This window comes from Xyrauchen texanus, chromosome 18 (genome assembly GCF_025860055.1).
Source record: "Xyrauchen texanus isolate HMW12.3.18 chromosome 18, RBS_HiC_50CHRs, whole genome shotgun sequence".
Lineage (NCBI taxonomy): Eukaryota > Metazoa > Chordata > Actinopteri > Cypriniformes > Catostomidae > Xyrauchen > Xyrauchen texanus.
The window spans coordinates 674,855-803,001 of NC_068293.1; the positions used below are offsets into that span (position 1 = coordinate 674,855).

At 41.5% G+C, this 128,147-nt stretch overlaps 1 protein-coding gene and 1 long non-coding RNA gene across 2 annotated transcripts; both read right to left on the reverse strand.

Moving 5' to 3' along the window:
- Positions 1-27,307: 27,307 nt before the first annotated feature.
- LOC127659101 (uncharacterized) lies at positions 27,308-28,000 on the reverse strand. The gene is made up of 3 exons (XR_007972489.1): positions 27,923-28,000; positions 27,488-27,771; positions 27,308-27,380 (listed from the first exon to the last, which is right to left on the reverse strand). It is a non-coding gene; the product is annotated as an uncharacterized LOC127659101 (long non-coding RNA).
- A 20,509-nt stretch (positions 28,001-48,509) lies between these two features.
- Positions 48,510-110,442, reverse strand: cmklr2 (chemerin chemokine-like receptor 2). The gene is given in 5 exon segments (XM_052148742.1): positions 48,510-49,140; positions 49,142-49,223; positions 51,589-51,899; positions 76,207-76,286; positions 110,320-110,442. Coding segments are annotated over 4 exon segments (1,032 nt in total). The 5' UTR covers positions 76,215-76,286; positions 110,320-110,442.
- Positions 110,443-128,147: the final 17,705 nt, after the last annotated feature.

The window sequence follows — 128,147 nt, forward strand, 5'->3', positions numbered from 1 at the left end:
TGACATGTTGGGGAAGTTGGGGAGCACTCCAATTTTGTCATTCACCTCTCCCAAGCTCTGAAATCTCTCATCAAGTGAAGAGAGGGCTGTATCCATTACCACATAAAAAAAATCTGGTTTCCGTTTTTCGAAGTGCATCACCAATAGGCTCATCTGGTGCCTCTAACCAAAGTCCCTTTTTTGTGGTTCTCAACCACTTTTGTTTGAGTGCAGTCTCCACGTTCATCTCCTCGCACATTTCCTTTGCAGTTTTCCGTGCATCATTTAAAACAGATGGCCAGGAAGGGCATCTTTAAAAAGACGCGTCCTAAAAAGGACATTCAATGCTTGCTTGTGTATGGCTCTTTTATGAGTAAAAACAAACTCTTTTAGAGAAATCAAGCTCTTTTAGAAGGGAAAACGCTCTTTTAGACAGAGAAAGTGTTGTTGAAGCGCCCAGGGGCGTGGACTGCTCAGCGTCCAGAGAGAGAGAATGTATTTTATATAAAAATGAATACTAGCTGAAACACATCTTGAACTTTAACTACAACTGCCACTGTTGATATAAAATGAGGTCTAATAGATTCTGCCTTTTAGATGATTTCATATGAAACTATAACATTTATGGATGGTGTGTAATTATTATTATTATTATAATTTTTTTTTTGCCGCATAGCACAGCGTTGCTCTTTTCCTCAGTGCTGTTTGGCATGTCAGGGCTGCCTACTGTTTGAGAGGTTCGACTTTTCTTCCCCCGTGACACTTTAAACTAGAAAAGTCTCACTAGAATTGAAATTAGTCACATCGGTTTTAATGTCTGCACACCGCAATATCGAGGGATGCCCAGTTGTCGCACGAGTTCGCCGGAGAGAAGTGCAGATCAGGATCGTGAGCTCGTTACACTTGTGCGAATGTGCAGATGAGAATCCTGTTTGCGAGATTAGCGTTAAATCTGCCTCGGCGGTCCTAAATAGTCTATCACTTGGGCGGCCGTTGAAATATCTTCAATGGGAGAACCATGGCATTGTAATTTCCTTGCTGTCCACGACCCAGTTCAAATAGACCAGTTGAGAAACACTGCTTTAACACACACACACACACACACACACACACACACACACACACACACACACACACACACACACACACACACACACACACACACTCATGTCAGAACCCCTCGCCTTGCTTCTCTCTGACATCTGCTGCATGTGTGTGTGTGGCGCAAGTTGACAAGTCTGACAGGCAGACAAGGAGGAAAGGAGATGCGCACGCGCATGTGAGATTCTCCGTCTGGTTGCATTTTTTTCTCAATACTGTAGATAAGCTAATGTACATGGTATGATAACTGTCAATTTTCAAACCGTTGTATACTGTGAAACCGGTATACCGCTGCAACCCTAGTGTGTGTGTGTATATAGATAGATAGATCTACATGTACAAATACAAATCTGTTGTACAATACCTTGTATGTGCAAACGAGAAATTGTCAAATCAAACAAAAGTATGGAGTGCCACAGGGATCAGTTTTAAGGCCTCAGCTTTTTTCCTTATGCATGCTTTCCCTGGGAGATATTATCAGGAATCATGGAATAAGTTTCCACTGTTATGCTGATGATATCCAACTTTATATTTCTTCAAATCCCAACGAAAATTCAAAATTCTCCAAATTAGCAGAGTGTATCAATGAAATAAAAATTGGCTGGCCAGAAATTTCCTTCTAATCAATTCCGACAAAAAAAGAAAAGAAAAAGAAAATAAACCACTTCAATATAATTTGACTATCGGTGGATGTACTGTTACATCATCTTCCACAGCGAAGAACTTAGGTGTTATATTTGATACCAATCTGTCCTTTGAAAATCAAATTACCAATGTTTGTAGAACAGCATTCTTCCGCCTAAGAAATATTGCTAAATTAAGGCACATGCTCTCTGTTGCTGATGCTGAAAAACGAATTCATGCGTTCATGACCTCAAGACTAGATTATTGTAATGCATTACTGGGAGGATGTTCAGCAAGATCAATAAATAAACTTCAATTGGTTCAAAATGCAGCAGCCAGAGTGCTAACGAGAACCAAGACATATGATCATATTAGCCCCATTTTTTCATCGTTACATTGTTACCTGTTAAATTCCGTATTAATTAAAAAATTCTGTTATCTACATACAAAGCTTTGAATGGTCTAGCTCCACAGTACTTAAGTGACCTTCTACCTAAGAGTGTGTGTGTGTGTGTGTGTGTGTGTGTGTGTGTGTGTGTGTGTGTGTGATTTGTATGTAAGTGTGTGTGTGTGAGTGTGATTGTGTGAAAGTGTGTGTCGTGTGTCACAGTTCCTCCTGACACTCCCAGCACTTACACTCCACGTTCTCTCTCTCCCGAATACTAATCACCCGCACCTGAAACCTGTTCCCACATCAATCAGCTTCACAGCATATAAGCTCCACTCTGCCGTCACGCTTTGTCTGGTCTCCCACGTTGATCACAGACTCTCTTACCTGCTTCCACTCCTAGAAGTTTCATGGTCTTCATCCAGAGCTCCTTGCTCCTTCATTCCAGCAAAGTACTACGTAGTTCTCTCCAACGCTCCGGTGTGTTCAAGGTCCTAACTCCATCGCTCCATCGTCAAGTTCCCTTAATCTCCTCTCCATTGCACTGCGGTGTGCACTCAGGTTCACCAGCTCCCCTTAATCCCTCAATAAACTCCGGGTTTAACACTACCTTCAAGTCTGAGTATCTGTTACAGAAGACCAGACCAACAACAATCATGAACCAGGCAGGACCCGATCCCATTCAATCCCTCGTAGATGCTTTCCGGCAAGCACTAACTCACAACTTGGATCCCTCCGCTCCTCCATTATCCACCAGCGCTTCCGCTATTCCTTTTCCTGGTCATTCCTCGACACCCATTGCCAATCCAGCGCCCTACTCTGGAGTGGCGGAGTACTGCAGTGGTTTCCTAACCCAATGTTCGTTAGCGATTGAGATGCAACCACATCGTTGAAACCTGAAAGTGACACCATGCAGCTGGACTCCTACCGCCTGTCTCCTGCAGAGCGCCAATGCCGGTTGACCCAGAAGTTATGCCTGTACTGTGGTAAAGTGGGACACGTGATCTCTTCATGTCCCATTCGACCACCTCGCCCTTTGGTGATTATTTACACTCTCTGAGAATCTGCCCTTCCCCACTCTTAACTAATGTTTCACTTACTGCCTCTGATTCCTCTCTCTCAGTACCAGCACTCCTCGACTCTGGGTCAGCCGGCAATTTCATTTCCGACACACTCTGCCAACAACTCCTTCTCCAAAAGAAGCCCTGCGAACCCTATCTCCAGATCCAAACCATAACTGGCACCCCCTTAGGTAGGGGGTATATCCGTCACTGTGTCGGTCCCATCAAGCTGCAAGTGGGATGCCTGCACTCGGAGGATATCACCTTACTGGTACTCGATAACTCCAGTACCGACATTATCCTAGGCCATCCCTGGCGCGTCCAACATTCTCCTGTCATCTGCTGGTCGTCTGGTGAGGTTCTGAAGTGGGGAGCCAAATGCTTCCCCACCTGTTTCCCAACCTTCCCGTTCCAAACCTCCCTCCTATTTCCAAGGAACCCATTGTCAATCTGAATACCACTACGATCGAAAGCCCACCTCACCGACCCTGGGACTGCGCTATCGACCTCCTTCCGGGTGAACCTGTGCCCAGAGGTAAGATCTACCCTCTCTCCATTCCAGAACAGACCGCCATGGAGGAGTATATCAAGGAGGCTCTCTCCCAGGGATACATCCGTCCTTCCACTTCTCCAGCTGCCTCTAGCTTCTTCTTTGTGGCCAAGAAGGACGGAGGTCTCCGCCCCTGTATTGATTATCGCTCCCTCAACAAGATAACTATAAAGTTCTGGTACCCTCTTCTCCTAGTTCACTTACCTGCTTCCACTCCTAGACGTTTCATGGTCTTCGTCCAGAGCTCCTCGCTTTTTCGTTCCAGCAACGTTCTACGTAGTTCTCCTCTCCAACGCTCCGGCGTGTTCAAGCTCGTCACTCCATCGCTCCATCGTCAAGTTCCCTTGATCTCCTCTCCATTGCCCTGCGGTGTGCACTCAGGTTCACCAGCTCCCCTTAATCCCTCAATAAACTACACCTCCGGGTTTAACACTACCTTCGAATGTTTTTGTGTGTGTGTGTTTGTGTGTGTGTTTATGAGCTTGCGTAAGTTTGTGAGAGTGTGTGGATGTGAGTGTATGTGTGTATAAGTGTGAGTGTGTTAGTGTCAGTGCATCTAAATGTGTGTGTGTGTGCGAGTCTGTGTGTAAGTGTGTGAGTGTGATTTGCGTGTGTGTGTGTGTGTGTGTGTGTGTGAGTGTGATTGTGTGTAGGTGTGTGTGTAAATGTTTGTGAGTGAGAGTGTGTGTAAATTTGTGTAAGCATGTGAGTGTGATTGTGTGTAAGTGTGTGTGTTTGTGTAAATGTTTATGTTTATGTGTTTGTGGGTGAGATTGTGTGTGAGTGTTTGAGTGTCTGAGTGTCAAGTCAAGTAAATTTTATTGGTATAGCGCCTTTCACAACACACATCATTTCAAAGCAGCTTTACAGAAGATCAGACATTAACAGATGATAAAACTGTAATGTCTTTAATGTCGATGAATCATCATTGTGTAATTAGATAAAATACGATTGTTAATCGTATTTAAAAATAAGTCATTCAATAATAATTGTATTAATAACCCCAGTGAGCAAGCTGAAAGCAACTGTGGCAAGGAACACAAAACTCCATAAGATGTTGATTAATGGAGAAAAATAACCTTGGGAGAAACCAGACTCACTGTGGGGGCCAGTTCCCCTCTAGCTAACATCATGAATATAATGTAAATATTACTTATGTATAGTTAAAGTTATGGCTTAAAATGATTAAACTAAGTAAGTGTTAAGTGTTTAAACATCTATTTTGTATTAACTGTAAGATTAATGACCAATGTCTTTGAAGTCCATCCTGGAGTAACTGCAGAAGTTCACATAGGTGCAATTGCAATTGTCCTTGTTAATTGGCTGATGAAGGCTTTTGTTGGCAATTGTTAGTCTATGCATTCCATTTCAAGATCGTAGTCCATCAATAGACCGAGGTGATGCAGGCAGAGATCAGGGATGTGAAACGCAGTTCAACCTGGCCGGTAATTTCGGTGAGGTTCGGTGTGTTCCATCCTAGTTCCAAGGTTCAGGCAATTGCATATGAAGTATCCCATGTCTTATAGTTGGAGTTGGTATCAGTTCAGCCTCTGAAGTCCATCATAATAGACTGAAGTGATGTTTGGCTTGTGGCAGTGCAGAAAATCTGTGCCATTATCAGCGGTTATGTTTTACTTTCACTTTCCATTGCCGTGTATGGGTGGAGTAATTCAATTAACGGCGGAGGAAAAAAATGTATAAGGAAGTGTGATGCACCTGGAAGAGGGGTTCATCAGTTGGATTGAATGCAAGGTTTGCCAGTCGAGAGAGGGTAGGTGTTTATGAAAAGATGGCAGCTTGTCAATTGGAGGCTTCCTGTGTGTAATGTCTGGTGCAGTGCGAGGTTCGACTCAAGCGTTGCACTTCCAGATCGACTGATTTTCTAGGAGAGCTGTCCTGAAGACAAGTCAAGGCTGCTTATCCACATATCTAGATGTCTGACGATGACCCACTACACTCTCTTTAGCTGCCATCCTGACAGCAAATTGCAAATTTATGAATGAAAGTGGACACGAATCTGCAAGCTTGGATTAACGTGACGTGTTTTCTGCTTGGATTATAACCCAGTTGTTTTTACTATTGTTTTGGACATTATGGAATAAATTCCACCCCTGTGTACTGAAAATTCTGAGACTATTATTGTGATTTATTGTGTAACAGGTGGTTCTTTTTTTTTTTTGCTATCCTGGGTTAATAAAACTTTTGACGGGAATAATCCTGTCTGGCACCCGAAGAGCTCTTTAAAATAATTTATTTATGTTGGGGCGGCCACCACTGTTACAGGCTGGCACCGGCTGCATTTAGTCATCATCATTCAGCGACACATAGCAGTGGAGTCCAACACGAAGCAGGAATTGTGCTGGATCCAGCTGGTTCTGGTGACCTCAGGATAGGAGTCCCGAGGTTAAGACAGGGAAACAAATAAAATAATATAAGCATAGATACCATTAAATTTATTGCAGAGTTATAAATCATGATCAATGTTTCTGGTTTCTGGTTCCGGCAGACTAAACTAAAGCAGCCTAATTGTGGGTTGGAGGATAAATTAGGTGTATGCCTGGCTAAATAGATGAGACTTTAGTCTAGACTTAAACTGAGGGAGTGTGTCTGCATCTCGAATAGTGTTAGGGAGACTATTCCATAGTTTAAGAGCCAAATATGAAAAAGGATCTACCTCCTTTTGTGGATTTTATTCTAGGAACTATTAACAGGCCAGAATTTTGTGAGCGTAATGAACGTGATGGAATATAGCATGGTAGAAGGTCACTTAAGTATTGTGGAGCTAGAGCATTCAAAGCTTTGTACGTAGTTAACAGAATTTAAAAATTTCTGTGTTAACAAGTGTACCCTCTGTTGATCAGAGAAGTTTTAGTGTTTTTGATTGTGTGGTAACAAAGAAACTCACAAAATGTTTAGGAAAAATGCCAGACTGATCCCCACAACTGAGAAAGGTGGTCTTGCGACTCCTTTGTGGTCAGATAGCAAATTCAAATCACTGTAGGAGTACAAATGAACCTAATAGTCACTGAGAAAGTTAGACAAGAACTAACTCGGAAATATGAGATTCATCCAGACAAGACTTGGTCGGTAGATGAATGTAAAAAGGTACTAGGAGCAAGTATTCGCAAGAACAATGTGAAAGGCATTATCTGCTGCCACAGAGAATTTGGTTTAGCATTAGCTACACAACAGTCTCAGCATAACTCAGAGCTAGAGAAACAGAACAAAGAGCTCCGTGCTAGAGTATCCTCTTTGACTAAGAAATTAAACCGCAACAAAGCTGCAGAAAAAACTGACGTGGAAGAAGTTAGTCAGCCTGATAACAATTATCCTGACTTACAAGCTGTCTTTGAAACAGATGTAGCCATCCAAACAGTAACTGACGAGCCTGTAGATTCAGTAAGGGTATGTGGCGCTAGGAGAAGATCTCAGGGAATTAAGGAAACTGAAAGTGTTCCTCCCAACTCTTCTGTTGTCGAAATACAAACTGTTGCCAAAGCGCTAGGACCTAAAGATATAGAGAAACTACATCAGAGCTTACCTTCAGCATGCTCAAATTTTTATGAATTTAGAAGAGCATTGATCAGCAAAATGCATCTCTACGACATGTCGTTGGCAGAAGTCACACAGCTGATGTCACAAATTCTAACTGAATCTGAATTCAACAGTTTTGTGTCTGCTGTTACTTCTGAACTGTGACATGCCAGTAAAAGCGATTTGAGAGAAGGTATTTTGAAAATTCTAAAGAATATCATGGGACCCAAAATAGACTGGTCCAGAATTACTAACTGTGTACAAAGGAAAAAAAGAAACTGTAAGTGAAAATACACTGACAGGTTTTGTCAGTCAGCCGTAACTTACAGTGAAATAGTTGATGATTCTGAAAGTGTGTTAGATGACAAGGAACCCCTAATCTGCATCTGGTCAGATGGCATTGTAACTGAGTACAGAAGAGCCTAGCCATTCCTAGATCTAACTTGGTCTAACAGAACTCTCAGAAGTAACCTAGACAGGTTAGCTACATGGGAAAGAGATGGTGATGTTAAGGCCAAAATGAGAGTAGCTGCAGCTACGTTTAACACAACAAATCAAGAAAATAGATGGCCTAAATTGACTGGAACTCCACCTCCGGTTACCAAACAATATCCGATCAGTAACGAAGCTATACAGGGAATCAAACCTATTGCAGAAAAGTTGCTGAAGCAAGGAGTGCTAGTAAAAACCAACAGTCCATGTAACTCACCCATATGGCCCATCAAGAAATCCAATGGGACATGGAGACTCACCATAGACTACTACAGAGTAGCCAATAAACACATTGATAAAATAACCCCCCCCAGTAGCAGATCCAGCTACAATTTGTAATGGCTTACCATTAGATTGTAAGATTTTTTCAGTAATCGATATGTCTAATGGATTATTTTCTGTACCCTTACACTCTGACAGCCAGACATGGTTAGCTTTCACAGTTGACTATGAGCAATACCGGTGGACACGGTTGCCACAGGGATTTCAGAATTCCCCGACCATATACCATCAGGTGGTAAGACGTGATTTGTGTGACCCAGAATGTCCAGCCAAACAGTCCACTATGATTCAATATGTCGATGATATTTTGATTGCCTCAGAAGATCACGAGGTACATCAAACTGAATTGGCAGCATTGTTGGACTATTTGCAGAAAAAAGGACACGAATGCAGCTTTCAGAAAAGCTCAAATAGCTAAAAACCAAGTCATGTTTCTGGATCAAACAATTGGGGCAGGAAATAGAGCATTACACAGGATTGAGCCGCTTCAGTACACACCATACCTTCACCTACTACCATTAAAACACAGGTTACTGTAGACCTTGGATTGAAGACTATGCCTCGATTGCTCAGCTGCTCTATGACTTGTTGAAAGACCATGTTAAAGATTCCGATAATGTTTGTATGGAAGAACTTCATCTCAAAGCTTTCAACGATTTGAAGAGAGCACTATGTCAAGCACCAACTTTAGGAATTGCACAATCTGATAGACCCTTTGTGCTTTATATCCATGAACACTTATGCTTTATGACTGCATGTCTAATGAAAGATCATGGGGGCAGTTTACGCCCAATTCATTACTATTCTGGTAAACTTGACAGAGTCGCTCAAGGTATGGGCCCATGTCTTAGAGCGGTGCAGGCAGTTCATCTAGCTCTTCAGGCTTCATCAGTAAAGGTGTTAGGACAGACTGTAAACGTAAAATGCACTCATGCAGTGTCCGCACTAATGAATCAAGCAAAGGTCAATTCTGTCACATCTTCTCGTTGGGGAAATTGGTTAGCAACCCTCACAGCCCCGAACATTGTTTTACAGAGTGCGCCAGTCACGAACCCATCCTCATGTATTATGTCTGCAATGACTGAAGTTGTGTTAGAGGGTGAAGGAGAAATGACTCACGGTTGTGTTATGCTTACATACACAACTACAAGTGAAGTAAAAGAAACTCCCATAGAGAATTCAGAATTTGAGTTGTTTGTTGATGGTTCAGCTCAAGTCATTTAAGGTAACAGACGAGCAGGTTATGCAGTAACGTCCACCACTGAAGTGGTAGCTTCAGGTCATCTTCCAGATCCTTTTTCAGCTCAAGCTGCAGAACTAGTAGCCTTAACTAGAGCATGCACGCTAGCTTCAGGATTTGTTGCAAATATCTACACAGATTCCAGGTATGCTTTTGGGGTAATTCATGATTTTGGTGTAATTTGGCAAAGCAGACAGTTTCTAACTTCTGCTGGATCCCCCACTAAGCATGCTGGAAAGCTGGATCCCCCATCAAGCAAGCATGAAAGATAAAATGTTTACCATGAAACTTCCAAAGAAATTGGCGGTGATCAAAGTGAAAGCACATCTCACAACTAATACTATGGAAGCTAAAGGTAATGCTCTTTCTGATGTAGCGGCTAAACAGGCTTGTTCCTATGCAACTGTACAAGTGTGTTCAGGTAGTACAGCACAGAAGACAATTCTGCCTCCTGAATCAATCATTGATCTGTACAAAGACGTTCATATGAAACATGGACATGGTTAGACAAAGGAGCCACCGTGGATTCATCTGGCTGCTGGACCAAAGGGGGAAAGTATGTCGCTCCCGAATCACTGCTGCCATATTTAGCTCAACAAATACACAATTTGGGTCACAGTGGTCCAGCAACGATGAATCACAGGTTCTCAAATCAATGGTGGAATCCAAAATTCAGAAAGGTAGCCACCGAAACAGTCAAGACATACCCCAGCTCCACCAGGACCATTTCATCACCTGCAAGTTGACTACATATTGTTGCTTCCGTGTAAGGGAAAACTGACGTTTTGGTAGTAATAGACAAGTTCTCAAGATGGATAGAAGCTTATGCAACAGGGCGTGCTACAGCTGCACATACTGCTAAATGTCTTGTCACTGATTTCATCCCCAGATGGGGATTACCAGATTGCATTGACTCAGATCAAGGTACACTTCACAGGACAGGTAGTCAAGGAAGTGTCTAGAATGTTGAAGATTAAGTGGAATCTTCACTGCCCATACAGGCCACAAGCATCAGGACAGGTTGAACGATCGAACAGAACAATCAAAACCAGGCTAAGAAAAATGCATCAGGAAGGAGTACCATGGGTTGAAGCGCTGCCAGCAGTACTGTGTAGTATGAGAGCATCACCTAACAGATCAGTAGGACTGAGCCCTCATGAGATTATTACTGGACGCCCAATGCAGATGCCAGGTGTGATTGATCTTAGAAATGCTAATGTACACATTGCCTCAGATGCCCTGATCGCTTACTGTGAAAACCTCACAAAAGCAGTACAGAGTGCCAAAGAGAGAGTTGAGTCGTGTTGGCAGACTCCACCAGAAGGTGGAGACACAATCATCCCAGGTCAATGGGTCATGATAAAATCATTCAGAAACAAGCCATTAGAGCCTAAGTGGCACGGACCACATCAAGTGATGTTGATTACAGCAGCTGCAGTATTGTGTCAGGGAAGGAAAACCTGGACTCATGAGTCAAACTGTAAAGTTGTTCCCCCTCCTACAGGGATAGGATAGGACACGGACCAGTGAAGAGCCCAGGGAAGAACCGAATGCAACAGGCTTCGGGGGCCAACCCTGCGGTGAAGACTCCCTCATAGGCCTTCCCCATCCACTAGTCCACCCTTACCTCACTGTTCTTTAGGTGTCGAAGGAATTAAGAAATAGGGAAAGAAGGAACAACAATAGCAGGCTTGGAAAAGGATACAACCATACTGCTCTATTGTCTTTTGTTTTCTTTCTTACTCTGTGCAGATACCAACTGATGGCTGTCCCGAGACCCATATGCACCGACCTCCTCACCTGTGTATGAAGCCACAACCTCTAGAAAACAACTAGACCCATTGCCGAGCCAACTATCACAAAAGAAAAGAAAAAAAAATGAAAAAATACACAACGCAGAGACTCACATAGGGGAACTTCAGTCATCCATCAACATGATCAAGATTGTCGTACTAGTAACCATCATGAACATCGAACAAAGTGTAGACTCCAGAAACAACATATTCTTAGAGCTGATGAATATGTCAAAAAACGCCTTGTTTGCTGAAAAGAATGTTTGCATGCCACACCCGCTTTCAGTAGGAGCAGGAATCCCATGGGTGGCACACCCCATCTCCAACAAGAATACATGTCACAACATCACAACTCCCCCAGCTTCTCCATGTTGCATTCCTGGGTTACCATCCTGCAACCTAACTTCAGCTACTCCCGTCATGACAGATCTACTTTTGCCAATGGACTTTTCCTTGGTGCATGGAAAATTATGCTCCCTTGGGTGAAATTTCTCATGAACAGCTTTGTGGTTGAAATGAGAACAGTATCCCATGTGGACATTACTCCATCAGCAGGAAAAGAGGAAAAGGACTTAGAAGAGTGTCTCCACAGGACACCATTCCTCCCGAAACTCTTGGAAATAAATCAGTGGTATATGATTCCTCCACCGACTGGCACTTTTAGGTTATGTGGAACTTCTGTCTACAACATCCTACCCAGCAAATTCAATGGCAGGTGCACCCTGGTTTATGTTCTACCGGCTATCAGAGAAAATACACACTCCACCCCAAGCTCTCCACATCTACAAAATTCAGCTCCTACCACAAACAAAGAAGATGGCTGCATTCCAGGACTCACTTGTGCACAAACATGGTGGTCAAGAACTCTTGGAGCATTAATCCCATCTTATGGTATCATACAGGCCCTTGATCAAGTCAGAAGCTTATCGAATTCTGTACAGAAATTGGCCAATGATACAGCTTTGACCCTGGGTAACATCACGGACACTCTCGCTTCGTACAAGATAATGATCTTACAGAATAGAGTGGCCTTGGATTACATTCTTGCAACGCAAGGGGGATCCTGCACCATTATCGGCCCTGAGTGCTGCACCGGGTTAATAGATCCAACAGAGGACTTGAACAAAATCCAACTAGACATTCTTGATCTTTCATCAAAATTACATCAGATGACTGAAGATAATTCTTCATGGTTCGGAAAACTGTTAAGTAAACCCTGGCTGTGGATCAAGGAAATAGCAATTCTGCTGTTGTTTCTCCTACTGGTGTACTATGTATGCATCCACAGTATCAAGTGTTTCATTCAACAAATGACCCATGCCCCTCACAAGAAAATGACTGTTCCAACCAGAAAAAACTATTACCCGTAAGAACTTCACGGACCCTAATTGCATGTTTGTTTCTGTGTCAGCATGCAATCACAAAATCAACACAGAGCATGTGCTATGTGCCTGTAACGACCACAGGTTACAAGAAAGTATCTAAATTTGTATTCTGTGAGAGTTATTAGAACTCTCAAAGGGGGAACTGTTGTGTTACAAATGTATAAAATGTTAAATTTAAGTAGAAGGAAATTTCTTGCCATCCAATCTTTTACTTCATTGATACACTCTGCTAATTTGGAGAATTGTGAAATCTCATCAGGTTTTGAAGAAATATAAAGTTTTATATTGTCGGCATAGCAATGGAAACTTATTCCACAATTCCTGATAATATCTCCCAGGGGAAGCATATATAAGGAGAAAAAAAGAGGCCCTAAAACTGATCCCCGTGGCACTCCATATTTTACTTTTGTTTGGTTTGACAATTCCTCATTTACATAGACAAAGTGGTAGCGGTCTGTTAAATATGACCTAAACCAATCTAATGCAACTCCACAAATGCCAACATAATTCTCTAGCCTATTCAAGAGAATGTCGTGATCTATCGTGTCAAATGCAGCACTAAGATCTAAAAGCACTAGACGAGAAATGCAGCAAATGCGATCAGATGATAAGAGCAAGTCATTTGTAACTCTGATAAGAGCAGTCTCTGTACTGTTGGGAGGCCTAAATGAACATATTTGGGAGGATACTACCTTTTCTAGTATTTTTGACATAAACGGGAGATTTGAAATCAGTTTATAATTAGCCAGTTCTCTAGGATCAAGTTGTGGCCTCTTAATAAGCAGTTTGATAACTGCCATTTTAAAGTTTCTTGGGAAATGTCCTAAGCATAACAAGGAGTTAATAATATTAAGAAGAGGTTCTGAAATTACAGGAGATACCTATTTTAAGAGCTTAGTTGGTATAGGATCTAACAAACATGTTGTGGCTTTTGATGTTTCGATAAGTTTTGTTGGCTCTTCATGACCTATGACAGTGAAGGATTATTAGACACTGTTTACTGAGGTGCTATGACAGATGATTGCGTATTCCAATTTTATTTCTGATTATTTAAATTTGATCTGTAAAGAAATTCATGAAGTTGTTGCTCTTGTGCTGCGATGTAATATCTGGTTCTGTTGAGGCTTTATTTCTAACCAATTTTGCCACAGTACTGAATAAACACCTAGGATTGTTGTTGTTATTTTCTATGAATTTACTAAAATATGCTGACCTGGCAGCTTTTAGTGCCTGTCTGCACCACAAAATACTTCAAATTTTGTATTTTTCCACATGCGCTCCATTTTCCGAGCTGCTCTCTTGAGAGTATGAGTGTGATCATTGTACCATGGTGCAGGACTTATTTCTTTAATTGTCTTTAATCGAAGTGGGGCGACAATATCAAGAGTGCTAGAGAAGACTGCATTTATATTTTTTGTTATTTCATGAAGTTCTTCTGGGCTTTGGGGTTTATTGAGGGCATGAGTTAGATCTGGAAGATTATTAGTGAAGCTATCTTTAGTGGTCGAAAGAATAGTTCTACCTGAACGATAACGTGGTGTAGATTGAGTAACATTAGCTGGTTGCAGCATACAAGAGACGAGGTAATGATCAGAGATGTCATCGCTCTGCTGAAGAATTTCTATATTATCAACATCAACTCCATATGACAGAATTAAATCTAGCGTATGATTATGGTGATGAGTTGGTCCTTTTACATTTTGTCTGACTCCAAGAGGGTTGAGAATATCGATAAATGCTAATCCCAATGTATCGTTTTCATTATCTACAATTAAAGCTCTATCTACAGTAACAACAAGATCTGATAAAAAATTAGCAAATTCACCATGGAAATCAGAATAAGGCCCGGGTGATCTATACATTGTAGCAAGGACAAAAGACAACAGAGATTTTTTATTTATATCTGACGGTGTCCCATTAAGCATTATTAGTTCAAAAGACTTACATTTAAATCCTGTCCTCTGAGTAACATCAAAAACTTCACTGTAAATTGTAGCAACACCTCCTCCTCGACCCTTCAGATGAGGCTCACGTTTATAACAATAACCTGGGGGAGTAGATTAATTTAAACTAATATATTCATCCGGTATAAGCCTGGTTTCAGTCAAACAGAGCGCATCCAATCTATGATCTGTAATCATTTAATTAACAACTAGTGCTTTGGTAGAAAGAGATCTAATGTTTAGTAGCCCTATTTTTATATGATTTGACCAAATACAATTTTTTCTAAATGATTTAGTGAGGGTTTTGTGTTCGGTAGTTCGGGGAACAGACACAGGCTCTATGAGATATCTAGGAGATACTGTCTCTATGTGTTGTAGTTTATGTGATCTGTGTGACGTCTCAAGGGAGCTAGCAGACGTTCGGATTAACCAGATTGTCTGCTTCCTGACCTGTGCCCCAGTTAGTCAATTACTATCATTATTAAGACTATGAGCCAAATTACCAAAGAGGAGAGCGGCACCTTCCCTGGAGGGATGGAGTCTGTCTCTCTTTCGCAGGCCAGGTCTACCCCAAAAACTTTTCCAACTGTCTATAAATCCTATTTTATTCTTCAGACACCACTCAGACATCCAGCCATTCAGTGACACTAATCTACTATAAACCTCGTCACCACGACGAGCAGGGAGGAGACCAAAGCATATTACAGTGTCTGACATCGATTTTGCAAATTCACACACCTCTTTAAAATTATCTTTAGTGATCTCCGACTGGCGAAGCCAGACATCGTTAGTGCCGATATGGATAACAATTTTAGAAAATCTACGTTTAGCATTAGCCAGCACTTGTAAATTTGATTTGATGTCAGACGCTCTGGCACCCGAAAAGCAATTATTAATAGTGGCTGGAGTCTCTATTTCCACCTTCCTTACAATAGAATCGCCAATAACAAGGGCTCTTTCAACATATTTCTCAGTGGGTGCATCACTGAGTGGAGAGAATCGATTGGAAATCCTAACAGGAACGGGAGAGTGGTGTCTCTTTGCTGAGCGAGTATGCCGCCGAGACGTCACCCAAATGCCCTGCTGCAGGGGCTCTATATCCAGAACCAAAGTGTGTGTGTTGCTCTCTGTACTACTCGCATACGAAACAGTATCTACAGGCTTCTCTTTCTCACTGACCTCCACTAGCGTTCGGATGCAAGTCTCTAACTCATTAATCTTCTCCGTCAGCCTGACTAATTCCTTACATTTATCACATGTGAATCCCTCACTGCTGATGGAGGAGGCTATTGTAAACATGTGACATGTAATTCAGGAAGAAATAACATGAGTGGATGCCATGACTTACCGCAAATTTTTTGTTGTTGTTGGTTGTTCGAGCGGTGAGGGTGAGGGATTGATATTGATGAGAATCCCTCACACAATTGTTTGATGTTGTTGGTTGTTCTTGATAAGTGGTGCTTTGAGATTGATGCAATAATCTGTGTAACGCAGAGGAGAAAAACAGGTGCGCGCTAAAAAAATGCACTCAGTTTAATCGTGATAAAAATAGAACGCGGATGCAGGTGGAATATGCGCGCTGTTGAATTGCAAAAATAGAGAATAATAATAGGGAAACAGAGAAATCTAATAATAAATAATACAAGGGGAAACCCTTTGAGCGCTTAAAAATGGCAGATGTTAAGGATAAAAGGCTGAAAAAACATATATAAGCGATGCTAAAAAACTAGCAGGCTAGTTATTCTCATTTTAGTGATAGCGGAGAGACTCCTTAAAACAGCGGAGCACACCAGTGAAGAGAGAGAGAGTGTGCAGCGTTAGCAACGGTTTATATTATGTGTTTAATCCATAAAGTATTGTGAAGAAGTTTGTTTATTTTGAGAGTGAATCATTGACTGAGTGAAAAGTCAGCAAAAAGTACATACGCTGCACACCAAAGAAAGAGAATAAAAATCTGACCTGAAGTCAAGTGAATTTTATTGTCACTCCTCTATATGCAGAGACATACAAGGGAACAAAATGTCGTGCCTCACAGGACCACAGTGCTACATATATAAACATTACACATAGACCCATCTAACTTATATACTATACATATACTTTCAACATATACTTTACAGACAATTAACACAAGTAGTGCAACAGTACAGAAAACAGTGCAAAGAAAACATTCTTTTAAAGAGTGAAAAGAATTCTGAAGCATGTCACCTCTCCCCATCTCCTCATTTCCACACAAAAACACTGATGTCGTGTCACAGCTATTTTTCAAGTATGTATTTGCATGTCTGGGCAACAGCTTTGAAATGCATTCTTCAATTTTTATGTTTGCAAAATCACATTATTTTAACTCTTTCCTGGCAGTGGTTGCAGGGAGAAAAGACATGAACTGAGCCTTCTTCTTGGCCGGGGCAAACAATAGCTGGAGCTCTGGTTTCCTCTTTGCCAATCTGACAGTCAGCAGTAGGGTTGTGTGGTATACCAGTACTAATGAAAAATCGCAATACCAAAACATTTTAAATGGAACGATATCATCTTTTTGTTAATTTCGGTTCCATATTAATTTAAAGTATGCTGCCATTAGCAAAATGTAATGTAATGTGAGAGTTTTCAGATTAAAATAAAGATCATTTTAGAATAATAATAAAAAAAGTCTTGATATGGCAAAATGTGATCATTTAACAGTAGGAGAATGTCATTTAATGAAATAATATACAGTCACATTCATGCTACAGAATGAATGAGAGGCGCTGTCCTGCTCTGTCATCTCTTTACACACACACGCAGGTGTGCACACAAACGCAGCACACACTACTAATGCTCAAATTTCATGCAGTGTGTCCTGTAGTATCCATCCGCAGAGCAGTGTGTTTAGTGTGTAATCGGCTGTGAACTCTCAAATGACTGTTTTCCCTGTTGCAGTTCGGAGATTTCAGTTCGCGAGTTGCCGGAAGCTTGATATAACGAACCCTTCAAAAACTGAAAGAACTTTAAAGGTCTTTCAAAATAAAAATCACGCTAAAATAAGAGCTCTATTCAGCCGGATGTGTGAAATTGAAGACATTATGATAGAAAAATATGACTACTGTAAAAAAACAATTTTATTCAAAGTAGGCGCAAAATTAAATGGTTATATTATTAGTATTGTTATCTGTAAGCAATGTCACAAAAGCAAGTGTACTCAATATCAGCATGTTGTGATTCAGCCAAGGCAGTATTTTGCCTCTGGTAATCTGATTGATTTAATGTAATGTTGTCTTTAATACTGTAAAGCTCTGTTGTGCATCTTTTTTGTTTTTTACCAAAATAATATAATATGTATATATATGGTAAATGGTCTGCATTTATGTAGCACCTTTTTAACCTTAGTGGTATTCAAAGCACTTTACACTGCGTCTCATTCACCCGTTCACACACACATTCACACACCAATGACAGCAGAGCTGCCAGCCAAGGCGCTAGCCTGCCATTGGGAGCAACTTGGGGTTCAGTGTCTTGCCCAAGGACACTTCAGAGTAGTGTGGGCCAGGAATCGAACCTCCAACCCTGCGATGAGTGGACAACCTGCTCTACCACCTGAGCCATAAAAGGCATAATTTGTATCTATAAAGACTTTTAACAAATTAATTTAATAAAAAATCTTTTTTTATTAATTTTTTTTATTTTATTTGTTGCCTAAGTATCGACTAACTATCGATACCATGGTCCCAGAGCTGGTATCGTACCGAAGCCAAAATTTTGGTATCGGAGCAACCCTAGTCTGGATTGCTTTGGCTGGCCCGGTGGGTATCTCCACCATGGCGCGAGCCTGGCCGCGATGCTTTGCATCTTGGACATGGGCGCTGAAGGTGCACAACTAGTCCTGAGGCCGGGTAAGACTGAGCCACAAGAGCAGACGTAAGTCTGCACAGCTTTGACAGAAGTGAAAGGTGTTATGTTTGTCTAGGAGCAGCAGCGGGGCATAAGTGTGTGCCGCAAACGCTTTTCAATCCTGCGGAAGGGTGTTAAAGCCCTTCTGCTCCATGTGGTTCAGCTCAGTAGAGGTGTTCACTCCTGAAACGTGCGTGCCAGCCGATTACAGCGCATGCAAAGTTTTGAAGAGTTCGACATACATTCTCGTTGAGAATGGCTCCTTCACCATTCCTTCGACAGTTCTGCTGAACTGCACCATGCCCTGCCTTCCACGCCACAATAGACACCATATATTGTCTGGGGATATGCCATGCGACATCTGCCCAAAAGTCCAAACGTCCTCTGCAGTCTTCTGATGTCTGATTTCGTAGCTGCACCATACCAGACAGTTATTGAAGTGCAGAGGACAGACTCAATGACTGCTGTATCAACAGCGCCTGTGGCAAGTTGAACTTCCTCAGCTGGCGGAGGAAGTACAACCTCTGATGGGCCTTTTTCACAATGGACTCAATGTGTGTCTCCCACTTCAGGTCCTGTGAGATGGTAGTGCCCAGGAACCTGAATGACTCCACTGCTTCCACAGTGCTGTTTAGAATGGTGAGGGGGGTCAGTGTTGGGGTGTTCCTCCTAATGTCCACAATCATCTCCACCATTTTGAGCATGTTCAGCTCCAGGTTGTTAGCCTGTGTCACCAGTGAGCCAGCTGTTCAACCTACTTTCTGTATGCAGACTCATCATCATCTTGGATGAGGCCAATGACAGTGGTGTCATCTGCAAACTTCAGGAGCTTGACAGAGGGGTCTCTGGTGGTGCAGTCATTGGTGTAGAGGGAGAAGAATAGTGGGGAGAGCACACATCCCTGGGGGGTACCAGTGCTGACTGTACAGGTGCTGGAAGTGACTTTCCCCTGTCTCACAAGCTGCTACCTGTCCGTCAGAAAGCTGGTAATCCACTGACAGATAGACATAGGAACAGGGAGTTGGTTTAACTTAGTTCGGAGAATAGCTGGGATGATGGTGTTGAAAGCCGAACTGAAGTCCACAAAAAGGATCCTTGCATATGTTCCAAGTCTGTTCAGATGTTGCAGGACATGATGCAATCCCATGTTGACTGCATCTTCCACAGACCTGTTTGCAAGTTAAGCAAATTGAAGGGGATCTAGAAAGGGTCCAGTGATGTCCCTCAGGTGGGCCAACACCTCTCAATGACTTCATGTCTACAGACGTCAAAGTCCTGTGATTTTTGGTTTCTTTAGGACAGGGGTAATAATTGAGCATTTGAAGCAGCATGGGACTTCACACTGCTCCAGTGATCTATTGAAGATCTATGTGAATATGGGGGCCAGTTGGTTAGCACAGGATCGAAGGCACGCTGGTGAGAGGCCATCTGGGCCTAAAGCCTTCCTTGTCTTTTGCTTCCGAAAGACACGGCATGCATTATCTTCACAGATCTTGAGTGTAGGTTCAGTAGCAGGAGGGGGGTTGCAGAAGGTGTTGGTGTGTAGTGAAGGTCGTCAGCCAGTCATTGGTTCACCACAGGGTTGGGGGTAGGAGTCCTGTAATTAGTAAGTTGTTTCAGGCCACTCCATACTGATGCAGGGTCGTTAGCTGAAAACTCGTTTAGAGTAGCTTTTTTTAGCCACTCTGATTTCCTTATTCAGTGTGTTCCTGGCCTGATTATACAAGACTTTATCCCCACCCCTGTAAGCATCCTCTTTGGCATGATGAAGCTGTCTGAATCTTCCTGTAAACCATGGTTTATCATTGATGAATGATAAAAATGTCCTAGTAGGGATGCACATGTCCTCACAAAAACTGATATATGATGTAACAGTATCTGTGAGCCCGTCCAGGTCTGTAGCTGCAGCTTCAAAAACATTCCAATCAGTGCAGTCAAAGCAGGCTCGTAGTTCCCGCTCTGCTTCAGTGGTCCACTCTTTACAGTCCTTACAACTGGCTTAGCTGATTTTAATTTCTGCCTGTAGGACGGAAGAAGATGAACCAGAGAGTGATCAGAGAGTCCCAAAGCTGCACGTGGGACAGAGCGATATGCATCCTTTATTGTTGTGTAGCAGTGATCCAGTACGTTCCTGTCTCCGGTGGGGCATGTAATGTGCTGTTTGTATTTGGGCAGTTCACGTGTGAGATTTGATTTGTTAAAATCCCCAAGAATAATAATAACTGAGTCCGGATATTGTTGTTCAGTGTCTGTGATTTGATCAGCCAGCTGTTGCAGCGCTATGTTCCCAGACTCATTTGGATTGATGTAAACACACACCAGAATAAACGAGGAAAAGTCCAGCGGCAAGTAGAACGGCTTACAGTTAATAAAGAGTGCTTCCAAATTAGGACAGCACATCCTCTTTAACGTTGTTACATCTGTACACCATCTTTCATTGATGTAAAAGCATGTTCCACCGCCTCTCGTTTTCCTCGTTAACTCCGCGATGCGATCCGCTCTGAACAGCTGAAAGGCAGATGTAATGCGCTGTCCGGAATGGCTTCACTCAGCCAGGTTTCTGTGAAGCACAGTGCAGCAGAGTTTGAAAAGTCCTTATTTGAGGAGATGTAGTTCGTCCGTTTTGTTGGGAAGAGAGAAGAGTTTTGCTAGATGAATGCTCGGCAGTGCTGTTCGAACGCCACGCTGATGGAGCTTGACCAGCGTGCCGGCTCGCGTCCCTCGCCTGCGTCTCGTAGCGCATTTAAACAACACAGCTGCACCTCCGACTAAAATGTCAAGCAAAACGTCTGAATATTCAAAAACTGGGAAAAGATTATCTGGTATGTGCTGACGAATGTTCTGCAGTTCGTCCCTGGTAAAACTGACTGGAAAAAGATTACTAAACACAAGACAAACAAACAAAAACAACAAAAGAATTGTGGAGCTCCACACCGAGGGGGCCATCTGCAGCGCCATCATGAGATGATAATGTGTCTACTGCAGGAACTACACTTGCAATATTCCATCCTGAAAAGGATGTATATACCTTAAATGTTATTCTTATAGTTTGTTTTGTATGCCTGTGAAAAGAACACACAATACAACAAACTTTTTATCAAATTCTTTATCAAGAGGGTTACAATTCTCTTTTGATAAATATAAGGCACTGATTTTTGAGATAAGGGACAAACCATGTTTAAAATTAAGTTTTTATTTTTTTAATACTAAATTAATTTGAAATGGATATATTTGAAGACAAAGGTCTCAGCTAACAAACCATGTAGTTTTGTCACTGTAGCAAAATTTCAGCGGTTGGTACCGATACCAGAGAAAATTCACAGTTCTCAATACCAATTTCGATACTACAGCAAAAATATGCTAATGTGTTATTGAACACATCAGTTTTTTTATTATATAAATATATATATTTTACATGTGCTGCATGGTTCACAATGGATAGACAATGTGAATGATTCTCAATATCTGTGGAGATTCTAGTGGATGAGCGGTCTGATTTATTTAAAGTGCGCAGCTCGTCCATATTAAGACTTCATCCTTTAGCAGTTTAATAAATCAAACTATTAAAGAACCCGAACTTACCTGTTCGTGTCACCTGATAACACACGCAACAAAACTGGCTCAACCCTGAGGTTACAAAACCTTGCAAAAGTATTAGGTGTTTCCCAGCATGCAGCTCTACAGATGTCTGCTAGAGAGGTGCTGCGGGACATCGCCCAAGAAGCCACAACACCCCTGGTAGAGTGGGCTCGCAGACCAGCAGGGGGCGCCACATGCTGGGCATGATATGCCATTGTGATGGCATCGATAACCAGTGAGCGATCCTCTGTTTGGAGACAGTGCTTCCTTTCCACTTTCCACCGAAGCAGACAAAGATCTGCTCGGAGCTTCTAAAGTTCTACGTGCGATCCAAGTAGATGCAAAGAGCATGCACTGGACACAGCAACACCAAGGCTGGGTCTGCCTCCTCCAGGGGCAGCGCTTGCAGGTTCACCACCTGATCCCTGAAAGGGTCATGGGAACCTTGGACATGTAGCCGTCAGGGTCTCAGGATAATGTGAGAGTAGTCCGGACCGAACTCTAGGCACTGTTCACTGACAGAGAACACCTGCAGTTCCCCTACCCTCTTAATGGAGGTGAGCGCTGTCAGGAGGGCGGTCTTCAAAGAGAGCACCTTTAGCTCAGCTGACTCAAGGGGCTCGAAGGGAGCTCCCCGAAGGCACCGAAGGACCACAGAGAGGTCCCATGAGGGAACGAGGTGCGGCCTGGGGGTATTTAACCTCCTCGTACCTCTCAGGAACCTGATGATCAAATCGTGCTACCCCAAATACTTACCGTCCACTGCGTCGTGATGCGTTGATATAGCGGCAACATACAACTTCAAGGTGGACAACTGTCCCTCCAACTTGTCTTGCAGGAAGGACAGCACTGATCCTACTACGCATCTCTGGGTGTCTTCGCCTCGGGAAGAGCACCACTTAGCGAACAGACGCCACTTCAGGTTATAGAGACGCCTCATTGAGGGGGGCCCTGTCCTGAGTGATCGTGTCTACCACTGCAGGTGGTAGGCCACTTAAGTCTTCCACGTCCCGTCCAAGGGCCAGACATGGAGATTCCAGAGGTCTGGTAGTGGGTGCCAGATGCTGCCCCGTCCATGAGAAAGAAGGTCCTTCCTCAGGGGAATTCGCCGGGGGGTGGGGCTGTCGCGGGGAGCATGAGGTCCGAGAACCAAGTCTGGGAGGGCCAGTAAGGGACCACTAAGAGGATCTGCTCCTCGTCCTCCCTGACCTTGCACAATGTCTGTGCAAGTAGGCTCACTGGGGGGAACACATATTTGCATAGCCCCAGGGGCCAGCTGTGTGCCAAGGCATCTGTGCCGAGGGGAACCTCGGTCAGAAAGTACCAAAGAGGGCAGTGGTAAGATTCTGGGGAAGCAAACAGGTCTATCTGTACTTGGCCGAATCGACTCCAGATCAGCTGGACCACCTGAGGGTGGGTCTCCACTCTCCCTTGAGCATACGGAGGAGACGACAGGTGAGTTGTGACATTTGACGATTGCGAAAACCACCTTGGTGGTTGACGTATGCAATCATTGCTGTGTTGTCCGTCCGCACCAACACATGTTTGCCCCGGATCAACGGCAATAGCCTCCTCAGGGCAAGTAGTACCGCCAGCAACTCGAGGCAGTTGATGTGCCAAGACAGTCGCGGGCCGGTCCAAGGGCCGGCGACTGAGTGCCCATTGCACACGACGCCCCAGCCATGCTGGGAGGCATCTTTCACAACCACAACATGCCTGGATACCTGGGTCTGAGGGAACTCCTGCCCATAGGAATGCTAGGTCTGACCAGGGGCTGAATAGATGGCAAAAAGCCTGCATGACGAGAACGCGGTTTGAGCCGTGGTGCCATGCTCATCTTTCAACTTGGGTCTGTAGCCAAGGGGATGATGCCATATGCCCCAGGAGCCTCTGAAAGGATTTCAGTGGGACCCCCATATTCTGTCTGAACGCATGCAAACAGTGCACCACCGACTGTGCACGTTCGTTGGTGAGACGTTCTGTCATCGAGACTGAGTCTAACTTCGAGACCGAGTCTAAGAGATGCTCTGAACCGGGGTGAGCTTGCTCTTTTCCCAGTTTACCCTAAGGCCCAAACAGCTGAGGTGCCTGAGCACCAGGTCCCTGTGTGCACACAACATGTCCTGTGAGTGAGCTAGTTGAGGATGCGGACGCTCACTTCCCTTAGCGGGGCAAGGGCTGCCTCTGTGAATTTCGTGAAGGTGCGAGGAGACAAGGACAGGCCGAAGTGGAGGACTTTGTACTGGTATGCCTCGAAGGGTCAGAACCAATTCTGATGCTGGATGCTCGCTAAAATGCGATGAAGTAGGGGCTTTAAAACCCCTTCCTCATCTCAGCTGGAGGTACAGGCTCTATCACATCCTTCCGTAGAAGGGTGGCGATCTCCGCGCGCAAGGTAGCGGCATTCTCGCCTCTCATCGCAGTGAAGCGGACGCCGTTGAACCTAGGCAGGAGCCTAGCAAACTGAATCGTATAGCCGAGTCCGATGGTCCTGATCAACCAGCGCGACGGGTTGGGGAACGCCATGCAAGGCGGAAGTGTCATGCCCAGCAGCGCTGTAGGCTTTAGCCGTCAGTGACGACATCAGCCTACAGGCTCTGGACTGGAGCCTCAGGCGACTCTGCCAAGTAGTGCCGCTTTGCGGGCACAGGTGCACCGCAACCGACTGGTCGACTTGGGGAATCACCGTGTAGCCCCTTGCCGCCCCGCCAACGAGGGTAGTGAGAGCAGATGAGCTCACGGACTAGGCAAGCATGGCCGCCAGCTCCGCATCAGCCTGCGACTGAGCTACCGCACCCGAGGGTGGGAGTACAGCCGAGTCCTCAGCGTCAGACACAACGAGCCCGCTCTCCGATGCCGTGATCGATAACTTTGTCACGATCGTGGGTCCGCCGTAAGACAGACCGGCAATCTCGCTCCAGAGCTCGGTCAGAGCATAAGAGCGTGACGGGGAATGGGAGGTCCGAGGGGGAATACCCAGCAGAGAGGGTCCCATTGATGTCCCCATGTCGCCCCCAGTGCTAACCGATCCCGCCTCATACCAGTAGGTAGAAGGACCAAGTCGGGGAGCTTCTGGGGTGGCTTGCCCTCTTACAAAGGCGAGCTGTGACCGCAACGTAGCCATGGTCATGTCCTCGCAATGAGGGCATGAACCATCCACAAACGCTGACTCTGCGTGGGTAGCACCCAGGCACGTAAAGCAGCAATCGTGGCCATCACACGCGGAGAGAAAATGACTGAAACCAGGAATTACACACAAACCAAAGGGCATCTTGAAAAAGACACTTTCATTTGTGCCACTCTTTTAGAGAAATATAAACTCTTTTAGTGATTATATATATATATTAGTGTTGTGAGTTGATTAAAACTTTTAATCAAATTAATTACATGGTGTCCTGATTAATTAATTGCGATTAATCGCATTTAATTGCATATGTGACCGATCACGGAAAGTAGGGACACAAGTCGGTTTTGGGGCATTTTGAGTTATTCACAGATTCTGAAAGTGTAGTCTCCAAGCTTTCCAACGATTTGTAACACATGGAAATCTGACAATATTTGGAGAAGTTGTGGCCATTTGAAGGTAGGCACTCAAAAAAGCTAAAAGGGGAGAAAACGGCCTCAAAAGATTGTGCAGTTCTCACCTCTCTCTGCTGCTGGGAGTGACAATAGGGCTCATTTACATCTCATTTAGATAAGCCATACCCCTGTAAAGCTGTAAAGCACAGGGGGAGCAAAAGGTCAGGAAAATGTGCCATCAAAGAAAAAAAAAGTTTGCAAACAGGTAATAAATAAATGTCTCTTAGCATCTACCGATAAAACTGTATAGGCAACTCTTATGTACACTGAGTGCTTTTCATACAAGAATGTAAAACTAAATTCAGGTGGTTGGTTGATAAAGTGACATTGCAGGTGTTGTAAACAAGAAAAAGGTCTTTGTGACACAGTCCAATGAAATTACATTCAGCATCCTCTTCTGTGGACTCTTCTGTGTTGTGACCCTTGGCGCTGGGCATGTGATGTCTCTTGCCTCGCCAGCACAGAATGGCCTGATTTTTTCATATAGATAGGTCTGCCTGTCAATTTTCAGTCCAGGTGGGGCCAGGACAGGAAGACCGCCGACAGGGGGCAGATCTGCTCCGTCACGCAGTAGCTGATATTCGACAGGTTGTGCATCACGGTGACTTTTGCAAGCACCACACCTGGTCTCTTGGCTTCAAAGCTGTGACAGAAAAAGCACATAAGACATTTTAAATATGGCAAAGTATTTTCTTATAAAAAACTGTCATGTGTATGTTGTTGCTATGTTATATTGTATGTACACAATGTGAAAGTTTCAATTACCTGAAGTGCTGATAACTCTTGATCTGTGGGAGTCTACGGAAGTGGCGAAGTCAGATGCTGCTGCCAGTCGAAGGTCTGGACTAAAACTTTGCCCTCTGCCGTTCCAACAAGCTGTGGGATATTGAGGTGACTCACAGGAGAGCTGTTTTCCACAACCTGATGACAAAAAAGAGAAGAGAGGAAGAAAAAAAAGATCTTCAGTTAAATGTTTCATTGAAGCAGAACAGAAAACAGCACTGAAGTCATTAAAGCAAAGTAAAGTTAAAGTACCTCAGCGATGTCTGCCAAAGTGTTGACTCTTGTCTTCATGTAGGCTTGCTTGATGAGTCCAAAGCCACAGTCAGGGGAAAACTTGGTGTGGCCAGCAATAAGGAAGTGGATTTCAATTTTATCGTGAAGCTTGTGTCCAACCCGCCAGGCAAGGTACCAGAGCATGAAGTTGTTCTTGTTCTGCCCACTGCAGTTGTCACAATGAAGATCCACCTCTGTTTCTCCAACTCCAAAGTTGCCGAAGAAATGATGCATGTAGCTGATGACTTCATTGCTTCCTTAGTAGATGACATGCCTTCATCAATCAGGTAATTCACCTGTTTCTGCAGCCCTTCACATGAAACACCAAATAGGCCACATTTCCGTGGGGTCAGGAAGTACATTGGTCCTGGCTGGAGAGGGTTTGAGGGAAAGTGTAACTGTAGGAGACAGAGGGAGAGAGGGAACTTGGATTAGATTAAATTAAATTTGCATCTATTCATAATTGTCTAATAAAGATAAAACTTACTATATTGATGCTATTCTGCATTTGCACTATTTATTCTCATGCACCAAATCGCCCTTTAAGGGACATTAATAAAGTAAAGTGAAGTAAATGTGTGTGAAATATTACCTGCTGAGCAAAATCAAAACTGTAATGCATCCTAATCTTCTTGCTTGCTGGTAGGGATGGTCCAAAAGACAGGTTGGAGCCAGAGCAAATCTTTCTGCAGGCAGCAGTCATGTCGTTGTACACAGCCCTCTCTTTCTGCACAAGGGAAAGATGATCTTGTTGCTTCTTTACTGCTTCAGACTTTCTATCATCTGGGAGGTTTGCACTTCGTATCAGCTGCTCGTTATTGCTTTGGCACTGCCAGCAGAGATCTGTGCGTGGTCGGCAACTTTTGATGTGTGGGAGAAGTCGGTTCCACAGTGCTTTGAAGCTGGTTTTACAAACTGCACGCTCACCTGAAAAACAGATATTGCTTATGGTTAATTGTATTGTAATTGCTAATAGTGCTCCGCGATTATTTCACTTTATAAGCACTCAATTTTAAATCAATGTTTACACATACCAAGCTCCTTAGCAGACTTCACGTAGAGACGCCACACTGAGGCCTTGGACACATGAGTTGGCAGCAACTTCACATGCCAATCCTTATGCCCAGGCTGTCGGCCAGGCAGCATGATGGCATTGTCTTCTGCATAGTGTTTTATGAAGTCCACAACTCTGTTGATATCCTCAGGGCTGATGAACCTGGCTGGTGGACGTGGCAATGAGTGCTTCTTCCTCAAACGTGGTCTTGCCCCATTCTCCTCATAGTGTTTGACTATATCAGCCAGGGTGTCTCTGCCAATGCTGAAAAAAGGGGGAAATAAGAAAAACGTTTAACATCATGGTCTTGCTAACAGGCATCTTGTCACCTATATCAAAATGTATTGTACAAATTATAGGTACTTTTACTTTACTGAAGTAAATTTTATGATGAATACTTTTTACTTTTACTTACTTTAGAGCTTGTATCTGTACTTCCTGGTTTAGTCTTGTTTTAGTCCTGGTTTAGACCTCAGTTAGTGGTTAGACCTGGTTCGAGTCAAAGGATTAAAAAATCCTAAATTAAGTCATTAACACCAGTCAATTCAAGCAATTGAAGCATTATTCAAATTAATAGCAGAAGCTCACATTACCATCTTAAAGCTCATTATAGTAATGGGGGTTTTGGCAAGTGATATGATGCTAACGATTAGCAGCTAACGCTACAATTAAAACGACAGTCCTGAGCTAGCTAAAAACAATAGGTAGGTATTGGAAGGTCTAAACATGGACTAAACATGAGATAACGTGTAACGTGTTCTTAGAATGAACAAAAAACGACAAACTTTGATGTTTATGGAAACTCACCCCATAAGAAACAGAAAAGTATTCTTGCAGATCTCGTTGCCTCCAATGAAATAAGTCGCTCGGGCACACTTTCTCTTTGTCGGGTCTTCTTTGTGGATGTAACCATCTCCGAAGTTTGCACTGTGCGCCTGTTTGCCTCTAAATGTCCAATAATTCGCATGTCCTGCCACTCTTTTCCTCAAGAGCTAAAGAATCCAGCCGTATGTTGTACATAATGTCTGGAGAAAGCTTCTGGCTACAAGACTGTCTCCCATGCAGAGAGTTCTCTTTTCTCCTCGTGTAACATTTACAGTCAAAGTTACGGATTTTCCCCATTTCTCTATCTATATCCCCATCAAATGTTACTATCGATATAGCCTCTGATATCTTACGGTCCAACTCGCCTGACGCCAGTCCGATACATTCTTCCTCGCCTTCATCTTCGCTCAGTTGTAGATTAGGGATATTATTCAGTCTTATCATGCCACTTTCATCGCCGCCAGATCGTCTTCAGAATCAGTGAACGCTTGTTCATAAGCATCCGCTTGTCGAAGAAGTACTTCAAAACATTTTCGCTGTAACGCCACGGTTCAGCTCGCTCTGCGACATTCTTTGCGGCGCCCATCTTCATTGAATTTTGATATCAGATAGAGCCGGCTAGAGCGCTGCATAATAAGTAGCCACGCTTGTTGGGGGCGGGGCAAAAGCCAGGCGGCTATTCAGTACGGAAATACACACAGACAATGACACGCTCCTACTGCATGCTAGAATCTCCTAAAAACAAGCCGATTTCAACCTCAAAATGTATGCTTTTAAATATACCAATACTGTTATCTCAAACATGGAGAGGCTTCTTCATGATCTCAACTAACAGATTCTGCAAAAAGCGGAAATCACCAATTTTGGAAAAAACACTTGTTTCTCATTTTGCTCACAAGTTGTGCTGCCGACTTGTGTCACTGGTTTCCGTGACGGGTCACATATATATATATATATATATATATTTGCTGAGAAAGACCCTCATATAACAATAATTCAATATATAATGATTATACATATTTATATCAATATATAATTATACATAGTTATCTTTAAATATTTACAAATTATATATATATATATACACAGGTGCTGGTCATATAATTAGTTGATTTATTTCAGTAATTCCATTCAAAAAGTGAAACTTGGATATTATATTCATTCATTACACACAGACTGATATATTTCAAATGTTTATTTCATTTAATTGTGATGATTAAAACTGACAACTAATGAAAATCCCAAATTCATTATCTCCGAAAATTAGAATATTACTTAAGACCAATACAATAAAAGGATTTTTAGAAATGTTGGCCAACTGAAAAGTATAAGCATGTACAGCACTCAATACTTAGTTGGGGCTCCTTTTGCCTGAATTACTGCAGCAATGCGGCGTGGCATCGAGTCGATCAGTCTATGACACTGCTCGGGTGTTATGAGAGCCCAGGTTGCTCTGATAGTGGCCTTCAGCTCTTCTGCATTGTTGGGTCTGGCGTATCGCATCTTCCTCTTCACAATACCCCATAGATTTTCTATAGGGTTAAGGTCAGGCGAGTTTGCTGGCCAATTAAGAACAGGGATACCATGGTCCTTAAACCAGGTACTGGTAGCTTTGGCACTGTGTGCAGTTGCCAAGTCCTGTTGGAAAATGAAATCTGCATCTCCATAAAGTTGGTCAGCAGTAGCAAGCATGAAGTGCTCTAAAACTTCCTGGTAGACAGCTGCGTTGACCTTGGACCTCATAAAACACAGTGGACCAACACCAGCAGATGACATGGCACCCCAAACCATCACTGACTGTGGAAACTTTACACTGGACTTCAAGCAATGTGGATTCTGTGCCTCTCCTCTCTTCCTCTCTAATGCTAATATTCTGTAAAGCTGCTTTGAAACGATGTGTGTTGTGAAAGGCGCTATACAAATAAAATTGACTTGACTTGACTTGACTTCCTCCAGACTCTGGGACCTTGATTTCCAAAGTAAATGCTAAATTTACTTTCATCAGAGAACATAACTTTGGACCACTCAGCAGCAGTCCAGTCCTTTTTGTCTTTAGACCAGGTGAGACGCTTCTGACGCTGTGTCTTGTTCAAGAGTGGCTTGACACAAGGAATGCGACAGCTGAAATCCATGTCTTGCATATGTCTGTGTATCTCCCCCACATTTTTGAATGGGTTTTGTTTCACAATCCTCTCCAGGGTGCTGTTATCCCTATTGCTTGTACACTTTTTTCTACCACATCTTTTCCTTCCCTTCACCTCTCTATTAATGTGCTTGGACACAGAGCTCTGTGAACAGCCAGCCTCTTTAGCAATGACCTTTTGTGTCTTGCCCTCCTTGTGCAAGGTGTCAATGGTTGTCTTTTGGACAGCTGTCAAATCAGCAGTCTTCCCCATGATTGTGTAGCCTACAGAACTAGACTGAGAGACAATTTAAAGTCCCTGTGAACCGGAAGTTGCAAACGACTTTTCTCCAGTGTTGTGACGTATTTCCGAGAGAAACGGAATACTAAATGAGGCAAAATAGTGGGCGTGGCTTTTTTTTTCCAACTAGCACCTGATTGGATCTAAAAAAGAAGGTGTTTCATTCAGAAATGGAGGCAGATCTTAACGCAAGTTTACAATCGGTTGTTGAGATTACTCGCCGCCTGAAACACCGCCAGCAGTCCCCTTCCTGCAGCAGGAGGAGGAGGAAGATGAAGAAGAACAGGAACACACGGAGGATCATTTCGTCACGGGGGGAATCAGACCTTACATGTTTGAGCCGTTACATGCGGAGGGTTCAAATGGTAAAAAGTGTTCCGTGAGTGTCACAACCAAAAATGCACCTCCTCGCCATCTCTCCTTTCACACGCTGTCAATGCTCGCAAACACACAGGCAGCCTGTCTGCTGTCAGTTGGAGGGCCGTGGTTACGGATGTTAAGGAGACACCTAAACCGTCAAATCTACGTCATCAGGCAAGGTCCTCCAATGCAGAGGGGCGGGGAATTTTCAGATTTTGATTAAAGATTACGAAGCCAAAATTTTTTTTTGGTGTGGATTGACTTGCATGGATGAATTGTTCACCACAAAATGATCAATTTAGGCAAACAAAGTAAGTATGGTCAATTTTTAATTCATGGGGATTTTAAAGGCCTTTGCAGGTGTTTTGAGTTAATTAGCTGATTAAAGTGTGGCACCCGGTGTCTTAAATATTGAACCTTTTCACAATATTCTAATTTTCTGAGATACTGATTTTGGGGTTTTTCATTAGTTGTCAGTTATAATCATCAAAATTAAAAGGAATGAACACTTGAATTATATCAGTCTGTGTGGAATGAATGTATACATTATCCAAGTTTCACTTTTTGAATGGAATTACTGAAATAAATCAACTTTTTGATGATATTCTAATTATATGACCAGCACCTGTGTGTGTATATATATATATATATATATATATATATATATATATATATATATATATAATAAAAAATGTCAGATTATTAAAATGCATTACATTCTTGTGGCAGAAGAGTTAATCATTGATAAGACAATACAAAAAAGTGGCTTTAGAATACAATGTATTGTTTACTACCATATTATTGATCATAAGTCAATCATTGGCACACAGTTCAAAGCAATCCATTTCACAAGTGAATTAGTCAATAAGTTGGATATATAAGTTATATTAAATATATAATTGCACATACATATACATATATATATATAAGGAAGGGCTCTGCTGAACTGCCAAGTGCCCAGGGGTGTTGCTCGACACAACCATAGTGTGTGAGGGGGAGAACCGCTGTATTGCGGCGTAGAACCAGCAGCTTTCGGCAGAGGAGAGATGAACGGAACGGCAGGAAGAATTCAGCTCAGTGAATGTATCTGCTCGGCTCCGAAGAAGAAATCTGAATGTGTGTTTGCTGCGACACTCCTTTTATACCCATATATCTGGGGAAGTGGCATGCAAATCCCACACGTCAAATCCCATTGGCATTTTCTCAAAGATCAGAGATGTCTGGGCTCCCAAGGGTGACCCCTAGTGTCAACTCATCGACACAACATCGAGTGAGTGACAGATAGGGAACAGGTTTTTATAAAAATGCTTTTTTCTGAAAATGTACATTTATTCACTCCATAACTTACATCTTACTGTCATTTGTGTCAACTCCACCAGACACACTAAAACCACGCTACTTTAAATTGATCCATCCAACAAGAGTGCAAAGTCTTTAATGATCTAATAATGGTGTTCAGTAAAGGTGTTAAGTGATAGAATACATTCTATCAATTTTGATCTGTTTTCATACTATTCTGAAAATTCTGACTATGTTGACAAAATGGTATATTTTACCATCTCAACCATGTGTTGTGTACTGGAGCCACTGTATCTCACATTTCTAACAGAAATTATCTTAATGGGAATGGAGGTGGTGGTGGTGTATGGAGTGGTGGTGGTGTAGTGGTCTAAGCACCATAACTGGTAATCTGGTAATCAGAAGGATGCTGGTTCGAGCCCCACAGCCACCACCATTGTGTCCTTCAGCAAGGCACTTAACTCCAGGTTGCTCCGGGGGGATTGTCCCTGTAATAAGTGCACTGTAAGTCGCTTTGGATAAAAGCGTCTGCCAAATGCATAAATGTAAATGTTGAAGCTGTGACTGCAAAGACTTAAACATTATTTGTATAACATTTAAAACTTACCAGACCATGTGTTCTGCTGTTGCATCCAACATGTGCAGGAAGTGGGAAAGGGGTACTCAGAGATGTAGTACATTGTCTGATTTATTCAGGATTCACAAGAGATATTAATTTCCCATTCTTAATGGTAATTAACCATGGCAGATCCTTAATGCAACTCTGTCTGCCATTGCCCGGAGGCCTCCCAGGCCAATACCACACTGTAACCGCAAACAAGTATTTGCAGTTGTTTTTCCATCGCTCTATCAGTGCAAAGTAAGCCTTTCTCTATATGCTGTGAACCACAGGTCACTACAGTGCTCGCACTATTATTATTATTGCTAGACATCACCCTTATGGTCCTTACCTATGTCAGCCCGCAGGCCATAGAGACTCACACTGTATTCTTTATTAATAAGAAGTACTAAAACTGCATAAATTACAGTACTGCCATTTCTGAATGCAGTACTGTAATTTTCTTTACCTGCTCTCTTCTATGATCCTCCAGTCTTTACTACACAACCAATAAATGCATACATGGGTGTTTGGTTTTAGCAGATGTCCTCAAGAGCTTGTTCTTATTCTCTCTAGATCATTCATTCACCGGGACACACACGCATTTTACCACTACAATTACCGAACTAACGTAAGTTTGGGCTGTTTCTATGAAGGATGCTTAATCAGTGGTGTAAAAACGCTGTTCTACGTTGTTCTACGCACAAAAGCGAAACCCTGAAAATTGTACATAGTATAACTGTACACTTAGCGATACTTTACCCTCAGTTCTCTTAAAGAATAGACAAAATATTAAAGGAAGACTCAGTGAGAATTTGTGGTAGTAATTGTGGATTCTGTTCTTTGTGGATTTCTTTTCTATTTGTTGAGTTTTATATTTTTTATTATTAAGCCAGTTCTCGCTTCCTCCTTTCCCTTTCAACTTGTTACATGCCGTTATTTAAATCGGTTATTTATCAAATGTAAAGAATTTTATATTTTACTTGCATGATTAGTTCCAAGTAATATATGACATTAAAGGGGATGGTAAGTGGCGAAAAAGTGGAGAAAATAAAATTGAGGAAAGAGATGACATGAATTATAACAGGGTTCAAGTTCACCTGAAGGTACACTAATCCTCCTGATGGTGATTTCACACAAATTCACGACTACTGACCTTAAGGGATAGTTCACCCAAAACGAGGAGCGGATTCCAGACAGGCAGTCCAAGGAGGCACAAGGGGCAGACAGGCAGTCCACAGGGGCACAGAGGGCAGGCAGGAAGTCCAAGGAGGCCACAAGAAGGGGACTGGGTCAGGTGGCCTGGGAGCTGGCCACAGGGCGAGGACAGGTTCAGGAGGCCTGGGAGGCAGCCACAGGACAGGGACAGGTTTAGGAGGCCTGGGAGGCGGCCACAGGACAGGGACAGGTTCAGGAGGCCTGGGAGCTGGCCACAGGGCAAGGACAGGTTCTGGAGGCCTGGGAGTCGGCCACAGGACAGGTTTGGGAGGTCTGGGAGTCAGCCTCAGGACCACAGCCATGGGGAACTCCGAGGGCGGAGCCGTGGTAAGCGGAGCCATGGAAGTTTCTGGTGGCGGAGCCATGGAGGGAGGAGCCGTGGAAGACTCAGGTGGCAGAGCCATGGGTGGCTTAGGAGGCGGAACCGTAGAAGGCTCTGGAGACGGAGCCGTGGTAGGCGGAGCCGTGGGAGGCTCAGGAGGCGGAGCCGAGGGAGGCTCAGGAGATGGAGCCGTGGTTGGCGGAGCCGTGGACGGCTCTGGAGGCGAAGCTGATGGAGGCTCAGGAGGCGGAGCCGTGGAAGGCGGAGCCATGGAGGGTTCTGGAGGCAGAGCCGAGTGAGGCTCAGGGGGCAGAGCCGTGGGAGGCTCGGGAGGCAGATCTGAGGGAGGCTCTGGAGGAAGAGCCGAGGGAGGTTCAGGAGGCGGAGCCGTGGAAAGCTCTGGGATTGAAGCCATGGAAGGCTCGAAGGGCGGAGCCGAGGAAAGCTCGAGAGGCGGAGCCCTGGGAGGCTCGAGATGCCCTGACTCTGGGATGGTCATGGCTACAGGTGCTGGCTCTGGGACGGTCGAGGCTACTGGCGCTGGCTCTGAGACGGTCAAGGCTACTGGCGCTGGCTCTGGGACGGTTGAGGCTACTGGTGCTGGCGCTGGGACGGTCGAGGCTACTGGCGCTGGCTCTGGGATGGTCGAGGCTACAGGCGCTGGCTCACAGACATTCGAGGCTACAGGCACTGGCTCACTGACGTTCGAGGCTACAGGCACTGGCTCGTTGACCAAGGCAGGCGTGGGGGTTGGCTCGCTGGCAGGCGTGAAGGGACGAGCCATGGACGACTGGGGGGTCACCACTGTGGGAGGAGAGGCAGGGTCCTCCTCAACGATGCCCACAGTGAGGCAGAGTCTCCTCCACGAATTCGAGGAGCGTTCAGCCACACCTCGCCGGTGGCAACCGCTCCTTGAGCGAACTGTTCAGGTTATCCCCGAAGAAAACCACCAGGGAGGAGTCCGTGAAGTCCGCGACATTTGCCAGCTCGAGGAAAACGCGAATGTGGTCCTCCACAGGACAGTCCCCTTGCATGAGGCTAAGCAGACGACAGTTAGCTTGAAGAACCGCTAGATCCATTATCGGTCGATCGTTCTGTAACGTTAGTAGGAGGAGGCAGACGAGGAGTGAGGATCTAAACGCGGGTTTTATTTAACAAGGTGAAAACTAAACAGACCGGAACAAAGGAAACATCCACGATGGGAAAACTGAAACCAAAAACACAAAAACATAAAAAGGGTACATGAACTGAGTGAGCACTGTATTATTTAACCAACAGTTGTCTACAGGTTCATTTAAAGGTAACAAGAACCCCTTCTCATAGGTGTTTTAATGCTCTACAAATGCACTCTTTTAGCACAAGAAGGAATGCTTTTTTTTGGGGGGGGTTATATCAAAGCTCTAGTTGAACTCCTCATCGATCCCCTCCATTGCGGACAGCAAGATTTTGTAATAATTTATGCTAAAGATAATATTGGCCCACGAACTAAGCACAAGTTCAAGAGTGGCACACATTTCAAATCTTTCAATAAATTGTCAAGAGTATAAAAGCAACTTCTTTCCACAGTGTCAGTTCTACTGTCAAGGGGGGTTATATCAGAGCTCAAGTTGAGTCTCTTCTTCGAGCTCCTCCATTGCGGAAAACATGTGTAACCCTTGTTCCCTGAAAAAAGCGGAACGAGATGCTGCGCTTCTTTGCTGCACTGGGATGTCCCAGGACTGCTCTTCAGACGAAATATCTGATGATTCACCGGTGACGCATCTATTTATAGTCACTTTGCTAAGCGCTTTGGGAACACAATACCCATACCGCCGCACTGTGGTTCTCCAGACCCCTATGGTTGTGAAGTGTGCTCACAAGAAGAGAGGTCTCAGACGTGAGCTTGAGATGTCGACTCAAGGGTGTACGAGCCCGGAGTATCATATACATCTAAACCATAAAATGTTATGCATGTGTCTGGAGAGGACCAGCCTGCCACATCACAAACTTGTTCAGACATGAGCTCAAGATGTTGACTCAAGGGCATAAGAGCCCGGAGTGGCAAGAACATCCAAACTATAAAAGTCTAATGAATGTGTGCGGAGAGGACCAACCTGCCGCATCACAAACTTGCTGCAGAGGGAGACCTCTAGCCAAGTCTTTAGAGGAGGCGAGCCCTCTGGTGGAGTGAGCCCTGATACCTACTGGCGAAAAGACAAAGGCTGAGAAGTCTTAGCTGCTCATTAAAAATGAGCCTGAGCATTAAAAATGGTCTCGATAACCTCAGGAGAAAGCCCTGTGTTCCTCAGTTGGCACCCTTAGGGGCCAAGCATGAAAGATTCCACAATTCGGGGCAGGGATGAAATATTGTCCCCTGTGCCTGAGAAAGATCCTTCCTGTTCGGAATCGCTCAAAGCACACCGTCGAGAAAAGAAATGAACTCCAAGAATCAAACACTGTTCGGCCAGCACGGCGCAATCAGTAAGAGGCAAGACCCTTGCTGGCGAACTCTGGCCAACTACTACCTTAGGGTGGAGTTTTCACTCCCCCGTTGGTATTTTCTGTCTGGACAGTAAATCTGCTCCCACATATGGGCATCCAGGGATATAAACTGCCCTGAGTGACAGGAGCTGCCCTGGGCCCCAAGGAGAATCTGACGCGTCAGAAATACAGCTGACAAAAACGTGGATCTCCCTGATGCTTTATGTAAGAGGCTACCGCTGTATTGCCCACCCGCACCAAGACATGGCAGCCTCAGGAGGAAGTATTTCAGGGCCAGAAATACAGCCATCAACTCGAGACAGTGACTGTGACAACCGAGCTGACGACCCTCCTATCCCCTTAAGCTGGATGACCACTTAAGGCCGCTACCCAGCCCGTCAGGGAGGCGTCTGTCGTTAGCAGCCTGCGACAACAAGACGCACCTAGAGTTGGACTCAAGGTAGAAAACCGGGGTCTGAACCACATAGTAAGGGAACGAAGCCCGAGGCGCGTAACCCTTATCAGCCTAGGGGGTTTGGCCCTTGGAGGAAATCCCCTGGCTTTGAGCCACAACAAAAATGGTCTCATGTGCAGAATGTCCAAAGGGATCACTGAGGACACCTAGTAGAACCTTGACCTAGCCTGACTTTGCTCAGGGTATACTGAATGAACTTGATTCTAGCAGGAGACATAGTGATCGAACCCCATACCCAATGGACAGTGTTCTGAGTGGGAGAGAGGACGCTTTTCATGGCGTTGAGCCCCAACCCCAGAGAAACTATATGAGCTAAGACGGTATCCCTGTGCAACCCCTCACCCTCCACTGGAACCAGGAAGTATATGGTGTAATAACCTGACTCTCTCTCTGTAAGGGGAACACGTTTTATGGCCCCTTTAACCAGGAGATTTGCAGTTTTTTATTTTTATATTTTTTTTGTTGACATGACTGATCCGGTTTCACAGAGGTGGCGAGCACAACCACGCTGTTGAAACTCGGAAAAGGCGAGAGAATTAAATTCTGTTGCCACGTTTTACTGTTCTTAGAGCCCACATAGAAATACCAGGCAGAAGTTTCCACACTGCCAGGTTTTCTAGGATGGATACTAATTTCAGAACTTCCTGTTGAGGGGATGTCAGGTGTTCCGAGTCCTGGAATAAGGCAGGAAACAGCGGTACACCCAACTTTTAGTTAGAAGCCTCTGCTTCCCAAAACACCAAAGGTGGCGGAAAGGAGAGGATTCGTGAGGGTACCAGGAGGGGCGTAGTGAATAGAACATGCGCCCCATCCCGAGGGGAGCTACCCCCACCGGGTTGAGTGCAAGACCCTCAGGGTTTTTTCCTCATTGAAATAACTCTCCTGAGGTCTTGATTTGGAGGCTGTCGGGGGCGACGAACCTATCCCCAGTCCTTACGAGGGGGAGCACAACTCGCCATGCTCTGTTTTTGAGCCTCTCTTCTAACAGGACTGGGGTGGGACTGGGTGGCCGATCCACAGCATGAGTAACCACGTCGAGCAATTCCTCTGTTGATTTATTATCAAACCCGGAAAGAGTCACGGTCCTCCTCATGAACAGAAGAGGTGCTGTAGTGTGCTTCGAGATCACGGGAAGGACCAGCTGGATCTGGGGAGAGAGCGAGCGAAAGGGACGAACCCATCTCTCGCTCCTCAGCCAGATCCATGCGAGAGCCCCACGAATGAAGTGTGGGCGCTGACTCCCGGAAGTGAGCAAGGCGAGCGCGAAGTATTTTGCCAGAAAGCAGATCACAATGCTCGCACCTGCCCCGCCCCAACGTGATCTTCCCTCAAACAAACAAAACAAAACTGATGCGTGTCCGTCTCGGTCATACAGCGGAGATAGGGAAACACCCATCGTTTGCCTTGATTTTCAGTCATTTTTTCTTAAAACGACAGATACATTTTTTTTTCTTTTTTTTTTCAGAGGAACCAGAAAGAGACTGCCTAACAGAATCTAACTCCTAACAGAGGAAAGAAAGTTTGACAGTTTGTGATAGCACACGGCACAGAATGGATGTGAAGACGAAATGTGTGACGATGCACCAGTGACGCATCTATTTATAGCCACTGAGCCAGGTGCGTCCAATGATTACATCGGCAGAGGCTATAAATTCCAGTCAATGTTCATTGACGTGTTGCAAACATATTCACAGCTGGTCACACTGAGATGTGTTGGAGTGGTGGTGGCGTGGTGGCTAAAGCACAGGGCTGTTAATCAGAAGGTCACAGGTTTGAACCCCACAGGCACCACCATTGTGTCCTTGAGCAAGGCACTTAAGTCCAGGTTGTTCCGGGGGGATTGTCCCTGTAATAATTGCACTGTAAGTCGCTTTGGATAAAAGCGTCTGCCAAATGCATAAATGTAAATGTGTTCCCAAAGCGCTTAGCAAAACGCAGCATCATAGTAAAGATTTTTGTAAAGGGAACAAGCCAAACCTCTTTTACCATTTACGCTAAAGATTACATGGGCACACAAACTTATTAACTAAGAGTTTGAGACGATAAAGAGAATGGAGTTCAGTCATGAAAACTGTTGGAATACATTTTTATAAAAAATGTATTAATAATATGACAAGTTAGTAGATTTGGTCTTGGTGGGCTACTGTAGATCTGCTTACACTGCTGCAGAGCAAGTATGAAGACTTGCTTCTGCTGAGACATGCACTGACATCCTATCTGTGAGTAAGAGTAAAAGAGTAGCTTATTTAAAAGTACTCATGAGTAGTACTGTGGAATTGAGTTTTGTTTTACAAACGTGATGACCCCTTCTAATAAACACTGTATGCTGTTTTTTCAAAATGTAGCATACATACTGTGATTTACATTCCATTTTATGGCTGTCTGCCTGAAAGAATGAAAAATATAGGTATTATATATGTATTTTGGACTGCCAATCCTACGCCAAGCATAATACATGCTGCTGCGTCTGAAACAAAACATACATATTAAATCCACCATGAAGCAGATGTGGGGGAGGAGGTGGATAAACACTAGGAAAACTGTCATAGCTTGCGCAGTGAGACTAGCTTGCTGGTAACAGACTGAGGTAAGGCTATTTAAATGTTTGATGTAATTGGAGAATGCAAGTTGATTGGCTACTAATATTGCACACATGGAGCCTTTGAACTTGCGACAGAGTATCTGAACATAAGGACATTTCTTTGTGTTTGCACAGATTTTATTTTTTAGTTGTTTTTGAGTTTTGCTTGGTGAATCATCATCATACCAAAGATGTGGTAACAATGGGAGCTGTCCTAGTACATTGAAAGTTGCTTGTACAACTGTTGAGTTTTGCAAAAAAAAAAAAAAAGGTCACCAGAATTGCCGTTGAAACAATAATGTGTTTATAGTAGTGATGAAACTGTATGATTCTGAAACATGAGTAGTTTGTTACTAAGTTTATTCATTCAATTATAGCGTATACAAATGACAAAATATGTAACATAAACTATTCTAAATAACATTCTTTCAAACAGAGCTAAACATTTATTATTCTTTATGTCAGCAGAGAAGTAATTTATTCACTTTTAATACGTTACAGGGGGAACTACAGTATATATACCCTTTTATTTCTTTACATTGTCTAAACATAAAATAGATGACATAGAAATACATATTTGCTTAAAAGTTTCTTGAGTCCGGGAGTATCATTTAAATCAGGGGTCGGGATCCTATGGCTCGTGAGCCACATGTGGCTCGCCGGGTGTCTCACCATTCACCAACACATGAACATTTAAAACTTTCTAGAATTTTCCAGCAGAAAGTGTGGGTGTGATTACAAAGCTTGAAATCAATGACACTGTGTTGATTTCCTTTCTTCCGAATTTGTCGCACAGCCTACTTCTGGTGAACAAGGTTTGAAATGAACTCCTTCATTTCAAACCTTGAATGCGGAGTATTTTGCTGATGTACCAGACACTGTGGAAGGCGACCTGCAACACTTCTCGGAGTGATATAGTAAATGGTCTGCACTTATATAGTGCCTTTTTAACCTTAACGGTATTCAAAGCACTTTACACTGCATCTCATTCACCCGTTCACACACCAATGACGGCAGAGCTATGCAAGGTGCTAGCCTGACATTGGGAGCAACTTGGGGTTCAGTGTCTTGCCCAAGGACACTTCGGCATGTGGAGTCATGAGGGCCGGGAATCTAACCTGAGCCACAGCCGCTCCATATATTATTATACACACAAAGACGTGCGTTTGACAAAACGTGATTATATTTTGAATTACAGAGAAAGAAAAGCTGCCGATGTGTGTCTGATTTGATATGTGTGCGCAGTGAACTCTGTTCATGAAAGTGCTTCTCCAAGACACACATGCATAGAGTTCTGGGCCGCATTTGCCAATAACTATTGATTTCAGCGGTTAATAGCATTTTCTACAAATTATTTTATGAACGTTTGTTATTTTTTATGTGAACCCAGGGTGTGATATAGCAAAATGTGACGAGGCTCAATCCAGTTCACGAGCTCCTCGTCAAAATATATTTCATGCGCAAGTAATTTTGCTCATCAACCCGCAACAGGTGGGTGACATGTACGAGGTCTCGGAATGACACATGACAAGAAATTCTGTTGTCGCTTGAAGAAACACACTAGATTATATTTTTAAGAACAGACAAAAGAAAAGCCATCAATGCTCGTGTCTGAGGCTTGTAACGGGACCCTGTCTCATGAAACAAGCACATGTAAAGAGTTTTCACTCCTTTTTTTGTGTTTCATTCAACTGAAAACTGTTTGGAAGAATAATGTAATCTATGAGAATGCTGCACGTGATCTCCGATCATCTCGTGAGGTGCTGCAAGTTTAGTTCTCTCTTAAACATTGTGAAGACAACTCTGCAACAAATCTCGTTTCATTTAAAGTGCAATTTGAATTTAGAAATGTCTTTTAAGTTTTTCGTGTTTCAATAAATTAATTACATATTTAAAGCAAAATAAATCAAACAAAAATATTCACCATAAAATCGGATTTCATGATATTTTAAATGCGATTATCATTCAAATATTTTTACCTATAACCTATATACCCCAAAAGGGAAGTTACATTTTTCATGAACAATTGTATATTGTATATCCATATTGAAACATGTTACCAATTAATGTTTGCATATTTGTTTGTTTTTGAGTAGTTTATGGGCAATATAAACATTTTATTTTATTGAAAAATAGAATTTTTTTTTTTTTGAAAATAGTAATTTATTTGTTTGTGGCATGGCTCTTTCAAAACAAAAATGCATCAACAAAAAAATGTAAAAATTGTCTCCTTAGTGAAAAAAGCTTCCCGACTACTGATTTAAAGTGATACACTATCTGGCTACTAATAAGTAGCCAGATCTCAATCAGCTCCCTAGTTCAGTAGTCAGAGCATTGGCCAGGGAGTCACATCCGCAAAATTGTTACTGTTTATACAATAAATATACACACCTGTGTTGTTATTTACCCAAGCCAGAGCCCGAATATGTGTTCATGATAAACCTTTTCACAAAATAGGGATCTAGGGACCTGATTGAGACACCCTGAGTCATTAATCAGAATCAGAATCAGAAGAATCAGAATCAGCTTTATTGCCAAGTATGTTTACACATACAAGGAATTTGTCTAGGTGACAGGAGCTTCCAGTCAACAACAATACAAACAATACCAAAAACAGCAGCAAGACATAGGTAATTAAAAACAAAAAAGAACACAAAATAAATAATTATACATATACGTACATACACTCACCTTCATACATACCCACATACACACACCGTAGTGCAAATCTAACACAATCTGTTATATAAAGAACAAAAACCTGTATATTATGTACAGAGCAATGTAAGTAATGGCAGAAGTGGATATGTTGGATAATATAAATTAAAATTAAACTGTGTATTGCACATAATTATTGCTCAATGGGGCAATGTAATTGTTCATTAGATGGATGGCCTGGGGGAAAAAACTGTTCCTGTGTCTGACGGTTCTGGTGTTCAGAGCTCTGAAGCGCCGGCCAGAAGGCAACAGTTCAAAAAGGTATTGGGCATGGTGAGTTTGGTCCAGAGTGATTTTACCAGCCTTTTTCCTCACTCTGGAAGTGTATAGTTCTTGAAGGGGGGAGGGGGGGGCAACCAATAATCCTCTCAGCAGACCGAACTGTCCTTTGTAGTCTTCTGATGTCTGATTTCGTAGCTGCACCAAACCAGACAGTTATTGAAGTGCAGAGGACAGACTCAATGACTGCTGAGTAGAACTGTTTCAGCAGCACCTGTGGCAGGTTGAACTTCCTCAGCTGGCGAAGGAAGTACAACCTCTGCTGGGCCTTTTTCACAATGGAGTCGATGTGTATCTCCCACTTCAGGTCCTGTGAGATGGTAGTGCCCAGGAACCTGAATGACTCCACTGCTGCCACAGTGCTGTTTAGAATGGTGAGGGGGGACAATGTTGGGGTGTTCCTCCTAAAGTCCACAATCATCTCCACTGTTTTGAGTGTGTTCAGCTCCAGATTGTTTTGACTGCACCAGAAAGCCAGCCGTTCAACGCTCCTTTCTATATGCAGACTCATCTTCATCTTGGATGAGGCTGATGACAGTAGTGTCGTCTGCAAACTTCAGGAGCCTGACAGAGGGGTCCTTGGTGGTGCAGTCATTGGTGTACAGGGAGAAGAGAAGTGGGGAGAGCACACATCCCTGGGGGGCACCAGTGCTGATGGTACAGGTGGTGGAAGTGAATTTTCCCTGCCTCACAAGCTGCTGCCTGTCTGTCAGAAAGCTGGTAATCCACTGACAGGTAGAGGTGGGAACAGGGAGTTGGTTTAACTTAGTCCGGAGTATATCTGGTATGATTGTGTTGAAAGCCGAGCTGAAGTCCACATAAAGGATCCTTACGTATGTCCCCGGTCTGTCCAGATGTTGCAGGATATGATGCAAACCCATGTTGACTGCATCATCCACAGACCTGTTTGCTCGATAAGCAAATTGATGTCCTTCAGGTGGGCCAACACCAGTCTCTCAAATGACTTCATGACCACAGATGTCAGGGCGACAGGTCTGTAGTCATTAAGTCCTGTGATTTTAGGTTTCTTAGGGACGGGGATAATAACTGAGCGTTTGAAGCAGCATGGGACTTCACACGGCACACATCGTCCTCACAGATCTTGAGTGCAGGTAGTGTAGCAGGAGAGGGGAGGAGGGGGGTTGCAGGAGGTGTTAATGGTTGTGTGAAATGAAGGTCCGAGTGCATGTGGGGTGTGAAATCGGGCCTTTCAAATCTGCAGTAAAACACATTCAGGTCGTCAGCCAGTCGTTGGTCCGCCACAGGGTTGGGGGTAGGATTCCTGTAATTAGTAAGTTGTTTCAGGCCACTCCACACTGATGCAGGGTCGTTAGCTGAAAACTTGCTTTTCAGCTTCTCAGAGTAGCTTCTTTTAGCCACTCTGATTTCCTTATTCAGTGTGTTCCTGCCCTGATTATACAAGACTCTATCCCCACCCCTGTAAGCCTCCTCTTTGGCATGACGAAGCTGTCTGAGTTTCCCTGTGAACCATGGTTTGTCATTGTTGAATGACAAAAATGTCCTAGTAGGGATGCACATATCCTCACAGAAACTGATGTATGATGTAACAGTATCTGTGAGCTCGTCCAGGTCTGTAGCTGCAGCTTCAAAAACACTCCAATCAGTGCAGTCAAAGCAGGCTTGTAGTTCCAGCTCTGCTTCAATAGTCCAGCTCCTTATAGTCCTTACAACTGGCTTTGATGATTTTAATTTCTGCCTGTAGGTGGGAGAAGATGAACCAGACAGTGATCAGAGAGTCCCAAAGCTGCACGTGGGACAGAGCGATATGCATCCTTTATTGTTGTATAGCAGTGATCCAATATATTCCTGTCTCTGGTGGGGCATGTAATGTGCTGTCTGTATTTGGGCAGTTCGCGTGTGAGATCTGTTTTGTTAAAGTCCCCAAGAATAATAATGACTGAGTCGGGGTATTGTTGTTCTGTGTCTGTGATTTGATCAGCCAGCTGTTGCAGCGCTAAGTTCCCAGACGCATTAGGAGGAATGTAAACACTCACCAGAATAAACGAAGAAAACTCCCGCGGCGAGTAGAACGGCTTACAGTTAATAAAGAGCGCTTCCAGATTAGGACAGCACATCCTCTTTAGTGTTGTTACATTTGTACACCAACTTTCGTTGATGTAAAAGCATGTTCCACCGCCTCTCGTGTTCCCCGTTAACTCCGCGATGCGATCCGCTCTGAACAGCTGGAAGCGCGGCAGATGTAATGCACTGTCCGGAATGGCTTCACTCAGCCAGGTTTCAGTGAAGCACAGTGCAGCAGAGTTTGAAAAGTCCTTATTAGTATGTGTGAGGAGATGTAGTTCGTCCGTTTTGTTGGGAAGAGAGCGGAGATTTGCGAGATGAATGCTCGGCAGTGCTGTTCGAACGCCGCGCTGATGGAGTTTAACCAGCGCGCCAGCTCGTCTCCCTCGCCTGCGTCTCGTAGCGCATCTAAACAACACAGCAGCGCCTCCAACTAAAATGTCCAGCAAAACATCCGAATATTGAAAAACTGGGAAAAGATGATCTGGTATGTGCTGCCGAATGTTCAGCAGTTCATCCCTGGTAAAACTGATTGGTAAAAGATTGCTAAACACAGGACAAACTAACAAAAACAACAAAAGAATTGAAGAGCTCCACACCGAGGCTGCCATCTGCGGCGCCATGTTGATAATAATGAATACATTAATGTCCCAATGTTAAAGGGAAAGTTGTCTCAAAAATGAAAATCTCTCATTATTTACTTACCCTCATGATATCCCAGGTGTGTATGACTTTCTCTCTTTGCTAGAACACTGTAACACAGTTATAATGGGCAAGGAGGGGGTGGGAAGCGGACAAAGCATCAAAGTAATATTTTAATGAAAACTTAAACTAAAAACACAAACATAAACACACACAAGGCAGCTGCGTGTGGCTCTCTCTCTCCTGAACTGCCGTATCCAGCTCGGCCGTATCCCTCTCCTCGGCTGATTAGCCCGATTTGGGGCTAATGTCTTTTAAAGCGACACGATAGCTTTTGGTGCGAAAAAGATCAATATGTAAGTACTTTTTTAACTCTAAATCATGCTTCCATTCTGCAGCAGTATGCGCATGTCACGTAATCGCATTGGCATTTGAAATGCATGAACTGAGGCACGTGAGTCACAGCCACAAGAGCAGCGCTGTTTACAAGTGAGAAGGAGGAACGCTGTACAGAAGCTTGGTTGTTTTTTATCTGTATTTATGTTTCTTTACTTACAATGGTGCATTTGTGTGCTCATCCTGGATGTCTCAACTGAGAGGAGAATGTGAGATTATGTCCGCAACATAGCAACACGAATACGTCACATGAGAGACCGCTTGAATTCAACCCTCTCTACCGGAAGCGATGGTTTAGAGTTAAATAAGTACTTAAGTATTGATCTTTTTTCACACCAAAAGCAATCATATTGCTTTAGAAGACATTCATTTAACTGCTGGAGTCATATCGATGCCGTTTATGCTGACTGTCTGTGATTTTTGGAGTTTCAAAAACGGATCACCATCCTCTTGCATTTTTCTTCAAATGTGTTCTGGTGAAGAAAGAAAGCCATACACACCTGGGATATCATGAGGGTGAATAAATAATGAGAGAATTTTCATTTTTGGGGAATTATCCCTTTAAGTGGATCAACAAAATTTGTCAGTGTCCGAATTCATGTTCATGATTTACTGATTCACGATATAGGGAGCTAGGGTGCGAGATGAGATGAAACGCAGCCACAGATTTAAATGATGTATTTCTGCCTCAATAAAGCAGTGTAAATCTAGTATATATATATATATATATATATATATATATATATATATATATATATATATCTTTACTTATTTAATGTTTATATTTATATCACTTTACTTTGTGTTATATTACCCTGGCATATATTTAAAAATCCAGCAAATTAGTCACCACTGCTGTGATGGTATTAAAAATGCAGCTGGTGAGGTAGTAACTATAAATTTGGTATCTTTCTCTCTTTGGACTGACGTAATCCATATCTCTCTAAATCAACATGCAGTGACACTGATGAGAAGACAAAAAAAATGATGTATGACGTCATGAAATCAGAAACCCTCCCCTCAAAATCCCAACACAAGTGGTAACAGGAGACTCATTTGATATTCATGGTAAAACATCTTAAAAGAACAAGTTAAGCTCAATCGACAACATTTGTGGCATAATGTTGATTACCACATACATTTATTTGAGTAATCCATCCTTTACTTTAAAAACAAATATAAAAAATCGAGGAGCTTACAATGGAAGTGAAAGGGGCCATTTTTGGAGGGTTTAAAGTCATGGTACTCAACAAGCGGCCCGCAAACCATATTTTAGAGGAAAATGAAACCGTGAATATAAATCTGATATATATAGATAGAAACAGTTTGTGCACGATCTGTCAATTAAACGTGCACGTGCTGTCTCTTCCACACCCGCTCATCAAAGCCACAGTGCAAAGTCAACGAATGTCAGGGGCAAACCTGTTTGTAGAGCTCAACAGAGATACATGTTTTGAGGGTACTGTGTCTCTGGTGTGTTTGTGTGTGTGTGTCATGACAATCTTTGAGAGTCATCTCTTCTTTCTATATATGGCAATACATATTTACATTTCACAAAATGTGCATTTTATATGAACATAATTTTTTTTTATTATTATTATAATAATTTTATTTTTTTGCAGTGGTGCATTCTGCTGCCGTACATAGCCTACTTTTAAAAGTGTTATTATTAAGTTATTATTTTTATTTTACAAAGAACCACACTTTTACAATAATTAAGATTTATATCTATATATGTTTTATTTTATTCTTGTTAGTTACATGTTCCATAATGTATTAAATAGCAAATGTAGCATAACATATTTCAGTTGTAAAGTTGTTTAAAACATTGCTTTTATGGTCATTTTAGTTAAAAGCGTTACGTCTTCATGGCAATGAAGTTGTAAAATTGGAGATAACTTCACAAAGAAAAGGTTAGTAAGTGATTTTATCACAGTAGAAGTCATGTTAAAACATATTGTTAACATCTTGTGGTTAAACTTCTGAAACAGTGAATATTTTAATGTTTACAGATTGGTCCCATTCACTTCCATTGTAAGTGCCTCACAATAACCCAGAATATTGCTTTTTTTTAAAGAAAAGGAGGGATGAGTCGAAATTGTTTTTGTTAGTTATGCAAAAAATGATGTCAATTGACCTTAACCTGTATTGAGCCCAGAATATTCCTTTTTTACTAGGTGTAAACGGGATAATAAATTCATTGTTGAGGATCCTCCAGAAACATGATTAGGAAACACTACACTAGAATATTATTGTTTGGTGAAGCATTAAGATTTGTCTTTACTGAAATGAAGGGGTGGTAAAGAAGGTGGTGTCTGCATACTTTTCACCATGCAATGAAGTTTTGCAAAATGCTGATCTTTTCAGACATATGAGTTAGCATTGGGTTCTTCTGGAGAGCAGCTGGGTTGTTCTGAGTCTAATTCAGTAGCCAACACTGACTGACTCATCTCTCTTAACGAGCTCTTGGTGAAGCTCAAACAAGACCTCTTCACAAGTTTCCTCACCTTCTTAGTTAGCAGTACATACAGGATTGGGTTCACACAGCTATTGAAAAAGGCAAGGCTGGTGGCAAGGGGAAATCCCACAATGAGCACTGAGTGCAGGTAGGTGGTATGGTGTATAGTCAACTCCATGAGGCTAAAGGTGTGAAATGGCACCCAGCACAAGAAGAAGGCGAGGATCACAGCAGAAACCATTCTGGAGAAGCTGGAAAAATGTACAGGGTTGGATTTCTGCATCTTCAAAGCTAGTAGTATGCCACTCACCATGATGGTAGCGAACGGAAGGAGGAAGCCCACAGTGGTGCGCAGTGATACCATGGCAATGTGTCTTTCACTCTTATCGTGAAAGTTATTAAAACACCCAATCTTCCCATTATGTTGGATTGTATCTCGGAAAATCAGGGTCGGACAGCTTAAACAGCAGGAAGTGATCCAAATCAGTGCACACAGCCACCAGGCCTGCCGTATAGTGCGGAACTTTTCCAACCAGACTCAGGATGGTCAGAAAGAGCACACTGGCATACAGGTTCATGGTGCAGACAAAGGAGTTCAGCTTGCACATCGTCTTTCCAACAGTATAAATATCACAATACCGGAAAAATTTGTTAAAGGAGATAGAAGCAATGAAAATACTTGGCTTACAAAGGGAATCCTAAAATCAATTAAAAGAAAAAATAAGCTCTACAAATGCTATATTAAAAATCCAACAAATGAAAATAAAGAAAAATATTTTATATTCAGAAATAAACTTACAAAGTTAATACGAATAAGGAAGCGGAATTACTACACTGATTTAATTAAGGCTTCTCATGGTGATCAAAAGCGTTGCTGGAGAGTACTAAATACTGTGCTTAGCCGGAATCAAAAAGCAACTGTCCTTCCAGAAATCAATGTCAAATATAATGATAACCACTACCTTAATGATGGCGATCTCGCTAAAAGTTTTAACAACTATTTTACTTCTATAGGTGTGACTCTTTCGAAATCTATAAATCCTCCAGGGGGAGCTTCATACCAACAATATTTAAAAGGAAATTATCTGAATTCTTTTTTTCTAACACCTACCGACAAAATGGAAGTTCGGAAAATTATTATGAATATGGAAAGCTCTTATACTGCTGGTGTGGATGATATTTGTAGCAAGATTGTTAAATCTATTGCAGATGAAATTCTAGAGCCACTTGTCTATTGTATAAACCTCTCTCTATCTCATGGAGTAGTACCAAAAATGACAAAAATTGCAAAAGTTATACCAATTTATAAATCTGGTGGAAAAAATAACTTACAAAATTATCGACCTATATCTATTTTACCAACGTTTTCCAAGGTATTTGAGAGGGTTGTGTACAACAGACTTAGTGGTTACCTGGATAAAATGAATATACTCATCCCATCTCAATACGGATTTAGGAAAAAGAGCTCTACCTGTTTGGCAATGCTGGATCTCATTGAAAAAAATCAACGACACTATAGATAATGGTGAGATTGGTATTGGTCTATTCTTAGATCTATCAAAAGCCTTCGACACCATTGATTTAGAAATTCTAATTGGGAAATTGCAACACTATGGTGTCAGAGGGAAGGCACTCTGCTGGTTCAAAAGTTACCTGCTTGATAGGGAGCAATTTGTGCAAATTAACAATAGTTATTCAGAATGCACAGGTACCGTTTGTGGTGTCCCCAGGGCTCCATATTAGGTCCACTTCTTTTTATTTTGTATGTAAATGACATTATAAGTTCAACAAATCTTTTTCATCAGGTTATCTTTGCAGATGACACTAATCTTTTTTTGTCTCATAAAAATCCAGATATTTTACAAAAGCTTGTTAATGAGGAATTAGTTAAAGTAGATAGTTGGTTTACATGTAACAAATTATCAGTGAATGTATCTAAAACCAAATTTATTATAGTTCGTTCAAATAGAAGCCGGGTAAACATTGAAAGGATACAAATTAAAATACATAACAAAGTAATTGAAAGAGTAGAGAACATCAAATTTTTAGGTATTTATTTAGATGAGTTCTTAAACTTTAAACAACATATCGAGAGTTTAACAAAAGAATTGTCAAAATATGTTGGTCTGTTCTATAAATTGAGATATGATCTTCCTTTTATTGCTCTTCTAACACTGTACCGGTCCCTTTTTGAATCACATCTAAATTATTGTAATATTATATGGTGTAACACGTATCCAAGCCATCTTGAAAAATTGCAGATCCTACAGAAGAAAGTTATACGTGTAATATCATGGGCAAAGCATGATGCTCCCTCTGATCCGCTTTTTTATAGGTATAAGCTTTTGAAGCTCAGCTGAGTGCAACAGTTTTCAAAATGCTTGTATTATGTATAATGTAGTTTATAAATTGCATCCAAAACTTTGCCATCTCATTCCAGTTACCTCATCTATTCATGACCACAACACTAGAAGGAGAACCTTATTACGAGGGAAAAGCGTAAGCTGAAGTGTACCAGCTTTAGTATAACATGTAGGGGTCCTGGGATCTGGAATGAGATTGACAATTCTATAAAGGAACTACCTTCTCTCGATATATTTAAAAAGTATCTTAAACACAATTTGTTACAACATTATGCATGATAGACCCCACAAGGCTGAAGGTTTCATTCATATTTATTAATGTATCTGGCTTTCTCGAATACCCTACTATCGGATTTTGTTTGAGGGTTGGATGAGATGCGTGATATATGCTGGTTGGGGGGTGGATATTTTGTGGTGAATGGTGTTGTTGTTTGTTGTGGATGGGTACTGGGTGGGTGGATTATTTTGTGATGTTATTAGTACTAATTATGTGTCTTTAAGGGCCCTATTTATAAGCCAGGACTTGGCTTCTGGGAGGTCCTTTTCTTTTACAGAATGGTTCTTTAAATCTGTAAACATGAATTTGTTGTGTTCTGTGAATGAATGAATGAAATGAAATAAAGAGCCAATGAAAATCTTGCAGCACATAGTCAATGGAGAATGGCAAGAAAAGCACAAACACAAAGTCGGCCATGGCCAGATTCTGCAGCCAAATGCTGTTCACCGTCCTTTTGCTTTTGAAGGCAGTCACCCAGATAACCATTCCATTCCCAGTCACACCCAGAGTAAATGCCAGACTGTAGATGATCATTGATATAATGTGAAGAGCTTGTCTCTGAGTGTAACCTTCAGCGTTGGACTCCTCCAAATATCCATATTCCATGTATTCATATGTGTAATTTTCATAGTCCATGTCCTCTTCAGTCATCATCCTATAGGCAAATAAAACCACAGGAAAGAAATATCACAAATTAGACCTCTTTAATCCCTTTCAACTTGATATTGATTTAATATCCTTAATCTTGTACCGATGTAGCCCCATTGTTATTAACAAACACATAATTTTTTCAAAACTTTAAAAATGCTGTGTGTGTCAGGTACAGGCTTAAAATCTGAAAGTACCGTTCAGGCCAGGTCGGGTTCAGGTTTCATTTTAAGGCACGTCATATGTGTTATGTAAAGATGCTAGAAAAAGAAATAGGAGTTCTTGTCTGCCACTTTTAATTAGCCCAGCAACAACACAGGATAAAGCAATCAAACAAGCATTTTACTCTGGCTCAATGCAATAAACCCAGAAAAATCTACCAATTCTATGGCCAGATTTCCCACTCCGTGAATGCCCAGAGCAATATGTATAAACACCCTAAAAGCATAATTAATGTATCATACGTGTTAGTTATTCTGTCATAAATGCCAATATTAACTATACCAAGACAGATACAAACAAAATGGCATACATATATGTGGCAGGGCGGAGGGCGGGGTCCTACAAACCCGGTCCAGTATTAGGCTAATCAAGCCTTCGAGAAGGATAAAGACAGCAGAGGATCGTGCGGGAGAGAGAGATAGTTAACAGACATGTTTGGCCCCGCCCTCCGCTGTGCCACAATATAAAAATACAAAACTACTTGTACAGTTGAAGAAGTTTACATACACCTTTGTTTAAACTCAGTTTTTCACAATTTCTGACATTTAATTGTAGAAAACATTCCTTGTCTTAGGTCAGTTAGCATCTTAAAATCCATGATCCCGGTTCCGGGATTTAAAATTACGTCAGTAATAATGTACTTCCAATTTTAAATGTATGCGGAGGAGTTATGAGCTCATATCTGGTACCATTTGAAAGCTTAGAATGTCTACTTTCTTGAGATATGCATCACTTTGGCATTTGTTTTACACTAAGTAACTTATTTACAATAAATTACATAGTTCCACCCATCAAAAGTCGTGTCATAATTATGTGCGTTTTTGAATACATATGTCTCATATCGCTCAAATATGACGCACATGTACAAACCATGTATCAAATGAAAGCTCTCATTGCCAGTAAGAAGTTCCAATAAGTCTTTTTATTGAGGTATAATCACATATCTAATACACTTCGAATGAATCATGAAGTATACAATCATACAAGTGAAATTATTGAATATTTGCTGTGCTACTCGCACTAGACAGCACAGTTAGCCACAAATGCTACATAATCTTTTACCTTAGGTTATTCTCTGCAAAATGAGCCGTTTTTCAGTGTTTTCTGTGGTTGTGTGCCCAAGTAATCCCTCGATATGTCACACGAGTGCAGAAACACCACAAAGTAATGTTATATGATATTCAACAATCCAGGAAAATATGTAAACATCCGATCCGGATAAAGCATATATTGCCGTAAAGCTTAGACCCTCCGCTTTCCGGCAATGTCTCTCAAGATCAAATAGACCAATCAGGGGCTGTGATATTGCATCCAGACTGTGAAGTGATCACTGGGTAGGTTACGTGCCCAAAACACACAGACGCGTCTCACCAGACACCAGAGCGCATATTTACCACTTTCAACAGTGTTTTATGTAATGACAAAGGGTTTTCTGTAAAATTACACTGGGATTTTGCATTTATAGCACTGTATATGGGTATGGGGAGACTTTAGATTTGGGTAGGCGGAAAGTACACCAAAAAAGGTAATATTCCTCCCTTCAAATAAATTGAAATCGATATTAAATAAAACATGATACAGACAAAATTCCTTTTTCAGGTATTTGCTGACATCTAGTGGAAACAGCCAAAACTGTCTGCTTGCTGCTAGGGTTTACAGGGCTTGAGTTATATACACTTTCAAAAATGAATTTATATAAAAAAAATCAAAAAGCGCCTCTTTTTTTAGGAGGGTTATTACTGTTCAGACAACATATATTTAATTTTTTTTTAATTTTTAGCAGAGTTTTATGCAACTTCAAAGGGTTTCCTGTAAAATGACACCAAAACTGTGTATTTAGGCCAAAGTATGTGGGAATGGGAAGCTTTTTAATTTGGGTAGGCCAAATCCAGGCGGAAATCCCCAAAAATGGCAAGGATCTTAAGAGGTTTTAAGATCACTACTTTATTTTAAGAATGTGAAATGTCAGAATAATAGTAGAGAGAATGATTTATTTCAGATTTTATTTCTTTCATCGCATTCCCAGTGGGTCAGAAATGTACATACACTTTGTTAGTATTTGGTAGCATTGCCTTTAAATTGTTAAACTTGGTTCAATGTTTTGGGTAGTCTTCCACTAGCTTCTCACAATAAGTTGCTGGAATTTTGGCCCATTCTTCCAGACAGAACTGGTGTAACTGAGTCAGGTTTGTAGGCCTCCTTGCTCGTACATGCTTTTTCAGTTCTGGCCACAAATTTTCTATCAGATTGAGGTCAGGACTTTGTGATGGCCACTTCAATATCTTGACTTTGTTGTCCTTAAGATTTTGCCACAACTTTGGAGGTATTTGGAGGTCATTGTCCATTTGGAAGAACTAATTGCGACCGAGCTTTAACATCCTTGCTGATGTCTTGAGATGTTGCTTCAATATCCACATCATTTTTGTTCTTCATGATGCCATCTATTTTATGAAGTGCACCAGTTTACCCTGCAGCAAAGCACCGCTTCAACATGATGTTGCCACCCCCATGCTTCACGGTTGGGATGATGATCTTCAGCTTGCAAGCTTCAACTTTTTTCCTCCAAACATAACGATGGACCAAACAGTTCAATTTTTGTTTCATTAGACCAGAGGACAGTTCTCCAAAAAGTAAAATCTTTGTCCCCATGTGCACTTGCAAACAGTAGTCTGGCTTTTTTATGGTGGTTTTGGAGCAGTGGCTTCTTCCTTGCTGAGCAGCCCTTCAGGTTATGTCAATATAGGACTCGTTTTACTGTGGATATAGACACTTGTCTAACTGTTTCCTCCAGCATCTTCACAAGGTCCTTTGCTGTTGTTCTGCTCTTTTTGCATCAACTAAATCTCTAGGAGACAGAATGAGTCTCCTTCCTGAGCGATATGATGGCTGCGTGGTCCCATGGTGTTTATAATTGCGTAATGAACGTGGTACCTTCAGGCCTCTGGAAATTGCTCCCAAGGATGAACCAGACTTGTGGAGGTCCACAGTTTTTTTCTGAGGTCTTGGCTGATTTCTTTTGATTTTCCCATATTTTCGATACAACATCAGTATCGAAAGTATCGATACTTTTAAGATCGATCCGCCCATCCCTACTCATTGCGCACAGCTGTGAACTTCCGCTCTCATAAAAGTCCCATTCAATAATCTCTCAATAAATTACACATTCATTCAAATTAAACCCAGTAATGTAACGACAGTAACACCACACATTGTAAAGAAGTAAAAGTAAAACATTTACTTGAGTGAGAGTAAAATGTACCCACTTATTGACCTACTCTAAAAGTAAAATTTTCCCCCAAAACGTTACTCAAGTAAAGGCGTTACTACCCACCTCCGAATCTAGTTTATTAATATAATGTTAATTGCATTCATTGTGTGTTCTGTAATTGACTACCTGGTGTACTCAAAATTTATTTTGTGGTTAACACAGAGAAAGTGCTGCAGATAACAGTGCTGTTATCAGTGCTGTATAGTCTGTTTATGTATTTTACTACACAGGTATGTTAATTGGTATCTAAGAAACACTGTAATGCTGTTTTGAATTATTTGTATATACCATTAAAATGTTTGTGTGAGGTGAGGAATGAGGATCTAAATGCAGTTTTTATTAACAAAGAAAAAAAAAACTAACTTCGAATATAATGAAAACAAAACAGAGGGAACCAGGCAGAGAGCATCCAAAAATACATGCAAAGACTGACAAACTAACCAGGGGAAACAAGGGCTTAAATTCACAAGGGAAAACAAGAATCACCTGGGGAAACAATCAGGGAATGAGGAACACAATCAAGGGAAAACCAATCATAAAATGAAACTACAAAAGGACAACAAAAATTAACAGGAAACAGGAAATAAACAAGAATTACAACATAAAAGACAAGACCAAAAACAACAGGGAATATGACAGTTTGTGAATTGATTATAATTATTATTATTAATATTATTTATACTATTACTATTATTACATATAATGAATATGTGTGTTGTAAAATGTGTGTGTGTGTGTGTGTGTGTGTGATAGCTCTTTCCAGCAATGCTACTAGAAAGGAGTGGCAAAAGAGAAAGTGTTGCAGATAAGTCTAATTGTGTTTTACTTCACAGGTACGGTAATTAAATCACCTTTGGCACAACCTGCTTTGTGTGGAAAATCCTTTATTAACACAAACACAACGCAGAAGAACAACTGCTACACATGCATACATTTTATGTCCTAAACGACTTGACAAAACTATAGTTTGCTAAAATTAAATCTGTGGATTGGTTAAAAAATTTGTTTTAATGACTTCCACTTAAGTGTATGTAAACTTCTGACTTCAACTGTAGCTGTATTTTGGTCTTCAAAAATTGGTATCAGTGCATCTCTAACTCTTAATATTCTATTCTGCTCCAAGATTCAGCACCCAAGGACGACTTTCTGGAAAACACCCAGGGAAACCAGGACAACATATTACAGCCTCCGATAACACCAGAGAAACAGCCCTTCTCACCAGACACGTTATCCCTCTCTCCAGCATCTCCACATCTGTGCTTCTCAGAGAAAATGGAAGAACTAGTGTATGCTGGAACCAAACTATCCCACTCTTTTGCTGCAAGCCCCCAGATATCAAGCAAAAAATGGCAGGCCCCTCAATCACCAAAGCCTGCAGGCCCAGCTCGCCTTCCCCCTCCTCCTGTGAGAGCTCTTCGACCTCTGCCACAACGCCAGGGCTCACACCCTCCTCCATCTGCTCGAGGTGAACCAAAAACAACTGATACCAGCTCTCAGTGATATGTGTCGGGTCCCCGCTATGATAACAGTAACTTTCTCAAATGTTTACAAAACAAGCGGGAACCCAGTGTGCCTGTATCTTTCTCTATTGCTGTTCGATTACATGATAGAAAGTCTAAGGCCTTCAAAAGCCGTACAGCAAACCCATCTAATCTGGTGCCTATTACACGCCAAACTAAGATTGCTGTGGGGACAAAAACTGTTAAGTTAGCACTTTTAAACATCCGCTCACTTAAAAATAAAGCACTTCTAGTCAACGACTTAATAAGCACATACAACCTGGATTTTATGTTTCTAAATGAAACTTGGCTAGAAGACAGCTGTAGTGCAACAGTCCTTAATGAAACATCCCCTCCTAACTTTACTTATTTGAGTGTCTGCAGAGAAGGTAGACGAGGTGGGGGTTTAGCTGCTCTCTTTAAAATGTCTATCAATGTATTTTGTAATTTGGGAATTACCCGTCTTTCGAATATCTGGGTAGTGTGTTAAAAGGTGCTCCACGCATTTTACTTATCATTATTTACAGGCCTCCAAAATACTCTCCAGCCTTTGCTGAGGACTTTACAGAACTGTTATCAACAATTGCCTCAGAGTTTGACTGTTTTGCTGGAGACTTTAACATTCACATAGATAATGCAGAAACCAATATGACAAAAGAAATCAAAACTGTTTTAAAAACTTTTGATCTGACTCAGCATGTACATGGACCCACACACAATCATGGACACACTCTAGATTTACATATCAGTAAGGATCTAAACATTTCATCGATTGTTATTAAGGATGTAGCACTGTCTGATCATTTCTGTATTTTCTTTGATATATTGATCTCTCCTGCCATTGAAGCTAGATCTGTGTCTGTCAAGAAGAGATGCTTAAATGAGAACACTAGTGTACTATTTATGAAGGCTATATCTTTAACACCAAGTATATCTGCTGACTCTGTTGATTTTATCCTTGATTCTTTTAACTCAAAAATTAAAAGTGTAATTGATGATATTGCTCCTGTGAAAGTCAGGAAGAAGAGTGGCAGACAAAAAGCACCTTGGAGAAACTCAACAGCAGTGCAAAATATGAAAAGACAATGCAGAAAAGCAGAGCGCATGTGGCGGAAGACAAAACTTGTTGTCCATTATAACATCTACAAAGAGAGCATCCATGCTTTTAATATGGAACTAGGCAAAGCTAGACAGACTTTCTTCTCGAATATTATAAACAGCAACTTAAACAACACACGCACTCTTTTTGCGACTGTAGAGAGACTGACAAACCCCCCAAGCCAGATTCCCAGTGAAATTCTCTCAGACAGCAAGTGCAGTGAGTTTGCTTCTTTCTTCTCTGAAAAAATCAATAATATCAGAAAGGTGATCAGCACATCCTTGAGTTGTGCTGGGGTCAGACAAATCAAACCACAACCTGAGAAAGTAGTTACTATGTCTGATTTCAAAGAAATTGATGGCAAAATTTTGGAAGAAACCGTACAGCACCTAAAAACATCAACCTGCGCCCTTGATGCACTTCCCACATCTTTTTTCAAAAGTGTGTTCAACTGCTTAGAAGCAGATCTCCTAGAAGTGATCAACTCCTCACTTCTTTCTGGGAGTTTTCCAAACTCCCTGACAACTGCAGTTGTCAAGCCCCTCTTGAAAAAGAGTAATCTGGATAAGACCATATTAAGCAACTATAGACCGATCTCAAATCTTCCTTTCATACGCAAGATCATTGGAAAAGGTTGTCTTCAATCAGCTGAACAAATTCTTGAACTCAAATGGATACTTTCACAATTTTCAATCTGGTTTCCGATCGCATCACAGCACAGAGACAGCGCTCATAAAGATAATAAACGATATTCGCTTAAATACTGATACAGGCAAATTATCAGTACTGGTACTACTCGACCTCAGTGCTGCATTTGACACTGTCAATCACAACATACTTCTTGACAGGCTGGAAAACTGGGTGGGGCTTTCTGGGATGGTCCTAAAATGGTTCAAGTCATACTTAGAAGGGAGAGGTTATTATGTGAGTATAGGAGACCATATGTCTGAGTAGACGTCCATGACATGCGGAGTCCCTCAAGGCTCAATTCTTGCGCCACTTCTGTTCAACCTGTATATGCTCCCAATGAGCCAAATAATGATAAAGAACCAAATTGCTTACCACAGCTATGCAGATGACACACAGATCTACTTAGCCCTATCACCTAACGATTACAGCCCCATTGACTCCCTGTGCCAATGCATTGATGAAGTAAACAGTTGGATGTGCCAAAACTTTCTTCAGTTAAACAAAGACAAAACTGAAGTCATTGCGTTTGGAAACAAAAATGAAGTTCTCAAGGTGAATGCATACATTGACGCTAGGGGTCAAACAACTAAAAATCAAGTCAGGAACCTTGGTGTGTCTCTAGAGTCAGATCTTAGTTTCAGTAGTCATGTCAAAGCAATAACTAAATCAGCAAACTATCATCTGAAAAATATTGCAAGAATTTGATGCTTTGTTTCCAGTCAAGACCTAGAGAAACTTGTGCATGCTTTCATCACCAGCAGGGTGGATTATTGTAATGGACTCCTCACTGGCCTTCCCAAAAAGACCATAAGACAGTTGCAGCTCATACAGAACGCTGCTGCCAGGATTCTGAGCAGAACCAGAAAACATGAACATATCACACCAGTCCTCAGGTCTTTACACTGGCTCCCAGTTACATTTAGGATTGATTTTAAAGTATTATTACTGGTATATAAATCACTCAATGGGCTAGGACCTCAATATATTGCAGATATGCTCACTGAATATAAACCCAACAGGTCACTTAGATCATTAGGATCACATCAGCTAGAAATACCAAGGGTTCACTCTAACCAAGGAGAGTCTGCTTTTAGCTATTATGCCAGCCGCAGCTGGAACCAGCTTCCAGAAGAGATCAGATGTGCTCCTACAGTAGTCACATTCAAATCCAGACTCAAAACACATCTGTTTAGCTGTGCATTTACTGAATGAGCACTGTGCCACTGTGTGTCCGACTGTTTGTACTGTATTTTGTTTTATTTTATATTCAATTATTCTTATTTTTTTTTTATTCTTATTTTAATCTCTTCTATGTAAAGCACTTTGAATTACCATTGTGTATGAAATGTGCTATATAAATAAACTTGCCTTGCCTTGCCTATTCTATCCCTAGTTAAGCATTTAACCACTTGTTAATATTAAAGTGCAGTATGTAACAATTTTCATGTAATATTCGGCTTTTTTGCCAATGTGTGAACGGCTTGTAATGCAACTTAAAACATTTGCCTTTCCCGGACTACCTAGATTGCCTGTTAAAGCCTGTAGACTGATTTTCATGTGAAGGGAACGGGTCGCTTTTGCTGGGAAAATCCAAAGGATGTGACGTTTATGCATGCTCCTGAGAGCCTTGCCTCAGTGCTTCTCTTCCGCTATTCAACAGTGAGGCAAACGTTTTATACAGTCTCTAAGTTTGTAGTAAAACAATCATAACTGTGTAATTTTAATTATGCTACCACATCTGTCAGCATAATGCCGGTGAATCATGTTGTCTCTTTGTATATTACGTCATTGTTTTGGTCAATGCTTGTGTCCCTATGGCGTGTGTGCACGAGCACGAGCAACAGGTAGCTGGCTGCAGTTTAACTAACGGCCACAGGTGTCATTAATAACTAGGGTTTCTGAATCTTACACACTGTACCTTTACATTGCCCTCGTAAATGTGTATACAGTCAGGTCCATAAATATTGGGACATCGACACAATTCTAAACTTTTTGGCTCTATACACCACCACAATGGATTTGAAATGAAACGAACAAGATGTGCTTTAACTGCAGACTTTCAGCTTTAATTTGAGGTATTTACATCCAAATAAGGTGAACGGTGTAGGAATTACAACAGTTTGTATATGTGCCTCCCACTTTTTAAGGGACCAAAAGTAATGGGACAATTGGCTGCTCAGCTGTTCCATGGCCAGGTGTGTGTTATTCCCTCATTATCCCATTTACAAGGAGCAGATAAAAGGTCCAGAGTTCATTTCAAGTGTGCTATTTGCATTTGGAATCTGTTACTGTCAACTCTCAATATGAGATCCAAAGAGCTGTCACTATCAGTGAAGCAAGCCATCATTAGGCTGAAAAATCAAAACAAACCCATCAGAGAGATAGCAAAAACATTGGGTGTGGCCAAATCAACTGTTTGGAACATTCTTAAAAAGAAAGAACGCACCGGTGAGCTCAGCAACACCAAAAGACCCGGAAGACCATGGAAAACAACTGTGGTGGATGACCGAAGAATTCTTTCCCTGGTGAAGAAAACACCCTTCACAACAGTTGGCCAGATCAAGAACACTCTCCAGGAGGTAGGCGTATGTGTGTCAAAGTCAACAATCAAGAGAATACTTTACCATAGTGAATACAGAGGGTTCACCACAAGATGTAAACCATTGGTGAGCCTCAAAAACAGGCAGGCCGGATTAGAGTTTGCCTAACAACCACAGTTCTGGAACAACATCCTATGGACAGATGAGACAAAGATCAACTTGTACCAGAGTGATGGGAAGAGAAGAGTATGGAGAAGGAAAGGAACTGCTCATGATCCAAAGCATACCACCTCATCAGTGAAGCATGGTGGTGGTAGTGTCATGGCGTGGGCATGTATGGCTGCCAATGGAACTGGTTCTCTTGTATTTATTGATGATGTGACTGCTGACAAAAGCAGCAGGACGAATTCTGAAGTGTTTCGGGCAATATTATCTGCTCATATTCAGCCAAATGCTTCAGAACTCATTGGACGGCGCTTCACAGTACAGATGGACAATGATCCGAAGCATACTGAGAAGGCAACCAAAGCGTTTTTTAAGCGAAAGAAGTGGAATGTTATGCAATGGCTAAATCAATCACCCGACCTGAATCCGATTGAGCATGCATTTCACTTGCTGAAGACAAAACTGAAGGGAAAATGCCCCAAGAACAAGCAGGAACTGAAGACAGTTGCAGTAGAGGCCTGGCAGAGCATCACCAGGGATGAAACCCAGCGTCTGGTGATGTCTATGTGTTCCAAACTTCAGGCTGTAATTGACTGCAAAGGATTTGCAACCAAGTATTAAAAAGTGAAAGTTTGATTTATGATTGTTAATCTGTCCCATTACTTTTGGTCCCTTAAAAAGTGGGAGGCACATATATAAACTGTTGTAATTCCTACACCGTTCACCTGATTTGGACCCTCAAATTAAAGCTGAAAGTCTGCAGTTAAAGCACATCTTGTTCGTTTCATTTCAAATCCATTGTGGTGGTGTATAGAGCCAAAAAGATTAGAATTGTGCCGATGTCCCAATATTTATGGACCTGACTGTATATCCCCCTTAAAATCTAATGCATGGGGTAAATATTGCCCCTTAATAATAAAGTGAATTTCTGACACTGATGGCAGCCCATAGAATCCTTTGGAGGAAAGTTGTGAAAATTGGCACATTGATGGGGGAAGAGTCTGAATATCAACATTGGTGAATTTGAAGTCTCTTGCATCACCAACAATTCAAATTTCCTCTTACTGTATGTTTATGCTTATGACTTTTGAGCCATTGGGCCTAGAAACTAATATTTCAGACTAGATTTTCCACTATTGTAAATAAAAAAAAAATGTGTATCATCTATGGACACTCAAGACTAAAAGTTATCAGGGCTTTTTTGATTAAAAAAAAGACAAACTGTTCTCGCATAATGGTTAACAAATGACGGTGAGCATGACAAAGAGGTAGTAGGGCTATATCTTTGCAACACATTAAGGTATTGAAAATAAACGTGGTATTTGTAATAGCTATAATGCCCTGAGCTGTTTTGGCACAGCACCCTACTAGTTTATAAATATGAAAAATGGCTACTTTTGAATAGAGTGGTCTAAAAGCATTCCTTGGGGCATGCAGAGTTGAATGATACTCAATGGATTTGCATTTAATTTGGTATGTCATTGGCAGCATGAAATATTTGGGGACAGTGCCATCAAGTGGTCAAGAAATAACATTTTTATGAAAAAAATGCTTTAAACTTAAGGCCAAAATATACTTGACACGTCAGCGTTGTTGAGATTTATTGACTCGCAGACGCAGTACTCACAAAGGCAACACGGTCGACTAGGCATGAGGCGTACCGAGGCAAGCAAAAATGAAGTACTGGCCTTGAATTTGGCCTATTGTCATGAGACTGGTCTCTTTATATCAGGGGTTCATATACTTTCTCTGCCCAAGACCAAAATATAATATTATTTGTTTACCTGGGAACGACACTTACAAAACGTCTAGGTTACTGTTGTAACCTCCATTCCCTGATGGAGGGAACAAGACATTGTGTCGAGTGAAGCGACTCTAGGGGACTTCTTTGGAGGCCTCGGTTACCTCTGAACTTGAGAAAAGGCCAATGAGAAATTGAAAGACAGAATTTGCATGTCCCTCCCCCGGACATACGGGTATAAAAGGAGGGAATCATGCATATGGCCAGTCATGTTTTGTACTGAGGAGCCGAGAATAAGAAGCAGCCTTAGCAGTGTCTCCGTTCAGCATCGTGGCCAGGGGGACACAATGTCTCGTTCCCTCCATCAGGGAATGGAGGTTACAATAGTAACCTAGACGTTGCCCATCTGACGTTGTGTCGAGTGAAGCGACACTAGAGGTCCCTATTCAATCATGCCACGTGCCGAACCATGTACGTGCGCTGCTGATGCAGGTGCAGGCAGGCAGTTGCACGCCAAAGCGATAGGCTGCGTCAGACTGCACGTACCCTTCCCCAATACCCCATAAAATCATCATAAACTTGTCAACAAAAGTTCCCGGCAGCCCGAAGGGGGGAACAAAGCAATTTGCCAAGCATGGGAGCAGGCCATGCCAGCAGTGCTTTTTCTCTCTCTATGTTTCTCACATAGAGTTAAAGGGGCTGGGCCCTTTTTTATGCTATCACACACATCGGGGAAGGCGTTCTTTTCCAACTCCTATTCTTTCAGGGGGAAAAGACCCCATGAAGACCACCACCTGCCCAGGCTGGGGTGAGGTAAAGAGTGGCGATATACGTCACTTGGGTTTTCAGGCCAAATGTGGGAATGGTGCAGTGTAAGATCCTACCTGCTGCGAGGGAGGAGTTGCTACAAACACGCAGACCTGGGGGGCAGCGGGGACTGCCCAAGGGAGATGCGGGTCCGCCCGTAGGGGGACCGTACCGCGGAAAATACACACAGGGGAATAAATCCACAAGAGCCCATCCTGTGGAGAACCTATTCCAGTACAGAGTCATTTTAATACCCATAGTGGGTCTGGTCGGGGAATTCCTCCGCTGAATTCACAGACCAGAGGTCTAGGGAGGAAAAACATCCAGGGAGCACAAATCAAGTGGACTCTCCTGGGGAAAAGAGCACATGTGATCACATCAGAGGAGGGAAAGGCGCAATGTGCAAGCGGAACACCCGGTCAGACGTTCCACATTCGAGTTCTACGTGCTCGAACCTGAGAAACACGGGACGAGACTGACAGAACCCTGAGATTGTAAAATCTCGTAAAGGTATTGGGTGTTGCCCAGCCCGCTGCTCTGCATATGTCTGCTAGGGAGGTGCCATTGGCCAGTGCTCACGAGGATGCCACACTTCTTATCGAGTGTGCTCAAACCCGCAAGGGGGCGGGCACAGCCTGGGTGTGATAGGCCAATGCGATGGCATCAACGACCCAGTGGGAATGCCTCTGTTTGGAGACAGTTTTCCATTTCCGCTGTCCACTAAAGCAGGCAAAGAGCTGCTCAGAACATCTAAAGCTCTGCGTGCCAGCACGTCTGTCCTGAGGGGAGCCTCCGCTAGGGAGTACCAGAGCGGGCAATGGGAGGTCTCTTGGGAAGTGAACAGGTCTATTTGGACATGGCGGGCAAGTTGTGACATATAACAAGAGCGCACAGCGCCATGGCGATTTATGTACACTATCCTAGTGGTGCTGTCTGAACGGACGAGCCTTGCCTCTTATTAGTGGAAGAAACCTCCAAAGGGCAAGGATTACAGTCACACTAGGCAGTTGTTGTGCCAACCCAGCCGGGGCCCCGTCCTGTTTGGAGGCGTCTTTGGTGAACAGAACGCATCGGGATACCTGCTGTATAGGGACTCCTGTGTCAACCCCAGTGGCGTGACTGCCGCGGAGGTTGCCATATGCCCCAGGAGCCTCTGGAATTGTTATAGAGGAACTGCTGTCATGGCTATGTTCTCGAACTGAGAACATAGACCATTCATAAAACGCTGCCTGCGTGGAATCGCAGCTCAGGCACGCAAGGCAGCTTTTATGACCTTTAAAAAGGCATGTCCAGAAAAGAAAATAACACTTTTAACTGCGCTGTCGCTGTGCCCACGGGCAACTGCACTGCCGTGCAGAAAAGGAGAAATTCGCTTTAATGCACCATAGAATCCAACAGCAGGCAGCGTCAGAGGAACAGGAACAGGTGTGTAACTCGCAGCTGACTGCATACACGGCAATCGGCTCCGATGGAATTTTCTGAATGAACTCTAGTATTTTCCTATGCCATTTAAACAGTGACTACATTGATATATTTTGAAATATTTATTTATTTATTTATTTTCAAAAAAATGTTATGATGTCACCAATTCCAACACTAGAATGTCTAAATGTAAATGATTGTATTTTATTTAGTGACAAAAATAAAGTACATCTTTACAGAAGCAGGACAGTGTTCTTCGTGTGCTCTTTAACCAGGAATGAATTTAAAGAAATAATCCCTCCAAATGACTACATTAATACATTGTTAGGATATCATTACTGGCCAATTTATCTCACAGAAATATATGGTTCTTTTGAATATCTCTCTTAACCATTACAAATGAGTATGATGTTTCTGTGTTTTGGGGTTATAGGTTCCTATTAATAACTACTTTGAAAATCATGGTAACCCCCTAATAATGAGGTGTTACTACATCCTTCTGAAGGAGTTATTGACCATTTGGAACAGTATTCTAAAGAGAAAACGCATTATAGACCATTAAAAATAACTGAGGTGTTACTTGTCAATTAATATTGAATACCCAAGTATTTTGTTCTACAATTATATTTAATCATATACATAAATCAGTTGCATAAACATGTAAAAACATACAAAACATCTATCTATGACATTAAATTCACTGAAAATATCATTCATAATAAATAATTTAAAACGTTACAATATCTTTTGTCAAACCTAAAGCATGATATAATGCTTTTAAAGGTTCTCACAGTGTAACCCGCACACACACACACACACAAGACGAGACAGTCACAATGCCGGAGGAAAAACTGCTTTAATAAAAATAAAGCAGGCAAAAGTACATAACAGGGTAAATCCAGAGGGAGAATCGTCGAGGGAAGTGTAGGGTCAAAAGCCGGGGAATCAAAGTATAAACAAGGGGCAAATCCAATGAGAATGGTCGAGGGAAGCGAGGGTCAAAGCCGGGGTAATCAGAATAGAGTAGCGGGAAGGCCTAAACAGGGGAGCTAGGGGAACAAGAGAGCTGGCAAGCTAAGGGGTAACGAATCAAAGGGGGGTCAAAACTAGACGAGACTAGCGGGGGGCAAAGACACGGGAATCTAAATACAATAACCAACACCCGTGAACCGGATGTGCTGTGGTATTTATAGGGGAAGGTGCAGGTGTAAACAATGAAAGGTGATGAGACGAGTGCAGGTGAAACTAATGTGCAGGAGTGCAGATGACGCGAGTGCAGGTGGTCATAATGTTCTGGGGATTGGAAGCGCGTGAGAAACTCGAGGAAGGGAGATTGCCTACGAGCATGTGAGCGAGTAGGAGCAAAGTGGGCGTGAGGGCTCGAGCGAGCAAAAAGAGCATGAAAAGCTCGAGGGGACGGAGTGAGGGAGTGTGCGTGTGTGTGCTAGACGATGCGGGGAGAAGCAGAGGAGGGGGGTTCGTGACACACAGTTGCAGTCTACTACACGACTGCTGGAGGCCTTACACAAGTTTAATACACGGCGATTACTGTAAACATTAACTCCACAATTGGCTTTCAAAGCATTACTTTCAACGTAAAATAAAAAACGAGATGGATATAAAAATAAAGTGTCTACAAAAAGTGAGCTGATCTCCAGAAGACAATGGACAATGACGCTTCTCCGAGGCCGATTCCATCGGTTTGTGTACTTACGCTAAAATGCTTCTAAAATATATTGTCCATATGTCCTTTGCCTATTTTCGATCTGAACAGAACTAAACATATCTTAACTGCATGTATGTGGTCATAGCAGCACATGTTCGGGAGGAGAGGCGTGAGCTGGGATCAACACTGAAGCCCCACCCGCCTCCTCAGCTCCAGCATCCAGTATCGCGAATGCTGATTGGATTAGAGGCATGATGGACTTGTAGTTTTACCATTTTGATTATTCTATTCAACTAGGTTTATTAAGTGATTCAAAAATACATAAAACTGCTAAATATAAAATTACTCGAATACACCTACTCTATGATAAACATATTCAGACATATTCTATGACTCAAAAATGTATTGTAAAAATATGTTTCCTTAAAAAAGTATTTGAAACCTTTAAATTTGATTTTAAAAGATGTTTCTATATAGCATCTCTGACATCCTTATTTGTCACTGACCCATATACTGATACCTGACACTTCTTATGTTATGTTAATATCGGGGCAGTGGTGGCTCAGTGGTTGAGGCTCAGGGTTACTGACCAGAAGGTCAGGTGTTCAAGATGCCACTGTTGGGCCCTTCAGCAAGGCACTTAACTCCAGGTTGCTCCGGGGGGATTGTCCCTGTAATAAGTGCACTATAAGTCGCTTTGGATAAAAGCGTCTGCCAAATGCATAAATGTAAATGTATATTCATAAATTGATCCAGTACTGTTCTTTGAAGATGCACATTCAATTTGACAATAAAAATATAATTCTTCACATTTGTGTTACAGTTAATGTGTGGATGAGTAACTAATTAGAAGTTATTTTAATTTACCTATGGTTAGTTATTAGAGGATTATAGATTATAAGAAGCCATTCAAATTCAGTAATTATTAGCTAATAGTAAACTACTACAGTCATCAGTTTGTAATTACTTACTGATTAGTTAATAGTGTTTCCATATTAGTTAATAGTAGTGACTCAAGGGCTAATTTAGTACTATTCATTTGTCCTGCATTAATTCCTGCATGGTTACCTGTTAATGTAGGAACAGTATTGTAAAGCAGTTCACGGCTCCAGTCACTCTGCTGGTGTGCTTACATTAGTCATTAAGTTCAAAGGTCGATTGCTTCTACTGAAGGGAGATTTGTTATTCTTGTTGTCAAATTGGATAATGCTTCATTCATAATATGTAATATATATGGCCACAATTTAAGTTCTGCCAATAAGGCTTTGTCTTTATATTTGCAGGGGAAAATTTAAGAATTGCTTAAATTGCTTCAAACATACTTTTCTTATTATAGCTGGGGAATTCAATGAAGAATTGTTTAACACTATTGATAGATACCCTCCCAGGATGGGCTCTAACAACAATCTTATTTCTGATTTGTGTGACAACTTAGAAGTAACAGATGCATGGCGTTATTATAATCCAGATGCAAAGGAATATACTTGGTGTAAATCAAGAATAGACTTCTTTTTCATTTCTCATTCGAAAATATGTGGCTGACATTAATCATAAATATGCACCATTCTCTGATCATTTGCTGATAGAGTTACATTTGCGAACAGAACAAGGTAAGAGTTTCCTCCATGGATATTGGAAAATAAATAATAATATCCTAAATGTTAAGGCATTTAATGACCAAATTAAGGGATTTATCAATGAGTTTTTTATAGATAATGAGCTTTCTTCACATAGCAGTAAATGGGAATATTTGTTATGCAAATTGAACTTTAATTAAAATTCAAGTCATTTAAAAGTATTGCAGTTAGAAATAGACCAGTTATATTCAAACTGTTAAAGGAGCTTTTGTGAGATCAGGAGCGAAATGGATTGAGGAGGGAGAAAAAATATGAACTTTTTCTTCTCACTTAAAAAAAGGAATTTCAAAAGAAACAATATTTCAACGCTGCAAATGAATGGTTCAATATCCAAAAACCTTAAAGAGATAAATGTATATCTATATATAAAAATGTATATTCTTCTAATCATCAGGCAAACCTTTCTGAGCAATATTTGTAACAAATTAAGGACTTTATACCAAATGTAAGTGATGACTTTAAGTTATTGTGTGAAGTTCTCATAACTTTACAAGAAATAAAAGATGCGATGAAGTCAATGAAAAAAGGAAAATCACCTGGTTCTGATGGCCTTACTTTTGAATTTTTTATGCAGTTAGAGAGACTGTTAGAGAAATCTTTTTTATTAATGGTTCTGGAATTCTTAGAGAATGGTGCAATGACTCCAACAATGAAACAGGGAGTGATTTCTCCTATCCCTAAACCAGATAAACATGCTTCCTTGATTGATAATTAGTGACCGATTACTTTGCTGAATTTTGATTATAAACCATTTGCTTCCATATGCGCAAAGATTAAAACAAGTAATACACAATGTCATTAATGAAGCGCAAACTGGTTTCATGAGGGACGTCATATTAGCTGTAATATCAGGCTTGTTCTGGATCCTATTGATTACAGGGATGAAATTGATTCAGAAGCTATTATAATATTCCTGGATTTTTATAAGGCTTTTGACACTGTGGAGCACAAGTTACTTTTAAAATAATTAGCTGCTTTTGGTATGAAATGTATTCATATTGTTCAGATGTTGTACAAAAACATTGATAGTAGTATAATTTTGAACTCAGGTATCAAGGTACCCTATTTGTCGTGGAATACGTCAGGGGTGCCCGCTAAGCCCTCTTTTATTTTTATTTGCAGTAGAATCTTTGTCTATTGATATCTTGCATAAGATTAGTTTTGAAGGTATTAATATATTTAATAGAGAGTTTCATATTTCACAATTAGCAGATGACACAACTTTGTTTCTGAAAGATAAAGAGCAAATAGTACCGGTGTTGCATAAAATCAACTCTTTTTCAAATGCATCTGGACTTAGGCTCAATTTACCTAAATGTGAAATGATTTGTTTATATGATACCTCAGAAACTCAATTCAATTGCATACCGATCAGAAGTGAAGTGAATTTTTCACCACAATTAGTTAAAACTAAGAATACATTTAATAATTGGCTTCAAAGAGATTTATCTCTATTAGGCAGAGTTTTTTTTTAATCAAAAGCAGAAGGTTTATCTAGATGTGTTTACCCCTCCCTATCCTTATATATTGACAGCTACACTTCCCAAAACATTGATAAAGTTTTCCTTGATTTTATATGGAAGAATAAATCCCACAAATTAAATAAAAATGTTTTGGCAAATAAAAGTGAGGGGGAGCTCGAAGTTCTACATTTTGTTGACACTAATAACACTTTTAAAATCAATTGGCTGAAGAGATGATTGACTGGTAATGACTCCATGTGGTATTTTATCCCCAATAATATATTTAATAGGGTTGGTGGCCTCTCGTTCTTATTGAGATGTAATTATTCTGTTGGGAAAATACCTATATAAATGTCTAAATTCCATCAACAGGCATTTTTAGCTTGGAAATTGGTTTACAACCACAACTTTTCTCCCCACAAATCAATTCTGTGGAATAATATGGACATTAAGATTAAAAACATATGGATTTTTTTTTTAAATGGTTTAACAAAAACATTATTTTTGTTGCAGAGCTTTTTGATTGCAAAGGTGACATTTTAGTATATGAGAAATGTATCCTTTGCCATTTAAAGATTATCAATCTGTTGTAAAGGCGATAGCAGAGAGCATATTTTTTTTATGAAATTGTCACTAACCTACGGTGTTGGTCATAAACAACTTCCTCAGTTATTTTTGGGAGGAACGTTATTTTTAAGTACAGCATGTAATAACAAATAAATCCGCCAATTATCTCACTCGTGGTTAGCAATTGTCACGAGGGATTTTTTTGTCTTTTATTGACGACATTCAATGGAAGAAAGTGTGGTTGTTACCATATGAATATAAACCAAATTTAATTTTGCACAAAGTGTATCCATGTAACGCACACCTGGCGAGATATTTGTGATGTAAGCGATATTTGTTCTTTTTGTAATAATGAAAGTGAAAGCTTTAGCCATTTATTTTTCTCTTGTAGTATGTCTTCGAAGTTTTGGTGTAAGTTGAGTTATTATTGTTTTTCTACAATTGATAAAAGTTATATTTTTTGCATTAAGGATATTATCTGTTATTTTGAACATGAAAATAAAGCATTAGTTTGTATTGTTAATTTTTTTTATTCTTGTAGCAAAATTTTATTTGCACAAGCAGAGGTATCTTAAAAAGCTTCCTAGCTGAAGTGGAGTACTTACTTAAGTCTTTAAGATTGCTCATGACTAAGAAAGTTTCTTCTTTTTTAAGATATTATGATGAAAATTTTGTATGTGCCATAAACCAGGACAAATATTAAGAATTTTTTGTTGTTGTCATGTTTCTCTTTTTTTCTATTACTTTTAATTCTATTAAAAAAAAACAACAACAAAAACAAATAGATATGGCCTATGAGATCCAAACACAGTCCCACTAAAAATGACTGGTACACATAAACCCCATTTTAAATGTTTCATACAATTAATAAATAACAACTTTTGTGTTGAAGAAAATTTGCACACTTGTCAAACATTTGAAAAAAAGATGTTTGTGAGGATTGAAATGTTAAAACTCAAGTGTTGAAAATATTGTGACACTTTGTGGTTGCTAAATGTGTCTCATGTCCTCTGTTAGGACACCTGTGTTATCTTTAAGAGAAATGACTTCATACATCCATTAAAATCATCACAAAACCAAAAATAAATCTAAAGCAGTGTTTCTCAACTGGTGGGTCCTGACCGCAAAAAGGCTTCTCATCTGCATTTTATAGTTTCATATTAAATACTCTATTAGGTAGAATCTATTCTATTTTTCATGAACACTATAATTAGGGGTCAAGCCCTGAAGGGGAAGACCCTATTGTTTTGGTTAGTGTTCCTATTATTCTTCTCTGTTGAGTCCATGGCAATCCATAGAACAATTTGCGAGAAAGTTATGAAATTTGGCACACAGGTAGAGGACAGTCTGATCTGTTACCACAGCAAATGTGGCGCCTCTCCCTCAAACCCTCTAGTGCCACCAACACTCACATTTATGTTAATAACTTTTGAGCCACGAGTCCTAGAAACAAATAATTTTTTCCTCTGATTCCTTGGATCAAGATATTTGATTCAATTGCACCCTATGAAATGTTTTTCCTTCATGAAAATGTTTCCACCATTATGAATTTTCTGAAAAACATACTTTATCAAACTCGTCCTACGAAAATTGTCCTGCATCAATTAGATGTTATTAGATGCAATTAGTGCTAGTCTAGAGGCACTCATGACAAAAGGTTATTCACAGAATTTTGATAAACCATTCCTTTTTCGAATAGTGCTTAAAAAGAATTTGATGGAGAGCATGCCAAAATGGACGTGAGGGTGTATCTCGGTAACGCTTTGAGAAATTGGGACAAAACTTGGTACATGTCATCAACATTTTGGCGCACTGCCCCCAACTGGTCAGGAGATAGCAAAAACTGATTTTTTTGGCTTATAACTCTTGAACACTTATGCCAAAAATGACAAAAATTGTCTCTTTCAATCAAGTGCTACATACAGTCGAACGATACCACATTTTCATATGTTATACATTTTGAATGTAGTCATGAAATGCTGTATTTTATGAATGACTTGGTGTATTGTTCCAAAACTCTTTATGTGTCATTCAACACCTTGCTCTGAAGGGACTCAAAAAGCTACGGAACTGCGCCACCTTGTGGTCAAAAAGGGATTGGGACAAAACTTGGTAAATTTCATCACCATTAGGCCCTGAGGTTACCTGCAGCATTTTGGCATATTGCCCCCTACTGGTCAGGTGATAGAAAAATGGCTATTTTGGCTTATAACTCTTGAACACTTTCCTCCATGATAACCATTATGCCCAGATACTACCTGAGCAGTTTCAGAACAGCGCCACATACTGGACAAAAATTCTAAGAACTAGCTATTTTTAGTTCATTTAAATTTTCTGATGGTATCCTTTGTAATATATGTTCTGTTAGAATGATGTTTGATATTAGGAAATAAACTGGATAATAAATAAATTGGGCTTATATAAAAAAAATATGCTCATCAACTTTTTAAAAAGGGGGCAGATAACATCTATTTGTTGTTGACATCAATAAAAAAAAATTATGTCACTTGATAAATGCATTTATACTTGAAAACCATGAACACACAAAGATTAAAGAAAATGCTATCCAGGATACATTATATACTGGTTATGTTTTTTACTATGGTGGGTCATCACTTTATGTCCAGTGTAAAATCTGGGTCCCGAAGTTAAACCAGTAGAGGACCATTGTTCTAAAGTGTTAGCTGGGTTGGATTACCTAACAGGGTCCCAGATAGCAAAAAATGTCCGCACGGCTTGTTTTTGCCGCCGACCCTAAGCTGTCGGCTATAGGTGCGTCCCACTGGCGGGGATGAAACGTTTGCCGCCGAATTCGTCACTCCCATTTCTTGTGAGATGCCGCCGGCGATCAGACGGCGGGACGACTGCTTCATTTTCTCTGGCGGTTGCCTCGGGCTAATCGACCGCGGCCGGCTGGCGGCAAGCCACTTTGAAATACAAGGACAGCTTAGACTCTCAAAATCGACCAGCCATGTTGGCTATTATTATTTTTTGCTCCAAAGCCATTAGGGTTTATAACATAGTCTTGACTCTTGATTCCATGATAAGGTAAGGTTTAGGAAATGACATTTAAATTACTTTGAAACTCTGAAGCGATTATACAGTAATATATGTAAAATATATTGAATTATTTTATGCACTTAGGTGAAAATTGTTTACATTTCTTTGATTGATGCACATTTGAGACATGCACCAATAAACCAAAAAGAATTCCTTTTGTAAAAATTACTTGGCAATAAATATTTTTCTGATTCTGATTAGGTTTTAAAATAGATATTTAATTCATGGTATGAACAATTTAGCAGAATAAATTGATGAAGTTAGACTTTTCACCAATGCCTGACTATCAGTGAACAGTGAAAGACATCTGCAACATGGCCAAAATCTTGGGTATACTTTATATTTTTTTTATTAATTTGCAACCATGGTGATATCTATCATAAACATGAAAATCCCCATTTTGACGTGAAGGATAAATTCAATGAAAAAAATAAATTATCCTCTGGTTTCACAGTTGCGCAGAATTTTCGATTATGTCTTTAAATTTTTTCCAACCTCGATTTTTTTTAGTTATTTTACCTTTTGCAGGTAAGGGATTCATTTGCAATTATGACCTGTACAAATGTTTAAGAAAGTGTTAAAGTCCCTGTAAAGGTAATAAAAAAAAAATCTAAACACATTATAAATGTTAAATGTATTGCTAAAACACATTACAAAGACTGTGAACTGTGGAGTACTGAATAGCCTACGTGCACAAGCGTAGTGACGAACTTCCGCTGTCGCCAGAAGTTGGCATATCTTTTTACGGTTTACTTGCGCGTCGCCCAAAATGTCTGTTTTCGATGTCTCCAGGATCTTCCGAAAATTTGCGTCAGCGATGTTCATCGCATTGTTGATGCCTGGTCCACTGCTCCGAGTACAAGCAAGAGGGACAAGGGCTTTAAACTCTACATATCGAGTTATCTGCACAACTACAAGGGTAAGTATTTTAATCTAATGTGGTGTGCCGGCAGATAGCGGCTAAGCTAGTTCGCCACGTGTTCATTTTTAATGTAACGTTAGTATAGAAGCTTGTTTTTTCTTAGTTTTAAAGCAGACTGTTTGTTAATTATTGTGATAATTGTAATATCAATTATATTAACTTGCTCTCCTCTAAAGATCAGGGCACAGGTGAAGTCACTGTCAGGGCATTGTGCTACAGGTCACTGAAAACAAATGAAAACAGTTATTGTAGGCAGGTAAGTTTCCCTAGCTGGTCCCCTCCGGGTAAAATGCGTTCTTATTCAAGTTTTCAACTCAGTCATTCGTTTAAGATGCAATCTTGTGTTATAAGTATTAGGCTATCATGATTATACAGTGAGCAAGCTATATAAATAAGTATTTAATATAATAAAAGTGTATTGCAACAACCGAGGGTGTAAGGTAAAGGCTGAATATTGTAGATTTATTACAATATGTTGCATGTTTGAATTAAAATACCTGTGGATATGCCACTTCCCACTCATGAAAGTTTTATGTTATTCAAATAAGCACACTCTACAAAGGCCTGACTGGAGATTTGCCTGATCTATCCGTCCTTCAGGTGAGTAGGGATATAACAATAGCAAATTTCATTATTTTCTTTTTCCTCCCCTTTTACAAACAAATATTCTGCTTCAAAGAAAAAAAATGAAATTGATATTATCATAAGGGTTCTTCATTATGAACTTGTATGCCATGCATAACATACTGTGGATAGAAATTACAGGGAAAGTTACTGGTATGATAATTGTGGTTATATTATATTACTATTATATTTAGTGTATTGCTAATCAATATATTGTTACTTCCCAGGTGACAGCGGCTCACTTATAGAGCAGGTGAAGCAAGTTGGGACAATGTTGAAGGCGTTTGCTCGCACTGGGCAATCAGGTACAACTTGCAAACAACACCTGTGGTTGTTGGTTTAATTCCCACTGGGGCCACCTGTACATGTAGGAGACCTAGATATAAATGTCATAGTTTAGTAGTTGAAGGACAAGGACTGAATACTTTATTATTTTATTCTGGGAACCCCTGTAGGTGCAGATCAGACCCCAATGCTTTGACGTCTTGGAGAGTTTGGCGATGTTGTGCGTAGCATGGACAACAAAATGGACGCTATGCTGCAACATTTCAGTGCCAATGTGTCTGTTGGAGAGTTATCCCTGCCAGGGGATCTGTTACTCCCCCCTAGACACCCAGGAAGATTTGGCGTTGCTTGACAACAGTTTGAGGCAGGATAAAGAGCTCCAGCAACGATTTGTAAGTGTGCTGATTTTGTTTATAACGCCATAGGTTAATCTAAAAAGTACAATTAAGATTGTACACTGCATATTCTACAGGCTGAATCCACAGCTTGTTACATTAAAAATTTATGAGAAGCTTCAGAGAAATGTAATTTGTAACACGTTTTTTTGTATTTTCAGCTTCGGTTTTTGGCAATCAAATGTGGGAGGGACCTAAAGACAACCGTGTGGCGAATGCTTCAGAGTATCTTCTCTAATCACCTTTCCATTGTTGTAGAAATTTTTGATAATCAGTGGTCAAGACTCAGTCATCGCACAGGAATGCCATCTGGTCTTCTGATCTGGAAAGAGAGAAGACATTGGGAAATTTATGTTTGAACAAGGGACAGTATTTACGATTGAAAAGAAGAACAGAGACACCTCGGTCCAGGCTGAGTGGGGACCTCTGCCCTCTTCAGGTCAGAGGTCATGTAGTACAGGGGGGTACGTTTGGGCTGGTTAATAGTAAATCAGGCCTAGTAGCCTAGTCCCTGTATCAGAGGGAGAGAAGGGGGGAGGAAGATCTGCTTCTGCCAGTTGACCTCGGGGAGAAATGTATAAGAAAGGCAGCCCTGCCTGATAAAAAACACTCTCTCATGACACAGACGGGTTGCTGTGTAATGACTGGGTCTTCTTGCAAGAATAAATTTATTTCAAAAGACTGTTTGAGTCAGAGTGTCTCTTACGCAGTGATAATGGTTGGCTGATAATTTTTTGCCACAACAATTTGGTGTCAGAATAGTGAGATTCCTTGGAAGTGCCTTCTGGACCTGAGTGCGGATGGTGTTTGGCCACCTGGACTGAGAAGTTCCAGCTCTACCTCGTAAGTTTTAAGAGAGAGGGGCCGACTGCACCAGGGCCAGGAGAAACTCCACTGGAATCAAATGAAAACGAACCCGTGGCAACCCAAATATCTCTGGTAAGGGACGACTAATTTATTTTCTTTTGGTATGAAAGTGAGTGAACCATATTGGCTGAGACTGTTTTTTGTGTGGTCCGAGTGCAAGAGGTTCTCGAACAAAGACTGAGACCTGGTAGGTCAAGAGGTTTTCTAACGGAGACTGAGTTCTCGCAGAAATTGTTTAATTAGGTTAGCTGAAATCGAAGATTTTGAGCAAATTGTAATTAACAAAGCACTAGGGAGTGCACCCTTAGCTGATCTTGGGTTAAAAATCAGATCTGTTGGAGATGTCCGACAGATGATAAGACGTGCGTCGTGCGTCGAAAGGTAACCCACAGAGAAACAGAAACAGCCAGTATGGGGAAATCTCAAAGTGAGATTGCTGAATTTGATACACCGGGTTTCTGTCAAATGAGAAAAAACTATAGGAGAAACTGTATGCAGGACATAGAGAAACTGATCAAATACCATGATTTCCCCAGGGGAGGGAACACTGAGCACTGAGAGTGGTGCGAGAATCAGTGGGACAGGGCAGCGCACGAAACAGAGTTTTGGCTGTTTGTAAGAATGTGAACAGACAGTGGGCTGTTGCTTTAAGGAAGCAGATAGAGGAAAACAAAAGCAAATGCAGAAAGAATTAGCATGTAGGGTTGAAAATGTGGAATGTAAAAATAAGATGTGTGAAAGATCTGTTTATGTGTCAGCATCACCAGAACCGACTAATGAAAAGTATGTGTGTGTTTTCCCACATGCAACGACGATTGTGCTGGCACCGCTGGCATACAATCATCACTATCCCGTGGCAGAGCTGAGGGCCCTGAAACTGAACCCTGACCTCGACTGCTCTCTGCCCAGAAGACAAGCACCAAAAGCAGCTTCTCCCCACTCGGACAGAGAAGGAGACCTGAATGAACTTTTTTTCCTGAGACCTGAGATCGCACAAGCAGTGAAAGCAAGTTACATTGAATGGAAGAGTGATTGACCTCCACCCTGGCACACGCTGTACACGCAGAGCAACAGCTGCTGACAAAGAAAGACAAAGTCAAGGCGAAGGGAGAGAGAGATCTTCAGCTGGCGTCTAATGTCAGTACATCGAAACCACAGCAGAAGTGGCCTGACAGGAAGAACAAAGGCTACGGAAACCAGCGAAGGTGGAGTTGCGGCGTGTGTAAGACTGACGACCAGGAGTTTAGAGAATGTACGAGATGCAGGCTGTGTAAGCAGGAGGGACATTGGGCTACAGACTGTCCGGGGAAGAAAAAAGCAGACTGAAGCAGAGCAGAGAGCGGAGAGTAGCGAAGGTGGGGGCCGGAAACAGGGTGATCAGCTGCTACAGGACAGTGAAGTGAACATATTTTTACACACACACACAGACAACACACACACATACACTGATTACATACTGCTCCCTGCAATGAAGACAATGCTTGCAAATCTTTCAGTGTGACTGATGAAGTTTTATGTGATAATGTTTCGGATGAACGTTTGAGAATGTACAAAAGTTCAGGGTTTTTACAAATGCCTAGATATCAAATGTTAGATAATGGGACATTAGTAAACTTTTTGGTAGATTCTGGGGCTGGCCATACTATGATACGACTATGTGACTTGCCATGTGTCCCAGAATTGACAGGTTCAGTGCCTAAAGAGCACTTTGGCCTAGGGCCATTTGATTTCTGAAAAATTCACAGTGCCCTTGGAGTATGAGTCAAAGGAGAAGGGGAGAACATTTAAACATGCGTATTTGTGTTCACCAGCTTGTCCGGTACCTCTAATGGCCAGAGATTTAATGTGTGAATTAAATTTGACCCTTACTTCCTTTGGAATTAGCATTGAAGAAGAACCACAAATATGTTGTTCTAAATTTTAACCGCAGTGGGCTTATGAATGGCATGTGAAAAATGATGATTGGGGAAAAAATTATCTTGAAATTGGCAAAGGATCGAACAATGTCATTTAACACAGAAAATATGACGCCTGACCAATTGCATTGCACGTCACATGTCGTAATTGAACGTGAACTATACTCTGAGGAGGGGTGGTTAATCCGGGCAGAAAATGTGTGTGCTCTCAGCTTGCCTGACAGAAAAAAAACAAATGCAGTTCTATTTTGATAGCAGGGAACACTGAGGCACCCTAATCAGTGATCAAGGCCAAAGAGCAACTGTGAGCAGATTTGGGCCCCTTTGTGAGAGAATGCATAAAAGCAACAGATTAGTATAGGAGTGAAACACAGCAAAAGTATAGGAGCATTTATATCCAAATGTGATTTTGAGATTGAAGTACAGAGAACTGTAACTGCTATTGTGAAGAGTGTGGTGGAGAAAAATGGGAGGGGAGCTACCTCTGTCATAGACATTCACCCTGCTCTGACAGAAGTACCTCCTAGGTTGTGGGCAAAGCACAAGTATGACGTGAGTAGTATGTATTATGTACGTTGTGACAAAAAATGATTTATGGCCCTGATTTATGGTTTAATTGCTGTACATTTGACCTTTTCCTCCGCCCCCCCTCCCCTCCCCTCCGGTAGTTGTAGGCTACATGCTGTGATATGGCGTGTCTGTTCTGATACCCCCATCGGTGTATTTAAAAGAGTAGAAAGATTATTAATCTTTAATGGAAAACTGAGATGACAAAAAAAGTAGTATTACGTTTAAAATGTGTTTAAATGATGTCTTTATTGGGGTTTAATGCTTGGTGAAAAACTGTTTTGTTTTTTTAAACTTTTGACAAAGAGAAGAAAATGTGTATTTAAACATTACGTTGTCTAACACATCTCTAGCAATGTCACTTTAAAGATGCTGAACAAAAACATAAAATGTATTTAAAAATTGTATTTCAACAAAGAGCATTTTAAATAGCATAAATTGTAAAATGCAGCATAAAATCTACCGTTTAAAATCCTTTCATGAACTCATTCAGCGTATACGTGATGTAAGTAAGACGATGTTTAACATTAACCTAGCAAACATGATACATTTTCTAAAAACATAATATATATTTTTAACTATATAAGACAGAAATCTTACACGACTCCGTTTAAAGTCCTTTCGCGATCTCGTCCAAAATGACAATGGCGTGAGACAAGTCCCTCTCGTGGGGTGGGGCTTAACCCTCCTAATCTTAGGACGTGTGTTTTAAAGGTTTAAATGTATTTAACGAAAACTTTGACATTTTGTTTTAAAAAACGTATCAAGTTGGCAAATACAACAAAGGCACTCTAAAATTATAAAAACTTTAACAACATTCACTAGAAAATACAGTATTTTGGTAAACAGGTTTATTTTATATATAATTCTGACGAAATATCTTTAATACACAAGTTTGTTACATTTTTTTATTTTTTAACCATGAGATTCTAAAACAGTGGATACTGAATGATATTAGTTAACAAATAGGTTTATTTTACGCAAACAGACGATACTGGTTGCAGTCTCATTCAGACGTTCACTTTAAAAAGAATAAACGATTAACAAGTGTTATTTACTTTTACCAGAGACGTATTTTAAACCAAATAGTATGAGTTTTCATTGAAATAGTATGCATTATAAATTGTAACTTTAACACGTGTTGTATTGCATTTTTTCCAATCAAAATTATTTCAGGAGTGCATCCAAATTGATAAGGCGTTTTTTATCCAGTCCTTAAGGCGCTGAGCAGCGGGGGATTCGTTTTCATGCTGCGGGGTAATTCATTTTATGATTCAGACATAAAGGCGACAAAATGACTGGGGGTTAATTAAATTTGTATTTTGACCAGACCTTAGGGTTGTTAATTGGATCTGTGTTCATGGGGTGAATACGCGCCAAGATTTCGAAGTGTCAATTTAAAGCTTTGATCTCTGGATATTTCACAACTGGGGTTTGGTATAGTCTATCCACAGTCCTTTTAAATGATTCAGCCACAGATTAAACTATCAAACGTCCCAATGTTGCATTATTCAGTTCTAAAATAACTTTTAACTAAACATATTAATATTGTAAATTAATGCGTCCTTTCTTCACGCGCAACTGCCTACTAAAAACGAATTCTGACAAAATATCTTTAATACAAACGTTTGTTACATTTTTTTATTTTTAACCATGAGATTCTAAAACAGTGGATACTGAATGATATTAGTTTATTTTACGCAAACAGAGTATACTGGCTGAGCAGTCTCATTCAAACGTTCACTTTAAAAAACGAATAAACGATTAACAAGGGTTATTTACTTTTACCAGAGACTAAAACGTATTTTAAACCAAATAGTATGAGTTTTCATTGAAATAGTATGCATTATAAATTGTAGCTTTAACACGTGTTGTATTGCATTTTTTCCAATCAAAATTATTTCAGGAGTGCATCCAAATTGATAAGGCGTTTTTTGATCCAATCCTTAAGGCGCTGAGCAGCGGGGGATTCGTTTTCATGCTGCGGGGTAATTCATTTTATGATTCAGACATAAAGGCGACGATCGACAGATGTTTTGTGGCGGGGATGTGTAGTGAAGACGCACCAAGAGTTCGAAGTATCAATTTAAATCTTTGATCTCTTAATTTTTCACAACGGGTGTTTTGGTCGACAGTCCTTTTAAATGATTTCAGGCACAGATTAAACTATCAAACGCCCCAATGTTGCATTATTCAGTTCTAAAAGAGGTTTTAACTAAACATATTAATATTGTAAATTAATGGGTCCTTTCTTCACGCGCAACCGCCTACTAAAAACAAGCTAATAGGCCTACATTCAATAATATTATAATAAAAACAGCCGCTGAGTTAAATCACTAGACAGAAAGATGTGCGGTCGTTTAAATGTATGAAAACAAAATGAGATCAATTGTTGTCTAAGAAAAGTGTATTTTTCTGTTGAGAATTATATAAAAGAGACATGAATAAAACTTTTTTTTATATAGGTCATTTTGAACTTTTGAAAGTTTTAAACTTTTATATAGGTCATTTTGAGTTTGTCGCGATGCTTCATGAACCCAGATTTAAACAGAAGATGGCGCCAGATAGCTGTGGTGTGATTGTGAAACTTTGTGACAAAAAATTATATATGACCTATGCTTTATGACTTAATTGCAGTACCTTTGAACTTTTAATTCCTCCACTCCCTCCCCAACCCCTCCCTCCGGCAGTGAGTGAGTGAAGGTCTTCTTATGGGGAGAACTCAGCCTATTTAAACAGACTTTAAGCGTGTGTGGTCATCATTTACAGCTGAACCAGACGGACGCATCTGTAGAACACGGGTGATTGCACTTTAAAATGGCGTTTATTTTCAGAAGTATGTGATTTTTTAAATATTGATGTTTTACATTTTGGTACCTTGATTTTTAACAGGCGTTTAAATCATTCTTATTTGTACGTAATTCAGGACCTATCAACGATTATGAAAACTTGGATCGCATCAATCAACTGCGTAAGTTTACATAAAGATCATTTTTATGTATTTATATATTAGAATTGCTTAGTACTGATGTGAATATTTTCTATTTGTTTTTCAGTGACTGAACCATTAATTAATGAAACAACGGGTCAGAGCAAATCTGTCAACAGATGTGTACTGCAAGGTATGTATACATTATTTGTGTTCTATTTTGATTATGCAATATTGATAAAACAAAAATGTATTTTCTGTGTTTGTAGATATTTCAAACGTCGACTTGTCAACGCTTGTCTCACAACCGGGCTTTGCTACACCCAAACCGAAGACATCACTGTCACTCAGTTCACGGAGACGCAACAAACCCGTTAGTCCTATTCCGAGGATTTCACGAAGCCCTCGATTACATGTTGTACCCCCAGCTGGAAACGGTGCAAGACACTATTTTGGAGAAAAAAACATCGGTCTTCATCAGGAGAAAGGAGAAGCGATCAAACAACGTTACGTCAAATACCTTCTGTGTTAAACGAATCAGTTGGTGAGTACGATTCACACTAACATCATTAAAAATGGTAACCCCCTTGCTAATGCACATATTCTCATTCTTTATATAGATTTGTACGCTACCGGTTTTCAAATTGACGAAGACCCCACAGCAATCTTCAATAATGATGCGTTCGTGAGGGAGTGGGACGCTCTTAACCAACCCATACTTCCAGACAACACCGATAATGCTGTCTCATCACACGGCGGGGCTGTGGTGCCAGATGAGGAGCTGCTGCTAAACGACGCAGAGGATGTGATTTCGTTTATTGATGCTGTATCGGATTGTACGGAGGACGATGCGAATAATCAGGAGTGTGTGGAAGAGACAGTTATCGAAGCGGATGAAAATCTACCATCAAATCAACAGACATTTTCCCATGATTTGTTGATGGAATTGCGTGAACAGAATCGATTGGCGGACGAGAAGCTGGATATTATTTCAGAGAATGTCAAACGTCTTTGTGACTGCGTCCACATGGTGATGACAAACTCAGAAGAACAAGGAAGTCTTATACGGTTTATTCTCGATCGAAGTTGGTGCCAATCGCGAGATGTTGAATAAAATTGAAAAGATTCTCCAGGATCTAATTCCGAGAAAGCCAGCTCATGGTAAATATATTGACTAACATCAATAACGCTGTCATAGAACATATAAAATAACTAATTGTGTTTATGATTGATTTGTGTTAAAAGGGTGTTGTTGTTTTGTATCTGGTATGGGTATAATTGTGTTTATGTTTGATTTGTGTTAAAAGGGTGTTGTTGTTTAGTATTATTTAGGCTACCTGTGCTTTTTTTGTAGTTGGTGTATGTGTATAATCAGTGGAAAATAAAACTGAATTGAAAAAAGTTTTCAATATGACGAGTAAAAGAACACATTCAGACGATGAATTGCTTAATTGTCAACCAGACTTTGAACAAAATCCTTCTGCAAGAACTAGATACGATCATTTGTCAAATATTGAACAGCTACAAAGCATAATCGATCAACAGATAGATGTTTTAGGTCCTGCCTATTTGGATTTAAATGCTAGATTAGAGGGTATTCTTCAAACACAGAGAAGATGTCTAAATTATTCTAATGGTAATAAAGAATGTGAGATGTTAAATCAGTCACTAGAACCATCATCACACAGTTCATCCTCATTAATATCAGGCCCCTCAGCTCTAAAGTACGCAAACGATTAGAAGACATGATCCAAAAATATAATGACAAACTGGGGTCTCACGACCTAACCTTTGTGAAAGATTAGAAGCAATGATAAAAAAGCACGAGGATGCTAATAATGAGGATGAGCTGATTGTTGATGCAGTACAGACTGGTGGTGTAAGCAATATTTCATCAGACACGTAATGACCCCCATGTAGGTTTAAGTCAGAATAATATTGAAACATTGGTTAGAAACGGAGGTGTTGTAAATGATTTCACAATTGTACCAAGACCGCGTTTCAATGGCATAGAGATACACAGGGCTCTAAATTTAAGGGATTTAATATCTACAGACCTTGCTGAATACAGTACCTCTGTGCACAATGCATTGTCAGAGATGGTGTCATTTTCCAGACAGATGGGCGGTGAATCCAGTTTTATTAATATTTCACTGAGAGGCCCCAGTCTGAAATCTGATGTAAACTGTGTATTATCACCTAGCAATGGCTATAACGAACGCATTTTTGTTGAACAATTTGAAAAAATTATGCAGAGCAATGCGAAAGTGATGGCCGACGACAGTTTGCTACACGCATCCATAGCCAGAAGTAGGAACGGTGGTGCTCGTAGGAAGCTAGTTGATATAGCGCATGATGACGTGATTAGAAGAAAAAGAATGCATTTATTCTGTCCTGTCAATACGTCAAACAACCTGTGTTTTTCATTATGTCTAGCATATTTTCTCGACCCTCAGATTTCCCATGACAACTTAGAAAGACGGGGTGAATCCATTCAGAGTGCTGGCGGTTTCACACCTCGGGATAAAATAGGTCTAGGAGACATTGCAAAATTTGAACGTGCATTAGACATAAAAATTGTTGTCTTTTACAGGTCAACCGATGGAAAGTTGGAAAAATATAAAACTTCAGATGAGCCACACACCAAAACAGCATATCTTTACATTCATGATTCTCATTATTACATGATAAAGAATCTGAAAGCCTTTATAGGGTCTGCATATGTGTGTGATTTCTGTTACACAGGTTATACTGAGCAGACAGAATCATGATTGTAAATATGTGTGCTCTGTTTGCAACGATAGTGAGTGCTACAAACAGCCTAAAAGCATAATACACTGTCAAGACTGTTTATGCGTTATTGCAGATCTAGATACTGTTTTAATGCTCATAAAATAGTACCCCTACGGATCGATGATTGTGGTAGATCTCCTTGCGATACTACAAAATATTGTCGTAAATGCAATAAACGTTACCATACAGCCAAAAACCCCAAACCTCATAACTGTCCAAATGATAAATGTCTACATTGCGGGGATGATGTAAGCCACGAAGGCCTACACCAGTGCTTCATACAGCCTACCATACCCAAGGAATATACAGATCGTTACGTTTTCTATGATTTTGAAACACGATGTGATAATGGTAAACTTATAGCAAATTATGTGTGTGCCATGACTTTTGATGGTGAGACATTTGAATTTGGAGGTGAGGGATGTGTGAGACAACTCGTTTGGAGGTTTAGACAGCCGAGGTACAAAAATTACACTTGGATTGCACACAATGCAAGCGGGTTTGACAACTTTTTAATTCTGGAGTATTTTTGCAATGCAGGACTCCAACTTAACATAGTAATGCAGGGATGTAGAACCATTTTCATGTATGATGAGACTTTTAGGCAACGTTTTATCGATTCTTACTCATTCCTCCACATGGCTCTGTCTAAGATGCCATCTGCGTTAAATTTGGAAAATGAAGAAAAGGCTTCTTTCCTCACTATTTCAACAGACAGGAAAATCAGACTTATATAGGTCCATACCCTGCTAAAAACTACTACGGGTACAACTCCATGACAGATAGTGCCAGGACAAAATTTGATCAGTGGTACGAAACAGTCGATGGTGAAGTCTTTGATTTCAAAAAGAGATTGGCATCTACTGCATGAATGACGTCGTTTTATTACGTGAAGCATGCATTAAATTTAGAGATGAATTCCTACGATGCACGCAGGTAGATCCTTTCAGCTACGTGACTCTTGCTAGTTGCTGTATGGGTGCTTACAAGACGCAATTTCTTTCTAGAAATACACTGGCTCTGACACATAATAATGCATACGTCAATCAGTATAAGACATTCTCTAACATCTCTATTGAATGGCTTGAGTATGTGAAAAAAACACGTGACGTAGACATTCACCACGCGCTGAATCACGGTGAAGTGAAATTTGGAGGGTACTTTGTTGATGGATATTACGAAAAAGATGGTGTACGAAAAGCTCTAGAATTTGCCGGATGTTTTCACCACGGTCACGAGTGTCGTTACAGATCTGACTATGTAAACCCCCTGTCAAAAGTGTCTTTTGGAGTGCTCAGGATGCAGTTTAATGACAAGATTGATGTTTTGCAGAACGCATACTGTTTAGACGTTGAGGTGATGCATGAGTGTGTATGGAAGAATCTTAAGCAAACTGACCCTCATGTAATTGCGTTTATGACCACTTATTCGGCACCTGAGAGACTGAAACCACGTGATGCACTCTTTGGGGGGCGTACAAATGCTTACAACTTGTACCACAAAACTTCAGAAAATGAAAAGATCAGATATGTTGATTTCACGAGTCTTTATCCTTACTGTCAGGCTCGAAAAAGCTACCCTGTTGGACATCCTGAAATAATTTTCAAGGATTTTGAACCCCTTGAAAATTATTACGGACTTATTAAGGCCACAATGCTACCCCCCCGAAAATTGCTTCATCCTGTGCTTCCTTACAGGTGTGCAGGGAAACTTATGTTTCCTCTATGCAGAACATGCGTTGAGAAACAAATGTAAGGTATGGCGGAGGATCAGTGCCTTAACAGATTCCCGAACAAACAAGAACTTACTGTTAAAAACCCCCCTAATTACTGAAATAGCGCCAACCAGCCTCCACAAGCACAATAAATGTATTGACAAAGAGACAATGAACTATTGACAGAGAACCGCATGTGACATCTGCATGCTCACCACGTGCTTATCCTGTGGACAGGAAGGGGGAAACTTTGAACGTAAAAATGTGTGTGTGTGTGTGTGTTTTTCAGTTAAACACAGAACTGCATATTGCTAATGAAATACGTGTAATCCCTGTATGTTGTGTATTTCTGAGGTATATCAAACTCGTTAGAACTGTTTCGTTGTGTGTTTTAAACTCTGAGGCCTCATATTTAATAGCCTCAGTGTATATTCCCTTATTAAGTGTACTAAATATACCTTTCTTGGTATCAAATTAAACCTTACGATTTGTCCGAGCTGAATTCGAATATAAGATCTCTGTAGAATGATATTACGCGATGTTTTACTATCTTTTGAGTCATTCAGCCCAAAATCTCTTACTGTCATAAACATGCAAATGAGCTTTGACAAAGGAACTCTCTCATGCCCAGAGTAATGGAGGCCTTTACGACCTCCAAAGGAATGTTCAGAGAAGTGCTGACCCTCCCTTCATTCTCTTACTGAGAAAGAGAAATGAACCCTGTTAATCCTATATATATATTCTATATATCCATGTGATAAATACTGACATGTATCTAATGTGCCATCTCACATTTTCCCTTAAATGTGCTTGATCTATGTTTTCTTGCAAACTAATGGGTTAATGTTTCAGACTTTGCATACTATGGTTAACCAAAATCATATGTGTGGCATATTTGGTCTCTATAACTTGGTATGTTGAAGATTGAAATGACTGTGTACATGATATGTCGATAACAACAACATATTAGTATTAAAAGTATATTTCCTATTTTCTTTCTTGCACATGCAATGGGCAATTTTACAACAAAGAGCAATAAACCAAATTCCCGCCTAGAACTCAAACCCTTCTTATTGGTCCAGCCAATGAGAGGTGGGACCTGTTTCCCGAGGGTATAAAATTGCTGCGCCCACTTCCTCTCATCCTCTTCTTAGCTCTATCCTCTCTCTTATCTCTTCGCTCTGTTATGCTCCTCCGGCTTCCTGCCTTTCTGGTTCTCTGAGCCTCGTGCTCTCTCACTCTCTCGCTGAATGATGCCAAACTAAAGGCCCCAAGGACTCCCAAGCATGTGCCAGGCTACGGCCTCGACTGCCCATTCACCAAGATCCTCTGACTCTCACTGGTTCTCTCTCATCAAGACAACATCATCAAAGATCAACTGGAGCCTCAACAAATTGCATCAGGACAGTTTAATTCAAATGGGACATGCAAGTATCAAACTTAGTCTCATTATTTGATACATTAAGTATCCTTAACCCCTTTCTAAAAAGGGCGTGTCAGAACTAATATGATGGTTTGCTCAGGCTGTTGATCTGCTGAACTTCAAACAATGCTATAACTTCTTGCCTTCCTGTATTCTGCTTCAGCCCTCTTTCCCTTGGTAAACTGTATGAATGTATGTATATGTATGTTAGAGTAGTTTAAATGTTTAGTCTAGTTAATAAAGTCTTGTTCATGTCACATGTAAAGTTGTCTGTGTCTCAAGCTCATATCTAAAGTCACTAATCATAGATTTTGACTACTTGCTCTTAATACTTAGTAAGAAAGACATTTCCCTTGCCCCGAAATGTACATTTCTATTAATTAATTAATTAATAACCAAAATTGAGTGTTCACGGGATGAACCGAGTATTTGGTTGTAATGTTAATGTAGCTACATCAAGTTAACCCGATTAACTGATCCAAATATTCATAATCGATTATAACAAGTTATGATTGATTATTAATATTTCATAGAGCTGATTCGCTACCTAATGGTGGAAGAATATAGAGCTGATTCGCTACACAAATCAGTGTAACATCTTGTACGCATACAGATGAGGAGAGGTCTATCTCAGGCTGCTGGGTGAGCATTGAATTGTTGAAGGCGATTGAGAAGGGGTATCTTGTAATGGAGGTCTCAGAGGTGTGGCACTTTGCAGAGAAATCGGAAACACTGTTTTCCGATTATGTAAAGACCTTTCTGAAATTTAAACAGGAGGCCTCAGACTATCCCTCTCACGTAGTCACCGATTTAGACAAAAAAGCCTATATCGATGATTACTTTAAAAAAGAAGGGGTTAACCTCGATCCTGCAAAGATCTGTCACAACCCTGCTCAGAGATCTATCAACAAATTGTTGCTGAATAGTCTGTGGGGGCGTTTTTCAATGAGAGAAAATCTACCCACTTCTAAACTTTTGAAAGACCCAGAAGAATTTGCTCACATCATATTTGGCTGTCAGTATGACGTTAAATATTTCACATTCGTGTCTGATGAAATTGCGCTGGTGCAGTACAAACATGACGATGGAGCCATGTGCAACACACGGGATGTGAATATATTTCTGGGGGCCTTTACAACAGCACATGCACGGTTAGAATTGTATAGCCTTATGGATAAATTGGGTGACAGATTGTTGTATAGCGACACAGACAGCGTTATCTTTATCTCTAGAGACGGTGATTGGGAACCTCCTCTGGGTCCTTATTTAGGAGATCTGACTGACGAAATCGGCAATGATGATCACATCACAGAATTTTATTCAGGAGGTCCTAAAACATACGGATATCGCACTGCAAAGGGTAAAGTGTGTATGAAAGCAAAGGGTATAACTTTGAATGCTGAAAATTCTATGGCGATTAGATTAGACACTTTGATCGGTCTTGTTGACAGTTATGTCAAATCGCATGACACCAAACACGTCCTAGCCTACACAGACAACATCGTGAGGAATAAAAAGAACTTCACTTTGCAAAACAAGTCAGTTGTTAAAAAGTTTCAAGTGATGTATAATAAGAGGCAGCTATTCCCTGATTATACAACTCTACCATATGGCTACTAATAATTTTTTAAACCACCGCAGTGTGCGGGAGGTTGATGGTTTTGATTTTAGACTTCAACATCCTTTTTCATGTGTAATAAGTGGACCTTCAAATTCTGGAAAGTCTTATTTTGTAAAAATGTTGTTGGAAAATGCTGTAAATATGATTTCTAAAAAGATTGAAAACATTGTGTACATTTATGATTGCTGGCAACCTATGTATGATGAACTGTATAAATTGTATAACATTAAATTTGTGGAAGGAATACCGCAATCCCTGAATGATGATGTTTTATTACCTGTCAATAAAACCAATCTGTTAATAATTGACGACATGATGAAGGAGGCAAGTGGAAACTCTGAAGTGGAAAAGTTATTCACTCAATACGTTCACCATAGAAACCTCAGCGCTATTTATATTGTGCAGAATTTATTTTTCCAAGGTAAATCCAGCAGAACCATCAGTTTGAATACAAATTATTTAATATTGTTTAAGAATCCTCGTGATAACAATCAGATAAATGTGTTGGGAAAACAAATGTACCTCGGAAATACAAAATATTTTATGGAATGCTATCAAGATGCTACCAACCAGCCTTTTGGATATCTCATGATAGACTATAAAGCAAAAACCCCTGAATGTTTTCGTCTCAGAACGGGGTTGCTTTCAAACCAGCCAGTAGTTTACATTCAAAAAAGAAAACCGTGATTTTGGTAAAATGTCTGCTAGACTATCTAGAAACCTCCCCCTGTTAAAAATGCTATTTAAAGCGACCCCCATGCAAAGGCGTCTTATTATGCAATCAGCATCTGACGAGCTCATTTTAACATTGTGTGAGATTGCATTTAATGTACTCTATGGCACAATCCCACTAACGAACCAGCAACACCGCCGGTTGAAGAGGAGAAAGACTGAAATTAAATACATAGCCAATAAAAAGATTGGTGTGTCCAGAAAAAAACGCATGCTCAACCAGAAAGGAGGATTTCTTCTTCCGCTTTTGAGCATAGCAGTCCCCTTTATTACAAGTCTGATAACGGCTAAACAAGGTTGAAGATGGAGTATGCTGAGAAGCTGTTTTTAGTGTCTCAAAACCAAATAGATAAACTGAAGATGTCCAATACCCGAGAGTCTATTCAACAAACCGTGGAAGACGATCTGGATGTTGCTATAAGAAATATTTTGAATAAAGACAATTTGGATACTCATGAGAAGGCTAAGCTTTACACCTCGGCTTTACAAAGATTTTTAACGGTAGTTAAACAGGGTGATCGAGATAGTAACACATTAACGCTTGCATTAACATCCCCCAATGAGTCTCGCAAAGAACAATCTGTTAACCCTGTAGAAGATATTATAGCAGATGTATTGAAAAATGTCCCCTTGAGATGTGTGAAAAATGCAAGATACATCATGGATAAAATGTCTAAAGCCAAAGAAATGGCATCTTGGAACGATTCGGGGGAGTTTGTATTTAAAGGCATTACTATACCGGGATCACACATGATGGATCTTGTAAAGAGTATTACGGCTCCGCATAATATTAGGGATGACCGTAGACCTCATGGATGGACTGAGTTTTTGCAGGCAATTGCTACTTTAAACATCCCCTATTCAACAGTGCCAAACCATAAGGTTAGACGTGTAATAAGTTCATTTAAAACCAAACCGTCTACATCGCCCTCTACCTCTACGGGTCAAAGAATGTATTTAAGTACGCCTTCTTCTAAGGATTCAGATGTATCACCGCTTAAATCACCGCCTCTTGATCAAAACGTATGGCTGTCATTTTGATATTGTATAATTGTATATTCATTTTTGTACAAATTAATCATATGGTATTCAATAAAGCTATGACATTGGTACATTTGACATTGTGCTCTTTTTATTTATTTGAAGCAAACATTTACAAATCATGTGTTTAACATAAACGTCTCACCCATTTGCACACATTGCATACACTTAAATGTAGTACTATTACAATGAGTTATCCTTAGTTTTTTCACAAAATGCGATACATATTCATCATTTTTAATTAAATCATCGCTATAAAGCATCATAACATCATCATAAGCACGACCTCTAATCATATGATATAGAAAGAAAATACAATGATGACCACATGTGTCAGACATAAAATGCTGAACTTGTTTAGCTGAATATTGAATGCGTGTTGAATTCGCTTTTAGAAAGGCAGTGATTGATACAGGAAAACGAATAAAATCAGGACTATTACCGAAACTGTCAAAGAAAAATGCTGAACCATCCTTATTTATGTAAATTGCTAACCAGTGTTCACCGGGAGATGTGCAGGGTCTGTGTTGATTATGGCTGACGTAGGTAATGTTCTTAAGGGTTCCTTCGGTAAATGATCACACGGTAGTACTCCAAGAAAATGCGTGTTTTGTGTGATTCTGTCTATAGCCGCTGTAAGTTGTATGGTATTCATGTTTTCAATTAATAGTAGTCAACAAGTACCTGTCTTCGGTTAGAAACTTCAATGATGTTGTCAAAAACAGCATAAACAATCAGATTAATGGTTCTTGGAAGCGGTTGTCTGAAATGTACTTCTAGTCTGATATTCCCAGACTTAACCAGGGAGATGTGTTGACCACATTCTTCGTCTGGAGTGAGGTTGAAACCATAAAGTGTATAACCCTGCAGAAAATCTTCTCTGTCGATTACCAACGCTTGGTTTTTTAGATGTCTTCCAGACGAAAGTGCAAGCTGGTAAAATTCTCACACGGCGGTGCCTGCTCCAAAGTCAGGTTGTAATGGTTTGGCGGGGTGTTGCTGACCATCCACATAAACAGCTAGAAACTCCAGATCGTAATGCTTAAATGCAAAAGGGTTTTTATCGTATGCCCCTGTAAAAGCATCATTATCGACCATACCCAATATGATGGATTTGGGTAATGTACCTAAAAACAGGTTTTCCTGGTTTGATACACGGCCTCCAGCTGGTATGGAGAAATTTTTCAGGCAGACCCTGTCAATGGGGTATTTGGCAGTTGTTGAGAGTAGTGCTTGAGCGTGCCCCAGCCTCACTCCTGGTGATACAGATACCTGGTGATTTTTAACAAACAGAGAAGCTGTCAAAATACGCAGTTTGTATGCTATAGCATCACTCCTCATTAGACAAAATTCATCTTTGCCTCTTGTCAGACGGATTTTAATGTCCACCCCATTAAGCATTAGTTTTTCTTGAAAGAAAATATCACTGTGTATTGGTGATAAAAGCTCAACTACTGCACTTTCGTTGCTAAAGGCAGCCCTCTTTGTCAGACCAATGTTAGCCCCTGCCGGATCGCCTGCATCCATATGTCCGGCAGAATCTTTGTAAAATAAACCTGCTGAGAAAACACTTTCCAATGTATCTTTACCATAGTTTAAAAGGCATTCTATAATACATCGATAGGGGTAAGTGTTTGTACTCTGCGAAATTAACCTATCACCAAGCTGATACGTCAACCTGTGAAAAAATAGTGTTTCCTGGATAATTGACCAGTCCAACAGGAGTCCCATCTCTGATATTTGAACCGTCCGATTTGTGATTTTAACACGCATGTAAAGCAGTGTATTATTTAAATCTATATAATCTTCACCATTCCCGCTATGAAAAATTCCAATGGAGCCTGTCCGATATCGCAGATAGAGGAGGGATTTCAACGTATGTGTTTTTTTCAATAGCCGCCTGAGTCATCGGTACTGTAAACAGATCCAGTTCGGATTTAATACACTCTTCGGACATGGTGTGTAGTAGTGCCATGGTTTAGAATATAGTTTTAACAGATGAAAACGCTTCACAGCTCTCTTTCGTTTTCGTTGCCTAACTGCGGTTTTCTTAGGGGTTTCCTGGTTTTCTTTACCGCCTGACCACTCCTCCCCTCCTCATTCCAGGTGGTTTAGACCTCCGCTTACGTAACATAACCATTAACCCCGAACCGCCTTGAGATTTATCATTATTATTAAAGGAATGTGTCATAGCTCTGGTAACAACGCCGCTGGCTATGTTTTTAGCAGCGTTTTTAAGGTGTGGTTTGGCTATGCTGAAACCTCTTTTAACAACGGAAGAGCCATTCGAAACAAACCCCTGAAAAGGCCTCCGAGCCCCGCCCCATACATGACCCCTCCCCAGAAAACCCCGGCATTCCACCGCCTGCTTGAGTTTTATAATAGTTTACATAATGAGTGGGGTCCATTTGGTACGGATTATAATACGCCATTTTTAAAGGATCGGTTGTTTCACAGGCCTGAAGTGTAGTTTAACGACTGACTTTGCCGTAAGAAAATGGCACTTCCCTGTTTCTGTCGTCTTTGAGCTCAATACAAATCTCTCCAATAGAATGTTTATTCACTGACACGTAGTGTACTCTGTCATATGCAACACTGACTATTTCACGATCCGATCCAGTTATATGTACACATCTCAAAAGCGGAGCATGTGCATCACCCACAGATTGATATTCGATAATATCTGTGTACATGTACATGGTGTAAAACCCTCCATTTATGTCTGCTTGGTGTGGCGCTGTACACTGGCGTAAAACCGGTTCGATGCTTTCATTTCCAGTATAATCATTTACAGCTACCAGTGGTTTCTTCGGTATTACACCCAAAATAATGGCTAGTTTACCGTGGAATGTTAAGGAACTTCCTGGTGCCGCCATCATGAACACTTTGTTTTTCACATGATCGTAGCCAAGACATGCATGCCGAGGTAGCATAGCATTTAGCTCCTTAATTACAAACAAAACTTCGTCATAATAACCACTTTTCAGCTTTATTTTCACAAGATGACTGATTCCATCGATAACCTCTCTGAATTGGACTTTCGCATCATCATCAGTAATAGTGTACCATGATCTAGGGTATTCAATTTCAGCCACACCCACCTCCCAACGACCTTTTAAGTTTATAGGTTTGGCTAATCTTGTTCTGTAATTTGAAATTCGGTTTTCGGGTAAAGATCTAATGAAGCATTGCATGGCAATGTAACATAAAACCCTGCTTCATCCATGACCGCTTACTGCAGAAATGAAGTCAGGTAACAAATGTTTTATTTTTATATGCTTTAAGAGGTTTGTAGATCTACAACAGCTTTTTCATTAACCCAGCTGTCAAACTCGAGGCCACCCTACCCATCGATGACGAGCACCATGGATCTTTTACCGTGCTTCTTCTTGTCTAATATCTTTTCTACTTTAAAAGCTTTGTCCTTATCCACAATAATTTTTTGTAACTCCTCTTCATAAAATGATCCATCGATAACGCCGCCACCATAATCAGATAGTTTGTAGACTGGTGGTTGTCGTGGTATACATTCGGTTATAGTGAAGAACTCATCTGTGTAGTTTTGTTCATAACCCTTGGTAAAAGGACCCTCATCTTTGATATTCTAACCACGTCGCCGATTTTGAATTTAAATACAGGCATCTTCTTACACACATTACCATACAAATTGTCATAGACTGACCGGTTCATTTTCTTTGTTGACATCTACAGGCCTCATTTTAATACTTCTGTGATAACTACTGTTGTATCCTTGAATAATGTCTTGTAAAACATTGATGTAGCGTTTAGAGTTTATAGCTGTTAAATAACGCCACATCCGGCCCTTTTAACGCTCTATTAAAACGCTCAATAACGCTTGCTTTCAATTCACTCCCGTGCTGAAATGGTAAATGTTGTGTTTTTTAGTTAGTTGTTGAAATGCTTGTTAAAAAATTCCTTCCCTTGTCAGTCTGAATTTTCTGAGGGATTCTACCCTCTTGTAGTATTGAATTAAATGCATTGGTCACCGCCAATCCAGTCTTGTTCTTTATACAACGTACCCATGCATATTTGCTAAACACGCCTATACATGTGAGAAGAAATTTAGTATTGTCATTTTCCGTAGAATATATTGACATATCTACCAGGTCCATTTGAAACTGTGTATCAATACCATAAACAACGACCCTATTCCTTTTAAAATGATGTCGTAGTGGTCTGTGGAGCGTATAAGCATCTTGACTGGCTAACCAGTCTGAAACTTCTTTATGACTTAGCAAATCACCACTTTCCTCTAATACACCATGTTTTAATCTACTCACACCCCCTAAAGAGCCGGGGTTTGATGGTGTGTAGTACACCTTATGCAATTGTTCGGTCATGTTATCAGATCAGACACCACCTAAATAATGAAACAGTGAATCTATAAAAGTATCCTTTTATTTTAAAATCAGGGGTAATCATACAATACATGCTTAAATAGTCAAACAGAAACACCAACATCAACCAATGTCTAGATATTGTAGGAAATTAACGCATGTATCAGTATTTTTGTCAATCAGGTAATTAACCAGAGTATCAACATTTTCAAAGACATGACTATCACTCTGATCGTTTCTTGACAATAACATCACACATGTATCCGTCACAAATGTACATAAGCATATTATATCAGATATTTTACAGACATTATCGCATTCAAACAATGAATTTAGAATGTTTTTAAGCAACAAACAGGGAGAATAATTCTGGTAGGCATAGACTTGTATCATTTCAGTCCAATTGTTTGATAGACCTCTGACTATATCCATGTGTTTTTTTAGACAAATCAGCCGTTTGTTAATATAGGGTTCATTTACAAGCTTGTTTTGTCCAGAACGTTCGTCATTAATGATCTTAAACAGCATATTGGTTATTTCACATTGAAGTCGATGTCTCAGAATAAATGTAATCAGGCCAGTAGCTCCGCAGCAGTTCCCCATTGTTAGCATCAAACTTGTGACCCAGCCGAACAGCCTTTCCAACCGGCCCACAGCGTCAGAGACAGCCTGTTCACAGGTATCATTCACCAGCTTCTCACGGATTTCACGTACTCTCTGTAGAATGTTCGGCTCCTCTCTTAGTTCACACAACACGCCTTCAACAACTCCATGGATTCTCTGAGGATGCGGTGTCAATCCAAATGGTTTTAAAGCCTGGCCGATGACTTGGTTTAACACAGGTTTAAACAGTTTACTGGAAATTTCTTCAAAATGAGTGTAAAAGAAATACTTGTCAGGATCAAACAAGCACGAGTGCTGGATCTGACTGGGGTGATCCACTTCACAACCGTAGCACAACTCTTTTAACTTTAAATCGAGGAGATGATCCAGAATGACCACTATGACTGCTTTTATGAAATTGAACCCCTTCACACCAAAAATGCCATCCATGTCGTCCTCTCCCTTAAGAGCCTCTGCATCCGGAAGTGGGCATCCTGATCCATGGGATGAAATGAACGTTAGATTGCTGTAGCCAAGCTCCATGCAAAACTTGTCAAGCCAATGGCCGATGTCAGAAGACCCTACAACGGGGTCATCTCTTGCTGAAGTATCTGGGTCATTGGGTGATGCGACGGGCCCAGGAAGATATGTAGTAAAGTCTTGAGACATGTTGGTTTGAATGTTGGTTTGAAATGCGGTCAGTCACCGCCAGCCTTTAAGGTCTGTTGAAGGTGGGCGGTGTTACACGGTCACTCCCACGCTTTTCGGGGTCAAACAGGTTGACCTTAATTACATTGTATTGGTCATTTGCATCACACCATTTAAACAGTTTGTCTATCTTTGAAAAACATCATTCAGTATAGGAACATCTTTCCACTGAAACAAAAACTTCATTTGGAAACATTCATTGTGCTCTGTCTCTGGGAAAGGACACCCTCTGTCACTGAGACCCTGTTTGTCCTCGCTGGTAAGTATGTAGACATGGTCAGCCACCCTCTTGATAGTGTGGTTACCAAACACACGGTCTCTTGGAAATGATTCTGGAGATGCTCCATTATTCAGATCCCTCCAAACACGATTGTAAAATACATCCCAGTCCTTTTCCGTGAAATACAAACAATGGTCTTCATCCATTGCATCACCCTTGTTGAATAACTTAACAGTACAAGATGTTCTGTCAAAGTCGTACACACACAACTGTGTGTTGTTTAGATGAAATTCATATTTCAGATCTTCTAACGGCTCATGGAGAGACCTGGTCATGCCTGGACCATGACATCTCCTCGGAGCCCAATATATCTTAGTAAGTCTTTTTACATCATTTAACATTGTTTTTTTAGGAGTGCTGGGAGCAGCCATCGCACAAGTGGAAATCACAAAATACTTGCTGAATAGTTGCAATGAACAAACCCAACCCTTTTTAAATACACCGATGGGGGTATCAGAACAGACACGCCATATCACAGCATGTAGCCTACAACTACCGGAGGGGAGGGGAGGGGGGGCGGAGGGAAAGGTCAAATGTACAACAATTAAACCATAAATCAGGGCCATAAATCATTTTTTGTCACAACGTACATAATACATACTACTGACGTGGGCCTAGTAAAAGGCTGTGAACCGGTTGTAATCACCCCAAAATCTGATTACAGACCCTGTCAAGCGCAATACCCCCTAAAACGGGAGGCATTGCAGGGTATTATGCCAGTTTTTGACTCATTGTTGAGAGAAGGCATAATTCCCCTTCTGTCGCTCTCTCCACGTTGTGTCGGAGAAGCGACACTAGGGGTCTCTCTTGAGCGCCAATATTCACCTCTGATCATATTGAAAAGGGCCAATGGGAGTTGGCAGTCAGTATTTGCATACCCCGCCCCCGGACATACGGGTATTTAAGCGGGGCAAATACGGGAGTTCATTCAGAAAATTTCTTCGGAGCCGATGGTCTGTCTGCAGTTTTCTGCGAGTGACACACCACTTAAACGTTCCTGTTTTCCTCTGATGATCTGCATGCTGTTGGATCTTGACGGCGCACAACAGCGGCTTTCTCCTTTTCAGTGCACGGCATGCATTGTTGCCCCTGAGCGTTTCGACAGCGCAGACACGTACACACACACTGTGTATTAAAAGAGTTTTTACTAAAAGAGTAATTTTCTCTAAAAGAGCAAACACAGCGGCGTTGAACGTCCTTTTAAGGACGCGTCTTTTTCAAGATGCCTTTCTGCCCCTGTGTCGTTCCTGGATGCGGTAGAGTGCTCTCTGCTTCAGACGGCCACAGGCGCTGTCTCGTGTGTTTGGGCGCGATCACACCGAGGCGGCGTTTGTGGATGGTTCATGTTCTCACTGCGAGAACATGACCATGACCACGTTAGGTCACGGCTTGCTTTCAACAGAAAGCAAGCCACCCCAGCTGCACCCCGCATTGCTCCTTCTTCCCACGGGATTGAGGACGGTGCGGTTGGCGCTGGGGGCGATTTGGGGGCGGCAGCGGGTGCAGTTTCGCCGGGTAACCCCCCTCGAACCTCCCGTTCAGAAAGGGAATGCCGTCTCCAAACAGAGGCTCGCCCACTGGGTTGTCGACGCCATCACACTGGCTTATCACACCCAGGCCGTGCCCCTACCCTTGCGGGTCCGAGCTCACTCAACAGGGGGTGTTGCGTCCTCGTGGGCACTGGCCAAGGGCACCTCCCTAGCAGACATCTGTAGAGCCGCGGGTTGGGCAACACCTTCGCGAGGTTTTACAACCTCCGCGTTGAGTCGGTTGTGTCTCGTGTTTTCTCAGGTCTGAGCCCGTAGAACTCGGTAACACGTAGACCGACCGGCCGGGTGGATCGCTATGCCCAGCGCCTTTTCCTGACGCCAAGGTAAAGTAGTGCGCCTTCTTCCCAGGGCGCTCCACTCGAGTCGGGCCCCTGGTCGATTCCTCCCCAGCCCTCCGGGGCCGCGGTTCAGCGGAGGAACTCGCCGACCCAAGCCACTGCGTGGTACCCTGGTGGCCACCCTGTACTGGTATAGGGGCTCCACAGGTAAAATAAGAAGGCCTCCTGTTCGGACTCCCCTGTGTGTAATTCCACGGTTCTGTCCCCTTACGACGGACCCCGTGTCTCCCTTAGGCAGTTACAGCTGCCTCGGTCACCATGCTGTAGCAACTCCCCCCTTTCGAGGCTGGATCTACCACCGCGCCATACTTTCCACACGAGCCCTAAGACGGCTGTGTGACGTGTCTACCACTTTTCCTCCCCAAGAAAAAGGGCAGGTGTGGTCTCCGCAGGGTCTGGGTAAGACCCCCTTCCCTATATGCGTGTAAGGGCCCCGGCCGTGATTGCTCTATGCGAGAAACATAGAGAGAAAAGAGGCCCAGCCAGGCTGGCCCGTTCCCATGTTGGCAAACATCGCCCTCCCAGGGTAACTAGAAGGAATCTGATGTTCTTATGGGGCATTGGGGAAGGGTACGTGCAGCCAGGTACAGATGATGCGTGGCACTGGATGAAATCCCTGCCCGCCTCTGTATCGGCAGTCCATGTACAAGGTTCAGCGCATGGCAAGATTGGAATGGGTCCCCTAGTGTCGCTTCTCCGACACAACGTGGAGAAAGCGACAGAAGGGGAACGTTTGGTTACGTATGTAACCTCCGTTCCCCGAGGGAGGGAACGACACGTTGTGTCTTTCCTCCGCCATGTCGCTGAACCGGGCCACTGTTGTGGCCGGACCATTTCCGGCTCAGAAAAATCCTGAATGAACTCCCGTATTTGCCCCGCTTAAATACCCGTATGTCCGGGGGCGGGGTATGCAAATACTGACTGCCAACTCCCATTGGCCCTTTTCAATAAGATCAGAGGTGAATATCGGCACTCAAGAGAGACCCCTAGTGTCGCTTCTCCGACACAACGTGTCGTTCCCTCCCTTGGGGAACGGAGGTTACATACGTAACCAAACGTTATACCATGTCATGATTCTCCAGTTCGCACTCCAATCTTCCCTGTGAAGAAAATAAGAGATAAGAATTCACCAACTGAGTGGCGATTTGTGCAAGATCTTCAGGCCGTAAATTCAGCTGTCATTGCTAGGGCGGCACATGTATCAAACCCTTACACAATTTTGTCACAAATTCCGCAAAATGCAATGTATTTTACTGTAGTGGATTTGGCTAATGCTTTCTTTAGCGTCCCAGTGGACCAGAAGAGTCAGTTTTGGTTTGCGTTTGATTTTGACAATAAGGGTTATACGTTCACACGGTTGTGCCAGGGGTACACTGAATCCCCAACGATCTATAATGAAGCGCTTCGAAGAAGCCTTGAACTCCTAACACTGACAGCTGGAACGGCTTTGTTGCAATATGTGGATGATTTGTTAATCTGTGCATGTGATGAAGCTACGTGTGTGACGGACTCTGTGTCTCTCTTGAAGCACTTAGAACAGGAGGGACACAAAGTCAGTCTTTCGAAATTGCAGTTTGTGAAACAGGAAATAAAGTTTCTGGGACATGTCATCAGACCAAACAGTAAATCCATCTGTGACAAACGGGTACAGGCCATAAAAGATGTGCCAAAACCAATTACGAAAAAACAATTACTGTCATTTTTGGGCATGTGTGCTTACTGTCGTACATTTATTCCTAATTATGCCATTCTTGAACAGCATTTGCGAGCCCTGATGACAGGGAAAGGGCTGAGGTCATGTGACAAGCTTGCTTGGACAAGCGAAGCAGAGGAGGCATTTTCAAACATGAAAGTGCAAATGGCTCTGGCTCCCACTTTGGGCTTGCCAGATGTAAACAAACCGTTTGTTCAGATGACTGATAAGAAAAACGGCTTTATGACTTCTGTTCTTTTGCAGACTCATGGAGACAGACTGCGACCGGTGGAATATTTCTCAACCAAACTTGACGCAGTAGCAGCAGGGTTGCCACACTGTTTGAGGGCTGTGGCAGCTACTGAACTGGCAGTACTGGCATCCAGGGAATTTGTGGGGTATTCTGATTTAATTTTGATGGTTCCACACGCAGTCTCCATGATTTTGCAAGAGCAAAGAACGTCACATTTATCTACAGCCCGATGGCTGAGGTACCACACAATTTTATTGGACATGCCAAACATAACTGTTAAAAGATGCACAACTTTGAATCCTGCCACACTCCTCCCAACAGAGGAGGATGGCGAGGAGCATCACTGTTGTCTGTCAGCGCTTGAACAAGTGTGCACACCGCGCCCATATCTATTAGACACGCCATTAGACAATTGTGACAATATCCTCTTTGTGGATGGATCGGCTTCCAAAGATCCACAAACAGGAAAGAATAAGGTTGGTTACGCGATAACCACTGAATTTGAGGTCGTGACATCTGGCAAACTGCCATCAAATTATTCAGCTCAGGCAGCTGAACTGGTTGCTTTAACAGAAGCATGTAAACTTATGACAGACAAATGTGTGACAATTTACACAGATTCGCGTTATGCCTTTGGAGTAACACACGATTTTGGAGCTTTATGGAAGCACAGGAAATTTCTGAAGTCAGATGGCCGTCCAATATTAAATGCATCTCTTGTGTCTGAGCTTTTGGAGGCCGTTCTTTTACCAGACAAGGTCGCGATTTGCAAGTAGGCAGCGCATACTAACGATAACAGTTTAGTCTCAACAGGAAATGCACGAGCCGACGCGGCAGCGAAGGCCGTGGCAGCGATGGAGACAACAGAGACTAAGTGTGCTTTGATATCTGACAATAACCTCAACATTTCTTCTTGTTTACAGAGCATGCAAACTTTTTCCACAGGCAAGGAGAAAACCCGATGGAAGGCAGCTGGCTGTAGCTCTAAGGAGAATGTGTGGATGAGCTGTGATGGCATGCCTTGTTTACCCAAACACTTCTTTCCTCGTTATGGAAAGTTGATACATGTGTTAGACCATGTATCAAAAGCGGGGATGGTTGCACAGATGAAAGAATTGTGGTTTACAAAGGGTTTCACGATATTTGCTGAACATTTTTGCAAAAGATGTGTTATTTGTAACACACATAATGTGGCAAGAGGGATAAAAACACCTATAGTATCTCAACCACCATCAGGGGGGCCTTTTGATTATCTGATGATGGATTTCATCGAGTTGACCCCTTGTGGGAAACAGAAATACTGCCTGGTGATGGTTGACATGTGGTCCAAATGGGTTGAGGCCTTCCCAACCTCGAAACAAGACTCGGCAGCAGTAGCGAAGGCTCTTTTAACAGAGATTGTTCCGAGGTGGGGAATTCCAAGGAAAATCAGCTCGTACAATGGGACACACTTTGTCAATGAAGCAATAAAGCAGGTGGGTCAGTTTTTGGGAATTGACATGAGAACACACTGCAGTTATTGAGAGGGAGAATCAAACAATCAAGAACAAATTGGCTAAGTGCTGTGAGGAGACTGGGCTCACATGGGTTAAAGCGCTCCCAGTTGTGTTGATGTACACCAGAATGAGAAAAAGAGTCAAAACAAATTTGAGTCCATTTGAAATACTTTTTGGTAGACCAACATTCATGGGAATAGAAAGGGGTAGACAAAGGCTGCCATCAACAGATCTGTGTGAGAATGACATGTTGAATTATTGCAAAGAAATGTCTTCTCTGTTGTCCAATGTTTGTGTTCAGGTGAAAAGCTGCATAAGATCAGGCCTGGCGATTTTGTTGTGATTCTTGACCTGAGGAGAAAGAGCTGGAAGGCCAAAAGTGGGCTGGCACCATTCCAAGTGCTACTAACGACTCACATGCCAGTGAAGGTCGCAGAGAGAGCTACGTGGGGGTTCATGCCAACCATTGCAGGAGAATCAGCAAAAGGAAGAGATTGTACCGAGTGAATGTCAATAAACGCCGAGATCAAGTTTGAACACCAAGTACCACTATCAGTGGAAGAGTAAGGCCAACCACAGAGAATAACAAGGCCTGTGTTCAGAGTGGACCCCATCGTGTGGTTACAAGCAGTAATCATTGTGAAGAGGTACGAACTGAAAATAATTCAAGAGCATTAACAACAGACCCATGCATTCTAGCTGTGTGTGTGTTTTAAGAAGAGCAAGATAAAAGGAGGAGGAGGAGACTAGGAAAGGCAGGCAGCCCTAACTGTGGAAACAGCATCCGGCTGGGCACCGTTAATCAGCAAAACAGATAAGACTCTGAGTGCGTCAAAGACTGAACTCCTCCACTTGCATTCTGGTCACACAGCTGCAGTAATGATCTAGCAAACGGAAGAAATGGAGCGTCCGAGACCGTGGCACCCATTCAGAGTGCAGGTAATGTGTGGTCTGGGTAAGAGTATGGGCATAATGACTTTGCCGGCAGTGACAATTTGTATGATGATACTGCAGGCTTGAGAGTGTTATCAACAGGAAACCACACCAACTGGACTGAGACAACTGCGCCAAACGATACCATCCAACGGTTCAAGAGAAGCGCATTTATGTTTGTGGAGCCAACGCATGGCCTGGAAGGAGAAATCATCATGATTCAGGAAGGAACGAATGTGACTTTCAACTGCAACCCGTTCCAAAAGAACTGTCCGAACTGTGAGGGACGCAGCGAAGAGTATGCACCTTTCTATGTCTGCAGAGATCCATGCAAGTGGGGCGACATGAAAGCATACTACTACGACTACAAGAAGGGGAACGATGAAAGATTCAGAGTGCAAACGAACCACAGACTCAGCAGTAAAGACTCAACAAGGAGAGGGTTTGAAATGAGGGATATTATTATACTTTATTCTTTGTATTTTTATAGCCTGCTGACATAACCAAAATGTTAAATTGATGTGTTTTTCCTACTTAATCTGTACACTATTTCTTGTTTATACTGAGGTGACTGAGGGTCTGATTTTATGTCAGATATGTAACGGCGTTTACTCATTTAGCCCGGCTTCACATAAAGTCTTTACTTGCTTGCTAATACTTAAGGGGACTATCCCCACACAAAAAAGCCTAAGCTGTTTATTTTTTTTTTCCTTTCCAAATGTTATTTCACAAATGTTTAAGAGAGTGATCATTTATGCGAAAATCAGAGGTGAAGAGTGTAAGTGTGACGATATGACTTAAAAATTGTCTTATTGTTTATTATTGTGATTGAGTAATCTGTATGATAAAAAGCGGGGAATTGTTGTAGAAATTTTTGATAATCAGTGGTCAAGACTCAGTCATCACACAGGAATGCCATCTGGTCTTCTGATCTGGAAAGAGAGAAGACATTGGGAAATTTATGTTTGAACAAGGGACAGTATTTACGACTGAAAAGCAGAACAGAGACACCTCGGTCCAGGCTGAGTGGGGACCTCTGCCCTCTTCAGGTCAGAGGTCATGTAGTACAGGGGGATATGTTTGGGCTGGTTAATAGTAAATCAGGCCTAGTAGCCTAGTCCCTGTATCAGAGGGAGAGAAGGGGGGAGGAAGATCTGCTTCTGCCAGTTGACCTCGGGGAGAAATGTATAAGAAAGGCAGCCCTGCCTGATAAAAACACTCTCTCATGACACAGATGGGTTGCTGTGTAATGACTGGGTCTTCTTGCAAGAATACATTTATTTTAAAAGACTGTTTGAGTCAGAGTGTCTCTTACGCAGTGATAATGGTTGGTTGATAATTTTTTGCCACAACACCATCAATACAACCTGGACTGGTGTAGGGGATAAAGCATGTTTTAGAGACATGTTCCTGAAGACCATTGTTCAAAGTAAGTTGGATATTTTTTTATATTTAAGTAGATGTGTATGACCTTATGCCATTCAAATGGAATGACAGATCTTTATTTTCTACAGGAGCCATCTGGAAGAACCCGGCAATCCAGGATGCCACTGATAAGGCAATCCAGGTTGACGTTACGCGTTACCTGAAAGGAGCATCTGAGCGCCTGTAGCCTCGACCGTCCCTGAGCCAGCGCCTGTAGCCTCGACCGTCCCTCAGCCAGCGCCAGTAGCCGTGACCGTCCAGGAGCCAGCGCCAGTAGCCAGGACCGTCCAAGAGCCAGCGCCAGTGGTTGTGCCCGTCCTAGAGCCAGCTCCTCTCGAGCCTCCCAGGGCTCCTCCTCTCGAGCCTTCCAGGGCTCTGCCTCTCGAGCCTCTCGAGCTTCATAGGGCTCCGCCTCTCAAGCCTCTTGAGTCTTCCAGGGCTGCTCCTCCCGAGCCTCCTAGGGCTCCGCCTCTCCAGTCTCTCGAGCCTTCCTGGGATCCGCCTCCCAAGTCACTCCAGTCTTCCAGGGCTCCGCCTCTCAAGCCTCTCGAGCCTTCCAGGGATCCGCCTCCCAAGTCTCTCGAGTCTTCCAGGGCTCCTCCTCCCGAGCCTCCCAGGGCTCCGCCACTCAAGCCTCTCGAGCCTTCCAGGACTCCGCCTCTCGAGCCTTCCAGGGCTCCGCCTCTCGAGCCTTCCAGGGCTCTGCCCCTCCAGCCTCTTGAGCCTCCCAGGGCTCCGCCCCTCAAGCCTCCTGAGCCACCCAGGGCTCCGCCCTTCAAGCCTCTCGAGCATCCCAGGGCTCCACCTCTCAAGCATCTCGAGCCTCCCAGGGCTCCGCCCCTCAAGTCACTTGAGTCTTCCAGGGCTCCACCTCTCAAGCCTCTCGAGCCTTCCAGGGCTCCGCCCCTCGAGTCTTTCAGAGCTCCGCCTCTCGAGCCACTCAGGGCTCCTCCCCTCAAGCCTCTCGAGCCTTCCAGGGCTCCGCCCATCAAGCCTCTCGAGCCTTCCAGGGCTCCACCTCTCAAGCCTCTTGAGCCTTTCAGAGCTCCACCTCTCGAGCCACTCAGGGCTCCGCCTCTCGAGTCTTCCAGGGCTCTGTCTCCAGAACCTCCCGGGCCTCCTACGGCTCTGCCTCCACAGCCTCCCGAGTCTCCCACGGGTCCCCCTCCTGAGCCTCCTACGGCTCCACCTCCCGAGCCTCCTACGACTCCGCCTCCTATGGCTCTGCCTCCAGGGCCTCCTATGGCTCTGCTCTCAGAGACTCCAGAGCCTCCTACGGCTCCGCCTCCCGAGCCTCCTACGGCTCTGCCCCCAGAGACTCCAGAGCCTACCAGGTCTTCGCCTCTGAAACCTCCCACGGCGCCACCTCCCTCGGCTCCGCCTCCAGAGCCTTCCAGGTCTCCGCCCCTAAAGCCTCCTACGGCGCCACCTTCCTCGGCTCCGCCTCCTGAGCCGTCCTCGGCTCCGCCTCCCGAACCTCCCTTGGCTCCGTCTCCTGAGCCTCCCTCGGCTCCACCTCCAAAGCCTTCCAGGCCTCCGCCTCTAAAGAATCCTACGGCGCCACCTCCCTCGGCTCTGCCTCCAGAGCCTTCCAGGGCTTCGCCTCTAGAGCCTTCCTCGGCTCTGTCTCCTGAGCCTTCCTCGGCTCCGCCTCCTGAGCCTCCCTCTGCTCTGCCTCTAGAGCCTCCCACGGCTCCACCCCCTGAGCCTCCAGAGTTCTCCATGGTTCCGCCTCCCTTGGCTCCGCCTCCTGGGTCTCTCTCGGCTCCGCCTCCTGGGCCTCCCGAGCCATCCTCGGCTCCGCCTTCCTCAGCTCCGCCTCCAGAGCCCCCCTCAGCTCCACCTCCTGAGCCTTCAGAGCCTCCCTCAGCTTCGTCTCCAGAGGCCCTCTCAGCTCCGCCTCATGAGCTTCCAGAGCCTCCCTCAGCTCCACCTCCTAAGCCTCCAGAGCACCTCTCAGCTCTGCCTCCGGGACCTGTCCCTGTCCTGAGGCCGCCTCCTGGACCTGTCCCTCTCCGATGGCCTCCTCCCAGGCCCCCTGAACCGGCCCCTGCTCTACGGCCATCTCCCAGACCACCTAAACCTGTCCCTGCCCGGTTGACGCCTCCCAGACCACCTAAACCTGTCCCTGCCCGGTCCATACCTCCCTTGCCTCCTAATCCTATCCCTACCCTGTGGACGCCCCCCAGGCCACCTGACCCGGTTCCCTTCACACACCCCCAGAGACTGCTTGCTTGCCCTCTCGGCCTGCCTGGTCTGCCAGACTGCCCTCTCGGCCTCCCTGGTCTGCCTGTCTGCCCTTTGTGCCCCCATGGACTGCCTAATTGCCCCTTGTGCCCCCGTGGACTGCCTAATTGCCCCTTGTGCCCCCATGGACTGCCTAATTGTCCCTTGTGCCTCCTTGCTTTGTCTCTGTGTCCCTTGTGCCCCCTTTGGTCTGTCTGTTTTCCCCCTTTTCTAGCCCCTCTCTCCTTGACCATTTGTTTATTTTTTCTATTATTTTGCTTCTTAGGACTGTCTGGAATCCGGTCCTTTTGAGGGGGGCTATGTCACGTTCCTGTGTTTGTCTGCCCCATGTTTTCCGTGTCACCCTTCACCGATCCCATTCCATGTCATGTTTTCCCTGTTGAGTCTCACTGTCCGTGTGTAAAACTACACTTCCCACAATTCCCAAATCTTCTCACTGCCATTATTGTGTCATTGTTTGCACCTGTTTGTCGTTTGTGATCCTCCTGTGTCTGTGTATATAAACCCTGTGTGTTTTCCACTCCTTGTCTATCGTTGTAAGTTGAATGTTGACGTTTTGTTTTCAGGCTCTTGTACTCTCTGTCTTTGTTCGAGGTTTCCCTCTCTTTTATGGATGTTTCCCCAACCTGTTTAGCCCCTTTATGTTTTCCTCATTTAGTTTATTTTTTCCCATCGTGGACTTTTCGTTTGTTCCTGGGTTTGTTTTTGTTTATATGCTTGCCCAATAAAGCTGCATTTGGATCCGCATCTCCCGTCTGCCTCCTCCTTCCCACACAATTCGTTACAATACCAAAGATTTCAATTATTTAATATACAATTTGCTGCTTATTTCATTGTTACAGTGCTTAACTATTCTATTTTTAAATATAGCTTGTAAATCCTAGATTATACATCTAATACTTGATATCTGCACATTATCTGGTATAAAATATTCTACTTACCGTGACTTTAGTATTGGCTTATTTCATTCCGTCAGTGCTTAACCATTCTATTATAGTTTGTAAATCCTATTTCATACCTCTGATACTTGATATTGCACGTTAACTAGTACCAAAAATTCTACTTTCATTCCGTCACAGTGCTTAACTTTTATTCTATTGTTAAATATAGCTTGTAAATCCTTGTGCCACAGGTCAGCATTGCAGTTATAATGGTATATTCTACTCCAGAGCTTTACTCTAAATTATTACCACTTATCCTATTGTTAGAAATGACTTGTAAATATGATGTTATACCTCAATTTATTTGGTATCCTGCACTTTATTTGGTACCAAATATCCTCATTGCTTATGTTTACTGGTAATTCTTTTCATCCCAGAGCTGACCTCTTTATATTATTAACAATTATTGTAAGTGTTACAATAGTGTTTTTTTTTTATATATGTTTTTACCAAAATTGAATTGGAAACCTGCATGTTCTTTAGTGTGTGTGTGTGTGTGTGTGTGTGTGTGTAATGTTTGTATTTTTCTGTTATTTATATTTCAGTGATCTGATTTCTTGTTTCAATGACAGTTACTGTACTTTGAAATGTGGAATTAAAATGCCAAATGGAAATTTGTCTGGTTTGATCAATCATTATTCTTGATAAACTGCATGCTATAAATATAAAACAAAAAAAATAAAAAAAATAAAAATAATAAAAATATATATATATATATATATATATATATATATATATATATATATATATTGTTTTTTTTGTAAGCGGCGGCAGATCGCTCGAAAATAGCGTTTGCCTCCGACACCCGTGGAAGGTCCGCCTTCGATATAACAGCGGCAGAACGGCGGATGGCCAGCGGGCTGGCCGCGGAACGAAGGCGGTAGGAAGGCGGCTGCCGCTTTTAAAAAGCGGCTGCCGCCGGCGGTGCGCCGTCAAACGTGTTTGCGATAACGCCATTCTGCCGCTTCTACTGCCTCCGGAGCACCGCCAGCGGCCCGCCGACTCATTGCTATCTGGGGTGGTGCTCTTCTGCAAAATATGCCTGGGTTGATTTTAAAACTAAAAGATTGTGATATCCTCCTGGGTGTTTCCTTGTTATTGTTCCCAGAGCTGAACAGGAATGAGAGAGAGAGGGTGAGGGGGTGAGAGTTGAAAGAAGAAAGAGAGGCAGGAATGAACTGGGCCTGCCCTTCCACACCCCAAAACACACACTGTCCCTGTCTCCCTTCACAAAATCATTCATGAGTTTTGTTTTCTGTGCCCTCAGGAGACCTCTGGTCTGGATACTTTTGTCAGTTTGTTTTGCCAGCATGTGCACAGAGGTCTTTTATAATTCAGCTCTGTCACAATCTCACAACCATCTCACTCAACAAGAATGAATCATGACATGATCTTTCCATGGGTGCTTCCAAAAACTTTATGATACAAATGAGAGAGGAGAATGGAGAACCATCTCTGGAAATACAACTGTTATGAAATGTTACTGAAATTGTGCTGCATTTGGGAAAACAGCTCAGTTTTTCATTCAAGTCACGTCATAAATTAAACAACTGATCTGTCATTGCGGAACATTTTAAATCAAACTGACTAATTATGTCACTTCATCTTAGAATCCAAATATGAGCAATATGGGCATGCTTTCCACTCTTAAAAATAAAAGTGTGTGTGAGAGAGAAAAGGCAGCCCAATGTCACAAGAAAACCTTTTAAGCTTCTACAAATAACTTTTTATAATTCCTTTTAAATTTACAAAAAAAGCTGTAAATAACAAAGAAGAATCTTATGAGCGTAATGACTTTATATCTATGTAGTGACAGCTGACTTACAAATAACGGTTCTCACAGTTAATAGGGTTTACACAATCGTGTATTAAACCAAAGAAGCAAACTGTTATTGTATCCAAGATTGCAACAGAACACGAGGCATACCTTATTTGTTGGATGGAGTTGTTGTGGTCCGTATCTGCAGCCGGAGTCACAATCCCAAATGTTTCAGGAGAAAGTTGATATAACCCGTGTTAGGTGTCGTCTTACAACACTGACTATCTCGAGAGCTGGAGTGAATGAAGTCTGGAACGACTTTGCAGACCCCTCCCCTTATGCAAATGAAACTTACGCAAAAGACGCTTTTTATTTTTGAGTAACAAATTAAGATTAATTAAACAGATTCATCTTAATTAAAATAACCACTTTTAAGAAAAGGTTTGTCAATGCGCTTAAGTTTAAGTTAAAATTTTTGCTTTAAAAAAAAAGGCAAGTCTGGTATGTGTAATAAATGAGACATATACTATACAAATACAAATACTTTTTCAAGAAACCTTGGCTTGGGATGTACAGATCAAGAGCTGAATTGAGAAGATGGTTCATTGTTTAAACTTAGAAAGAGAGACTGTTCTTCACGAGAAACCCAACATAACATCCTTTTGATTAGACCTTTTCTGAATCGCATATCGTATCTTTGTTTTTGTGCAATTAATAATAATGTACAGCTGAGTCTTACTGTGTGATTTAGTGATCACAGTGGTTTGGAACCAAAACCAACCCACATGAAAACCCTGGTAAATATCCTGTTCTGTGGAAATTAAGGGTCAGCACAGGCATTTCAATAGGGAAGGAAATGGTTGATTAGGGGTCATAGTTCAAGGTTGCAGACTGCAATTGAAAAGAAAAATGTCAGTTTGATTAGCCGGGTGCTGTCTTCAATAAGACAGAGGCCTAATTTGAATCCTAACAGGACGTGTAATTTCATAATGTTAGGAACAGACAGCTAGAGGACACATAATGACAACACTACAGGATAAACATTACTAAGCTACTGGAATGCATTAATTAGGACTAACTTTTCATTTATTACAATTTTAAATTCAACTTAATATCAACTATAACAGTGACTAGGGTCTTGATGATCTTTGCTAAAAAAAAACTATGTAAACACAAAAAAGAAAGAAAAAAAAACTATGAAACATTGAATTTGATGATTAATTTGCTCTTTTTTCATGTATCTGTCCTTCTGTACATAACATTTATTTTTAAAGATCCTTGCCATTTTTGGGGATTTCCGCCTGGATTTGGCCTACCCAAATTAAAAAGCTTCCCATTCCCACATACTTTGGCCTAAATACACAGTTTTGGTGTCATTTTACAGGAAACCCTTCGAAGTTGCATAAAACACTGCTACAAATTAAAAAAAAATAAATATATGTTGTCTGAACAGTAATAACCCTCCTAAAAAAAGAGGCGCTTTTTGATTTTTTTTTAATATAAATTCATTTTTGAAAGTGTATATAACTCAAGCCCTGTAAACCCTAGCAGCAAGCAGACAGTTTTGGCTGTTTCCACTAGATGTCAGCAAATACCTGAAAAAGGAATTTTGTCTGTATCATGTTTTATTTAATATCTATTTCAATTTATTTGAAGGGAGGAATATTACCTTTTTTTGGTGTACTTTCCGCCTACCCAAATCTAAAGTCTCCCCATACCCATATACAGTGCTATAAATGCAAAATCCCAGTGTAATTTTACAGAAAACCCTTTGTCATTACATAAAACACTGTTGAAAGTGGTTAATATGCACTCAGGTGTCTGGTGAGACGCTGCCTGTGTGTTTTGCGACGTAACCTACCTAGTGATCACTTCACAGTCAGGATGCAATATCACAGCCCCTGATTGGTCTATTTGATCTTGAGAGACATTGCCGGAAAGCGGAGGGTCTAAGCTTTACGGCAATATATGTTTATCCGGATCGGATGTTTACATATTTTCCTGGATTGTTGAATATCATATAACATTACTTTGTGGTGTTTCTGCACTCGCGTGACATATCGAGGGATTACTTGGGCACACAACCACAGAAAACACTGAAAAATGGCTCATTTTGCAGAGAATAACCTAAAGTAAAGGATTATGTAGCATTTGTGGCTAACTGTGCTGTCTAGTGCGAGTAGCACAGCAAATATTCAATAATTTCACTTGTATGTTTACAAATGTTGATTGTATACTTCATGATTCATTCGAAGTGTATTAGATATGTGATTATACCTCAATAAAAAGACTTATTGGAACTTCTTACTGGCAATGAGAGCTTTCATTTGATACATGGTTTGTACATGTAGCGTCATATTTGAGCGATATGAGAAATATGCGTATTCAAAAACGCATCATAATTATGACACGACTTTTGATGGGTGGAACTATGTAATTTATTGTAAATAAGTTACTTAGTGTAAAACAAATGCCAAAGTGATGCATATCTCAAGAAAGTAGACATTCTAAGCTTTCAAATGGTACCAGATATGAGCTCATAACTCCTCCGCATACATTTAAAATTGGAAGTACATTATTACTGACGTAATTTTAAATCCCGGATCCGGGATCGTGGATTTTAAGATACCTTCTTTTTGTATATATTATCCTTATACATATTTCATGGGTTGATACTATGTATACAGGATACAGAAATCATACAGTATAATGTGTGTATATGCTGTATGTATATATATATATATATATATATATATATATATATATATATATATATGTATGTATACACACTCAGTGAGCACTTTATTTTGTACACCTGTACACCTACATATTCATGCAATTGTCTAATAAGCCAATCACATGTCAGCTATGTAATTCATAAAATCATGCAGATATGGGTAAAGAGCTTCAGTTAATGTTCACATCAACCATCAGAATAGGGAAAAATGTGATCTCAGTAGGGGGCCTGTGTAGTTCAGTGAGGATTGACGCTAACTACCACCCCTGCAGTCACAAGTTCAAATCCAGGACATGCTGAGCAACTCCCACCAGGTCTCCTAAGCAACCAAATTGGCCCGGTTGCAAGGGAGGGTAGAGTCACATGGTGTAACCTCCACGTGGTCATGAATAGTGGTTCTCGCTCTCAATGGGCTGCGTGGTAAGTTGTGTGTGGATCACACACGTGATGTGAGTCTCCGCTGTGTCATGCAGTGAGCCACGTCATAAAATGTGCTGTGACTGACTCAGAAGCTCAGAGTAAATGCGCCACCAAGAGAACCTACTAAGTAATGGGAATTGGGCATTTCAAATTGGGGAGGGAAAAAAAGGGGAGAAAATAAAAAATATATATAAAATGTGATCTCAGTGATTTGGACCGTGGCATGATTGTTGGTGCCAGATGGGCTGGTTTGAGTACATCTGTAATTGCTGATCTCCTGGGATTTTCATGCACAACAGGCTCTAGAATTTACTCCAAATTCTGCCAAAATCAAAAACATCCAGTGAGGGTTAGCTACAGAGGAGATGTCCTGCTCTATTTCTGTGGAGATTATCAAATGCAAGAAACAGAATCTCAAAATCTTCCTTCATGAGAAATAAGGACTTGTGAGTTAATCAGAGAGCCTTAAAATAATGTGTGGAAGTGAAGAATTTAAGGCAGAAATTTTTACAATACAGTACAATATAATATAATATAATATAATATAATAGCTATACAGGTTGGCTGGGTCATAGTGAATTTGTATGGTAATTAATCATCATATTCGTGAAACACCTAAAACAGGTAATTAATCATCATAATCGCAATTATTTGTTTGACAATTAATTGTCAGCCCCTTAATTTTCATTATTAGGTTCCACCTTGTGAATTGTTTTGTTCCCCTTCTGTCGCTCTCTCCACGTTGTGTCTGAGAAGCGACACTACGGGTCTCTCTTGAGCACCGAATATACCTCTGATCTATGAAAAAAGGCCAATGAGAAGTTGGCAGCTAGTATTTGCATACCCCGCCCCCGGACATACGGGTACAAAGTCGAGGCAAATACTAGAGTTCATACAGAATTTCTGAGGAGCCGGAAATGGTCCTGCCACTACAGCGGCTCGGCTCAGCGACGTGGCCGGGAAGGACACAGTGTCTCGTTCCCTCCATTGGGGAACGGAGGTTACATTCATGACCTAGACGGTCCCCTTCTGTCGCTCTTTCCACGTTGTGTCGGAGAAGCGACACTAGGGGTCAAATTTAAATCACGCCATGCGCTGAGCCGTGTACGTGGTCTGACACAGGAGCGGGCAGGTGTTTTACGTGCCAGACAACCGGCTGTATCAGACTGCACGTACCCTTCCCCAATGCCCCACCAAAGTCTTCGGAATCCTTTTGGTTACCCTGACAGGGGAACAAGGCGACGCTTGCCAACCTGGGAACGGGTCAAGCCTGGCTGGGCCTCTTTTCTCTCTATGTTTCTTGCATAGAGCAATAGACAGCCGGGGCCCTTACACGCACTGAGGGAAGGGGGTCTTACCCAATTTCCTATTCTTTCAGTGGGAAAAGACCTTGCAGAGACCACCCCACCCAGCTGGGGAGGTAAGGTGGTGAATACATCACATGTGTTTTTAGGCGACACGTGGGAGTGGCGCGGTGGTAGATTAGCGAGGGGAAGTTGCTACAACACGGCGACCGGAGGACAGCCGGAACTGCCTAAGGAAAACGCGGGTCCGCTCGTAAGGGGACCGTATCGCGGAGAATAAACACAGGGGGAGTCCGCGTAGGAGTCCTCACCCTGTGGAGCACCTATTCCAGTACAGGGTAGATTTGAGTACCCGCAGTGGATTGGGTCGGCAAGAACCTCTGCCGAACCGCGGACCCATGAGGGCTAGGGAGGAATCGACCAGGGATTCGAGTTGAGTGGAATCTCCTGGGAAAAAAGACGCACAGTTTTACCTCAACCTAGGGAATGGGTGCTATATGCAAGCGATTCACCCGGCCAGCCCATCAGCATGTTACCGAGTTCAACTGGCTCGGACCTGAGAAAACACAGGATGAAACTGACTCAACCCTCAGATTGTAATATCTCGTAAAGGTGTTGGGTGTTGCCCAACCCGCTGCTCTACAAATGTCTGCCAGGGAGGTACCCCTGGCCAGTGCCCACGAGGACGCAACACTCCTTGTCGAGTGAGCTCGGCCCCGCGGGGTCATGGCCTGAGTGTGATAAGCCAAAGAAATGGCATCTACTACCCAGTGGGAAAGCCTCTGTTTGGAGACAGCGTTTCCTTTCCGCTGTCCCCCAAAGCATACAAAGAGCTGCTCAGAGTGTCTAAAGCTCTGCGTGCGGTCCAGATAGGTACGCAAAGCACGTACCGGACACAACGGACAGGGCTGAGTCTGCCTCCTCCCGGAGCAGCACTTGATGAAGGCTTTTTTTGGCAATTGTTAGTCTATGCATTCCATTTCAAGTTCATAGTCCATCAATAGACCGAGGTGATGTAGGCAGAGATCAGGGATGTGAAACTCAGTTCACCTGGCCGGTAATTTCGGTGTGGTTCGGTGTGGTCCATCCTAAATCCAAGGTTCAGACAATGTCATATGAAGTATCCCATGTATTATGGTTGGAGTTGGCATCAGTTCATCCTCTGAAGTCCATCATAATAGACTGAAGTGATGTTTGGCTGACACCGGCTGCATTTAGTCATCATCATTCAGCGACACGTACCAGTGGAGTCCAACACAAAGCAGGAATGGTGCTGGATCCAGCCGGTTCTGGTGAACTCAGGATAGGAGTCCCGAGGTTAAGACAGGGAAACAAATAAAATAATATTAGCATAGATGCCATTCAATTTATTGCAGAGTTATAAATCATGATCAATGTTTCTGGTTTCTGGTTCCGGCAGACTAAACTAAAGCAGCCTAATTGTGGGTTGGAGGATAAATTAGGTGTATGCCTGGCTAAATAGATGAGTCTTTAGTCTAGACTTAAACTAAGGGAGTGTGTCTGCATCTTGAACAGTGTTAGGGAGACTACTCCATTGTTTAGGAGCCAAATATGAAAAGGATCTTCCTCCTTTTGAGGATTTGGATATTCTAGGAACTATTAACAGGCCAGTATTTTGCGATTGTAATGAATGTGATGGAATATAGCGTGGTAGAAGGTCACTTAAGTACTGCGGAGCTAGACCATTCAAAGCTTTGTACGTAGTTAACAGAATTAAAAAATGTATATGGAATTGAACAGGTAGCCAATGTAACAATGATAAAATGGGGCTAATATGATCATATTTCTTGGTTCTCGTTAGCACTCTGGCTGCTGCATTTTGAACCAATTGAAGTTTATTTATTGATCTTGCTGGATATCCTCCCAGTAATGCATTACAATAATCTAGTCTTGAGGTCATGAACGCATGAATTAGTTTTTCGGCATCCACAACAGAGAGCATGTGCCGTAATTTAGCAATATTTCTTAGGTGGAAGAATGCTGTTCTGCAAACATTGGTAATTTGATTTTCAAAGGACAGATTGGTATAAAAAATAACACATAAGTTCTCCACTGATTATATTATATTAAATTATATTTTAGCAGCTTATTTTTTGAGTTTTTTGGTCCAATAATTAGTAACTCTGTTTTGTTAGAATTGAGTAGAAGGAAATTTCTGGCCATCCAATCTTTTATTTCATTGATACACGCTACTAATTTTGAGAATTGTGAAATCTCATCAGGTTTTGAAGAAATATAAAGTTGTGTATCGTCGGCATAGCAGTGGAAACTTATTCCACGATTCCTGATAATATCTCCCAGGGAAAGCATATACATGGAGAAAAGCAGAGGCCCTAAAACTGATCCCTGTGGTACTCCATATTTTACTTTTGTTTGGTTTGACAATTCCTCATTTACATAGACAAAGTGTTAGCGGTCTGCTAAATATGACCTAAACCATGCTAATGCAACTCCACAAATGCCAACATAATTCTCTAGCCTATTCAAGAGAATGTCGTGATCTATCGTGTCGAATGCAGCACTAAGATCTAAAAGCACTAGAAGAGAAATGCAGCCACGATCAGATGAGCAGAGCAAGTCATTTGTAACTCTGATAAGTGCAGTCTCTGTACTGTGATGAGGCCTAAATCCTGACTGAAATTCTTTGTATGTACTATTTCTCTGTAGAAATGAACATATTTAGGAGGACACTACCTTTTCTATTATTTTCGACATAAACGGGAGATTTGATATCAGTCTATAATTAAATTAAATAAAAAAAATAGTGCACAAGTCATATGGACTACACTACTACACCTGTCCTCATTCATTTTTATTGCACTGAAAAGAAGAGCATGAACATTCTTTATAACTTCTGCTTTTGCATTACAGGTTTTGGAACAACATGAGGATTATGAAATGACAAATGCTGACAGAAAGTCATGAAGTGATTGGGCTTAGGTAATAGAGGAATATGGTGAAACATCATCATGACCCACACTATCACACTCTTTCAGTCCTATGTAAACTCAAGAGGAGTACAGGGTATTAGCCTTTTTGCCATGACGTGCTCTTCACTCCCTGTGTTGGAAGGACTGGGATCTGACTCCTTGCGGAGGTGCTGGCTGGCACACCCACCTGGTACAACCCTGGTCTACATGAACACATCCAGATAAAGTGGCATCTCACTCGCTCATCCCATGCCTGTGGGTTTTATCCTTTAAGTTTTGCAGTTGAAGTGTCATCTGCTGATGTCATCTGAAAGAGCGTTCACATTGACAGTGACTAAATTGTGGGATGTTTCCAAGCTGCTGTTCTTTTTGTTGCTAGTGAGTGTTCCAACTTGTCTCCAGCATCTCAAATGTACCACATGAATTCGACTATCTGCACTCCGGTTGGTAGTCGCTGCATAGAATATTTCTATAAACCTGATAAAAAAAAAGAATGTCTTCCAGACGCAAACTCCCAACTGCAGTTTCCTCAGATTGCCAATTCTCATTAACAATGAATGATTTTATGCCTTTGTTCCTGCCAATTGCTGTCAATGTGAATGTATTTTGCAATCTACCCTCTTCTGTAGATCACACGCACAATGAGTGTGGTCTATTCATCTTGAAACAGTCCATTTCTGGGCTACCTATTTGTTCAATCTTCTTGTCTGTTAATGAAAGTCATGGAGACACAGTGCTGTTCAGTATTGTGGAGATCTTTCAGCTTCAGTTCCACAATGTAGATTGTATACAACTTATTTCAGAGACCTTATGGACCAGAGTGTGAGAGTGGAGTGGAGCCACAGCAGTTTCCCCTCCCTGTATGAAACACACTATATTCACAATAACAATTAGAATAAATAAAAATGAGGGCTGGGAAATTTAACACATTAAATTCTGCGATGAATAATTTTTGTTTAACAAATATTCTTTGTCTATTTTAGAGATATGGGCTGTAAAATGCCAGAAGATTTTTCCCACATTGTAATTACACGTCCACTGATTTTATGGCATGTAAACATAAACTTGTATCAAAGATTGTGTTTAATTAACTCTATGGGCAAAAATGTAATAAATAAAAAAAAACTGAACATTTTAAAGGAATGTTCGGGGTTCAAATTAAGCTCAATCAAAAGCATTTGTGACATAATTTTGATAACCGGATTTACAGAGAGGCACTTACAATGAAAATTAAAGCTGCGAGCAGCGATGACGGGCCCAAGCCGGTGGCACCGCCACCCCTGGGCCTTTAGGGTCGCCGCACACGACGGGCAATAACGTAAGCTCGCTTCGACCGTCGAGAAGATGTGTGCAAATTCCAAGAAATCCACATTCAAACCAAAATATCTGACTTTCTGTTGGTCTGTTTGTTCACTTGAGACATAAGGGGGTGATTTAAAAGCATTTTGAAAGTGACACACTTCCTTCTGCCAGTTGGTGGCGCTATAACTGACTCACAATAGCAACATCCATGCGATCGGCCTCTTACAGCGAACACACTGCTGAAGTTTCGTCGAGATCAATTAATGTATGCAGAAGTTATAACAGACTTCCTGTTTCTCTTACTGCCTTCTGCCAGTTATTATAGGCTTTGTACTTTACTCACGCTCCAATACCGACGTAGAAAATCATCCTCTTTGCATGCGTAAAAATATGCTTGGAAACATCACAGTGGAGCGGTGCTTACTGTGAATGATACGAATTGTACTACTGACTATTTAAACAGAGTAATTTTTATATGGTAGGTTTACTATTTTATTATTATATTTTATTGCGGCTATAATGAACAGGCTGCAATGTCAAGATTGCAATGATGGAGTGTGTGTGTGTGTGTATTTGTAACCTTAAAGGGGTCATATAATGCCATTTTTGTACAAGTTAATATGAATCTTTAGGGTCTAAATGAAAACTTTGTAATATACTTTTATTAAAAATTCTCATTAGTGTTTTAAGAAAACACTAATTTTAACTGCTCAAAAACAGCTCCGTTTTCAGCACGCCGTTTCAGTGCATATGACTTTAAATGATAATGAGGTTTGGTCACCCCGCCCCTCCCTCCGTTCTGGGGGAATTCTAGTCTTGAATCATATGCATTTGCAAGATGTAAACAGTATTTTGCCAGTATTGTGTTACCATTCATCTTCATGCAGTTATAACTGTTTTTTTACATTACTTCTTAATCAGTAACATACAAGTAAACCAGGTGTAACTTAGTGTTACCATGTTAACTGTAACAGCTGCGTACACAGTTTTTAATAACACAATAACCATAACGCGTTGTTCATTATAAACGTGGGATTATGAATTATATTGAGAACGTCGTAACGTTATGGAAAACATGCCGTAATGTACCCTGAGTGTAAACATTAGCCACATGCAGTTTAGCGTTGTTTTGGTTGAACTCACCTCTGAGTGCTGCTTTACCTGCAGTTGAGCGTTGTTAAACTCACCGATGAATGGTGTTGTACGCCACAATGAGCGTTGTTAAACTCACCGATGAATGCGGTTGCCTATGAACGCGCTAAACCTTTGCTGAGAGGGCACTTTGATATCAGATTGTGAGGGTTTTTAAAAATAAAAAAACTGTTGGAGGGTCAGATAAAGATGATCTGGGGGCCACCATTATACTAGCCCTGCCATAGATCATTCATTGTAGCCTATTCCTTTTTATTTTTATTTATTGCAGTTTCGACCCATTCGCAGCAGACCAAAAACGTACGTGCAGGTCCAGCTGTTTCGTTTTGGTGGTGCGATGAAGACTTTCGTCGAACATCAGCACGAACGGTCCCGTGATTTTGGAAATTAGTCATCATCCGCTATTCCAAAGCGTGTAATGGCTGATGGCTGTAGTTTGCTGGAGACCCTTGACAGCAGTTAGATATTTTTCACTTTTTGAATGAGACTCCAGCGCCCGTACACCCAACATTCCCAATTTAATAGCTTTCTTGCATAAGCAGTAGGCTTCAAATGCGTTATTTGCAACTGGGTTTAACCAAGCACGAAATTCAGATTTTTCAAGCCAAGTATCGCTAAACTTGCACTTCCTCATAGCTGAATAAAATCCGTTTAACGTCTTTCTGTTGTATCCGAGAGACTCACGCCAATAACACGAAAGCTCAAAGCTGGCTGTTGCATGTTGGTCTATTTTGTAGTCATAATACAGCGAATTATATTTGGACTAGCGTAAATAAGAAACTACAACACCACGGAAGTAAAAAAGAAACATTCCAAAGCGCTATGGGAGCATTTAAATGAGATTTACATGGACGTAGGAAAATTAAGACCTGTTAAAAATTATTTAAGACCTAGAACACAATACTTCAGCAAATTTAAGACTTTTTAAGGCCTTAAATTGTGATTTTGAAATTTTAGACTTTTAAGACTTTTTAAGACCCCGTGGAAACCCTGTTTTTTTTTTTTTATTTTATTTTTTTTGTAGAGTATTTTTTATTGTATCACCAAAGCAATGACGCTCACGACTCCCGTTGAAGTATCCAGCATCTCTAAGGTCTGCAAATAACTCCATCCAGAACTGAGACCTATATACATTTTGAAGAGTCCTCAAGCTGATGCTTACACCATGTACAGCGTACGAGTGGCCCTCGTTAAAATATTGAACGCAATGATGCAGTATGTCTTGTTTTTCCGTCTGGTCCGCGTCTTTTAAAATCTCCAAACACCGTTCTCAACAGTCAACACGTACAAGTGTTCTTCTTACGTTAAAACAACGAGAATACAGAAAATGTGCTTAGACCTCCATCTAGTGGTTATATTATAGAATTAAAGGAGAAATTACATATGAGACAGCTTTATAACTGAAATAGACAAGTTTAATATAACTATACTGATAAGTGTATATTTCCAACGTCATGTTTGTGTTATCCGTTTCTGTAAGTTTTTGTGACGTGTTTCAGAAAGATAATCGCTTAGACAGAGTAATAGTTTATTTTCATCTTAACCGGACATCACAGTTGATCAGTGAAATAATTAATAATTCAATATATTGATACCGATTTCTTTATCAACTGTTTGTTCAATTGAGACATAAGGGGTGAATTCAAAGCATTTTGAAAGTGACACACTTCCTTCTGCCAGTTGGTGGCGCTTATAACTTTGACTCACAATAGTCACATCCACGCGACCGGCCTCTTCAAGTGAAGAAACTGCTTAAGTTTCATCGAGATCAAGTAATGTATGCAGAAGTTATAACACACTTCCTTGCTGTTTAAGCTTCATTTATGTGCTTTTTGAGCTTCAAAGTTCTTGTGCAATGTGTTCCACATTCAAACCAAAATATCTGACTGTAGGTCAAAGTATGAAACCAATACCCCACTTTTGTCTGAAGGTGGCGCTACTGAGCCCCTGCACCAGGCATCAAAAAGAAAATTCAAGTTTGAAGAGCTGCCGCGACAGCAGTATTTAAGATATCAATAATTCTTTCACACGTCTACATCTGCCGTGTGTTTACATTATACACCTAAAGTTTGAAGTAAATCGTGTAACAATAAGTGGGTGATTTTAAAGCATTTTGAAAGTGACACACTTCCTTCTGCCAGTTGGTGGCGCTATAACTTTGACTCACAATAGTCACATCCATGCGATCGGCCTCTTACAGCGAACACACCGCTGAAGTTTCATCGAGATCAATTAATGTATGTAGAAGTTATAACACTCTGACTGTTTCTCGTTTCTCGCCATCATTTCGTTTCCTTGCCACGGCCAAACCGTTGGAGATATCAATAATCTGCTGGCAATTTTTCATGGTCAATGTCTTGACATCATGCTGACCGAGTTTGGTGGCGATTGGTGGAGTTCTCTGGGAGGAGTATTCCAAATTCCATTGCGTGCGTTTTCAAACAACCCTAAATAGACGGTTTCCTGTTGGTCTGGGGTAAAAAGTGAAAGTATGAAGGATATATGAAATGATGAGATCTATATGTGTACCGAGTTTCATATTATTACATGCAAGCGTGTTTGAGTTATAGACCAAGTTTTCGGCCCCTGTTCCAGGGGCGCTGTCGAGCCCCTGCCACGCCCGGGTACCAGCTTCAGGCCGGCCCTAATGACCGCAGGTTCTGACCCGTGTGCAAAGTTTCAAGAGTTTTTGAGCATGTTAAGAGCCCCAAAAGTGCCCCGTAAGTCGTAAAAAAATAATAATAATAATAATAATAATAATAATAATAATAATCCTAACGAAAACAATAGGGTCCTACGCACTTTGTGCTTGGGCCCTAATAATCCTAACGAAAACAATAGGGTCCTACGCACTTTGTGCTTGGGCCCTAATAATAATTAAAGCTGCGAGCAGCGATGACGGGCCCAAGCCGGTGGCACCGCCACCCCTGTGCCTTTAGGGTTGCTGTGCACGATGGGCAATAACGTAACCTCGCTTTGACTGTCGAGAAGAAGATGTGTGCTGTAGAGCTCCAACGAACATTCGCAACGACAGCTCTCGACCTAGTTAGAAGCATTTCTTGTTTGCATGACATGTGGACTTAATAAATCCTTATCTTGAGCCAAATAAACAAGCTGACATTCAGTACAACCTGTGTCTTTTGTTTAGAACACATACAAATGTTATTTATGTACCGCTTTTGTACGGTACATAAATAAATAAAGCACCGTTTTTGAAGACTGCGCATGTGCTGAACGTGCTCTACTATGTAAGAACGAGCCGATTATTGAATCTGGAAATGGGTGGGGCCTGTAACACCTTTAGGAACCAAACGTGCAACACTCATAAATACCGGTTGTAAATCACATTCCCTCACTCGTCTTTGAGATGGCTTCACGTGTTTGGATCGTCGACAGTTCCATCATCCGCACACTGCATACTCGCTTCTGTGAGCAGCGCCTGGACGGAAACCTCGGTCTTCAGTGTGAGATCACCTGGGACGGCAGAGGAGGCAGACTCTGGGAGCAGCTGTTTCCAGCTCTGCGCTCTCTCAGGGCCAAAGCTCCAGCTCCAGATATTCTCATTATTCACCTGGGAGGGAACAGTTTGTGTCGGGTGGGCCGCAACCGCCTCGATTTTCTTCGGGAAATAAAGAGTGACCTGACCGAAGTCTTACAAATGTTTCCCAGAACCAGGCTGGTGTTTTCTGGCATTTTACCCCGTCTAAATGGCTATGGCATTGAACGAAGCCGGCGGTGGATCAACGGCGCCATGTCTGGCTTCTTGGCAGAGAGGCAGATGCACTGCATTCACCACAGAAACATCGGCTTGTTCCATCTGTGCAGAGACGGAGTCCACCTGAGACCAGAGGGAAACCAGCTTCTGCCGAGCAACCTCCGAGAAGCTCTGCAGGTGGAACTCAGAAGATGAAGCAACAAATGTCCTTTTAAGGGCAGCAACAATGGCTCTTTTAAGAGCCACATTCACTCATTCAAATAAAAAGCATTTTCCAAGTGTGTGAAATTCGTTGTTCCTCACCTTACTTGATGTCAGGTTTCAGATGACTTGTTTTTAAATAAAAATGTCGATTCCTCTTATCCATTCCTTTGTAAGCATTTCAATATAACTTTCAAACCATTTAAGAATCGTGCGCTGTTTTCTGTGCTGACCACAATCCAAAACGTGCCATAAAGCAGCGGTTCTCAAACTTTTTTGTTTTGGTTTATTTATATAAAGACACAGAGAATATTACTTGCCTTACCTGATTAGAATTATAAAAAAATAACTAGGGAATCACTAAAACGAGAGAATTATTCTTATTTGATGATACTCTCAAAACATTCCACAACAAATCCTTGAAATTGAATGATATTCAGAACAGAACACCTAATAAAAAAACGCTCTCTTTACAATCAAAATGTTTTTACATTTGCGATGTATTTGGATGCTAAACTATTCTTTATTATAGGCTTTGTAGTTTACTCACGCTCCAATACCGACGTAGAAAATCATCCGCTTTACATGCTAAAAATATGCTTGGAAACATCACAGTGGAGCGGTGCTTACTGTGAATGATACTGAATTGTACTACTGACTATTTAAACTAGGGCTGGGCGATATGGCAAAATATATTATCACGATATTTTTTTCCATATTGATCGATATCGATATTTGTTACGATATATAATTTAATAATGCTGCCCGTTTGAAAAGTATACTGATAATGATGCCTGAAGAAACCAGAAGGTTCAATAGTTGAACTATATAGTTTATTAACATAAATAAATAACAATGCAAACATTTAACTGTGCAAACATGGATTGGTTGAGAATATATTTTGTTATAAAAGAATATTGATAAACTTTAAATCTAAATGTTAACATTTTACTTTTAGCAAACATGCTTTATCTGCCTTGACAAAACAATGCAAGTTAGCTTGCCTTGTAACTGATTATAAAATATCAAACTAAAAGCTGTGACTACAGTACTATCACATCAAATTTCTTTGGCAGGGCAGCAAACATTTCAAAATGTTTGCAGAGGTACAACCAAGACAACAAATGTAAACAAGTGAACCACAAAGTCCCTGGCAGATTTAAGTACTTAACTGTCAGAAAAATAAAATATTAATTGTGTACTGGTTTTAAATATCTCAAATGTTTTAGAGGTAGCAATCTGAGTAAAAAGTGCAAAATGTAAACATTGTAAACCAGTCACTATGCTACACCTTTTAGGTAGTGCTCGTCATATGTAACCCTAATTACCCTATTATAGGTTTTTTGCCAGAAAGACTAGTCTGCAAAACATTTGGACGGAGTAACATTAACATGGGCCCGCATTTTCATACTCTCGGTGTGGTCGCTGGGATGGTACCTTTTCAGGTGACCGAAAAGGTTTTATTTGTTGTGTTTCCGTCTTGGTTATCACCGACCGACGGCATATTTCGCGAGACCGTCTTTATTTGCGCGTCGTCGCTTTTCAGATATCCAAACCACTTCCATATAATTGACGTCTTGTTACCTTTTTTGTCAACAATTTCCTCAGCTTTGGAAGATAGTTCGAGTTCGTCGTTTCCACTAATTTTTTCTTTACACTCACTTTCTTCACTGCCGGTAGCTCAAACAGTGCTTTGCTAGCAAATGGGCGTGTACTTAGACGCACAAGCCAAAATCTGCGTTCTGACTGGCTGTTGTCTGTTTATTTCTGCTTTGTAATAGGCTGTTAGGTCTATCCATATCGAGTAAACATGTCAAAAGTTTATCATCGTAGTCTAAATAAATATTATCGCGATGCCATATCGAGATCGTTTTATCGCCCAGCCCTAATTTAAACAGAGTAATTTTTATATGTTAGGTTTACTATTTTATTATTATATTTTATTGCGGATATAATGAACAGGCTGCGATGTCAAGATTGCAATGATGGAGTGTGTGTGTGTGTGTATTTGTAACCTTAAGTAATCATGGTTTATTTATTCATTTATTTATTCATTTGTTCTTTTATTTATTTATTATTTAACATGCATGTGTGCATTATTAAATGTACCATTGCAGCAACGAGAACGGGTCTGAGCCAAATTATGTTAAAGATGTGTTCTGGTGACTGGCGTGTTTAGATAAGATAAGAGTAAATTGAGAGTTAGCTCATCTGATTGGCTACATGAAGAAGGTGGACCCGCCCTCCACTTCGCACTCCCGTTGGAACTACGTCATTTCAACAACAAATGGTAGATTTATCAGAAAATTAATCAGAAAGAAAATCAATCGCAAAGATCGCAAAACAATAATTATAAAAGTGGTTGTTTGCTGCCATTTTTTTTTGTTTTCTTAAAAATGTAAAACACAAGCATCGATGTTTTATCACAGGTTTACATTAAAAATAAGAGTGTGATTTCAAAGCATTTTGAAATTTGATCATCATTCTCGGACGTTTTGATACGTTCGGATCGATCAGCCCATCCCTACTTTCTTTAGACATATGTTTCATGTGTTGGTTTTAATAAAGACTCGGAGTACTCATAAAACTCACAGAACGAAATATGCGTCACACTTTACTGCGTTCTCAACAACATGTAAGTCTTCTTCATACGTTAAAACAACGAGAATACAGAAAATAGGCTTAGAACTCCACCTAGTGGTTATATTATAGAATTAAAGGAGAAATTACATGAGACAGCTTTATAACTGAAATGGCTTTAACTGAAATAGACTAAAGTTTAATATAACTATTCTGATAAGTGTATATTTCCAACATCATGTTTGTGTTATCAGTTTCTGTAAGTTTTTGTGACGTGTTTCAGAAAGATAATAGCTTAGACAGAGCAATAGTTTATTTTCATCTTAACCGGACATTAAAGTTGATCACTGCAATAATTCATAATTCAATATATTGATACCCGATTTCTTTATCAACTGTTTGTTCAATTGAGACATAAGGGGTGATTTCAAAGCATTTTGAAAGTGACACACTTCCTTCTGCCAGTTGGTGGCGCTATAACTTTGACTCACAGTAGTCACATCCATGTGACACACTGCTGAAGTTTCATCGAGATCAGTTAATATATGCAAAAGTTATAACACACTTCCTTGCTTTTATGCGTCCTTTGTGTGCTTTTTGGAGCTTCAAAGTTCATTTGCAATGTGTTCCACATTCAAACCAAAATATCTGACTCTAGGTCAAAGTATGAAACCAATACCCCACTTTTGTCTGAAGGTGGCGCTACTGAGCCCCTGCACCAGGCATCAAAAAGAAAATTCAAGTTTGAAGAGCTGCCACAACAACAGTATTTAAGATATCAATAATCCTTTCACACGTCTACATCTGCCGGGTGTTTACATTATACACATAAAGTTTGAAGCAAATCGTGTAACAATGAGTGGGTGATTTTAAAGCATTTTGAAAGTGACACACTTCCTTCTGCCAGTTGGTGGCGCTATAACTTTGACTCACAATAGTCACATCCATGCGATCGGCCTCTTACAGCGAACACACCGCTGAAGTTTCATCGAGATCAATTAATGTATGCAGAAGTTATAACACTCTGACTGTTTCTCGTTTCTCGCCATCATTTCGTTTCTCGCCACGGCCAAACCGTTAGAGATATCAAAAATCTGCCGGCAATTTTTCATGCTCAATGTCTTGACATCATGCTGACCGAGTTTGGTGGCGATTGGTGGAATTCTCTGGGAGGAGTATTCCAAATTCCATTGCGTGCGTTTTTCAAACAACCCTAAATAGACGGTTTCCTGTTGGTCTGGGGTAAAAAGTAAAAGTATGAAGGATATATGAAACGATGAGATCTATATGTGTACCCAGTTTCATATTATTACATGCAAGCGTGTTTGAGTTATAGACCAAGTTTTCGGACCCTGTTCCAGGGGCGCTGTCGAGCCCCCTGCCACGCCGGGTAGCAGCTTCAGCCCGGCCCTAATGACCGCAGGTTCTGACCCGTGTGCAAAGTTTCAAGAGTTTTTGAGCATGTTAAGAGCCCCAAAAGTGCCCCGTAAGTCGTAAAAAAAATAATAATAAATATAGCTGCGAGCAGCGATGGCGGGCCCAAGCCGGTGGCACCGCCACCCCCGTGCCTTTAGGGTTGCTGTGCACGATGGGCAATAACGTAACCTCGCTTTGACTGTCGAGAAGATGTGTGC